This window comes from Lepidochelys kempii, chromosome 6, assembly GCF_965140285.1.
Source record: "Lepidochelys kempii isolate rLepKem1 chromosome 6, rLepKem1.hap1, whole genome shotgun sequence".
Lineage (NCBI taxonomy): Eukaryota > Metazoa > Chordata > Testudines > Cheloniidae > Lepidochelys > Lepidochelys kempii.
Genome location: NC_136385.1, coordinates 116,491,993 through 116,612,410, shown reverse-complemented (window position 1 = coordinate 116,612,410; position 120,418 = coordinate 116,491,993). Strand labels below are relative to the sequence as shown.

Here is a 120,418-nt window from a genome sequence, read left to right as displayed (position 1 = left end):
CACTGAAGTCTATGACTAAACTCCCATTGATTTCGATAGCGTCTGGGATTTCTCCCCAGGTGTAGCACCACCCACTACTGAGTGCTGTATGCAAGGCTTAATTCTGGCCCCCTCTAGCACTACATCATGCCCGTTTATTAGCATCCTCTCATTTATTAAACACGATACTGGAGCCTGTGGCAGCAGCGTCCTACCGTCTGCATGAGGCTAAAGATTCAGGACTCTGAAATTGCATAAGGCAACAATGAACAGTTTAGTTAAAAGCAAACATTCTTTCAAATCCAGATTGCCCGGGACACCATCCCGCAATTGGGTTGCCCCTTTCAGCAACGAAAAGGAGCGTGATCGGAAAAATTTCTAGTCCAGATTTTAGAGGCACCATTTGAGATGCCTGAAAGGGGCCTGGTTTTCAGAAAGCGCTGAGCACCCTCAGGCCCCTTTGGGGCATTCTCAAGCCGGGGCTTCCAAAAGCGCTAGTCACGTTTGGAAAATCCTCTCCATAATGATCTTACCTGCACATGCACCAACCCTCAGGGAATCCGGAATGTTGCCTCCAGAATCCAGGAAATTGAGACATTTCTCCTCCCCATGGTTGGCTCACTGTCCAGCTGAAATTCTGATGTAAATATGCCCTCCTGCTTTTCAGCCCTCTGTGGTCTAGTTGCCTCCTATTTGTCTGATCTTACATTCACTTCCTCCGCCAGCTCTACGTTTCTAATCTTAGGGTATGTCTACACTACGAAATCAGGTCGAATTTATAGAAGTCAGTTTTTTAGAAATCGGTTTTATATATTCGAGTGTGTGTGTCCCCACAGAAAATGCTCTAAGTGCATTAAGTGCATTAACTCGGCAGAGTGCTTCCACAGTACCGAGGCAAGCATCGACTTCCGGAGTGTTGCACTGTGGGTAGCTATCCCACAGTTCCCACAGTCTCCGCTGCCCATTGGAATTCTGGGTTGAGATCTCAATGCTTGATGGGGGCTAAAACATTGTTGCGGGTGGTTCTGGGTACATATCGTCAGGCCCCCGTTCCCTCCCTCCCTCCGTGAAAGCAAGGGCAGACAATTGTTTCGCGCCTTTTTTCCTGAGTTACCTGTGCAGACGCCATACCACGGCAAGCATGGAGCCCGCTCAGGTAACCGTCACTGTATGTCTCCTGGGTGCTGGCAGACATGGTACTGCATTGCTACACAGTAGCAGCAACCCATTGCCTTTTGGCAGCAGACGGTGCAATATGACTGGTAGCCGTCATCATCATGTCCGAGGTGCTCCTGGCCACGTCGGCTGGGAGCGCCTGGACAGACATGGGCACAGGGACTAAGTCTGAAGTGACTTGACCAGGTCATTCTCTTTAGTCCTGCAGTCAGTCCTATTGAACCGTCTTATGGTGAGCAGGCAGGCAATACGGATTGCTAGCAGTCCTACTGTACCATCTTCTGCCGAGCAGCCATGAGATGAGGATGGCTTGCAGTCCTTCTGCACCATCTGCTGCCAGCCAAAGATGTAAAAGATAGATGGAGTGGATCAAAACAAGAAATAGACCAGATTTGTTTTGTACTCATTTGCTTCCCCCCCTCCCCTGTCTAGAGGACTCATTCCTCTAGGTCACACTGCAGTCATTCACAGAGAAGGTGCAGCAAGGTAAATCTAGCCTTGTATCAATCAGAGGCCAGACTAACCTCCTTGTTCCAATAAGAACAATAACTTAGGTGCACCATTTCTTATTGGAACCCTCCGTGAAGTCCTGCCTGAAATACTCCTTGATGTAAAGCCACCTCCTTTGTTGATTTTAGCTCCCTGAAGCCAACCCTGTAAGCCATGTCGTCAGTCGTCCTCCCTCCGTCAGAGCAACGGCAGACAATCGTTCCGTGCCTTTTTTCTGTGCGGACGCCATACCAAGGCAAGCATGGAGGCCGCTCAGCTCACTTTGGCAATTAGGAGCACATTCAACACCACACGCATTATCCAGCAGTATATGCAGCACCAGAACCTGGCAAAGCGATACTGGGCGAGGAGGCGACATCAGTGCGGTCATGTGAGTGATCAGGACATGGACACAGATTTCTCTGAAAGCATGGGCCCTGCCAATGCATGCATCATGGTGCTAATGGGGCAGGTTCATGCTGTGGAATGCCGATTCTGGGCTCGGGAAACAAGCACAGACTGGTGGGACCGCATAGTGTTGCAGGTCTGGGACGATTCCCAGTGGCTGCGAAACTTTCACATGCATAGGGGCACGTTCATGGAACTTTGTGACTTGCTTTCCCCTGCCCTGAAGCACATGAATACCAAGATGAGAGCAGCCCTCACAGTTGAGAAGCGAGTGGTGATAGCCCTGTGGAAGCTTGCAATGCCAGACAGCTACCCGTCAGTTGGGAAACAATTTGGAGTGGGCAAATCTACTGTTGGGGCTGCTGTGATGCAAGTAGCCCACGCAATCAAAGATCTGCTGATATCAAGGGTAGTGACCCTGGGAAATGTGCAGGTCATAGTGGATGGCTTTGCTGCAATGGGATTCCCTAACTGTGGTGGGGCCATAGAGGGAACCCATATCCCGATCTTGGCACCGGAGCACCAAGCCGGCGAGTACATAAACCGCAAGGGGTACTTTTCAATAGTGCTGCAAGCACGGGTGGATCACAAGGGACATTTCACCAACATCAACGTGGGATGGCCGGGAAAGGTACATGACGCTTGCATCTTCAGGAACTCTGGTCTGTTTCAAAAGCTGCAGGAAGGGACTTTATTCCCAGACCAGAAAATAACTGTTGGGGATGTTGAATTGCCTATATGTATCCTTGGGGACCCAGCCTACCCCTTAATGCCATGGCTCATGAAGCCGTACACAGGCAGCCTGGACAGTAGTCAGGAGCTGTTCAGCTACAGGCTGAGCAAGTGCAGAATGTGGTAGAATGTGCATTTGGACGTTTAAAGGCGCGCTGGCGCAGTTTACTGACTCGCTTAGACCTCAGCGAAACCAATATTCCCACTGTTATTACTGCTTGCTGTGTGCTCCACAATATCTGTGAGAGTAAGGGGGAGACGTTTATGGCAGGGTGCGAGGTTAAGGCAAATCGCCTGGCTGCTGGTTACGTGCAGCCAGACACCAGGGCGGTTAGAAGAGCACAGGAGGGCGCGGTACGCCTCAGAGAAGCTTTGAAAACCAGTTTCATGACTGGCCAGGCTATGGTGTGAAAGTTCTGTTTGTTTCTACTTGATGAAACCCTCCGCCCCTTGGTTCACTCTACTTCTCTGCAAGTTAACCACCCTCCCCTCCTCCCTTTAATCATTGCTTGCAGAGGCAATAAAGTCATTGTTGCTTCACATTGAAGCATTCTTTATTCATTCATCACACAAATAGGGGGATGACTACCAAGGTAGCCCAGGAGGGGTGGTGGAGGAGGGAAGGAAAATGCCACACAGAACTTTAAAAGTTTACAACTTTAAAATTTATTGAATGCCAGCCTTCTTTTTTTTGGGCAATCCTCTGTGGCGGAGTGGCTGGTTGGCCGGTGGCCCCCCCACCGCGTTCTTGGGCATCTGGGTGTGGAGGCTATGGAACTTGGGGAGGAGGGCGGTTCGTTACACAGGGGCTGTAATGGCAGTCTGTGCTCCAGCTGCCTTTGCTGCAGCTCATCCATACAATGGAGCATACTGGTTTGGTCCTCCAGCAGCCTCAGCATTGAATCCTGCCTCCTCTCATCACGCTGCCGCCACATTTGAGCTTCAGCCCTGTCTTCAGCCCACCACTTACTCTCTTCAGCCCGCCACCTCTCTTCCCGGTCATTTTGTGCTTTCCTGCACTCTGACCTTATTTGCCTCCATGCATTCGTCTGTGCTCTATCAGTGTGGGAGGACAGCATGAGCTCAGAGAACATTTCATCGCGAGTGCGGTTTTTTTTTGCCCTCTGATCTTCACTAGCCTCTGGGAAGGAGAAGATCCTGTGATCATTGAAACACATGCAGCTGGTGGAGAATAAAAAAGGGATAGCGGTATTTAAAAAGACACATTTTATAAAACAGTGGCTACACTCTTTCAGGGTAAACCTTGCTGTTAACATTACATACATAGCACATGTGCTTTCATTACAAGGTCGCATTTTGCCTCCCCCCAGGGCATGGCTAGCCCCTCCACCCTCCCTGTGGCTAACAGTGGGGAACATTTCTGTTCAGCCACAGGCAAACAGCCCAGCAGGAATGGGCACCTCTGAATGCCCCCTTAAGAAAAGCACCCTATTTCAACCAGGTGACCATGAATGACATTACTCTCCTGAGGGTAAGACAGAGAGATAAAGAACGGATGTTGTTTGAACACCAGCAAACATACACTGCAATGCTTTGTTGTACAATGATTCCCAAGTACGTGTTACTGGGCTGGAGTGGTAAAGTGTCTTACCATGGAGGACGCAATAAGGCTGCCCTCCCCAGAAACCTTTTGCAAAGACTTTGGGAGTACATCCAGGAGAGCCGCGAATGCCAGGGCAAAGTAATCCTTTCACATGCTTGCTTTTAAACCATGTATAGTATTTTAAAAGGTACACTCACGGGAGGTCCCTTCTCTGCCTGCTGGGTCCAGGAAGAGCCTTGGGTGGGTTCGTGGGGTACTGGCTCCAGGTCCAGGGTGAGAAACAGTTCCTGGCTGTCGGGAAAACCGGTTTCTCCGCTTGCTTGCTGTGAGCTATCTTCTTCGTCCCCAAAACCTGCTTCCGTGTTGCCTCCATCTCCATTGAAGGAGACAAACAACACAGCTGGGGTAGTGGTGGCTGAACCCCCTAAAATGGCATGCAGCTCATCATAGAAACAGCATGTTTGGGGCTCTGACCCGGAGCGGCCGTTCGCCTCTCTGGTTTTCTGGTAGGCTTGCCTCAGCTCCTTCAGTTTCACGCGGCACTGCTTCGGGTCCCTGTTATGGCTGTCATAAATATAAAGGGAAGGGTAAACCCCTTTGAAATCCCTCCTGGCCAGGGGAAAGCTCCTCTCACCTGTAAAGGGTTAAGAAGCTAAAGGTAACCTCGCTGGCACCTGACCAAAATGACCAATGAGGAGACAAGATACTTTCAAAAGCTGGGAGGAGGGAGAGAAACAAAGGGTCTGTGTCTGTCTATATGCTGGTCTTTGCCAGGGATAGACCAGGAATGGAATCTTAGAACTTTTAGTAAGTAATCTAGCTAGGTATGTGTTAGATTATGATTTCTTTAAATGGCTGAGAAAAGAATTGTGCTGAATAGAATAACTATTTCTGTCTGTGTATCTTTTTTGTAACTTAAGGTTTTGCCTAGAGGGGTTCTCTATGTTTTTGAATCTAATTACCCTGTAAGATATCTACCATCCTGATTTTACAGGGGGGATTTCTTTATTTCTATTTACTTCTATTTTTTATTAAAAGTCTTCTTGTAAAAAACTGAATGCTTTTTCATTGTTCTCAGATCCAAGGGTTTGGGTCTGTGGTCACCTATGCAAATTGGTGAGGCTTTTTATCCAACATTTCCCAGGAAAGGGGGGGTGCAAGTGTTGGGAGGATTGTTCATTGTTCTTAAGATCCAAGGGTCTGGGTCTGTAGTCACCTAGGCAAATTGGTGAGGCTTTTTACCAAACCTTGTCCAGGAAGTAGGGTGCAAGGTTTTGGGAAGTATTTTGGGGGGGAAGGACACGTCCAAACAGCTCTTCCCCAGTAACCAGTATTAGTTTGGTGGTGGTAGCGGCCAGTCCAAGAACAACGGGTGGAATATTTTGTACCTTGGGGAAGTTTTGACCTAAGCTGGTAAAGATAAGCTTAGGAGGTTTTTCATGCAGGTCCCCACATCTGTACCCTAGAGTTCAGAGTGGGGGAGGAACCTTGACATGGCCTCTGGCCTTCATGCCCTGGGAGTTTTTGACAAAGGTTTTGGCATTTCGAAAACTGGAACGGAGTTCTGATAGCACGGATTCCTCTCCCCATACAGCGATCAGATCCCGTACCTCCCGTTCAGTCCATGCTGGAGCTCTTTTGTGGGACTCCATCATGGTCACCTCTGCTGATGAGCTCTGCATGGTCACCTGCAGCTTGCCACGCTGGCCAAACAGGAAATGAGATTCAAAAGTTCGCGGTTCTTTTCCTGTCTACCTGGCCAGTGCATCTGAGTTGAGAGTGCTGTCCAGAGCGGTCACAATGGAGCACTCTGGGATAGCTCCCGGAGGCCAATACTGTCGAATTGTGTCCACGGTACCCCAAATTTGACCCGGCAAGGCCGATTTAAGTGCTAATCCACTTGTCAGGGGTGGAGTAAGGAAATTGATTTTAAGAGCCCTTTAAGTCGAAATAAAGGGCTTCATCGTGTGGACGGGTGCAGGTTTACATCGATTTAACGCTGCTAAATTCGACCTAAAGTCCTAGTGTAGACCAGGGCTTAGCCTTCTCTCCATCCCCTCCTGCCTTCACAGCAAGGGCTCCCTCTAGCATTTGCTCTGCGGGCAGCCAGCTGGGACTCTCTCACCTGCCTCCTGCAGAAAGCAAACCCCTCTCACTTAAAAAAAACCTTCCTTTTCTCTTTGGCCCAGGACTGACACACTCTCTCCCTCTGACAAACGAGTTAGGACCCTATTTTTTGGGGGGAAGGACGATATATTACAAGACATTGCACTGGTAGACATGAGAGGTTTGTTAGAAGCTGCTGGGTTAAAATGCTTTCATTGCCAGAGTTAATAATAGATCAGGATGTTGAGGTTATTTTAGATTACCACAAAAAAAATTCAGTTTGGTTTATCGTGGTACCCGAATGACACCACAAGGATCATGGATGAGAGGGGAAGATCCTGGTTCCAGCCCTCTACTTTCCACTCCCATCAGCGATGGGGCAGGACTCCTCTTGTGCAGTGACCATAATTTATCAAGGGCCAGGGTATGCATGAAGCTCACTAGATGTTGTCGGAAGCCTCCTGCATCTTCTTTCCCATTCTAACAGTGGCTGTTTTAAGTGGGGCATGCTACAGTCTGCTCCTTGAGTTGCCCACGGCTTAACAGCAGAGATAAACAGCGAAAAGGCCTGACCCCTGCTCACTGTAGCCTTCTGAAAACAAAGAACAAAGTGTCATTCTTCTCACTTCCTTCAAAAATAACAAAGAAGCTCCCCCTCCAAGGTTTGCTCATCACAAAGCAACATGGTACAGCTCAGCAGAGCAGATTAGGAGAGGGTGTGTGTGAAAGAAAGACCTTTTCTCCATGGGGACCGTACCTCAATTCCCTCAGTCAATGGCCAGCCCCCTACGTGTAGCAGCCCCAGTGCGAGCATAAATAAACAACGCTGCAGTTTGTGTCGGTGGAGCTTTCCCCGGCTTGAAACCAGGGTGTGCTTCACGCGTGCAAACTGCAGCTTTCTTTGTCAACAACCAGGTTTGGAGAGGGACAACTACCCACTAGTGCATGCCAGAATTGGGACACATTGCCACTGGAAACAAACTTCCACTGGAGTCAAAGCATGAATACTTCTCCTTCCAACTGCAAGTGTGCAGGTATGGATGGGTATGTCTATACCAGAAATGCTAATGTGGCACAGCTACGCTGCTATAGGATAGACCCGTACTACAGTGACTGAATGGGTTCTTCTGTTGCTCTAGTCACTCCACCCCTCCACGAGGCGGTAGCTAGGTCAACAGAAGAATTCTTCCATCGGCCTAGCGGTGTCTACGCCAGAGCTGAGCTTCACATTATTACACAAGGCGTGAACTTTTCCCTTGCCCAGAGTTCTGTGGTTGAGTGAGAGAGCACATGCCGTTTGCGCTTTTGGTAACAAGGTTGGTGGTTGTTGGTTTTTTTACATACAAATAAAAAAAGGCATTTCTTGTAAGAAAGGAGGGAGCGATGGTGGCTACCCACTTGTTTTTGGCTTCCCTTGCTCTTCCTCTGCTATTCAGAAATTGAAGGGATCTCCTTGTTTTACATTAAAAATATCAGGTCTTGCTTTCCCTGTTAGTTCTGGAGGACGTGATCCTGAGACACCAACACTTTGGGTTTCTTAAACAGTCTGAGCTCTCTCACCGCCCCCTGCCTTTCATTTCTGAATCCTTCAGCTCCCGCCTAAATCAGGCAACTGGCCATCAGCAGGCAGCTGGGCTTGGTGCTGCTGCCTGTCGTTCTCTCTCTTCCTTCACTCCGAGCTCCAGGTGAGCTCTATCTGACCATGGAACTGAGGTCACAAGGATCCTGCTTTCAGCCATGAATACAATATTTCACTCAAGCTGGTTAAAAAAAAAGAAAAAAAGACAAGACTATGCATTGGCTCCCCTACATCCTCCCCACCTTTATTGGCAAGGTCCAGTGTAAGTGATCAGGCCCACGTATAAATTGCATTTCTGTAAGAGAGCGACAGTTCGGAATCGGAGATCAATGATGAGTTTAGGGAGTTACTTTTGCAAATATGGACAGATGCTGCAAACCCTTAAAGATGGGAGTAATCCTCATTCCCACTGGGCTACTCCTGTAAGATTATGGAGAATCAGGCCATGTATGTGTCTTACACCGGCCGGGAAAGGTTGAAAGAGCACAGCAGGATTTCAACTGACTGCTGTACTCCGTGGTAAGCAGTCGTGATAGCTGCTTCTGCCTTTCCTCGGGTAAGATTTAAAAGTGAACGATAATGGCCTTCATCACTAAGTGAGTAGTTCTGGCAGCAGTTTCACCGCATCTAATTTTTATTCAGCCAAGACTTATTAAAAATGAATGAAATGGCTGCCCCTTTGGTTTCAAAGGGCACTTTGCATGGCATTTAAAACACTCAGAAATATTGCTCAGTGTTGCTAAGTCAGGGTGTGGAGAGTGTCACAATAAGGATACAATCAGTGCTATATTTTAGGGGATGTAAGGGTGTCTCTCTCTCTCTCTGTGTCTCTGTAAAAGATTACACTAGCCAGTGGTGCTGGAACAGAAGTAAGAAAAGGGCCTCAGAACAGAAGGTGCTTTTCAGGTCCCCATTCTGCAGCTGAATCCACATGGGTGAATCCACGTGCATTAAATGAGCGCTCTACGTAGGCAACAATATGGTAGTTGTAAGAGACTCCAATTGTGTTTGTTACTAAGTAGCAATATGATCCTTCATGCCATTATAAGGGGCAGTGTAAGATCAATAGTTTAATTCTCCAAATATTTTCCCACATCATAAAATTTCCTCTCAAAAAAACCCCAGAATCATATTTGTCACATGATAAAAGAATGATTTATTAAAGAAATTTTACCATAAAATTATATAAAATAACAATTTATTTTTAAAGACAGCCACAATATCACCTTGGAACAAAATGTACAGATACTGTCTATCATCAAAACAAAATAAATTACCATTCAAAAAACAAGAGAAAGAAATACAGTGGGAGAAACAGGAATCAAAATTATACTCAATATTTCAAGAAAAGGGCGTGGAAAAAAAAGAGAGACAGTCATTGATCAATTCAAGTTATACAAACGTGTTTCAGCTTTAACTTTCATACAGCTTGCATTTGTGTTGCATGCAAATGGAATGATCCAGTGAAGAGTTTAGAACAGCAGAATCGGCAGCATAACAACATAACAGCAGATAGTCAGATAGGCACAATTCAGCACAGGGCACATCCAAAGTAAACAGGTAGTTAACTTTTTTTTTTGCAAAATCATTACACATATTTGCTGAATTTTAAAAATATCTAGTGTGATCTGCAAAAATGAAGAAAAAACTAGTAGAATCTTGCACGTATATATTTTAAACACTTTTTTTTCAGTAGGCTGTATGTAAACATTCTGTAAGGTTTTTCGTTATTAAAATATTCAAGGATGACTTAGGCTTTATTCGCACTCACAGCATGACCACAACACGACAGCACTGTAGACACACTTAGGCTCTTGCTCACAAAGCACTGATGCATTCTCCCAGGAATTTACATTCATTCCATCATCATGAAGTCTCAAGAGTTTAACATTTGAAAACAATCTAAATGAGAGCACAGGTTTCAAGTATAGTAAAAGAACAAGGGCTGGGATTTTCAAAGGTGCCGAAGGGTGTTAGCAACCATGTCCCGGAGAGGCTTAATCAGAGCTGGGTGCTTAACTCTTAGACTTGTTTGAAAATGCCAGCCTAATTTTTTAAATGTAAATAAAACAAATATGAAAAAAATATACAGTATGAATGACTATTGGGTCAGTGGAGCACACATCAAGCTCACTGAAAGTTAACCAACTAAAGGTTGACCCAATGCCCATTAAAGTCAATAGGAATCTTTCCACTGTCTCTAATAGCCATTGGATCAGACCCCAAATGCTTAAGATACTCGCATCAGAACTGTACACAGTCTTTTTATTGTTGTCACAGAATACTGCTTGTAAGACCAGACCTTAGCTAATGGTTTATAATTATGTGGCTTGCTCTTTGGTTTAATTATAACAGACAAATGCAGAATGAGGTATACTTCAGATTAAGTACCTCAAATATATTTGTTACATTTCAGCACCAAAACGATTATGTAACAGGACTGCAATTAAAATAGTCTTGAAATTTTCTCAACAAGAACTTTATGCTGGGAAACTGGTGTTTTTTTTATATCAGACTGAACAAAATGAAACAAAATCATGTTGTGCTTTTCCGCACCCCCAGACTAAAACTTTTAGAGATTCATGACTCCAGCTTTATTTCCAATTGTTTCTTAAAGGTACCATATTTCTGGGTTTATGCAGCTGGCAATGAAGATATTTGGGTACCAAGAGCAGAGGAACAGCAAAGGGAGAAAATTCATCTCTGATGGGTCACTTCATAAAAGTAGAAACTAGTCAGTTCCCAAGTGAAAGTAAATGGAAGTCACATCAAGGGTACATTGTCAAGAAACAAAACCACTAGAGCATAGCCACGAGGATGGGAAAATGTTGTAAAAACAAATAATAAAATCTCATCTTGATGAGTAACTCCAACACACACCTGTCTACTGCAAAACTGTAACTAGTGGACTGATCCCTTATGTTGCTGAAGCCCTTCAACTCCCAATGAGTCGGAGTCAGCACCTTGCTAGATCAGACCCTCACTGAGGAGACTTTTGAAAACGAATTACCATGTGTCAAGAGCCATACCACTATTTATGATATTAACTAAGGACACAGGTAAGTATTTCAAAAGGATACATTGGAACAATCAGACAGCATTAACATAACAGGCAGCCAGAGAAACATAAAGGCCAAGTTCCTAGTTATTCTGCAAAGTAAATTTTACTTCCATCATCATAGTGTTCATATGAAGTCCAGTATATTTCTCCACAGTAGCGGACGAGCCAAGTTCTCTGTTGGATACATTGGCAGCAAAACTGCACTATTTTCCCCCACGCAAAACCCTGCAGGCATGCAAGACACACTAGCATGGCAAACCGACAAACTCTTCCTTTGGGACTGCTCTTGTTGAAATCAATGGAAAACTCCCACTGGTTGCACTTGAAGCAGAATCCTGCCATTTGCTAGTACACGAAACACTATATGAGCAGCCCAGTTATTTAATTATACTTATTTAATTGATATTTCAGCAAAATCCTAGGAGAAAAGGTCAATTAACTGACCCAACTATAAAACCAACCCACCCCAAATACGAAGTCAGCACATAAAGAGCAATTGAGCTTGGGAAGCTATTTTCATTAGCAAAATTTTACATTGTATGAGTGCATAGCAGAATTCAGTTTGCTTACCTCCATTAGTAAGTGTATTTCCCACAACACTGCCGATACATTTTCTTTTCCTGATCACTGTTTTTCAGTCAAGAGGAATTAATGCAACAGGGACAGATTCCAGTTTGCATACTGCATGCATCAAACAGATTCTCCAAAAAGCCACTCAAATACTTTGTTTAGAATTTGGCAGCTCACTTGACAGATGGGATATAAAAAGCTAATTTTACAGTATCCAGTATACTGCTCAATGATGCTGCTGCAAAATAATCCTTAGCGTACCTAAAATTATAATGGACCAAAAAGAGTCATACCAATGCTGCATTGTACCACCAGCGGCTTTACACTGTTGGGTAGGTTCTCAAGAATACAACAGGATTGTGTGTATTCGTGCATACCTGGATACGAAAAATTTCATGACAAAAATTTCATATCAGTAAAGGCAGAGCCACACTTAAGCCATTATTCTGAGTGCTGTAGAATGAATATTTGTTCACAATCATTGTGTAATTAAGTTTATTACATGAGCCAACGGAACAGATGTTTTTCTTAGTAATTGGCTGATCACAGACAACTTGCTTTTTAGCCTATTCAGGAGAATTTGCAGCTCAATATGAAAGACTATGATATTATATTAATTATTATTATTATTATATTTTCAAAAAAATGTTTCAGACAGCGATTATACTGAAATAATGAGAATTTGGCAAGCTCAACTATAAAAACTGACCTTCTCATTTATAAGGCTAATCTACATCTGTATACTTGAAGCTCTGTGCCTGAAATGTGTTCAGAATCTACAACTACGTTAGAAAGTTTACACCTTCTCAATGGAACAAACACAGGTTTTGGATTGAAAGCATGATGCCCATAGATTCATAGTGGTTCCTTCTTTGATTTTATTTTTTTCCCCCCTGCAAACACTGAAAACATTTTTCATAAAACTAAAACAGAGTTTCTTATAGAAACCCACTGTATTGCACCATTATACGTATGCAAGTTGATTCCAACAGAATTGTAATGCTCTATTTTTCAAATCAGTCCCAAATGTCGCGCCAATCAAAAAAAGTACACTTCTTTTTTAAACAGAGCCTTGTTACAACTGAACTACCAGTAACTGAGAATTATAAACAGGCTAATCCAAGAACACTTTAGAGCTTCGATAGTAGCAAATGGAGGATATGCAAAGCCTGTTTCTTATGGCACATTGGAAGAATTTAAGTGAATCGTATTGTAAAAATCAGAGTTTGCCTCTATGCTGAATATGTGCTGCTCCACAGTGCTAGTTTTGTTCAAAAGGCATACACAGACTTGCCATTCACTCACACAGCAGTGTGTGTGTGTGTGTGTGTGTGTGTGTAATGTGTTAGCAATCTAAACAACTGCTCCATACAACCTGTCCACAACCACTCGGACACAAAACTAACGCCACAGTAAATGACAGTATGATAGCAATATAAAATATTGCATCAGATCACATATTTCTCTCCATCTGGAATGAAATTAGCATCTTGTAGGCTAGAAGATCCACAGTGCGGTTTCTGGATGTAATTTCTCATCTGTACTGGTGACAAAATCTCCAACGTGGAGCCAGAATGGTTAGCAGTCCTGACTTTAGTGGCTGTAGACTGTGTAGCAGCAGAGGACGCTTTGTTAGTGGCAACTACATCCAAGTTCCCACTGGGGTCAATGATCGCATTTATAACTGGGGAAGGAGAAAAGAGATAGACAGAGGCGTATTAGCTGCACTCAGCAGCATTTCTACACATAAACTCTCTCACCTTCAGAATTCTAGACTGCTCTTGTGCCCAGTTTAGTCACAATTTGTTCCCCCCCTCCCCATGACTGCACTCCACCTTCTTTATAATTATCCTTGGGTCCAAGCAATTTTAATAAGCAAAAAAATAAAAACCCCTCCAAAACTGACCTTTACCATTAGGACTTGACGTTTTCTGTTTAAACTGGAAAAAGAAAAACACCTACCAAACTCCAATCACTCACCAATAAGACATTTTTACATTTTCTTAACTATTAAAATGAAACAAGGGTTAGGCATTGAGCTCATATTGTTATCTCTGTAGCGTGGCACCTTCCATAATGGATTCAAGTCCACACAAACACTTGCTTAAAAGTAGTACGAAAATATGGCATGACATATTGGCTGAATAGGGCTGTCAGCCATGTGGCAGTCTGAGCAACAGAAGCCTTGGCTTGTCCATCTTGTGGTGAAGTCCTAATTATTGTAAATAAACCATTTCCACAGCAATAACTTCAGCATTTCAGAAGTCAGTAACTTTCTTATTTTTGCAACACGAGAAAAATCCATCACTTATATGTCTTCTGTTTGTATATATTGAGGAGCAATGCTCAAATAAATGAATGAGTGCTTTACATTTACAAAGTTTAAATTGACAAAACAAACCACAACAAGTTACAGTGGTACTCTATTTTGTAGTAGTCATCTACATTTAGGAGAGAAATTGAGAACATTTTAAAATTACCAACCTTCCAGCTGTTTCTGAACTCTTCTTAGCTCCTTTAGGATACAGCTGATTTCCTAGAAACAAATACACCAAAAAGATCGGCTAACTAACCAACCAACCAAACGTTCAGCTACTTTGGGAACCAAGCCTACATAGAATATCTTGTTATTCTACCTTTTTCTGATTAGGTAAATTCTGTTCTCGAACACCAAAATAGCATGTTTATCTGGACAAACACCAGCGGGATTTGGTCTGCCAAATCTGGAAAAATACTATCAAGCCACTCAGTAAAAATATGCATTCGACTAGACTTTTTATTTGAGATTCTAGCTGTTGGCCAGACATTTATGGCCCAATAATGCAAAGGGGTCTGCAAGTGCAGACACTTTGACCCTGATCCTGTAAATACTTGTGCACATCCTTAGCTTTAAACATGAGTGGTTTCACTGAGCCCAATAATTAAGCATGTTCTTAGATCTTTACATTGCTCCCATTAATGTCTGTGCAGGAGTACAGATAATGTTGGCTGGGGCACCAACATTTTTACCACTGTCTTGTCTAACCCTGGTAAATGAAGAGAACACGATGGTGACAACGCCTATGCCCCATCTATTCTCGTCCTATTATCAATGGAGCTGCACTGGTGGGAGACACTGAGAAGAATGGTAGTTAGACGAGGATCTGTGTTTGTGCCTCCCTTAGCAAGACTGAGTCCTTGAAGACTAACAAAGGGGAGACATAAGTGAAATTGACATTAAAATAGCAATATGAGAATATATAATAGACACACCGTAGAATAGAAGGAGGAGGAAGTTCAATAGATACATTTGGACTAAAAAATTTAGGAAATAGGTTTGGTTGGTTCTGAAGCTCACTACTTTGGTTTCTTAATTTTTTTTTTTTTTCTTACAATGGACAATTCTTTTACAGTGACAATGTAAACATAAAAGTCACACACACACAGCTGAGGCTGGGGCTTTCAGAAGAGTCTAAAGAAGTTAGGCAACCAAATCCCATTAAAATTCAATGCTAGCTGGGCATCTAACTGCTCTGAAAGTCTCAGCCTAAGTCCATAAATTGTTAGGCAAAACCTTGTCTTAAGCAAGCTTCTTGGCACCTTGTTCATTTCTTAAGCACAAACACGTTACCTTGTTTGAGGTCTTTAAAATTGGCACTTCGTTTTCAGAGTTAATTTTGGCCTCCATCTCCTCCCAGGCCCTTTCGCTGTTCTGAAACACAATTCTGAAGCACACAAGATTGGACCTTTTACAAAATATCCACCCAAAATATATCCTTTACTTTTGTTTACAGTGTACAATGGACATAAAACATAGCAACAAAAGGGGTTCTGTAGATTAGTGATGAGATAAAAGGCCTTTCATCTCCACTTTGAATCTAGCTCACAAGCAACCAAAAGTCATTCCCCACCTGCTGCCTGTTCTAAGGCCTAGGAGCTGACAATCTTGTTCCAAGAGGGCATCACAACAAATACCATCACAAACTGCATATGCGCTGGAATGGGGCGGGGTCCATGGACTGAACAGAATGGAGAATGAGTTCCCCTTCTTCTCATAGGTGAGACTCCTCCAGCAAAGGCTAAGATGCATCAGGAAGGCAGTATAGAATAGGCATGTACTCCGAGTTGCCATCATTTATTTGGGCACTGTCCTCCATAACAAAGTTAGTTGTGCTATGTACAGTGAACTTTACATTTTTATGCAAACATACTGACATTGCGCTACAAAGCTGGGTCAAGGCTTCAGTTATCTAGGGACAGACTATGCTACAGGACAAGCCTATGAAACGGAGGTGGGAAGTAAAAACCTTTTTCTAATTTTGCAGTCTGTGCTCTTCCCCTTCTGTGTACCGGCAACCACAGTTTCCAGGGATGACAATCCAGTACCTTTCATGAGTAATAAATTAATCACATCCTTCCTCGGAACAATTCAAAGGGCAAGAGAACATTCCAGGTCAGAGCTAAAAGCTTACTTCATTTTTTCAGCCAGGTTTTCTGTATTTTCACGGATCGCATGGGATAACTGAGACACTGGGTTCAACATCAGGTTGTCAAAGATGACCTAAAATGTAACAGATCAGATCGTATTGAAAATGTGCCCTCATAGCTACCATTTTTATATTATACGGGTTGTGTCAAAATAGTTTATTTCTTCAACTGGAGATGGTAGCATTTCAGTTGAGACTTCCTGAATCTGGATGATGTTTAAAACTCAACAGGATTTTCAGAAGTGACTAGCGGTTGTGGGTGCTGAATTTGACGAACCTTTCAAAAAAGGCCCAATTTTCAGAGAGTGCTGAAAACAAGGCCTCTCTAAGAAGTTTCAGATTGGGCACCCAAAAAGTGAGGCACTGGAGTTCTTTGAATTCCCTCAGCGAGCTAGCTAGTTAGGAAGTACAGACGTATGGGTTGCAACTAACATTATTATATACAAGTTTATAAAGTACAGGAGAAAAAAACCTGCCTCCTCTCGGTTTCTTGCCCTCGTTTTTCTCGAGAGATCCTCTTCTCTATTGTCGTTCATATTTTGATCAAAATCCTTGATTCCCGTTGACCCGGGAGGCACTTTCTGGTAGTTCAGACTTGCTTCTGGAATGTGCTGCACCAACTTAAAAATAATAAGCAATGAATCAGTCGCAATTAACTGTGTTGCAGATTAAAAAAAAAAAAAAAAAAAAGTGGGCAAATGGGCCCATTTCCAAAGGTATTACAGATTTCGAGGCAAGCCCAAGAAGAGTGCTCCACAGTTCAGGTTCTACTCAAGCAGGAATGGGTTCTGAAACAAATCATTTGGGCCCCAATACTGCAAATATTTATATATGGGGGCTGTCCCATGAAACTCAATGTAACTACTCATGTGCATGTTTGAAACGCTGGTACCACAGCGAGTACTTGCAAACTAAATCCCTGCCTAATATGAATTCAGGGTTCAATTCAAAAGAAAAGGGACTGTTTCCAGCTAAGACCTGCTCACACATATGCATTTTATGTTTTCATTTATCAAAGTCTGAAAAATTAATGCAATCTTAAAGTGACATTAAAATTAAGCAAAATCAATCTCTATTAATACATGGAAAAGATGAAAAAGCAATTAAAACGTAAATAATATTGGAAAGAATAAATACAATAAGCAAGACAACTAATCTGTTAGGTTAAAATTGATAACACTCATTTGACAAAACATTAGGAGGATGTAAGGAAAAACAACAACATTAAAGAGACAGAAATACAAAACAATGGGATGAAAAGTGCACCTGAGATGGATATGCTGGCCGTAAAGATGTACGAGCAATCTGTGTTAAAACAGAAACAAACGAGACAAAGAGATCAATGCTGACCACATGACTCAGACTGTAGTTATCAAAGGAAGCACACATACAAGATAAACCATAATGGGTGGCATTCCAAAAAAAGCGCATTCCAAGGAACAATAATTAAAAACACCAACATACTTCCATGGGAAATTCCCAAACATGGACATGCACAGTGGCATCTCGAGAATTTGTTCACACACTAATTCCTCAGAGATGATTTGTGGCAATTCCATGATGACATTGAAAATAAATGAACTGCAGTAATATGGACCATCAGACAAGATATGCAACAGAGACTGTGAAACTGTTAAGAGAGTACAGTGGGCTTTTGCTGGATAGCACACAACTCTCATAAGCAAAATGAAGAGAAACTGGGGATCCTGGGGTAAGGTTTGTATACTCAAGATCGCGCAACAGAGCATGAGTAAAAACAGTCAGAAAGCAAGAGACACTGGGTTACATACACACATCCAAAATGTTCAGTTACGGTGGATTATATCCACAATTCTGCCCTCTATTGTTCATTTTTTAAAATGTCCTTTCAGAACTTTGGAAATGTTTTTAGTGCATTATGCTGGCAGTGGTGGTGGAAGATTCACTAAAAATCAATGGTAACAAATGAGACATTCCTACCATGGTGTATATCCAATATTTAGGGACTTATAACCTGTGAAATACTGTCTCATGATAAACTGGCTTATACTCATTCACAGTTCTATCATGTGCACAAGTATTGGCCCATGTCATACCAACGGGCATACCTAATACCTTACACACACCATGACAATACTGAAGGAGACTTAAAAGTTTTTCACACGTCATTAGCCTTTTTTTTTCTTTTAAAAACAAAGACCTAAATTTTCAAAGGTGACTAGTGATTCACCAGGCCCCGCTGGAGACACCTTAAACTGGCCTGATTTTCAGAGAGTGGGTGAATACTTTAGAAGATGTCTCAGGTTGGGCATCCAGTAACCGAGGAACTCAAAATCACAAGTCACTTTTGAAAGTGCAAGCCATGTAGTTTGTACTCTTTGCTGTAAACTCACAGTAGTGCGCGAGTCAGCCTTTTGGGGAACTGCACAATCCATACACAACACGAGGGCCACTGAAATCCTCACTAAATGTGCACTTGGAAACTTGAAAAACATCCTGGTTTAGATCCAAGCCAATCCTGTACTGGTAAGGACAAAATATCAGGAGTAAAGCACAAAAACTCAGTTTTATGGCCCCATTTTTATCTTCTAAAAGATAGCTCATTTTAAATTTTTAATCGAGTGTGGTAATAAAAGACATTAAAAAAATCAATTTGTTTAGGGCACCAAACTGTTTTGCCAAGTATGAGTCCAGAGTGAATATTTATGGTCATTGTTATAAACCCCTGAAAAGAGCAACATCGGCTGAAAACACAGACGTTGAATTACAGTGAGGTACTTCTAGCTGGGGCCATCTGAATACTATTTTGTATTGTAAAATATTTTTTTCCTCTATCAGACTCCAGATTAGTCCCCACTGACCAAGCTTTAAAAACATCATAGAAGTTGTTACTACTCTTCCTACTGTGCCTGGGGGACCTAGAACAAATTGAGCCCCTGAATTCCCTTCTTAGAAAAGGAATGGATATGCAGCAATGGAAAACCCGGGCACTAGATTAATGGGGTACAATGTTTTATAGACACACCCTTAGTATAAGCCAGACAGGTCATGTGCAACAAACTGCTTTGCTTATTCACATGAGTGCTCTACCTGTGTCCAGTGACCACTTATCAAACAGCCTTCTATTGCACCTAGTATAATCACAGTAGTTTGCTTATCAAACAGTGTCAGCTCCCCGACTCGGTGCCCTCACATATACATATTTAATAGTGTCAGCATTAGCCTTCCTGCAGCATCAGGGGCACAAGGCAAAAGTCTACTGGAGCCAATCATCCCTATCCTGGGCTTGTTTTTCTAGATCGTCTATATTCAGATGCAATAATGACACTTTGGCCATTATTGTGCGATGGAGTGGGCCTCTAGGTAGACCTCCCCATCTCTTGCCCTTGGGTTGCCAAAGAAATGCTCATTTGGGTAGCCTATTATCAGACATCCTTAAAAGTAAGTCCCATCTCTTCTTCCATACTCCTTGTATTGTTGTTGGTAACTGTGCCCATTCTAGGATCTCTTCATTACTTCTTCTGTAAGTCCAGTTTACTTGGAATATTCTGCACAGATACCTGCACTGAAAGCAGTTCAATTTGTGTTGAATGGCCTTTTATTTTCCCAAAGCTCTGTTTCATATAGGAGGACACTTAGGACATTTAATATAAAGCTGTTTAATAAACGCTCACTGATTAACATTACTTGACATCCCTCTCATGATCTTTGAACGTCTCTTGTCTTCTCTGCATTAATCTACAATAATCATTTTAGCATGGATTTACATATAATGTCACTTTAATGCCTCTGTCTGCGTAGGCACATTGCTATTGATTTTAATCCAATGTCATACAGATTTTATGCACTTTTATCAAATCCCATATCAGTGCATATTTAGTGCCATTAATAACACGGTGTAAGAATGTGAAGCTCAGCATCTCAAGCCATTCATCATTAAGGGCTTGACCTAACTCTCAGTGAAGTCATTAGAAAATCTCATGGACTTAGCCTATTTCCCACTCTTGTTAACACCAGTATGTCTCCACCAGTGTTAGTTATGTTAGGCACCCTAATACAGATGGTCCACCAGCTGCTGAGCATTGTACCATCTAACTGTGTCTGGAGCAAATCTAATCAACACGATTCTTAAAACGGTGTCAGCCATTACTGGCCACACACACTGGAACTAACAGAGCTTGATGAAAGGTGGGAACATGAAAGATGAGGATCAGGGCTGTCGATTAATTGCAATTAACTCACGTGATTAACTCAAAAAAATTAATCGTGATTAATTGCACTGTTAAACAACTGAATACCAATTGAAATGTATTAAATATTTTTGCATGTTTTTCTACATTTTCAAATATATTCCTTTCTATTACAACACAGAATACAAAGTGTACAGTGCTCACTTTATATTATTTTTATTACAAATATTTGCACTGTAAAAACGATAAACAAAAGAAATAGTATTTTTCAATTCACCTCATACAAGTACTGGAGTGCAATCTCTTTATCGTGAAAGTGTAACTTACAAATGTAGATTTTTTTTGTTACATAACTGCACTCAAAAACAAAATACTGTAAAACTTTAGAGCCTACAAGTCCACCTAGTCCTGCTTCTTGTTCAGCCAATTTCTAAGATAAACAAACTTGTTTACATTTATGGGAGATAATGCTGCCTGCTTCTTATTTACAGTGTCACCTGAAAGTGAGAACAGGTGTTCGCATAGCACTTTTGTAGCCGATGGTGCAAGGTATTTATGTACCAGATATGCTAAACATTTGTATACCCCTTCATGCTTTGGCCACCATTCCAGAGGACATGCTTCCATGCTGCTGATGCTCCTTAAAAAAATAATGCGTTAATTAAATTTGTGACTGTACTCCTTGGGGGGAGAATTGTATGTCTCCTGTTACGTTTTTCCTGCATTCTGCTATATATTTCCTGTTATAGCAGTCTCGGATGATGACCCAGCACATGTTCATTTTAAGAACAGTTTCACAGCAGATTTGACAAAACGCAAAGAAGGTACCAATGTGAGATTTCTAAAAATAGCTACAGCATCGACCCAAGGTTTAAGAATCTGAAGTGCAGTCCAAAATCTGAGAGGGATAAGGTGTGGAGCATGCTTTCAGAAGTCTTAAAAGAGCAACACTCCGATGTGGAAACTACAGAACCCGGACCACCAAAAAAAGAAAATTAACCGTCTGCTGGTGGTATCTGACTCAGTTGATGAAAATGAACATGCGTCGGTCCGCTCTGATTTGAATAGCTATCGAGCAGAATCCATCATCAGCATGGACACATGTCCTCTGGAAGGGTGGTTGAAGAATAAAAGAACACATGAATCTTTAGCACATCTGGCACATAAATATCTTGCGACACCAGCTACAACAGTGCCATGCGAACACCTGTTCTCACTTTCAGGTGACATTGTAAACAAGAAGCGGGCAGCATTATCTCCTGCAAATTGTAACCAAACTCGTTTGTCTGAGTGATTGGTTGAACAAGGAGTAGGACTGAGTGGACTTGTAGGCTCTAAAGTTTCACTTTGTTTTATTTTTGAATGCAGTTATTTTTTGTACATAATTCTACATTTGTAAGTTCAACTTTCATGATAAAGAGATTGCACTACCGTACTTTTATTAGGTGAAGTGAAAAATACTATGTCTTTTGTTTTTTACAATGCAGGTATTTGTAATCGAGAATAAATATAAAGCGTGCACTGTACACTTTGTATTCTGTGTTGTAATTGAAATCAACATATTTGAAATTGTAGAAAACATCCAATATTCTATTATTGTTTAACAGCGCGATTAATCACGCAGTTAATTTTTTTAATCGCTTGACAGCCCTAATGGGGATGTATCCAAAACTCAAGACTTGGTATTAATGGGGGATTAAACTATCCAGATATCTACTGGAAAAGCAAAACATAAAATGTCTAGTAAGATCTTGGAATGTAATTGGGACAACTTCTGGTTTCAGAAGGAAGTAACCAGGGAGACAGACATTTTAGCCCTGATTCTGACCAACAGGGAGGAATTGGTTGCAAATGTGAAGAATGAAGGCAATCTCCGTGAAAGATTGATAGATTTAATGATTCTAAGGAAAGGAAGTAGTAAGAGCTTCAGAATAAGGACAACAGACTTCAAAAAAGCAGACTTCAACAAACTCAAAGAACTGGTAGGTAAGGTCCCATAGGAAAAAAATCTAAAGGAAACAGAGCTTAGAAGAGCTGGAAGTTTCTCAAAGAGACAATATTAAAAGCACAACAGCAAACTATCCTGATACGAAAGAAAGATAGGAAGAATAGGAAGAGGCCAAGATGGCTCTTCAATGACCTGAAAATCGAGCAGGAATCCTACAAAAAGGCAAAACAAGGACAAATTGCTAAGGAAGAGTACAAAAAACAGCACAGAGATGTAGGGACAAAATCAGAAAGGTTAAGGCACAAAATGAGTTTCATCTAGCAAGGAACATTAAGGGCACTAAGAAGAGGTTCTAGAAATACATGAATAGCAAGAGAAAGATGAAGGAAAGTGTAGGTCAAGGGTGGCGAACCTGTGGCTCTGGAGCCACGTGTGGCTCTTCAGAAGTTAATATGCGGCTCCTTGTACAGGTACCAACTCCGGGGCTGGAGCTGCAGGTGCCAACTTTCCAATGGACCAGGGGCGCTATTCACTGCTCAATCCCTGGCTCTGCCATAGGCCCTTCCCCTACTCAAGCCCTTCCCGCCCCCTCCACATAGCCTGCCATGCCCTCGCTCCTCCCCCTCCTTCCCAGAGTCTGCTGCATGCCATGAAACAGCTGATCGGGAGGTGCAGTGAGGGAGAGCGAGGCACTGATTGGTGGGGCTGCTGGTGGGCGGGAGGCGCTGGGAGCGGGGAGAGCTGATGGGGGGCTGCAGACACATTACTGTGGCTCTTTGGCAATGTACATTGGAAAACTCTGGCTCCTTCTCAGGCTCAGGTTGGCCACCCCTGGTGTAGGTCCTCTACTTAATGGGGAAGGTGAACTAAAATCAGAAGACATCAAGAAGACTGAGGTGTTTAATTCCCTTTGTACTTCAGTCTTCATTAAAAAGGATAGTTGGGATCCTTTGCTTAATATAATTAATATTAACAAGGGGGAAGAAACAGAACCCAGAACAAGGAAAGAACAGATTAAAGAATTTTTAGGTAAGTTAGGCTATGTCTACACTTATGACAGCTTGTAGAGTTTAGGCAACACACGTGTAGCTACATGCAATGAAAGGCTCCAGCACAGGCTCCAGCTGCTCATCAAAGAAAGAAAAGGAGGACTTGTGGCACCTTAGAGACTAACCAATTTATTTGAGCATAAGCTTTCGTGAGCTACAGCTCACTTCATCGGATGCATACCGTGGAAACTGCAGCAGACTTTATATACACACAGAGAATATGAAACAATACCTCCTCCCACCCCACTGTCCTGCTGGTAATAGCTTATCTAAAGTGATCATCAGGTTGGGCCATTTCCAGCACAAATCCAGGTTTTCTCACCCTCCACCCCCCCACACAAATTCACTCTCCTGCTGGTGATAGCCCTATAACATTCATAAACCAGCCGGAGAACACTTCAATCTCTCTGGTCACGCAATCACAGACATGAAGGTCGCTATCTTAAAACAAAAAAACTTCAAATCCAGACTCCAGAGAGAAACTGCTGAATTGGAATTCATTTGCAAATTGGATACTATTAATTTAGGCTTAAATAGAGACTGGGAGTGGCTAAGTCATTATGCAAGGTAGCCTATTTCCTCTTGTTTTTTCCTCCCCCCCCCCCCCAGATGTTCTGGTTTAACTTGGATTTAAACTTGGAGAGTGGTCAGTTTGGATGAGCTATTAGCAGCAGGAGAGTGAGTTTGTGTGTGTATGGGGGTGGGGGGGATGTGAGAAAACCTGGATTTGTGCAGGAAATGGCCCAACTTTATTATCATGCACATTGTGTAAAGAGTTGTCACTTTGGATGGGCTATCACCAGCAGGAGAGTGAAGGGTGAGAAAACCTGGATTTGTGCTGGAAATGGCCCACCTGATGATCACTTTAGATAAGCTATTACCAGCAGGACAGTGGGGTGGGAGGAGGTATTGTTTCATATTCTCTGTGTATAAATAAAGTCTGCTGCAGTTTCCACGGCATGCATCCGATGAAGTGAGCTGTAGCTCACGAAAGCTCATGCTCAAATAAATTGGTTAGTCTCTAAGGTGCCACAAGTACTCCTTTTCTTTTTGCGAATACAGACTAACACAGCTGTTACTCTGAAACCTGTCATCAAAGAAAGGCTCTAGTGTGGGGAGGCAGTGGGGAAAGGCTCTGGCAGCTGTAAGGGGAAGGTTCAGGCAGCAGGACACCACACTGCTAAAAATACAAGTACAGACATGGAGACATAGTTGGTCATGTAGAGAGCCATGTAGGGTATGTACCCTGGGGTTCAGGCATGCAGGACACTCTGCTTTACTCACCTAAGCCACATCCCACCATCCACACTGCTATTTATACCCATGCTGGCTCATGTTCAGTGTCTGGACTCTAAACCCTGCCATAAGTGTAGATGTAGCGTAAGATGTAGTCAAGTCATCAGGGCCTGACAAAATTCATCCCAAGGGACTTAAGGAAGTAGCTGAAGCAATCTCGGACCCATGAGCAATTATCTTTGAGAACTCATGTCAGACAGGTGAGGTTCCAGAGAACTAGAGAAGGGCAGACGTAGTACCAAACTTTAAAAAGGGGAACAACGATGACCAGGGAATTATAGCCTAACTTGGATACCCGGAAAGGAACAAATGATTAAACAATGAGTATGTAAGCACCAAGAGAATAATAATGTGATAAGTAATAGACAACGTGGATTCGTCAAGAACAAATCATGCCAAACCAACTTCATTTCCTTCTTTGACAGGGTTATTGTCCTAGTGAATAGGGAGGAAGTAAAATATGTGATATATCTTGATTTTAGTGAGGCTTTTGACATAGTACCACATGACTTTCTCATAAGTAAACTACAGAAATCTGGTCTAAATTAAATTAGCATGAGGTAAATTCATAATTGTTTGAAAGATGTACCCAAAGGGTAGTTAGCAATGGTCCACTATCAGACAGGGAGGACATATCCAGTAGAGTCCTGCGGGTGTCTGTCCTAGGTTCAGTGGCATTCGATATTTTCATTACTAACTTGGATAGTGGAGTGGAGAGTAGGATTATAAAATCTGTGGATACCATTAAACTGGGAGGGGTTGCTAGCACTTTGGAGGGCAGGATTAGAATTCAAAACAACATTGACAAATTGGAGAACTGGTCTGAAATCAACAAGATGAAATTCAATAAAGACAAGTGTAGAGTATTATACTTAGGAAGGAAAAATCCAGTGAACAACTATAAAATGGGGAATAGCTTGCTAGGTAGTCGTACTGCAGAAAAGAATCTGGGGGTTATAGCGGATCACAAATTAAGTATAACGGTAAATCAACAATGTGATGCAGTTGGGAAAATGGCTAATTTCATTCTGGGATGGATTAACGGGAGTGTCACTTTCTGCTCAGCACTGGTAAAGCCTCAGCTGAAGTACTGTGGCCAGTTTTGAGTGCCATGCTTTAGGACAGATGTGGACAAAGTGAAGAGAGCCCAGAGGAAAGCAACAAAAAAGACGAAAGTTTAAGAAACCTAACCTCTGAGGAAAGGTTAAAAAAACTCGGTTTGTTCAGTCCTGAGAAAAAGAAGATTTGGGGGGAATGGGGGGACACACACACTGAAGAAGAGTCTTCAAATAGGTAGGGCCTGTTTTAAATGAAGACAGCAATCAATTGTTCTCCATGTCCCCTGAAGGTAGGACAAGAGGTAATCAGGTTTATCTGCAGCAAGGGCGATTTAGGTTTGACAGTAAGAAAAACTTTCTAACTATAAAGATAATTAAGCCCTAGAAAAGGCTTTCAAGGGAGGTTGTGGAATCCCCATCATTAGGATTTGTAACAACAGGTTAGATAAACACCCGTCAGGGATGGTCTAGGTTTACACAGTCCTGCGTTAGCGCAGGGGGTGGGACTAGATGACCTCTTGAGGTCCCTTCCAGCCCTACCTTTTTATGATTCTGTTTTGCAAAATATTTTGTCCTCTTTTTCATTGGGAAATTTTTCAGCCTGCTCTGCTCACGCTGTTGTTGACAGTGATGCAGATTAAATGGCGTTAGCAACAGTGGGATGTTTCGGAAAAGATTTTTAGTGTAGTCAAGGCTCCAGAGTTTGACACTCCGTCTTCTTCCAATCACTTCTTATGGCCCTCCTGGGCCCCTAAAACCTTCTAATTGAACTCACAGTACAGTCCCAAAACCATGACTAAAAACCTTGGGTCTAAGAAGACATCTGCTAAGCACAGTCATTCAGACACTTTGCTTCTAGGTCAGTGGTCCTCAAACTTTTCCGGGTCATGCCCCCCCTTACCCCCTATCTGCAGGGCTGCGGCTCCTGGGGAGGTCGGGGAGATGCGGACAAGGGTAAGCGTGCTGAGGCTGGGGCCACAGCTGGGGGCAGGTCTGGGGCCGGGAAGGGAGCCAAGTCTGGGAGTGGGGCCGGGGCCAGGTGCGGAGCCATGGCTGGGCCACGGTCGTGCACCAAGGCTGGGGGTGCGGCCAGGGCCACAGGTAGGGACAGGGCCAGAACAGAGCTGGGAGCAGAGCAGGGGTGGATGGTGCTCCCTCCCCGCAGACTCTGCCATGCCCGCACTGAATGTCCCTCTGTGCCTCCCGAGGGGGGTGCACCCCACAGTTTGGGGATATAAGAACATAAGAATGGCCCTACTGTGTCAGACCAAAGGTCCATCTAGCCCAGTATCCTGACTTTCGACAGTGGCCAGTGCCAGGTGCCCCAGAGGGAATGAACAGAACAGGTAATCATCAAGCGGCAAAGAATCCTGTGGCACCTTATAGATTAACAGACGCATTGGAGCATAAGCTTCCGTGGGTGAATACCCACTTGGTCGGATGCATGCTTATGCTCCAATATGGCTGTTAGTCTATAAGGTGCCACAGGACTCTTTGCCACTTTTACAGATCCAGACTAACACGGCCACCCCTCTGATAGGTAATCATCAAATGATCCATCCCCTAACGCTCATTCCCAGCTTCTGGCAAACAGAGGCTAGGGACACCATTCCCTCTTATCCCATGGCAGCTTACTTTGCTTCAGAGCCTTTGGTAGAAATCTAAGTATACTATATCCACTGGATCCCCTTGGTCCATATGTTTGTTGACCCCCTCAAAGAATTCTAGTAGATTGGTGAGGCATGATTTCCCTTTACTAAAACCATGTTGACTCTTCCGCAACAAATGATGTTCATCTATATGTCTGACAATATTGTTCTTTATTACAGTTTCAACCAGTTTGCCCACTACTGAAATCAGTTTACACTCCTGTAATTGCCAGGATCACCTCTGGAGCTCTTTTTAAAAATTGGCGTCACATTAGCTATCCTCCAGTCATCTGGTACACAAGTTGATTTAAACGATAGGTTACAGACTACAGTTACCAGTTCTGCAATTTCACATTTGAGTTCCTTCAGAACTCTTGGGTGAATGCCATCTGGTCCTGGTGACTTATTGCTGTTTAATTTATCAATTTGTTCCAAAACCTCCTCTAATGATACCTCAATCTGGGACAGTTCCTCAGATCTGTCACCCAAAAAGAATGGCTCAGGTTTGGGAATCTGCCTCACATCCTCAGCCATGAAGACTGATGCAAAGAATTCATTTAGTTTCTCCACAATGGCCTTATCGTCCTTGAGTGCTCCTTTAGCACCTCGATCATCCAGTGGCCCAACTGGTTGTTTAGGAGGATTCCTGCTTCTGATGTACTTAAAAAAAAATCTGCTATTACTTTTTGAGTCTTTGGCTAACTATTCCCCAGATTCTTTTTCGGCCTTCCTACTTGTATTTTTACACTTTATTGCAAGTGTTTATGCTCCTTTCTATTTTCCTCACTAGGATTTAACTTCCGATTTTTAAAGGATGTCTTTTTGCCTCTCACTGCCTCTTTTACTTTGCTGTTTAGCCAAACAGCTGGTGGCTCTTTTTTGGTTCTCTTACTATGTTTTTTTAATTTGGGGTATACACTTAAGTTGAGCCTCTATTACGGTGTCTTTAAAAAGTATCCACCAGCTTGCAGATATTTCACTTTTGGCGCTCTACCCTTTAATTCCTGTTTAATTAACCTCCTCATTTTTGCGTAGTTCCCCTTTCTGAAATTAAATGCTACAGTGTTGGACCACTGAGGTGTTTTTCCTACAACAGAAATATTAAATTTAATTATATTATGGGCACTATTACCAAGCAGTCCAGCTATATTCACCTCTTGGACCAGATCCTGTGCTCCACTTAGGCCTAAATCAAGAATTGCCTCTCCTCTCGTGGGTTCCAGGACCAGCTGTGCCAAGAAACAGTCATTTAAGGTGTCAAGAAACTTTATCTCTGCATCCCGTCCTGAGGTGAAATGTTCCCAGTCAATATGGGGATAATTGAAATCCCCCATTATTATTATTATTACTGGGTTTTTTATTTTAATAGCTTCTCTAATCTCCCTGAGCATTTCACAGTCACTATCACCATCCTGGTCAGGTGGTCGGTAATATATCCCTACCATTATATTCTTATTAGTAGAGCATGGAAGAGTTTGATTCAGTTACGATTTTTACTTTATTTGATTCTATGCTTTCTTTCACATATAATGCCACTCCCCCAACAGCACGACCTGTTCTGTCCTTCCAATATATTTTGTATTACTGTATTCCATTGATTATCCTCATTCCACCAAGTTTCTGTGATGCCTATTATATCAACATCCTCTTTAATACAAGGCACTCTAGTTCATCCATTTTATTATTTAGACTTCCAGCATTAGTATATAAGCACTTTAAAAACTTGTCTCCTTTTAGCTGTCTGCCATTAGATGATGTAATTGAATGGGACTCTTATTTATTTGACTGTTTCTGATCAGACCCTGCCTGCATTTTATCATTTTCCATCCTCTCGTCCTCACTAGGACATAAAGATTCTCTATTAATAGATCCTTCCCTAAGGGATGTCCGAACCAGGTGCTCCTCCACACCTGCCAGCTTTCCCCCAGCCCTTAGTTTAAAAACTGCTCTATGACCTTTTTAATGTTAAAGTGCCAGCAATCTGGTTCCATTGTGGTTTAGGTGGAGCCCATCCTTCCTGTATAGGCTCCCCCTTTCCGAAAAGTTTTCCCAGTTCCTAATAAATCTAAATCCCTCTTCCCTACACCATCGTCTCATCCACACATTGAGACTCTGCAGTTCTGCCTGTCTAACTGGTCCTGCGCGTGGAACTGGGGGCATCTCAGAGAATGCTACCATAGAGGTCTTGGACGTTAATCTCTTACCTAGCAGCCTAAATTTGGCATCCAGGACCTCTCTCCTATCCTTCCCTATGTCATTGGTACCTACATGTACCGTGACCACTGGCTCCTCCCCAGCACTACGCATAAGTCTCTCTAGACGTCTCGAGAGATCCGCAACCTTCGCCCCAGTCAGGCAAGTCACCATGTGGTTCTCCTAGTCATCGCAAACCCAGCTATCTATGTTTCTAATTATCAAATTGCCCATTACTAATACCTGTCTCTTTCTAATAGCTAGAGTTCCCTCCCCCAGAGAGGTATCCTCAGTGCGAGAGGATACCACAACATCATCTGGACGGAGAGTCCCAACTATGGGATTGTTTCCATCTGCTCCAGTTAGATGCTCTCCTTCCCTGGGACTTTCATCCTCCTCAACGGCACAGAGGCTGTCAGACCGGGGGTGGGACCATTCTACTGTGTCCCAGAAAGTCTCATCTATGTACCTCTCTGGCTCCCTCAGCTCCTCCAGTTCAGCCACTGTGGTCTCCAAAGCCTGTACACAGTCTCTAAGGGCCAGGAGCTCCTTGCACCAAATGCACACATACACCACCTACCCATAGGGCAGGTAATCATACATGCTGCATTGGGTGCAATAAACTGGGTAGCCCCCACCCTGTTGCTGGACTTCTGCCTGCATTCTCTTTTTACTCCTGCAGCTGGTTCCTTTGTTGTTGTTTTGTTTATATCAAGGGGGGTGTTTTTGGCTTTTAAGTTTAAAGAATGTTGAGTTCTAGCCCTGGCTCACACTCCCCCTGCGAACTCCCTCACAAAACTCTTCTGGTCGCTTAGGAGCAGGCTTTTTAAAGCCCTAGTCTCCCTGAGTAGCCCCGCCCCCTGGTTAAGGGTTGATGGGTACTAAAAGGCTTAGGGATCGCAGCCTCATTAAGAAGCTCACAGCCTTGCCTAGCAGGCCGCTGGGCTCAGCACACACAGTCAGCACACGGTCCCCCAAACAAAGAAAACAGAGCACATGGTATATTTCAGTCAAGCAGCAAGCACACCACAAATACAGATACACACACTACAGACAACAAACTTACCCCAAGGGTCATGTAATCGCTCCTCCTTCACCTGGAGAACTCCCTCGCAAAACTCCCCTGTTAGCTGCTCCTGTTCGCTAGCTCCTCTGATCGCTTAGGAGCGGGCTTTTTAAAGCTCTGGTCTCCCTGAGTAGCCCCACCCCCTGGTTAAAGGTTGATGGGTGCCAAAAGGCTTAGGGATCACAGCCTCGTGAAGAAGCTCTCAGCCTTGCCTAGCAAGCTGCTAGGCTCAGCACACACACGGTCAGTAAACAGTTCCCCAAACAAACATTTCACCCATGTCCCTCGTATTTCACCTAGATAGAAAGCAGTCTTCTACAGCAGGGAACTTGTCTTTCTTGCATGTCTACAAAGTACCACACTCCCAGTGGCACTATATAAATAGAAATAAGTAAGTTTCTCTGTGATTTCTGTTAACAGGCATTAAAAAAAAGTCATTGGAAACTGGGAAGTAAAGGGTAAATTTGTTATCTAGCTGCTCAAAATAGCAGTTTTGAAGGTGTGGCGCTCGGATTCAAGGAAAGCAATAAAAGACACTTTACCATCTCACCGCCTGAAGCTATTGTAAATCAACTGTACTTTGCACAATAGAAACACAAGCCCAGTCTGCAGTAGGAAAATACCATTTTCTGACAGGGGTGCAGGTGAACCTGGTTTAACCACAAGTGGAAAGCAGGATAACTATGTTCAGTATTATTTCAGGAACTCTGTTAAAACTCCATTCTGAGGCTCCAGGAATAAAAATAATGGGTCCCCCTATTGGGGCCTTTAGGTCATAGAATATCAGGGTTGGAAGGGACCTCATGAGGTTATCTAGTCCAACCCCCTACTCAAAGCAGCACCAATCCCCAACTAAATCATCCATTTTTTTTTCCTTTTTGCCCCGATCCTTAAATGGCCCCCTCAAGGACTGAACTCACAACCCTGGGTTTAGCAGGTCAATGCTCAAACCACTGAGCTATCCCTCCCCTCTGCCTAACCTAACCTAACTCAAATAATACATAAGGATCATTAACTGTTCCCATGTCTTTGTATCTATTTTATAGTATGCACAAAATCATATAACTGTACAGCAAGTGGAGACTCACAGACATGTTATATCAAAGGCCCTGTGAGTTACTTCACTTGGGGAGGGCAGGAGAAGCCAATCTGAAGGGGAACATCTAAAACTAGTGTGATGGGTGCTACCAACAGCCAGGCAGGGAAGGAGATAAGTCCCTTCAAAGGGAACAAATTAGAGGGCCAGACTTGCCCTACAGAATCTGCTCTGCTCAGCTGCTGGCTGGAAAGAGCAGAGTCCTACGTGGGCTCATCTGTGTGAACGTAGCAAACATCTGTAAACCTTTTGAGAGCCTTGGAGGAGCGGTGCTGTAGAAGTGCAAAATATGGTGTGCGACATGTGGCCAGAGTGCCCACAGCCAATGTCCTTGCTTTAAAATATAAAGGGTGGAAGAATTCCTTCTCTCTCCTCAACACTCCAGGGCCCAGCGAAGTCACAGAGCCAGGAGACCCCTGAGTTAAGCCCACACCAAGCAGCATATAAACTATGGGAAACTGATTTCCCCAAGAAGACTATACTTCTCCTAATCCAGGGAGACCCCCTGAGCAGGAGGCATCAAGACCTTGGGGAGTTGACTATTTTACCCTCACCATAGAGCTCTACTGCTTGCTGAAGACTCTAAATAAAATGAAAAGGAGTACTTGTGGCACCTTAGAGACTAACGAATTTATTAGAGCATAAGCTTTTGTGAGCTACAGCTTTTTACGGATATAGACTAACATGGCTGCTACTCTGAAACCTAAATAAAATGACTTATTCCCCACTCCCTGGCTGAGCAAGCCTACTACCATCTGGCAAGGGAAGACTCCTCCCTTTGAACCAAGCTGAGGAAAGTCTTGGTTCCACCTCTGTGTAAGCTGGCCAGAGCTGGCCACAGACAAAAGCTGTGTGCACTAAAGAGACAGTGTTCCTTTGGCTGCATTCCCTGCCCCTCCTGGTAGTAACTGGTGCTGCAGCCCTCCCCTTGCCACGGCTGGGTAGATGAACACTTGCTTCAGTTTTGTGGCCCAGATTTTTGTCACAACAGCAATCTTACCTCTTCCCTTGCTGATATGGTAGAAGCAGGGGTGTTGGGTACGGAGCTGAGGGAGGTGCTTGGTCCGGTTCCTGATGAACTCTGGGAATCCCCATCACCTGCGACATCATGAATCTCTCGAGCAAGGATGGCTACATCTTTCACCAAGGTTTGGCTTAATCTAGAGCACACAGCACAGCACAAGGCAGATCCATTAGACCGCACTGCCTCTGACAATAAACCTCACACTAATCCTTAACAGGCTGTTAAAAGTCCCTTGAATACGACAGCAGGAAGAGCCCTGACTGGGACTATTCTTTAATCCCGCTCTGCTATTATGGCAGTGGGCATGATGGGACCCCAGTCCTGCTGCAGGGCTCTAATGTGTCATTGTCCCATGGCCACGAAGGAGTCTTTATTGGGCCAGATGCACTAAAGCTGTATGAATTACACCTCTCTGCAGAGGCTGTAGAAGCCCTGTAGAAGCCACTGCTGCTTCAGGTGTCCCAGGAAACTCTGCCATCAAGAGTTGCTAAGAGAAGGTGCTGATTTAATCAGCACCCCCGCAGATCACACTCCCTCTTCACACTGGATTCCCATGCCTCTAAACTCTGATAAAAGGAAGTTTGCAACTGCTTTGCATCAAGGACCACTGCTAGGGACCTGGGCCATGGTTTTCACTGGTAGAAGCTCACATAAACCTGGGTTGAATCTGGTCCATTTTCTTTAGAGTGGAGCCGGAATGGTTTCAAAAATTGTGACGTTTTAATCAGAGGCTAATTCTATGGCTCTACCATAACATCAGGAAATGTTATATTATATGAGCAACCCAGAAACAAAATTTGTTTGTTTTTAAAAGAAAAACTTCCTTTAGACTTCTAATTTTAAAATTTCTTTCCCTTAAAAACCACACATAAAAAAGGACATCGACAAAACCTAACAGGAAAAGAAATATTTTCATGGATGCTTTTCAGGGGTTAATGATTTTTTTTTTTAATCTGACATTCCCTAGCTGCATAGGAAACTCAGTCTCCTGGATACAGTGGTAATGAGAGTCCAAAGAACCTAGGTAGATAAACAACATTGTTCTTAGGTATGAAAACCACAAAAGTGAAACTGACCAGTTCATTTTCACCCTCCAACCCAAGTGAGATGCAAAAATGAAAAGGCTTGCAAAAGTAAGCACCCAGATTGAGATACTTTAAAGGGATCTAATACCTAAGTCCCTTTAAAGAATCAAGTTAAAACCAAAAATTTCAGGTACCCAAACCAACTAGTCACTTTTTAAAAATCTTGGTCTAGTTTTTTAAAAAGGCTGATGTGATTTCTGCAAAGCTGTCTCTCAGCCAGCTAGTGTTGTCTTAATGTATTTTTTTTTACTGGAGTAATCAAGTAATTTATTAAACCATGAGGTCACCAAAATATTTTGAAGTGATTTCCTCAGAAACAAGATGTATAGCTGAACTAATGAAATAATATTTAGATCTGCATGTCTCATGCACCATCTACACTTGTCTGTTTCAGCTACAGTTGTTACAGACTGCATCAATTATGTGATTATCCTCTTTGTAAACAAGTGGAATTTTCTCCTTTAACTCTCACTTAATATTCTAAACCACGCCCAGTTAATTCTGGAGCAGGAGCGGAAAAATCAGAGCAGCAATTATGAACCAGACTACTTGACCGAGTTCTGCACAGTGCTCAGTGTGCAACGCTACACAAATCTGATGTAACCATTTATTTATAGCTTTTGCAATCTAAAGTGCTCTCTCTTTTAGGAAATCCTAATATGAAGCAAAGTTGATAACTGTTCAAATGATTGGAGGTTTTAACCTTGAAATTGGAACATTTGTAAAAGAAAAAACCTTTAGGAAATCCATACTGTGGACAATGTGGAAAGATGGACTGACTGTAGGTAAGAGTTGGCTTCTTAAACTGAAAGTATGGAAAGAATGGCAGGCACTACAGAATTCCTATACTGAACAAAGCTAGTATTTCTTTCCTATCCAACTGTGCTGTGTTACACATGACACCACTTTAAAAACCGATGCACTTTCACAGGGCCAACTGCCAGACTCTTCCAAACATCCAGAATAACCCATTATATAACAGACACTCTGGCTAGAGAACCTACTCCACATGAGCTCATCAGTGGCTTCAAAGCCTGTTTATTGAGATTAAATTTTGAAAGGAAAGGACAATGCTTTAGTGGTTAGAGCAGAGGACTGTGAGAATTCCTAGGTTCTATTCCACATGTGCCACGGGCTGTGTGAATGTGGGGCAAATCACAGCCTCTCCGTACCTTGGCAGGCCTTCAAAGGAAAGGGACAATCCCACCTGCCTATCTTACATGTGCTGTGAGGCTTAATCAATCACTTCAAACCGGATTTTTTAATTTTCGGGTGTGAAGGGGGAAAATATTAGCAGGGCAAAAATCAGGTAAGTAGCTGCTGGCAGACAGGTCAGGTTGGTAGCTGGAGATGGGAGACTCTGGTGGGAGAGAAGGTAAAGTGCCAGAGAGACAGGGAGCTAGCTGGACAGTTTTGCGGTTGGAAAGTAGGTAGCAGGGTGAGTGCATGATACTGGAAACAGGCAATGTACAGCCCACCAAGGGAGGAGGAGTAGAGCTGCCAGGTAGTCACTGGAAAGTGTCCAGATGGCGGGAACTGCTAAGATACCATGGCAAGAACAGGTGCTGAGAGCCAGCCAGAGAGCAAGTGCTCTCATGATGCTGGTGAGAGAGCAAGGGGTTGCTGGGCTCCGGGAGAACTGTAAACCTTTGTGCAGGGCAGCAGTTCTCAAACTTTAGCAACCCGAGGACCCCCATTTTGATTTAAAAATTTTCAGGGACCCACCCACCCCCCGCTCAGCAGGGCCATCCCTAGGGGCATGCGGGGCCCGGGACAAATCAGCATAGGCGTGGGAACTAGGGCTGTGGGGGATGCTGCAGTGCACCCGGAGTACCGGCTGGTGGCCCTGTGCGCCCGGAGTCCCAGCTGCCAGTCCCACGCCTGGGGCTTTTCTCCCGGCCTCAGCTTGGGGAGCGGGGGTGACAGGGATGAGGGAGCTGGCTTTCAGCACCTCCACTATTAAAAATGTTCCAGTGCCACTGCAAATCAGCCCCCGACAGCTTGGAGCCCCCACTGTCCATCGGTGGCTGGGCCGGTGGGAAGGATCCAGCCTGGTGCTGGGCGGCCTGCTGCTGCAGGCAGTTGCTGGCGGCTACCGCGGGGCTATTGTTGGCCATGGCCGCTCAGGGCTCTGGCTGGGGGACTTGCTGCATCAGGTCTTCCGTGACCGACCGCACTGGCCAATCGCACCAGCCTGCGGGCCCCCCCAAAGCGCGGGGCCCAGAGCAGTCGCCCCGATTCACCCTACCCAAGGGACGGCTCTGCCGCTCAGCCTCAGGCCCCGCCTCCACTCCATCCCTTCCTCCAATGCCCCACCCTCACCCCACCTCTTCCTGCCCCCCCCGCGGGAAGGAGTGGAGGGTGAGGGCTCTGGGAGGGAGTTTGGGTACAGGAGGGGGTGAGGGCTGCAGGCTCTGGGAAGGAGTCTGGGTGTGGGCTGTGGGCTCTGGGCTGGGGGTTAGGGTGCAAGAGGGTGTGAGAGGTGCAGGCTCTGGATGGGCGGAACTTACCTCGGGCAGCTCCCAAAAGCAACCGGTACATTGCTCTGGCAGCGGCTCTTAGGGGACTCCGCGCGCTGCCCCTGCCCACAGGCACCACCCCCGCAGCTCCCATTGGCCTCAGTTCCTGGCCAATGGGAGCTGCGGAGTTGGCGCTCGGGGTAGGGGCAGCGAGCGGAGACCCCCTGCCCCCTCCAAGGGCCGCAGGGATGTGCCCCCTGCTTCTGGGAGCGGCACAGAGCCAGGGCAGGCAGGGAGCCAGCCTTAGCCCCTCTGCGCCGCTGGACTTTTAGAGCCTAAAATCTCCCAGTTCAGCGTTAGTAGCCTCCAGGTGATAGAGCCTGATTCCAGGAGACTCCCAGTGAAACCGGGAGGGTTGGCAACCCTACCTGCTCAGCGGGGCCGGCTGATCATTCCACCCCCTCTCCTGAGTGCGCCCGTCTCTGCTCCTCCCCATTCATACCAGCACCCCCTGCATGCTGGGGAACATCCCTGGGAGGGAGGGGGAGGAGTTGATCAGTGGGGCCCGCGGACCCCCTGGAGTTACTCGGGGATCCCCAGGGGTCCACGACCCCAGTTTGAGAAACGCTGGTGTAGGGGATTTCATACTGTCACAGTGCAGAACATATCTTAGTAAGAAAATTTCCCTGTGGCTTGCTTAACCTTACAGTCTCAATTGCACTGCCCCCCCCTTCCATTCACACCTCTCCCTCACCTCTGAAGTGCAAACATCCGACAACACAAAGGCAACTACAGCCAGGGGTGAAAGTAAGTCGAGTGACTTACCGGTACTCTGGGGCCAGCTCTGGCCCCCAGAAGGGGCGGAGCCTAGGGCAGAAAGGGCGGGGTTGAGGGGGTCAGAGCCAGCCCCAGCCCACCCTGTAAGGTAAGGGCCCCCCTCACTGGGGTAGCAGCAGCAGCCCGGGGCTCCAGGGGCTATTTAAAGAGCCCGTGGCTCCCCTGCTTCTACCGCCCCGGTCCTTTAAATAGCCGCCAGAGCCCTGGGGAAGCGGCAGGGCTCCGGCGGCTATTTAAAGGGCCCAGGCAGTAGAAGCAGGGGAGCCCCAGGCCCTTTAAATAGCTGCCGGAGCCCTGCAGCCGCTACCCCAGGGCTCCAGCAGCGGGGCTTGGGAGGCAATTTAAAGGGCCTGGGGCTTCAGTCACTGCTGGGAGCCCCAGGCCCTTTAAATTGCCCCCTAGGGAAGCCGGTCTGCCCCAGTACGGTGCACCAGCTCTTGCCGGTATGCTGTACCGGGGCGTACCGGCTTACTTTCACCTCTGACTACAGCAACTGGTAAGAGGGAAGAGGAAGATTATTTATTTATTTGTTGCTCTCTAACTGTAATAGGTAACTGTCTTTTAATAAAAGGGAATCACGCTGCCAGCTCCCACGCTTTCCTGAGGAACTTACAATCTAAACAGACAGGTAAGAGAACAGGTGGAAGAAATGAGGTGGTATTATCCCCATTTTACAAATGGGGAATTGAGGCACAGCAAGATTAAGTGACTTGGTCAAGGTCACACAAAAAGTCTGTGGCAGAGCCAGTAACTGAATTCAGATCTCTTGGGTTTCAGTCCAGTGCCTTTACTACAGGGGCACCCTTTCCTTCCCTCTGCTCCATCAGTCCTCAGATCACTCCTTCAAATGCCCATTGCCCTTTACACATGAAGTCTTGTTAAAGACAAATGTGCCTCTGCATAGATACAATTCATCACAGCACATCTGTCAGAGCAACTGTCGTCCTTATCATCACTCCTGTGTTTTCCTCCCTGACCCCATATGGCCCAATCATTTAAACCAACAGTACCATAAAATAAACTCACAGGCTGGGCCACAGAGAAGTTTTATGACCTATTATAAACCCCTATGAGCCGGGGAGTTACAGGAGTGTAAATGGGACTGCTAAAGTAAACAGGAGGGTACAGACAATCATGTATTTTAGATTTGCTACTAAAGCAGGAACAGAAGCAGTCAAAACACAATGGACCCTCACTGAAGGCAACAGAAAATGGGAGCTGGATCAGGCCCTAAAACCAGAACTGTGTCTAACTGGGGGAGGGGGAGAATGAACAGATAAAGCAAAAGAAGTGATAGAATTTCAGTTGAAGGAGTAAACATACAACCAGCTCATGTCATTATATTACTCAAGGATCCTCCAAGTAAGGAGGAAAGGACTATGTAATTAATACTTGGCAGCATGACAGGCTGTACTGTGTCACTCCACAGCTCACAGGTACCCCTAGAGAGTACCCTTTATTCTCTAACTACATTCTTCGTTACAATGCTGGATTCTCTCTCCCCATGTTCCCTCCTTCCAGCTTGGTTTGAACTCTGAGCTAACACAGGAGATCAGCTTTCCTACAACGGCTTGGCACTGTGATTCCCGCTCACCTGGCTATCTCGGCTATCTCGGCTGTTTGCGCAATGAAGTTGAAGGGGTCAGGTTCATCGTAGTCTTCGTCGTCGTCCGTTTCTCTCCCCCTGTGCTTCTGTCGGCTCAGCCCCGAACCATGCGGCCTAGGTGTCTGTGTGGCTGTTGAAGCATGGGAGCGTTTGTGTTTAGGGGAGCTGTGATTTGAGCCATACTCCTCCTCTGAAGTAGAAGTGTAATCTGAACCCTGCTGTCTCCGCCTTGAAGCTTATAAAAAATGAATTGGTTTCAGATGAAGAAGGAGAGAAGAGATTTAAGTCTAACTACAGTGGGCAAAACAAGGAGTAATACAAACTAGTCCACAAAACACAAAGCAAGGCCTGGAGAGTTTCTGTGCATCTTTTCAGTTAAAGAAAACTTTGGTACAGCTTATTTTAAAATGGCTCACAGTTTTAACGGATCTGCCACAAGCTATATGAATTTGAAGTTATAAATTCCAGTGGAAAAGCATATTGACTGTATTATCAACTAAATATACACAATTATTATTGGCAGACTTGATTTTCCATACACAGAAGCCCCATCTATAAGTAGTACACAAGTTAGATTCCTAGAAGTCCCCAAGGCCCAATTTTCAAGTGTGCTGAGCATCTTAAAGGTGAGCTGGAAGTAAAAAATAAAAAAATTTAAAAAGGTTGGTGGTTTGAATGAAGCATAGATTTTCATGCTCCATTTTATTTGTGAAAATCTGCATTCCCTTTTAACAGGATTTCAAACTCCTCAGGAAAGTATTCAAATGTACTTTGGGCTTGCTCCAAAGTCTCCTAAAGTCAATGAGAGTCTTTTCCTTCATTTCCCTGTGCTCTGAAGCCGGTCCTTAAGCACTTAGATACCCATTTTTAGGCATCTACATATCAACATTAGGCCAACTCAGTGCCTACATTTGAAACTTGGGCTCCCAATATTTGTTTAATATCCCATTATATTACTTTAATTATTAATGGTTTCACTGCTTACATTCTGCCATGATAATCTATAAAAGACAGAATTAGCCACTTTATTTAAAACTAAAGTATGACCTGAATACACTTAAAAGCTTCACTGTGTCACCAAGGTTATCATAATACTAAACCACAAATCAAGTAAAGCTAGTGACAGAAGTAATGGACATAGGTGGTATTAGACAAATGAAAATATTGCATTTGGCATATAAAATGTGGAGAGCAACTGTCTATAGACATGCAGTTACCCCTTAACTATGAACAGAACACTCCTAGCCACATTACTAGTTTGGTTACAACTTTCTAAGAGCCTTGGCTCATGACAAAGTTACCAGAAAAATGAATCTGTTCGTAATTCATCTGAGAGGAAGTTTGAAAAAAACAACAACTAAAAAGCCATTCAACTTTCAGAATCAAGAGGTTACTCTTGCATTCAGTAGACATTTCAAAATTAAGGGCTTGATCCACCAGTCACCTCGGCTAGTGTAAATCAGAATTAAGTCCACTGAAGTCAATGACATTACGCTGTATAAATCCAGCATAAGTGAGAGCTTTCAAAGCATTCTGATAATATCCTGACATCTCAGTACAATTGCTTAAGATAGTCTGACAACATCCTGGCATCTCATGTCCCATGGCCATGTATTCATTCCGTTTCTCTATTTGTAGGATTATGTTTTCACTGGCATGAAAAGAGGTAATGGCTCTTAGCTAACTATTTTAAGAAATCCTTGAATAAGGCAGCTGGATCTACCTCACTGCTCTCTCCTAGTCCTCAAATCACCCAGAATCTCTGGTTCCAGTGTCAAAGCACATCACTTTCAAATTGTTACTGTATCATGTTAAAAAAATGCCTTGATACCACAGTGAAACATTTAAGCTTATTCAAGTTTATTTTTTGCTCTTATAAGGGGGTACTAGCTGTTTGTTCATTAGTGCAGGAACACGTATCAAACACTATCTACAGTACAACAAAGCATATTGAAGTACCCCAGTCTATGTAGAACTTGTGCAAGGTCCAGAATTCTATCAAGGAATTAGAAGATTAGTATCCTAATAGAAAACGATTTAACAGAAAGAATTATAATTTTCTGCTGTAATTCTACACAAGAAACATTGTTAGTGTGTTGCAACAAAGTACTGGAAGCCAAAAACCAATTCATTTAGAAAAAGAACTGGGCATGAATTTGTTTTAACATTTGAAGTCTGTAGTCCAGTGCAAGGGAAGAACCTATTTAGAAAACTCTGAAATGTAAGGATGGAAGGAACCTCAAGAGGTCATCTAGTCCAATCCCCTGCGCTTTGAATTTGTCAATATTCTAACACAAGAGAATGTAAATAGGAGCACCGTCTCAGAAAACACGAGGGAAATATTGTACATATTCCCTTAGCTTGTTCATACTCTATGCTGATTTCTTTGCATATCAGTGTGTAAAAAAAAAACCCAACAAAATAAAAGGAGATTAGATCATTTAAAAAGTCAAAATTAAAACAACAGCAGTGAATAACAATTCCAGCATGCAATAGGAAGCTAAATACCACAACATTTATAAAAGTACAGAAAAGAGGCATTTATCTAGCACTCTAAGGGCTGATCCACGCTGCTGCAATTGATGCAGCAGGGGTCAATTTATTGGGTCTAATGAAGACCCGCTAAATCGATGGCAGAGCACTCTCTGGTTGACCCCGGTAGTCCACCTCCCCAAAAAGAGTAAGGGAAGTCAACCGGAGAGCATCTCCCATTGACACAGCACAGTGAAGACACCGGGGTAAGTCGACCTAAGCTACGTTGACTCCAGCTATGTTATTCATGTAGCTGGAGTAGCGTAATTTATGTCGACTTACCACGGTAGTGAGGACAAGCCCTAAAGGCCTTTGACACAAGTTACAAAAAAATGATGGGCTGAAACTAGCCACAGTCCCAACAGCCCCAGTGAAACTCAGCAAGACACAGAATTCCTCACCCTCTTCATTCCCCTCCTTCTCTAAAAAACCAAGTGAATTGATATGACTTGCTGCATGACCCGAAGACCAAGGAACCAGGATATCAGACCAAATGATGTTCAGAACCAACTCTGATTACTGTGCAGTATCTGTCATATCCATCTTCCCCATCTATTAATTTAAGTACAAGGCTCTGCACAGGTAAACAGCAGAATAATCTGCATCATATTCCTCAATGAGAGATTTAAATATGCAGCTACTGTAACTATGGCACATTTTGGAGGCTGCAGGCCAAACAATAAAAAAGGGCAGAGGCAATCTCCCCCCATGGGCTATCAGAGTTCAACACCAATTGTCCAATCATGCAATGTTTTGAAATTTCTGCAAGCAGCAAAGCTGCTTCCAGTTTATTTGCTCACTTGCTTATTCCTTGTTTTGCCTTCTCCGATGCCTTCAAAATTTACCACTCTGACCTCAAACCATCATTGACACAGTTGTAAATTCTCTGTTGGGCCAACGTGCATGTTCTGTGGCTCTTCAAAACCAAAGACAAGCAGCCAATTTCCATGTGATACTGGAAAGTCAAGAAGTTCTATCTTTGTAATAGGGCCAAGATCTTCATGTGAGTAGTGATTTTGGGTGCCCAACTCGAGACACTTCAGAAAGGCCTCTGATTTTTAGAAAGTGCTGAATACCCACCCTCTGAAAGTCATCCCCTATTAAAGCATCTCAGGTTGAGCATAGAATAACTGAGGCACTCAAAAATCACTAATAACTCATGAAATCCTTCTGGTTGATCAAACGATCTCAATTGGGTATGAAAAAATTGGGCGTACATGCTATTTCTATACCTTGACGTGTCCAGTTGTGTTGTTCCTGAATTGCTCCAACATGCTTATTTGTGCGCACCCCCCCCCGTCCCTCTTTCTTGTTCCCTTTCCTCTCTTCCTCCTCATTGCACACCCACCGCCGTACTTTTGTTATTCCTAGGAGAACTACACCTGGAGCCCACACAGAGAATCTGTATATTATAGAAGAGTGGAACTAAGGAGAAACATAAAACGTAAGCACTTACTGGAAGTGGATGAATACCTGGCACTGCCAGAACGAGTTCTACTGAAAGGTTGCTTTGTAGTAGCAGCAGCTGCAGTTCTTCTAGCTGCCGTTCTAGCCTCTGACACAGGTGGCTTCCGATTTGCATAATACGACTCCACACTGCGTCCCGAAAACCCAGTTCTTGGCTGCGTAGTTTCAGAGTCGCTTGGCACTGTAAACGAACCTGCCCGTTTCCTTGGCATGGCCAGGATGTCAAGCCTGGACAGCTTTTTAGACTCCGCGGATTGTTTAGAAGACCCAGTTGTGGCTTCGAGGTTGGAGGCTGTTTTCTCTGTGTCGGCACATTCATTATCTGATGCATCTCCCAACCGGGCGCGACGGAGTTTGGAGGCCCTGGTGGGCCTGGGGGTTGATAAACTGTTGGACCTGGTGAGAACCTGCTGGATCTTTTGCATGTTTGCAGTCACTTTGCTGCGCTCCTCTTTCACAGCCTGAGTAAAGGGTTTCCTTCTGGGGACGGATTTTGACACAGAATGCTCGTGATCAGAGGAGGCCGTTTCTGTTACCGGGAAGTAAGGAAGACTAGAGCTTCTTTCGTCATCCGTAAAATCCAGTGACCCACGAGCCCCAGCACTACGCTTGATTTGGAAACGTTTGGCGGTTTCTCCTCTATTTCCTGCCTCGAGCGGAAGCATCCTGCGTTTTTCAGACAGCCTTTCGCGAGCGCTGGGCTGGCTGCACTGGTCCTGGATAGAGGGAGTGGAGGAGGATTTCTCTTTCTGCAAGCTGCTCGTAACTTGGCGTTTTGGTGTGCTGCTTGGGACGTTTTTACCGCTAACCAAGCTGACAGTGCTTGCCGTGTCCACATCAGAGTCCCCAGATAAGGAGTCTTCTAGCTGCCCGGGAATAGTTTCTGAAGGGTCCAGCTGGTGGTTTTGACAGAATAATTTGGCTTCCAGTGCTGCCAAAGCAGTTTCAGTGTCTTTAAGGATAAGATGAGTGTCTTGATTATAGTCCATACGGCTTGACCTTGCAACATCTAAATCTTTAAGCAGAGGGTGACTTGAAATATGAGGAAGTTTATTCTGAGGAACAACGCCACTTGATTTATCTTTGGTAAAACTTTCCTGCCTAATGAAGGAGGATATTTCTTTTGTGGCTACGTTTTCTTGCTCTTGAGAAAGACTCTGATGAAGGGAAATAACCATTTTCCCCGATGCACTAACATAAGTGCTGTTAATGTCGTTGACCACTGGCTTTGCAGAAGCAGCTGCACTAGGTGACTTGACAGCCAACTCTTGATCCTTGCATTCTTTGTCTGCTCGAGAACGAGACGTGCTTAGAGAAAGCTTGGAGGGAACCCCGACCTCATTAGTTTCATCACCAATGTAGAAGGAAGTAGATACTGGCTCACTTACAGCTGCGATACTAGAAATCCCTGGAGCTGCCGGCTGTCGGACCTCAGATTTTAAGTCTTCCCCCCTTTGCCGTTCTTGCTCAGGCATTTTACTGTTTTCTTTGCATTTCTTGCCTTTTTCCAAACCAAAGCCATCATCGGACTTGCTGGCATCACTCAGGCTATCGGGATCCAAGTCCTCTTGGATGAACAATCGGGTGTTGGGATCAGCACAGATTTCTTTACCCTGTTCCTTTACAATGTTTCTCTTGGATACTTCAGGATAGGAGTCTTGACAAGTTAAACCTGCGGGTGTTGGGCTGTCAGATTTATCACTCGGTGGGAGCTGGGGAAGAAGCCTTCTTGTTCTTGAGGGCACAATGGTCTCTGGTTCCCCCGGTTTATGAGCTGTGCCACTTTCTAAGGAAGATTAAAAGACACCCATTAAATGCTGTTTACATGCTGGACTAGAACATTGCATTTATTCACCAGGGGCTTGAACCTGCAAGGCGCAGATCCAGAAAGGCAATTAAGTACGCGCTTAATCTTAAGCATGGACATCAATAGGTCCCATACATATGCTTAAAGCTAAGCATTTGCTTAAGTCCCAGGCTGGATCAGGGCCAGAGTGCTCATCACCTGGCAGAATCAAGTCCTAAATCTGATTTAATAACCTTGACATTCAAACATCCCAGCCGTGTAGCACTCTTGTCACAGTTATATAAATCTAAAAAACCATACAAATATACAAGAGACCCTGAAACTATATCTTCTTCCTGCCAAAGGGAACAGGGAAAAGCTGTCAACCACATAGCCATATGTTTGGACCAGAGATGCACCATTGTAAGAAATGTGCTAGATGATGTAGCTTACTTCACTAAAGAGATGTCACTGTCCACTAGTACAGACCTTACCAGATAGTATTCCACATCAAAGTCTCCGTATAGAAATCCTATTGGTTAAACCAGTTTAGGAATTAGCAGCCAAGGATATTCTACGTGTTATTAAGGACACGCTTTACTGGAAGAGTTTTATTATTTCACCCCATGTCACAGCTCAGGATTTCATATCTTCCACCATTTTTAGTTTAAATAATAAGTGGCTTGGAACTTGAATTCTCCTGGACAATTGGGTTTTTTATTTTACAATGCCAATCAAGTACAATGTGCCACATTATGGAAATAATCTCTGGAACAAAGTAATTGCTTTCTGCAGCCTTTTAGCTGTTGGAGAGAGGACATATGGCTCCTTATCTAGAGAGAGGGGGCATGGTTATCTTCTGGATTACAACATTTCCTCCTCTCTCCCACTCCCATTCTCAACATCAGGTCTTAGGGCCCTTTCAGTTTTTTAGCTCCTATCTCTGACATGATTCTAAGACTTCACTTTGTTTTTTCTTCTCTTGTACTTTGTTCTATGCATCAGGCCCCCTACAATCACTTCAAATACTGCTACCTAGCGCTACCAAACCCAAGGACAGTCTGATATGCTCAGCACAGCTTGAGAACATAGGAGAAGTGCAACAAAACCACAGCTAAAGATGGCTGGTCAGTGCTTGCTTTCATAAATGACTTGCAAAGGAAAAATTGGGGTTCTGCCTTTCCCTTTTGCTTCATAATGAAGTACAAACAATTCCTGATGGATGGTTATTTCCAATCCTGCCCCTGTAAGTGTTATTGTTCCCTATGCCACCTGAACAAACTTCAGGAATGTCAAGTACGGTCTTCACTTTTCTTGTTGGAGGACTTCTTGGATGACTCATATGTGCACTGGCTGCCTTCGTAACCCTTAACTGAAGGGACGAGGCAGCTAATCCTAAACAAAGAAAGATTTCTTTCCATATACTTTAGTTAAAACAGAAAATAAGCTGTAAGAAAATTTAAGAGCATTTCAAGCTTTCTCTAGGTCCATCAGAAAGCAACAAAAAAGAGCATAAGAACATCTCTCTCCCACCCCTCCCCACACACACTTTTCATTTCACTTTTAAATAAACTGTCCAGCATCCTGAAGATGGCATCAGCACAGTACTTACCGGTATGGCCCTCTGATACTAATCCCTGCTGTTGAACATCACAAACCCCTGAGTCTGTGTAGCTGTCAGCAAGACTTGCCCACCTAGACACCCACTTCTGACCACCTTGAGATGCTGGAGGCCCCTATAAAGAGACAAATGGAATGTTATAAATTTTTTAACCAAAGTCTTGTCACAAAACCCCTCTGTGATACCCTGTATCCACATGACACCTTGTACCCCATGTTCACCCCTTTATATGATTATGATATATTCTGTACCAAGTATGCTTTGTGAGGTATCATTTGAAAACTCAATCTGCAGAACATCACTGTCCTGTTAAGATGTGTATAACAACACTATGTGTAAAATTGAGATTTTGCTATATGATTGTTACTGAAACATGTTGTAGTTCTGGGTAACGCCAACAAACCCATTTTTCAGAGGCAAAGACACACTGACAACCCCAGACAGGTACCAAAAAAGTCAAGTGAGTTATCACTTACTTAAGCAGCCATTCTTCAGCAATGGGAAAGTGTAAAAAAGAAGTTTACATTTCCTTCCAGCCACGGTGCGTATCTCACATACAGAGGGGACTGTTTGTCTACACCCTGGTGGGGCGGTAATCCTCAGAGAGAGGAGGAGGGTATAAAAATAAAGGACAGTGACCTCCACAGGACACCTCTCTCCTTCTTCCATTTCTCTGCTTATGGCAGCAACAACTCTCAAAGAACTGAACAAGGGAAGGAGTGGTCCCAGGCTGGAAAGGGACGCAGCCTGTGAAATGTATTGCAGCTCATGGTGAGACAAACCTTTTGCTTTTAAGCCTATTAGTCTGATAAAGTTTAGGAATTAGCTTGCGTGTTTAATCTTTTATTTCTTTGGTAACCAATGCTGACTTTTATGCCTTACCATTTATAATCACTTAAAATCTATCTTTCTCTAGTTGTTAAACTTGTTTTATTGTCTTATCTAAACCAGTGTGTTTGATAGTAGAGATTTCTTAAACACTTTAATGTCAGCAGGACTGGTGCCTATTCATTACCCAGTGCTGGAATGATGGGACTATTTATGAGCTTGTACTGGCCAGTGGGTATTGAACAGTACAAGACACCCATTTCTAGGGGACAAGGCTGGGATTCAGGGATATGCGGGTATTGACCTGTATGTAATTTATGGATGTCTGGGCATAGCATTCATGTACTCAGCTGGGAGTGACTTTACTTGCTAGGGGCTGTGTGCGAGCAGAGGTTTGCTATTCACCAGCAAAGCAGTGTTAAAGGCATCCCAGTCTGAAGAGCTAAAGGGACACAGCAGTTCAGGTTTCACCCTAGGAATGTCACACCCTCCTGAGAGCCTGTTGCACACACAGACTGATCTCCCAAAGGTGAAATCAAATCAATACATTCCCACCTAGGCCGAAAAGCACATAAATCACCCCTGTTCCCTGTACCTGCATCTCAGCCTGGGACCCACTAGTGGGTTTTGAAGGGAATGCCTGGAGCAGAAGTGTCTTCTGACTGGTGCCATTTTCAGTGATTAGATGCTGGTGAGAGCTTGATTCTTCCTTTTCGCCTTTTATAATAGGTCTGTAGGCTGAAGATAATCTGGAAAACTCTGGAGATTCAAACACTCCAAAAACCTAAAAAAGTGTGCGGAGGGGGAGGGGAGGGGAGGGGAGAGATTAAAACAGTGTAACCATGAAAGCTAAATCCAAAAAATGCTAATCACACTGAAACTGTGGTCCCAAATGGTTAGCTATTAACCAATTCTTATATACCATGTAAGTTCTACTCGCCACTCTTCAAAAGTTATTTCTAAGGCTATGTCCACACTAGCACTTTTGTCGGTAAAACTTTTATCGGTCAGGGGTGTGAAAAAGCCACACATCCCCGCCCGACAAAAGGGCCAGTGTGGACAACGCTATGTCGACAGGAGACGCTTTCCCACTGACAGACTCGTTGGGGGTGGTTTAATTATGCCGCTGTAAGGTCTGTAGTGTAGACAAAGTCTAAAACACTTTATAGATACGTTTCCAAATTCGTACGGTATTCCAGTACATTCCCTATAAAATTAAACATTTGCACAGCTAAATCCTTTTTCATCCAAGTAAAATTTAGTATATCAGGAAAAAACTGGATGGTAATGTGAATTAAGCTGTGGAAGAGTCTCTCAAGGGAAGCGATGGAAGATCCATCAGTAGGGACTTTTAAAACCAGACTGGGCAGAGGACTTGATAACGTACTGATAAGAACAGCCCTCCACCATCAGAGAGATGGACCTGATGACCTAACAGGTCCTCTCCATCTCTCATTGCTATGATTTATCTCAAAGCACTTTACAATAAAGCCACAAAACACCCCTGTGAGGATGAAATCATCATTATCTCTGTTTTACAAAGCGGGAAAACTGCAGCACAGAGCAGTTTAGTGATGTGGCCAAGGCCTCTGGAAGTTGGTGGCAGAATCAAAATAAGAATCAAGTCACTTGACTCCCAAATTGCAGTGCTCTAACCATGAGAATATCCTTCTCCTTAGTGCAAAGATCTATTAATTGGGGTATTTTTATACTATTGCATTATGATTGTTTATATATCAGGGTCAAGGCCTCATTGAGCTGCATGCTGTTCAAACATTGACCCAATCTTTGCCCCCTAAGAGCTTGCAATCTAGTTTAAGGGCTTATTTTTTTACAGGGAAGTAGCCCAGAAGAGATATAGCAGAATAGCTATTCCGTACTCGCTCTTCATGTGGACACTCTTATTAGTCTTTGGAAGCGGACTAAGCTAATCCCCAAAGAGGCACTCAGTGTGGAATAAGCGTGTCCACGTGGGGCACTAGTGCAAAATAGCTCCTGCGCTTTAAATTCACATCCTCACTTATTTCACACTGGCTTCCCTATGTAGACAAGTCCTAAAACAACTTGCAGCGAGTGGGTGTAACAAACCATTGGAAGGGAGCGAGGAGGGGGATGAATGTGGAGTAGCAGAGACAAAATCACATGGGTACATGGGCCAGCTAGTGCAGAGCTTCAGAGCCTGACTCAATGACAGGATGTTTTTTTCAAACTAGTTACTTTACCCTTTGCCTACATTTCTGTTATTTTTCATGTGCCTGTTTTACTTGAACCTCTGCCTGCTGCCTCTGTTGTTAAACCTGAAAATAGGCCAAGCTTTACAAAATAACTGGTTGTTTGGGGTGGTTGGGTTTTTTTGAGTTATCATTCATTTTACATTTTTTAAATTAAAACAGATACAATCATTTCCATGACCAACCCCACCTGGACACTCCCTTCCCTACAGCAATTAGTTGCTGTCTGCCTGGACAAGTCCCCTTTAGCGAAATCAAACCACCCTCAACTAGGAGTTGGGGATGCCACTGGGACTCCTGAGTTAGAGAAAATCTGTCTTCCATTTCAGCTTCTTTTGGCCTGCCAGGGAGAGCCTGCCAGGCAGAGTATACATGTCCCATATATTATTAACAGCAGGGCTGGAGGAAGTGGTGTAAAGGGCACGATGCATAATTAGATCCTGAATTTGCAAAGACTTGTGCATTCGAGCAGTCCTGTTCCGTAAAGTTACTCATGCGAACAAATCTTTGCAGAATCGACCCCTTCATTATTTTGAGCATCATGTTGCCCTATGCTGGTACATTTGCAAGGCCATTCTTGTACCTTTGCATGTAAATCCTCTTTGCACACAAAGATATGAGTTGCTATAAAGTTCCCCTGCCCCTTTTCAGATGCGTTTTTAATGGATATTTTACCCCCATTTACGGTGCCTGTGTAACCCACTGGTGAGTGTGTGACAGGATCCTGCCTGTGCCGGCTCCACAGAGGACAGGAATCCCTTAGAGCTCACATCCAACTCACACCCTTTAGCTGAAGCCTTCGCAGCTCGTATTTTTGACTCGAGGGGTATGTCAACACTGCACGCGGCAGCGTCTCAGAGCCCAGTTCTACAGACAAGGCTACAGCACTAAAATGGATGTATAGACATTCAGGCTCAGGGTCTGAAGCCTAGGGAGGGGAGTGGGCTGTTTGACGCTCTAGCATAAGCCCATGGGCCCGAGTCTGTAGACCTGGGCTCTGAGATTAGCAGCTGCAGGCTGCCACTTTGCAGTGTACATGTACCCTAGAGGTCCCTGGGTCAATCCCTGGTTTGTCAGCCAACAGTGATCACATTTATAAGAGGTGTTCCCTGGAGTGATTTTACCTGATCGATCATTTTCCGAGCTTCTTCTACTTCTTTATCTTGTGACTCCGTCTCAATGGTGTATGTGCCCGTTTCACTTAAACTGTCCTCCTCATCATGCTTCCTAGCCTTGACCAATTTTGGGTCGGTAGGTGATGCGGTGACAGGGTCTGGTGCAGACGATATTACTACCCGTGGAGCCACTGGCATCTGCAGAGGTGCTGGCTTCTCAGCGCTTGGCTTTCCAGCTTGAGAGTTTTGCCTTAGAAACTCAGCAGCAAAATCCTGAGCAATTTTAGACTTCCTCCCAATGCTGCCGTAGTTCTTTGCAGACGGCCTTGAAGCAGAGGATGACGAGGAGCTGATCCGATCTTCTGTCTTCTCTCTCTTAAAGGAGCTGGATCTTTGTGTCCCCGAGGAGTTGCTAGCTGGCTTGCCTGCCTGGGCAGCCAGATGAGGAGGTGGCACTGGGCTACCAAGCTTCTCAGCGGGCATGGCAGCTTTGCGCTTTTCCACCTTGGTTTTCGGCACGGGATCCGTGTCGCTCTGAGAGGAGTGTGCGCTGTGCGTGAAGGACTGTGACCTCTTTTTACGAGGCGTGTCATCATCAAAGAACTCAATGACGAAGGCCTGCTGGTTATGCAGCATTTCCTGGGGGTCACGCTTGATCTGGCGCTGCAGCCTGGCTTGCTCAGCTGCATGGTCACTGCTGGTGGTCTCCTTTTCTGCTGTGGGTGCAACGGGGTCTTCGGAATCGCTTTGCGTCCCATCTTCATGTCTGTTACCTGCAAATGATTACACACAATTGAGTCCTACACTAACATTTCACTGTAACCCTAATAACCACCTCCCAGCACGGTCAATCCTCGATTTTTCTCTTTGTAAAGGAATAGTTCATAGTGGGCACGCTGCAAAAGACAGCTGTTTGATCTGGTGTTTAAAGAGAGCTGACGGTTTGTGTCCCAGAATGATGAAAGAGTGGGAAGTAGAGGAAGGGGTTGTAGGGAGCTGGCTGATGGAGTTCTTTTTTGAATACGGTTGGGGTTTTGCTTTTGTTGTTATTGTAAAATTAATTATGCGTCAGACAATCTAGAGCTTTTTATGTGCATCTTTTTTAATATTTAAATCAAAATAAATACATGTAATTATTTTACCATTCTGTGCAATTTCACTAGTCTCAAAGATTATCTTGTTTATGTATCTTTTGCTCCGGGACAAAAATTACCCTGCAGAGCAGGGGAAACAAAACAAGACAAAAGAAAAGCCCTGTGGATTGCATTCCACGGACTCAAACCAAGATGATCAAAGAGCAGCAGGCTGATGGAATTCATAGCTAAAGCGCCTCTGAACTTCTATTCTCTCTCCCCCTTAGGACTTGCAGGATTTTCATTTTTTCTGAAGGATTAAGGCCATAAAATTTCCAAACATTATGTATATGGCTTCCACATCATTTCTTCACCCTCCTGGCAAAGGTTAACTTGGTTATTTTATGGACGCTTCTTGCTCATTAAGCTCTGTTTTGCACCAACAGTGGTAACATTTTTAGTACAGAAGCTCTGTAACTTTTCATATCCCCCCCTCTGCATTTAACCAACAGGGAATCCAAGGCATCTCAGCCACTGGTGGACCTGAGAGCCCCCCTCCTTGACTTTATCAGGCAGGAGGATCACAGACTGTAGCTCCTCCAGCACTTGCAAGGCCTCCATGAGCAAACTGGTGGAAATTCACAAGGTGTTGCCTTTTCCCCATTTGACAGTGAATTGGGCTGATAGAGGTGGCCAAACTAGCTCACGTCAAATAGATCATGGGGGGAATTGTCAAAGACACAGATGGACATTAGATGCCCAACTGTCAGAGACTGCCAGTAGCAGTGGGACACTAAACTATTTCTGGCCTTTGAAAATCTTCCCCTCCTTTTCTGCAAGAGATGACAGAAAACACCTCACGGTGACAGACTCTTCCCAAAGGCAGGTGACCTGGATTCACCTGGAACTGTTAAACAGTGGGGGAGGGAGGTTCCAGATATGTTTCGGTTAAGGAAAAGAAACCTCTCTCACAGCCATGGCGCAGAATTTCAGTAACCTCTGTCCCCACACCTCAGACTCTGCCCCTAGAGCTCTGGCCCCCACCCCATGCCCTGCCACTGTCATGGGATTGTGACTGTCCACTCTATACCAAGGTCAAGGTCAACGTCATTCCTACCATGACAGGAGGCCAAGAGAAGAGATTAACTAACCGTTAAACCTGTTTCTAACCTGCCTTAACGGCATGATGAAAAACTTGAACATCTGAAATGGAAACTCTCTGTTTGAGATGAGTATGTCTGACGACTTGCCATGATAAAGCCGGGTGGACACCGGGTTAGAACATTCCACTGCCAGAATCACAAGTGGCATCTATGTCCAGCAGGTGGGCCGTCTGCCAGCTGAACTAGGCTTAGAAGTGTCGATAGTGATTATAAAAATACCTGTCACAGATAAGTGGTTCTTACCCTGTGAACTTTGAGCTGAGAAAAAGGGTAACATTTCCTCCCCCCGCTTACCTATGCTGTACTTGGAAGGCAAGAACATGGACTAGCCAGCATGAAAAACAACAGCTTACCTTTCAGTGTCCTCACATGAACCGGCAGATCACTCTTTGTACTGAACACATCATCTCCCGGAGACTGCCTTCTCATCAGACTTGGGTCATTCTGAACCAGCCAATCAGCCACCTTGCTCTCCGCTGACATCATCTCTGTGTGACCCGCATCCTTACTGAAGGGTCTTCTCTGTCTGAGTGAAAACTTAGTTACATGATCTTTTATCTTTATTTTACCAGGGGTACAGTCATCAAATTCAATGGTAAAAGAGGCATGGCTTTGCACAACGGGTGGCACCACAGCATCAATGTCCTTCGTCGGGATTTCGTGGACCTGCGTTTCAGGCAATTTTGCCAGCTGTTGGAACTCCTTCGTTGGGATTTCGAAATAACTAGGTTCTCTTCTGAATGCATACACAGACTGTTCCTGGGAATCTCTATAAGCAAGAACGTTACCATTGATCTCCCCTTCATGCTGGGATATCTCCTTCGTTCTTTCTACAGATACAAAAATATGGAAGAACACACCTTACTTACAGGCACCACAACACTGTTAGATTAAAAGCCTAAATTACCGGTACTGTAAAAGCCTAAATTACATGGTAACTGTATAGTCTGATTATTTGTATACCACCCTCATCGCTGTAGTACCTGAGAACCTCAGTAAGCAACGTGACTAACATCTGTTATGTGTAATTTTTTCTCTCTCTCACTCCCCAGAAGAAGAATTGTGTGTGCAGTGGAATATTTATTTGGGTAGGTTTTTTGTTTTATTTTGGGAGGTTGTTGGGTTGGCTCCCCTCTGAATTTGTAGTCTGCTCTGTGTTTATGTTAGAGAAGGCAGGATAATGAAGTGGACCTTGAACATGGAGCACAAGGTGGTGGGGTTTGGGATGGTCCTCAGGTTCCTTTGCGACTTTATTCCACAGTTAACAACTACAGCCAAGTTTATTCTCCAGTGTAATTTCTTAAGCCCATATCCTGCATGACCACATCAGCCTCTACTTAACTTTAGACACATAAGTGATTGACTACCTGCGGATGTGAAGCGGGGATCAGAGCTTGATTTCATAATGTATTAGTGTCCTCCATGATGTTAACAGAAATCAAGAGGGCCTGTTGGGGTAGTGTTCTTGGTATTTATTTATCTGGATTTAAAAGTGTATTACCCAGGCAACTTTCATTATTTGTCATTTCACACAATGTCAAGCAAACACACATTATTTTATATCCCCTTATTCCCATTTTGGGCAAATTTAAAGAGCACACAGAATTTTAGCCACTACAATTCTGAAGGAGGGTGTTGTGCAGCAGGAAATAAAAAGCAACAGTTTTCCCCCAAAAGACCATCTCCATTACCTGAATAATGTTCTTCTTGCCTTCTGTCCTCCTGCCTTTCTAGTTTGTTATTTGCATCATCTTCTCCCCACCATGAAGGCTGACCATAAAGGGGTGTGCGATAAGTAGCTGTCTCTGGCAAGGGAAAGCAAGAAGTTACCATGACAGCAAATATCAGTAGGCATTGGCTATCAGATTCATAAAGACAACAGAGTACAGAGTCTGCTAACAGGAAGGTGCAAGTGGACTGATGGAGTCTCAATGGCCTTTCTTATACTCATGCAGTTTTCCAGCATTTCACTACAAAATATCGTTGGCTCAAACTGCCAGTGTCTCCTCCCAATTTAGTTCAGACCCCAAGTTTGTTGGGTGAGGGGAGCAGGGAGAAAGAAAGAAGGGGCAAAAAAAAGGAGAGAAGTTGCAATGAACACTGTTTTCTCTTTTGGATTTTAAGTATTCCCTGCTGAGCTGCAAACCCAAACGGAAGCATTATATTATTGCCTAGAAATCAAAGAGTGACTCTACCATAATTCATTGTCCCAGCTGAGCAAAACGCAAAAAGCAAAATAAATGTGAAAAAAGTGAAATTTAAATTCTTCCAGATTTTCAACAGACATGGACATCTGAATGGGGGATTTAACCGTATCCCTTTAAACTTACAGTTCTCAATCCTGCAGTTCTACTGCATGCAAACCTGCAGGTGAAAATCGCTGGAGCTTTGTCTTTGACAGATTGCAGGACTGGGCTTAGTATGGAAATACAGAGTAGTAAAGGTGAAGGACGGTATAAATAAGAGGAGGTCTGCAGTAAAGGCCAAATCCTGCCTACAACCCCAATCCTGAACAACAGGATTGGGCTAGCAATCTCTTATGGTGACCTTTCACTGCAAAGTTAAGTGAGCTGTATTCAAGTTACTTCTCTTGCATGAGCTCAGCATGAGAGAGAGCAGCCACCCTGTGAAACGACACTCAAGCTGCTGCAAGATCCTGCATCTTCACCAGTGCTACCAGGGCACATCTCACGGTTCCTAGTGCTGGGAATACGCTGAGCCTCCTTACAAATCCTTTCTCAGTGTCCCGAGGGAGACCTTCTCTCCTCGCTAGGCACATGGGTGGAAGTGGCGTTAGTTCGGCAACTCTTTATATTTAAACCAGTTTCAGCTGGGCACACTCCAGATTTCTGTTAGCGACCTTCATTCCAACCCCTGAGCAATGACCTGTGCTGAATGTTGGTGCTGATCCAAGGGAAAGAGAAGACTGATACAGCGCACAGGTGGGAAGAAATCCTTTCCACCATTACTTTCCCAAGACTAGAGGGATAGAGGCAGAGGATCTTCTGTGCGGCCGCCACGCTACCTTCAGCCAACAAAGCCACAGAAAGTAACGTTGCTTGCCAAAGGCAACTCAAACTCATTATGGTCTGAGCACACTATACATCAAACTTCACTCCCTCATTCCCTCTCCAATGAAAAGCTGGATTGGCATTTATGAATTACAGAAGATGACTCTCAGGTTGATACATAAAATATTGTCATGAGCAAATCTGCACAACCTTGTTACGAGCCTGCAGAACGACTGTTTCTATAATCAGGGCCCCACTGCACTGGCCATCTGCCCTCCTGCCACACACATGCACACACAAAACAGAGAGATGGTCCCTGCCCCAAAGAGTGAACAAAACCTAGAGTTCTAGAGTTGCTGGGTAACACCATGTAACCCATATGATGCAAAGTACAACTCACACAACTCATAGTTACTTGGTAGCCACTTATGTCTACACTACGAAATTCGGTCGAATTTATAGAAGTAGGTTTTGTAGAAAGCCTTTTTATACAGTCGATTGTGTGTGTGTCCACACAAAATGCTCTAAGTGCATGTAGTCGGAGGAGTGTGTCCACAGTACAGAGGCAACCGTCAACTTCCGAAGCGTTGCACTGTGGGTAGCTATCCCACAGTTCCCGCAGTCTCCGCCGCCCATTTGAATTCTGGGTAGAAATCCCAGTGCCTGATGGGGTTAAACATTGTCACAGATGGTTCTAGGTACATATCGTCAGCCCCCGCTTCCCTCCCTCCTTCAGTGAAAGCAAGGGCAGACAATCATTTTGCACCTTTTTTCTTGAGTTACCCGTGCAGACACCATACCACGGCAAGCATGGAGCCCGCTCAGCTAATCATCACTGTATGTCTCCTGGGTGCTGGCAGATGCGGTACTGCATTGCTGCACGGCAACAGTTTATTGCCTTTTGGCAGCAGACAGTGCAGTATGACTGGTAGCCGTTGTCGACATAGTCCAGGGTGCTCTTTTAACCGACCTCAATGAGGTCAGGGGCGCCTGGGGAAACATGGGAGTGACTCAGCCAGGTCATTTCCCTTTTAAGTTTTGTCTCGTGTTGATTGAGTCCTACCGGCAGTGCACTGTCTTTTAATCAGCAGCCAGCAGAAGACGATGGCCAGCAGTCATACTGCATCATCTTCTGCCGAGCACCCAGGAGATGACGATGGTTAGCGGGCGTACTGCACAGTCTGCTGCCAGCAAGATGTATAAAGATAGATGAAGTGGCTCAAAACAAGATATAGACCAGATTTGTTTTGTATTCATTTTCTCCTCCCTCCCTCCTTCTGTGAAATCAACGGCCTGATAAACCCAGTTTTGAGTTCCATCCTTGAGGTTTGGAGTTCTATCCTTGAAGGGGCCATTCAGTTTCTCGCAAAGCCACCCCCTTTGTTGATTTTAATTCCCTGTAAGCCAACGCTGTAAGCCATGTCGTCAGTCGCCCCTCCTTCCGTCAGGGCAACGGCAGACAATCGTTCCGCGCCTTTTTTCTGTGCAGACGCCATACCACAGCAAGCATGGAGCCCACTCAGATCACTTTGGGAATTAGAAGCACATTAAACACCACGCGCATTATCCAGCAGTATATGCAGCACCAGAACCTGGCAAAGTGAAACTGGGTGAGTAGGCGATGTCAGCGCGGTGACGAGAGTGATGAGGACACGGAGACAGACTTCTCTCAAAGCACAGGCCCTGGCAATATGGCCATCATGGTGCTAATGGGCGAGGTTCATGCAGTGGAACACCGATTCTGGGCTCGGGAAACAAGCACAGTCTGGTTAGACCACATAGTGTTGCAGGTCTGGGATGATTCCCAGTGGCTGTGAAACTTTCGCATGCGTAAGGGCACTTTCATGGAACTTTGTGACTTGCTTTCCCCTGCCCTGAGGCGCAAGAATACCAAGATGAGAGCAGCCCTCACAGTTGAGAAACGAGTGGCAATAGCCCTGTGGAAGCTTGCAATGCCAGACAGCTACCCGTCAATTTGGAGTGGGCAAATCTACTGTGGGGGCTGCTGTGATGCAAGTAGCCAACACAATCAAAGATCTGCTGATATCAAGGGTAGTGACCCTGGGAAATGTGCAGGTCATAGTGGATGGCTTTGCTGCAATGGGATTCCCTAACTGTGGTGGGGCCATAGACGGAACCCATATCCCTATCTTGGCACCGGAGCACCAAGCCGCCGAGTACATAAACCACAAGGGGTACTTTTCAATAGTGCTGCAAGCTCTGGTGGATCACAAGGGACGTTTCACCGACATCAACGTGGGATGGCCGGGAAAGGTGCATGACGCTCACATCTTCTGGAACTCTGGTCTGTTTCAAAAGCTGCAGGAAGGGACTTTATTCCCAGACCAGAAAATAACCGTTGGGGATGTTGAAATGCCTATAGTTATCCTTGGGGACCCAGCCTATCCCTTAATGCCATGGCTCCTGAAGCCATACACAGGCAGCCTGGACAGTAGTCAGGAGCTGTTCAACTACAGGCTGAGCAAGTGCAGAATGGTGGTAGAATGTGCATTTGGACGTTTAAAGGCACGCTGGCGCAGTTTACTGCATCCGATGAAGTGAGCTGTAGCTCACGAAAGCTTATGCTCAAATAAATCGGTTAGTCTCTAAGGTGCCACAAGTCCTCCTTTTCTTTTTACTGACTCAGTTAGACCTCAGCAAAACCAATATTCCCACTGTTATTAGTGCTTGCTGTGCATTACACAATATCTGTGAGAGTAAGGGGGAGACGTTTATGGCGGGGTGGGAGGTTCAGGCAAATCGCCTGGCTGCTGGTTACGCACAGCCAGACACCAGGGCGGTTAGAAGAGCACAGGAGGGTGCGGTGCGCATCAGACAAGCTTTGAAGACCAGTTTCATGACTGGCCAGGCTGTGTGAAAGTTCTCTTTGTTTCTCCTTGATGAAACCCCCCGCCCCTTGGTTCACTCTACTTCCCTGTAAACTAACCACCCTCCCCTCCTCCCTTCGATCACTGCTGTCAGAGGCAATAAAGTCATTGTTGCTTCACATTCATGCATTCTTTATTCATTCATCACACAAATAGAGGGATAACTACCAAGGTAGCCCAGGAGGGATGGTGGAGGAGGGAAGGACAAGGCCACACAGCATTTTAAAAGTTTAAAACTTTAAAACTTATTGAATGCCAGCCTTCTGTTGCTTGGGCAATCCTCTGGGGTGGAGTGGCTGGGTGGCCGGAGGCCCCCCCCCCACGTTCTTGGGCGTCTGGGTGAGGAGGCTATGGAACTTGGGGAGGAGGGCGGTTGGTTACACAGGGGCTGTAGCAGCTGTCTGTGCTCCTGCTGACTTTCCTGCAGCTCCACCATACGCTGGAGCATATTAGTTTGATCCTCCAGCAGCCTCAGCATTGAGTCCTGCCTCCTCACATCATGCTGCCGCCACCTTTCAGCTTCAGCCCTCTCTTCAGCCCTCCACTTACTCTCTTCAGCCTGCCACCTCTCTTCCCGCTCATTTTGTGCTTTCCTGCACTCTGACATTGTCTGCCTCCACGCATTCGTCTGTGCTCTGTCAGTGTGGGAGCACAGCACGAGCTCAGAGAACATTTCATCGCGAGTGCGTTTTTTTCGCCTTCTGATCTTCGCTAGCCTCTGGGAAGGAGAAGATCCTGTGATCCTTGAAACACATGCAGCTGGTGGAGGAAAAAAAAAAAAGGGACAGTGGTATTTAAAAAGACACATTTTATAGAACAATGGCTACACTCTTTCACGGTAAACCTTGTTGTTAACATTACATACATAGCACATGTGCTTTCGTTCCAAGGTCGCATTTTGCCTCCCCCCAGGGCGTGGCTAGCCCCTCCACCCTCCCCGTGGCTAACAGTGGGGAACATTTCTGTTCAGCCACAGGCAAACAGCCCAGCAGGAATGGGCATCTCTGAATGTCCCCTTAAGAAAAGCACCCTATTTCAACCAGGTGACCATGAATGACATTACTCTCCTGAGGGTAAGACAGAGAGATAAAGAACGGATGTTGTTTGAACACCAGCAAACATACGCTGCAATGCTTTGTTCTACAATGATTCCTGAGTACGTGCTACTGGCCTGGAGTGGGAAAGTGTCCCACCATGGTGGGTGGAATAAGGCTGCCCTCCCCAGAAACCTTTTGCAAAGGCTTTGGGAGTACATCCAGGAGAGCCACGAATGCCAGGGCAAATTAATCATTAAACATGCTTGCTTTTAAACCGTGTATAGTATTTTAAAAGGTACACTCACCAGAGGTCCCTTCTCTGCCTGGCGGGTCCGGGAGGCAGCCTTGAGAGGGTTTGGGGGGTACTGGCTCCAGGTCCAGGGTGAGAAACAGTTCTTGGCTATGGGGAAAACCGATTTCTCCGCTTGCTTGTTGTGAGCTATCTACAACCTCATCATCATCATCATCTTCCTCGTCCCCAAAACCTGCTTCCGTGTTGCCTCCATCTCCATTGAAGGAGTCAAACAACACAGCTGGGGTAGTGGTGGCTGAACACCCTAAAATGGCATGCAGCTCATCATAGAAGCGGTATGTTTGGGGCTCGGACCCAGAGCGGCCATTCGCCGCTCTGGCTTTCTGGTAGGCTTGCCTCAGCTCCTTAAGTTTCACATGGCACTGCTTCGGGTCTCTGTTATGGCCTCTGGCCTTTATGCCCTGGGAGATTTTGACAAAGGTTTTGGCATTTCGAAAACTGGAACGGAGTTCTGATAGCACGGATTCCTCTCCCCATATAGCGATCAGATCCCGTACTTCCCGTTCGGTCCATGCTGGAGCTCTTTTGTGATTCTGGGACTCCATCATGGTCACCTCTGCTGATGAGCTCTGCATGGTCACCTGCAGCTTGCCACGCTGGTCAAACAGGAAACTGAAATTCAAAAGTTCGCGGGCCTTTTTCTGGTCAGTGCATCTGAGTTGAGAGTGCTGTCCAGAGAGGTCACAGTGGAGCACTCTGGGATAGCTCACGGAGGCCAATACCGTCTAATTGTGTCCACAGTACCCCAAATTCAACCCAGCAAGGCCGATTTCAGCGCTAATCCCCTTGTCAGGGGTGGAGTAAGAAAATCGATTTTAAGAGCCCTTTAAGTCGAAAACAAGGGCTTCGTCATGTGGATGGGTGCAGGGTTAAATCAATTTAACGCTGCTAAATTCGACCTCAACTCCTAGCATAGACCAGGGCTTAGCCTTTATAGGGCAGTAACCTCTACTCAGGCAGACATCTCCTGTGCTGGGATTCAATGAAGCACTATGCGATTTCAGGGATTCACTCAAATCGATCTCAGTGCAATATCAGGTCTTTGTTATGAGAAAATGATGGCTAATGGAACTGATCAAAAAGTTTAATTCAAAAACGCTGCCCCCATGAAATCTGGTACGCGGGGAAAAAACCCAAACATTTTCATGAACATAACCAGACTTTTCTAGAAATGTTCTCTATTCCCTTGCCCCGGGAAACGGTTACTGTTTATTATCATTCATTTTCCAGACGGTGTCTTGGCAATGCCAGTTTTGATTGGTCAGCTGAGTCACATGGTGCAAATTCCCCACTAAAGTTAATTGAGATCAGGGTCCTACAATGGGTCCCAGGTATTCAGGGCATTTTTTCATATATGTTTGCAAAACATTTAACTGATCCTGATTAGGGCCTCTGGATGCTACTGCAGTGTAAAGAGTAAAGATTATACCCCCCAGCTTGCCTGAGACAAGGTTTTCATTGCTTATTTAAAGAGGCATGTAAAATAACTTTCATTTGTCATTCTCAGCATGGTGAGGGACCAAGAGCGGGGATATCCCACACTTGGGATAGCAGATGTTCATAGTAATTTTGCAAGGATGCATATCTGTACTCTTTAGCCCCTCATACCTATGCATTAGATATTTCCAGCAATGACAGCTATCAGCATGTCCATTTTTGGACATATTTTAAATCGTGTCTTCTTCTGTCGCATCATATTCAAGTTACAGCTACCTAGACAGCCGTTACTTGACTTGTGCTTTAAAACCACACACTGAGCTGCCTGAAAGGAATCGTCGGATTGCCCCTGCACTGATCTATCCTGCCAGCTTCGTGTGGAAAGGGTGCGAATTAGTTTTTATTGCTATGGCAGCAACAGGATATACAGTTAAAAAGTATGCCTGAAGTAAGAGTTAACCCTCCGCTCCCCACAAACCTAACAACCACCACTTGGAATATTTTAGAAGAAATCTGACTGAGAAACTAATAAATCCAGAATGCTGGCTTTGAAAATGACAGTCCAAATATAGTAATTTTGTTTTAAAAATACAGCATTTACTGACCACAGGCCCTGCCCAAGGGCTTTTCTTCATGTATGGAAATTATAAACATATGGTCTCTCGTAGGACTACAGATCAAGTGAGGTTGAAAACTTATTTTATGTACTTTCTCCCCACAGCATTTAAAAGAAAGCTACATTCACAGTGCTCTTGTGGCCTTTTAAAATTCAAAAGAGAAAGATTTCTCACCATGAATAAATTGAAAGGTTTCAGAGTAGCAGCCATGTTAGTCTGTATTCGCAAAAAGAAAAGGAGGACTTGTGGCACCTTAGAGACTAGCCAATTTATTTGAGCATAAGCTTTTGTGAGCTACAGCTCACTTCATCGGATGCACCCAACGAAGTGAGCTGTAGCTCACGAAAGCTTATGCTGAAATAAATGTGTTAGTCTCTAAGGTGCCACAAGTACTCCTTTCCTTTTCATGAATAAATTGTAATTGCTAAGCAACAGGTATCACAAATAGGGACTGGCAAACCATTTAAAAAAGGAGTAAGAACTGACCAAAACCTTTGAGAACATAAGAACGGCTTACTGGGTTAGAGCAGTGGTCTATCTAGCTCAGTAGCCTGTCTTCCGACAGTAGCTGATGCCAGGTGCTTCAGAGGAAATGAACAAAACAGGTAATCACCAAGTGATCCATCCTGTGTTGCCCATTCTGGCAAACACAGGCTAGGGACACTTCAAAGCATGGTTTTCAATCTCTGCCCATCCTGGCTAATAGCCATTGATGGACCTATCCTCCAGGAACTTATCTAGTTTTTTTTTGAACTCTGTTATAAGTCTTGGCCTTCACAACATCCTCCGGCAAAGAGTTCCACAAGTTGATTGTGCATTTTGTGAAGAAATATTTCCTTTTGTTTGTTTTAAACCTGCTGCCTATTAATTTCATTTGGTGACCCCTAGTTCTTGTGTTATGAGAAGGAGTAAATAACATTTCCTTATTTACTTGCTCCACACAGGCATGATTTTATGGACTTCTGTCATATCCCCCTTAGTCGTCTCTTAGTTCTGACAGAATTTCAGGGTCTCAAAGTGTGGATGAGATGATGGTGTAGGGAGCAGGGGTTCAAATTTATTAGGAACTGGAGAACCTTTTGGGAAAGAGGGAGCCTATACAGGAAGGATGGGTTCCACCCAAACCAAAATGGAACCGGATTGCTGGCATGTAAAAATTAAAAAGGTCATACAGCAGTTTTTAAACTAAGGGCTGAGGGAAGGCCAACAGCTGCAGAGGAGCACATGATTCAGACAGGGACATCCCTTAGGGGAGGATTTGGTTGAAACTATAGTAAAGAAAATATGATGAGGTTCAACAAGGATAAGTGCAGGGTCCTGCACTTAGGACGGAAGAACCCAATGCACAGCTACAGACTAGGGACCGAATGGCTAGGCAGCAGTTCTGCGGAAAAGGACCTAGGGGTGACAGTGGATGAGAAGCTGGATATGAGTCAACAGTGTGCCCTTGTTGCCAAGAAGGCCAATGGCATTTTGGGATGTATAAGTAGGGGCATAGCGAGCAGATCGAGGGACGTGATCGTTCCGCTCTATTCGACATTGGTGAGGCCTCATCTGGAGTACTGTGTCCAGTTTTGGGCCCCGCACTACAAGAAGGATGTGGATAAACTGGAGAGAGTCCAGCGAAGGGCAACAAAAATTATTAGGGGACTGGAACACATGACTTATGAGGAGAGGCTGAGGGAACTGGGATTGTTTAGTCTGCAGAAGAGAAGAATGAGGGGGGATTTGATAGTTGCTTTCAACTACCTGAGAGGTGGTTCCAAAGAGGATGGTTCTAGACTATTCTCAGTGGTAGAAGAGGACAGGACAAGGAGTAATGGTCTCAAGTTGCAGTGGGGGAGGTTTAGGTTGGATATTAGGAAAAACTTTTTCACTAGGAGGGTGGTGAAACACTGGAATGTGTTGCCTAGGGAGGTGGTAGAATCTCCTTCCTTAGAAGTTTTTAAGGTCAGGCTTGACAAAGCCCTGGCAGGGATGATTTAATTGGGGATTGGTCCTGCTTTGAGCAGGGGATTGGACTAGATAACCTCCTGAGGTCCCTTCCAACCCTGATATTCTATGATTTGTTGGGGAAGGGTCAATGTGGCTTTTGTAAAGGGAAATCATGCTTCACCAATCTACTAGAATTCTTTAAGGGGTGAACAAGTATATTGTGACAAAGTTCCTCCCCTGCCTTGGTGGGAGCTGTGCTGTGCTTATTGGCGGATTTTCTTGCTTCAGAGGTTCACGGCAGCCCTCAGTTTGGCCACTTTCATGGCTCAAATCTGCCGTTCACTCAGTTAAGACTCATCACTGGCCAGCATGGGGAAAGGAAGAAGAACAGTCCCCGCAGTCTCTGCTGATCCATCTAGTGGATCGGGGAACAGGCCAGAGACCTTCCCCTCTGGTGGAACCCACAGTCCAGTTCAATGCCTCCAGTAGCAAGTAGGGAGTTGGAGGGATGGGGGGAACCCGGACCCGCCTTCTATTCTGGGTTCCAGCCCAGGGCCCTGCGGATTTCAGCTGTCTATAGTGGCTCCTGGAACAGCTGTGCAACAGCTACAACTCCCTGGGCTATTTCCCCATGGCCTCCTCCCAACACCTTCTTTATCCTCACCATAGGACCTTCCTCCTGGTGTCTGATAATGCTTGTACTCCTCAGTTCTCCAGCAGTATGCCTTCTTACTCTCAGCTCCTAGTGCCTCTTGCTCCCAGCTCCTCACACGCACACCATAAACTGAAGTGAGCTCCTTTTTAAACCCAGGTGCCCTGATTAGCCTGCCTTAATTGGTTCTAGCAGCTTCTTGATTGGCTGCAGGTGTTCTAATCAGCCTGTCTGCCTTAATTGTTTCCAGAAAGTTCCTGATTGTTCTGGAACCTTCCCTGTTACCTTACCCAGAGAAAAGGGACCTACTTAACCTGGGGCTAATATATCTGCCTTCTATCACGCTCCTGTTGCCATCTGGCCCGACCCTGTCACAAAATGGACAAGGGGGATCCAGTGGATATAGATCACTTGCACTTTCAGAAAGCCTTTGACAGCGTCCCTCACGAAAGGCTCTTAAGTAAAGTAAGCAGTCATGGGATAAGAGGATCAGTAACTGGTTAAAAGACAGGAAACAAAGGGTAGGACTAAAGGGTCAGTTTTTAGACTGGAGAGAGGTAAATAGTGGTGTCTCCCAGGGGTCTGTACAGGGACAAGTACTGTTCAACATATTCATATATGATCCTGAAAAAGGTGTAAACAGTGAGATGGCAAAATTTGCAGATGATACAAAACTACACAAGATAGTTAAGTCCAAAGTAGACTGCAAAGAGTTACAAAGGGATCTCACAAAACTGGGGGACCAGACAACAAAATGGCAGATGAAATTCAATGTTGATAAATTCAAAGTAATGCACATTAGAAAACATAATCCCAACTATATATACAAAATGATGGGGTCTAATTTAGCAGTTACACTCAAGAAAGGGATCTAGGAGTCACTGTGGATAGTTCTCTGAAAACATCCACTCAATGTGCAGCAGCAGTCAAAAAAGCTGAAAGAATGTTAGGAACCATGAGGAAAGGGATAGATAATAAGACAGAAAATATCGTCACGAGACTATATATATTTATGGTATGCTCACATCTTGAATACTGCGTGCAGTTCTGGTTGCCCCATCTCAAAAAAGTTATATTAGAATTGGAAAAGGCACAGAGCAGGGCAACAAAAATTATTAAGGGTAGGGAATAACTTGCATGCGAGGAGAGATTAACAAGCCTGGGACTTTTCAGCTTGGAAAAGAGATGACTAATGGGGGTTATGATAGATATCTGAATGGTGTGGAGAAAGTGACTAGGGAAGGGTTATTTACTCTTTCACATAACACAAGAATCAGGGGTCACCCAATGAAATTAATAGGCAGCAGGTTTAAAGCAAACAAAAGGAAGTACTTCCCCACATAACACACAGTCAACCTGTGGAACTCATTGCCAGGGGATGTTGTGAAGGCCAAAACTATAAGAGGGTTCAAAAAAGAATTAGATAAGTTCCTGGAGAATAGGTCCATCAATGGCTATTAGCCAAAGTGTTCAAGAATGCAACCCCATGGTCTGGGCATCACTAAACCTCTGACTGCCAGAAGCTGGGAGTGGACAAAAGGGGATGGATCACTTGATATTTGCCTGTTTGATTCATTCCCTTTGAAGCAGCTGGCATTGGCCAGAGTCAGATGACAGGATATTGGGTTAGATGGACTGTTGGTCTGACCCAGTATGGCCATTCTTATGTAACTGTGAAGACAGAATGAAAACTGGCGTGGGGGGAAGCCAAAAAAAGAAAACAAAACAAAAATTAACTAGCTGGAACCTCAGCCCCTCTTTCCAGCTGCTTTAAGCTGCTCCAGCAGCCTTAGAGGGGCAGCTGGGTATTCCCCTTGTGTAGGGGATCCATGGGTGACAAAGATGGCCCAGTGCCCAATGTAAGGAGCATATCAAAGTTGGAAGAGGCATGGTCAGAGTGCACTGCTCTCGGTGACCATTCCAGCCAGCATGCATCAGAGCAGCCTAAAGCCTGCTCTAACTTACACTGCCAGGATTGAAAGCCAATTAATGCCCTCCTCCTCCTCGGGGGCACCGAACAGCACACAGAGTCTGCCCACGTGGCTTTGACAGCAAGATCAGATTGTACATGGTATGTTAAAAAGTATCAGTATTGTAAGATTAAATATTTGCGGGGGGTAAGGGGAGAGAAGAGAACTCCATTCGTTTTGGGGTCATTTTGCTGTCCCTGATCATCCTATAAGGATAAGGGAATAAATTACAACTTCATTCCACTCAACTTCCAAGAAGAATGCAAAGGGCACAGCTAGAAGTAGAGGGGGAGGGGACTGCATTTCTCTCTTTTTATGTCTGGCTAAAATATATTAGGAACCGTTAATTTTCCACCACATTTTAGCTTCTAAATTAAACCTGATTTTAAATAAGCAATTATATTAAGTGAGCGGAGCTTGCTAACTTTCAACGCTAACCCAAAGGGCCAGATCCTCAGCTGATGTAAATCTGCATAGGTCCACTGACTTCAGCAGAGCTATACTGGTTTACACCAACTGAGGATCTGGCCCCAAAAGGAGAATTTCTTACATTCTGTGGGGAATTATGGATGATAAGATTTTGCCCGCCCTATTATATACACCAACCAACTTAGACACAAGTTGCCTTAAATCCACAGCTTTTCTTCCACAGGGCTGTTGGGAACGCACAGAAACATGGAAACTGCCCAAACTGCTGGTGCCACGAGGAGCATAAATGAAAAATAACTACTCAGTCATTTAAATCATATTACGGTCAGTCTGATTGATAGCAGCTCATTACCATCCCTCCCAATGTCATGCCAATCTGTCCAGATGATACCAAATCATTCAAACATATTTCTTGGCTCATCAATTCAGGCAGAAAGTCTGAAAACTATTCTTGTAGATGACAGAACTGAGATCAGCATGAGCATTCAGCTAGACAAATATTGAACGATTGGTGACAGTGTCATACAGAGAAGGCTACTGACATGCATGTGTTCTGTTCAGCAATTTACTCCTGTAATGGGGGATGGGTAGTCCTCCTTTTTTTAAAACAAAAGTGATGAGGCAACAAGGGTCAGGACCAAAAATGCAGTCCAGCTGCACAAGGAAAAGAGGAAACTATACATTAAAACAGCCACTCTAACAGCTTCCTTAGAGAAAGCTCTCACACTGCACATGCAGCTTTGATCACGACGGGGTTCCATTTCTTTGATAATATAACTGATGGGGTTCCTGGCAGCCTCCTGGTTTAGTGCCAAAGGCTGGTACTTACCCAGTAGCCCAAATGAGGTTAAAATTACAAAGGAAAAGAGACAATAATGGTAAATTCCTTTGCTGACGAGAGCATAATCAGGTTTTGAAACTTGCTATTCACAACAAAAGCATCAGAAATCTACACTGTCTCAATCAAGCATTTTTCGATTAATCATTAATCGTACAACTTCCATCTTCAGAAGATGTAGTATAGCAGGCTCATTAAGGAATAGGCCTAGGGTGGGGGGAGAGGGAAAAGATCCAATTTTAATAGTTTTAAGTCAAGTAATTCCTAAAACCTCTATCATTTTTTTCTAATAGTAGATTATAATTTAGCTGGGGCGGGGGGGAGAGACTAAAGAAATCCTTGGCTGTTTTTATCTGTAAGTTGTTGTTTTTTTAAAGTGGGGTAAACCTATACCACGGTCTCTTGTGATTGATGGGAGTATACATTAATATTGGAGGTTTTTGCATTGGAATGGCCAAAACTTATTTGTATCAATTATTTAGTCAGTATTTGATGTGCTGTAGGTTCCTTCCAACTGGATTGGATGAGATATAGATAGCTGCATATCTAAGATGGTGGTTTCTCCTATCCTCTAATGCAGATGTTACCATGACCGCAGGGGGAAAGTAGCCAAAGGGCTACATCCGCCACTACAAAAGCAGCAACAGCTCCAACTGACTCCACGTGAGCTACACCAGCTCACTCCAGTGACGGATTTGGCCCCAAGACTTGAAAGCTGCCCATTTCATCTACAGTATGCCATAATTTAACTACACAGAACTGTTAGAAACAAGGACTCCAGCGAATCCAGTTATAGTTCCTCATCCTCAACAGTAGGTTTGAGCTTTTATCAATATTATTATTTGTATTATGGTAGCGCCTAGAGACCCAGTAGAGATCAGAGCTCCATTGTTCTAGGTGCTGTTCAAACACAGGGTACGAGACAGCCCCTCTCCCGAAGAGCTTCCAATCTAGACAGAGAAGACAGACACAAAGGAAGTATTATCCCCATTTTACAGATGGGAAATGGAGACCCAAATGACTAGTCCAAGGAACTCTTTGGCAGAGGCAGAAACTGAAACCAGACCTCCAGAGTCCCAATCAAGTGCCTCAAGCACAAGACCCTCTGTCCTCTACAGCACCCAGGAATATAGTTAACCAATGGTCACTTTGTATAAAGACTGTTTCACAGAATTCGAAGGAAATTAAATTAAAGGGTGGAAAATCATGGCCCTGTTTACAAAGGTGCCAATTTCAAATGGGAGCTCTGAGCATGCCACGCTTCTGAAAATCAAGCCATCAGTGTTTCTTTTGCTCTGCCAGCACTGTAAGGTTCCGGATACTAAAGGATTTAAAAAAACAACAACAACGCACTACACTGTTTTTAAGCTACAACAATAGTATGTTCAAATAGCTACACACTAGACTGCACAAGTATTGCAGGATGCTTATATACACACACACACACACATCACCCCTTGCATGACCAATCTAGAATTATGCACAGAGACCGCAGGAGTTGTCATGTCAAAACCTACCTATGGTCCATTTAGCCCAATATGCCATGGCCAATGGCAAGTGCTCCAGAGTCTTCAAATCTGCATAATGCATAGTAATTGTGCAACACCATCTACGTGGGGAGTTATGTCTCCCTAATCCAGCCAGTGATCAGCTTATCCCATAAAGCATGAGAACTAATACTGCTTATTTTTAACACTAGCTAGTCAAACTGTGGCTGCTTTTCTTATTCATAAGAATTTCTAATCCTCACTTAGTTTAAGCTACTTGCCTCAATAACATCCTGTAGAAGCAAGCTCCAATGGTTGATTATATGTTGCACTTTAAAGGCAATACACTTAAAAAAGTCACAAGGATTCTTTTTTTAATAGTATAAAGATTTATTGGGTATTATGGGAAAGAATAAACAGAAAAGCACAGTTGAGACCCCTCTTTCCAATTCATTGTTTTCGATATCATCCCCCATTCCTAACCTGCTCTAGCATTTTTTTTAACCTGCCCTCCTATAAAAGCCCTGCCTCCTTGCTCCCTTTCCTCCCATTGGAACTATAATAAAGATTTTTAAAGGCCATTGTCACCACAGATTGTGCTTTAAATTGCTACAAGCAAATTACTAAATACCTACAGGCTTAGCAGAACGGTTCTCTCTCCAAAGCCTCTTTCTCACTGCCACTAAGTAAACCTACTTGCTGTAAAGATATTAATGGAAGTAAGAACATAATGATTTTAAACCACTGCCAATCCTCAAAAAACACAGAGTAAAAATGCATGTATAACTGTAGACAAAGTGAATGAGTCAAAACTCTGATGCAGGCTAAGCATGATCTCTGCTAGTTCATCTTCCAAAGGGTGGGGGGCCTGATCCAAAGCCCATCAAGCTCTTTCCATTGACTTAGGTGGGCTGCGGGTGAGGTCCACAGGGTCCCATCCTGCTGAGTGCCTCCTTCATACTCAGCACTCTCAACACTCACTTCCTTAATGGGATTAACAGGAGCTCAGCATTTTGCAGATGACACTCAACCTCTTGCCTGACTGGACACTGAGCAGTGGGAGCAAGAAACAGAATCCTTAAAATTCACCCCTCCTAGGCAATCTGAATCTTTATGAATTCAACTAAGTTTTGTTCCGGCAAGTGAACATTAAATATGGGTTAGCAGGAGTTACACACCAGGAAAGTGTGCTTGAGGAATCACATTAGATGCTGCATTTGCAGATATTTCCAAGTATCAACTGCCTATGTTACATGGATTCAATTGGAAAACAACAACAACAAAAACCCTACATATTTTGCAAGGTGACAAGTGATGAAAAGAACCAAAGTAGGAAAGCACCTGCATAATCTCTGCACGCTGCCAAGATGTCAGCCAGTGGGTGACAAATGTAAATTAATTACATTTGGAGCCTACAAACTCGATATTTGCAACTCGTTTCAAGAATCTGGTTCATGTCACTCTAGGGCTAGACAGTTTTCCCCAAGGCCAAGATAAAGTTCACCTCCTTTCACTCTCCTCTGTGTCACAGCTAATCACAGCCAAGTCCATCCCTCTAACCGAGCGCTTGTGAATGATTCTCGAGGAGGCAAGACGGAATGTGCCACATCTACTGTATTCATTACAAGTAAGAGTGACACACGGACACATGGAAAGCGCCAGGGAAAGGGTTTCTGCGGGGCAGGGAATGATAGTCAGGAGCAGGAACACGTGTGCTTTCACACACAGCAGGAGTGAAGAACAGGGGAAAATACAGAAGAGAAATGCTATGCTGCTTTAATACGCTCTCCCAGCTTAGTAGGATTTTTGCAAGGGCAATACACAATTTGGGAGATTAAGGTCACCACATTCAGTCTGGCGAGGACTAGCGACAGATCCACCCAAGTATCTAAATAGACAGATGCTTCCACAAAGATTTTGTACCAAATCCACACACCTCTCTCATCCCTCTCCTGCAGCCCAGACCCTGGCTTCCCTCCCTTAACCACACAATGCTCTTCCCTCTTGCCACCTACCTCTCCTTCCTTTGCTGGTCTACGGGGCCCATTCAGTATGTCTGACAGCCTCTCTGCTAGGCCACAGGTTATTGCTTACTTCAACTTTCCTGGCACTTTGGGGCTTCTAGAATGCATGGCAGGCAACAAGCCACCAGAGTGCATTACAATGATCATTGCTCATTTCACATCTCTGAAGCTCCAAATGTAAGCGATGCCCTTTGGGCACAACTGAAGGGGATGCATCACGATTCTGATGAGCATAAAGTAAATGAAGAGAGGCTGCTATATCCGTTAACACCATAGAGGTAGGGAAGAAGCAGGAGGCATCTTGGTTGGGATTAGACACGGGGAAGAAGAGCACAGAGGTGCAGGAGGGCAGGAACAACAGACAAAGGGAGTGGGGGAGAAGGTATTGGAAGGGGCTCAGCTGAACTGAAAAGGTTCACCATGGTTCTTATGTTTCCTGCAGCAATCCACCCATCCCGAAATACAACAGAGGTCAATCTCCCCATCACGTTAGGAAGTGCAGTTACTTAAGACCAGAGAAGGGCTTTTGCAGTGAATTCAATGCTACCGCCATCCCCTGCAGGTTGGCGCCCATCCACGGAAGCCTTGCATTTTCCAAGCTGAGTCACTGGCACCATTCGTACGCCAGTTCCCGGGTAAGAAATTAAAAATAAACTAGACCGGTGCCAAGAACTAGCCAGACCTGCTCTGCCCACATGCCACTGCAAATACCATTGCAATAGCACAGCGCTCTTGTAATGTCAGACTGGCAAATTTCTTCTGAAGACTGCATCAGAGAAAGCCAGGCTCGTTGTCTGAAACAAGAATCCTTAAATGAGAAGTTTAGAAAGAGGACCTCTGTAACTGCTTCTAAAAGTAGCCTGCCTTACTAGAATTCTATTCTGAATCAGCAAAGAACTCAAGAGGCATTGTAAGTGACTGTTTTGAACCTTGACTAACTGGTTTCTGAGCAAGTACCTGTAATTGCTTTCTTCTCTCCTCTCTCCAGTTTTGCTTGCGGGGATTCGGTATAACCACCATGTTCCACCGGCTGTTCCACCCTTTTCATCACGGTGCCCTTGAAACTCATCTGAAGTTGGCTAGTATACTTTTCATGCTGCAGACACATAAGCAAAAACGTGGACAAGGCTATGTGGTGCCATACAACAGGCAATGAAAAGGACAAACTATCTCCCCATGTGATCACATAAGAACAAATATTGCGGCTGTGCTCGAGAACAAGAATAAAATACATACCTGAACAAAGGCTATGGAGTCATATAAATGCCAGCTGAGTAGCTTTCAAATACCTCATTTAGAAGGATATTAAGTGACATTGCCCCAAGAAATCTCTCATTAGGAGACGCTTTAAAAAATAAACTAAGGACAACTAGAATGAACGCCCCTTCCATTCAGGATTCAAATACTGAACCCCCTCACTGCTCTTTATTCTCTCAACAGCATGATGAAGTCTTCCAAAACCATCCTTTTATCTACCTTCTCTTAAGGCTTCAGTGACACCTCAACATATTTTATCATGAACTGTCTCACCTCTGGACAGAAGGGCCAGAAAGCTATATTGCATAAAATAGGTTTCCCTTAAAGCTGGGCAGTGTTGAATGATCTAACTGGATCTACAGAAAAGGGCATTTCCACAAAAATCAGGTCTGAGTAAGTTCAATGAAAGAGTCACCCTGTCCTACCCTCCTACACAAGTAGACTGAAATATGGAACCAGGGGCGTGAGACTATAACTGTCAATTGAAGGTAGACATTTGGTATTGGTACTTCTTGTTCTAAATGCTGGGCAGTGTTGCTGTGAGTTGTGAAACACTTATGGCACTCCACCCCAGAGGGGACTGACTTTCTGTCATGGGTGAAGTGAGTCTGGTATGTTTTGTGCCTGATCCTGCAGCTCATGCTTAGGGGAGCCATTTCACTGAAGTGAAACTGCTCTGTAAGGAAAATCATAAGGAATATCTACGATCTTTGGAGAGAAAAAAAGGCTATTGAAATTGAGACTGTTACTGAGAGTAAATTGAGCCAACGTTGGGTCGTTGGAGGAAGTATTAAGGAGCTGACATAAGCCACAGCACACAGAGAAAGGTACTCACCCTTCATTGCTCACTTTCTAGGAGGACATTGATTTCCTGCTGAAGAAAAGTTTAATGTGCTGAGAGTTCATCTTTATACACTAAAACTTTAGTGCCCTTTGTTTAGCTGGCAGTCATGAAATCATAAATAATTTCAGTTAGATGCTAGTGTTGGGAAGGGAGAGAATAGATCTAGGCTAGCTGGGAAATACATTTATCCTCAAGGTGAGGTCCTCCCAAGCACATATTGAAGGGGAACCTTAAGATGTGGTTGTTTCCACAATTCATTATCAAAGCTGTAACCGGTGTGCCGAAAAATGCAGGACGTTGTTTAAGAACACACTGTAGGGTTTTGCTGTTTAATGCTGTCATCGCTTCACAAGTACCAATCTCTCCATACAAAAATAACGTATGTGCTTACCTTTAATGCTTCCTCTGGTACTTTGTGTTGAATTTGTTCCAAGACATACATGTTAGAATGTACGGCACGTGTTAAGGAAGCAGGGAAGGAATGAAAGACACAGTGATACTGTAACTGAAACAGATGGGATTATACAACTGGAAATGCCTAAAAGGAAAAAATTGATGAAGAAACTGAAAGTAGTCATTGCTCTACCAGAGCTAAATGGTCCAATATAATTATTGCCTTAAAACAACACTGTGCATATTTTGCAACATTATCTATCAGTTTCTATAAGCTATATTTAGCCTTTAGGCACAGCACTGTGTGATACGCAGCTGGACTGGACCAGGAGGAGCCGTGGGAAGGATTTCAGAGCCATGACTGTTCACTCCCAGCTCCTCCTGCCCTTCCCCCTCAATGCCCAAGCCATAACTGGAATAGTCCCATGTGATTGTACAAGAGAAGGAAGAGTAGCTTTAGCTCCCTGCATAGCCACATAGGACCAGGGCACAACCCTGCTCTGCACTAACAAGTTTTTGGTCAGTATTAGCTTCTTGTGTGGAGAGTAACTCGGGGGGGCAGGGGGGAGGAGGTGAATTGCTATAACCTCTCAAAAAGGGCAATACTCATGTGTTCGGGCTCAGATAATTTCTGCTGCACAGAAAATGTATAAAGGAAGCATTCAGCAATGTTGTCAAAAGCAGCCCTATAAAAGATTACACAGAGCAGAGGGGAAAAAGAAACAGGGTGGGAAATGTTAAACTAAAAATAGACACAAGTGGCATGAGCATAGCAGGGAAACCTCACTATGCCTGTGAGTGCCACTCTCAATGGAAAAAGAGCTGCACGCCCTTATGCAACAGAGCTCAGCTGACTCATAGCATATAAAAGATGCTGCCTTTGGTAAAGGGCTGAACAAGAGAGGCAAAGAAAGCATTCTTTAAAACGTCATGGCGAAGAATGGGCAGAAATCATATTTGGTGCAGTTTGTGCTTAATGGGAACTGACCCGGCAGCCCTCACTCTCGGAAGTCTTCCCACTGAGGGGCAACATAAAGATGCCTACTCATTTGCAGTATTTCATTTCAACAGGAATATCCACAAGTAACGGCTGCATGATTAGGCCCTTTGACTAAGACGTGCAATGCCCAGAGCTACTGGAAAAGTTTAGATCTGTATCACAGTCATTAAAATCTACCTGCACTCTAGCCATTGGCTTAACACCTTGTATGCATTCAAGTTTACAACAATGATCTTCAGGTTTCTGTATATTTCAAATCAGAGATCCCAAGAAGAGATATTGGAGTATTATTAATAATATGCCAACATATTAGCCATATAAATCACAATTCAGCAAGACTCTTGAACATATGCCTCACCTTAAGTACGCAAGTAGTCCTGTTGTTCCTTGCACGCTCAAGATGGGGCACATATGTAAGCACCTTGCTGGATCAGTGCCTTATACTGCAGTGCGGAGAGACCTCCACTAGGTTGGGGCCCCATCATGCCACACACACTGTACAGACATCTAGTAATTGACAGGTCCCTGCAGCAAAGATCTTACGGCCTAAAAGACAAGATGTGACAGATGGATGGAACAAACCAGTAGGCGGGTTGGAAGGGGGAGTATGCAGATATCAAAGATCAAAGGATTTTCAGCACAGGCTGGTTGTCTACACATTTCATAACCAAACAGTAGCCACATGTCCAGTGCCTGGCCTCCTTCACAAAGGTAGTTTGCAGCTGCAAAATGAATAGATGTGTCCACAGGTTTAGTGCCAGCAGCGATTTGCAGGAGCAAATCAAAAGCTAGACATTTAACTACTAAGGTTTGCATGCACAAGCCACCTGCAGGCAAAGCAACAAAGGCACATGTTTTGCAGACAAGTTTTCCCTTCAAATAATGGGGTTGGCTTCAGTATAGCAGACAAACTGCACTGTGAAGGGGTAAAAAAATAAAATCAGAGGAAGATGTTGTGCGAGCTCTCTCTCTCTCTCATTCTCTCCCTCTTCCTCTCTTTCTCACACACACACACACACACACACACACACTACACATAATTTCACATCTGCTCCCAGACTGGTGCCTAGTGAAGTGTAACATCCAGGGTTCCAGGTTAAAAAAACAAACAAACCTAGACTCACAGACTTTAAGGTCAGAAGGGATCATCTAGTCTGACCTCCTGCATATTGCAGGCCAGAGAACCTCACCCATCCTCTACTGTAATAGACCCCCTAACCTCTGGCTGAGTTACAGAAGTCCTCAAATCATGATTTAAAGACTTCAAGTTACAGAGAATCCACCATTTACTCTAGTTTAAACCTGCAAGTGACCTATGTCCCATGCTGCCAACCTGACCCATGGGAAAATTTCTTCCTGACCACAAATATAGTGATCAGTTAGACCCTGAACATGTGGGCAAGACCCACCAGCCAGACACCTTGGGAAAGAATTCTCTGTAGTAACTCAGAGCTTTCCCCAACTAGTGGCCCATCACCGGCCACTGGAGATATTTGCTGCTAGCGGTCGCAGATTGCCTACAATGGCATGTAGCCAGTCTCATCATCCCACACCCTCCATAAACTTATCAAACTTAGTCTTTAAGCCAGTTAGGTTTTTTGCCCCACTGCTCCCCTTGGAAGGCAGTTCCAGAACTTCACTCCTCTGATGGTTAGAAACCTTCAAGTAATTCCAAGCATAAACTTGTTGATGGCCAGTTTATATCCATTTGTTCTTGTGGCCACATCGGTGCTAAACTTAAATAACTCCTCTCCCTCCCGGGTATCTCCTTTGATATTTTAATAGAGGGCAACCATACCTTCCCTCAGCCTTCATTTGATTCAGCTAAACAAGTCAAGCTCTTTGAGTCTCCTTTCATAAGGTAGGTTTTCCATTCCTCAGATCATCCTAGCAGCCTTTCTCTGCCCCATTGCCAGTTTGAATTCATCTTTCTTAAACATGGGAGATCAGAATTGCACATGGTATTCCAGACGAGGTCTCACCAGTGCCTTGTGTAATGGGATTAACACTTCCCGGTCTCTACTGGAAATACCTCATCTGACGCATCCTAGGACTATTTCATGGCCACATCACGTTGGCAACTCATAGTCATCCTGTGATCAATCAATACACCCAGGTCTTTCTCCTCCTCCGTCTCTTCCAACTGATAAGTCCCCAGCTTATACAAAAATTCTTGTTGCTATCTTGCACTTTCCACTATTAAATTTCATCCCATTTCTATTACTCCAGTTTTCAAGGTCGACCAGATCTTCTTGTATGATATTCCGGTCTTCATCTGTATGGGAGGAACTTTGTGTCATCTGCAAATTTTATTAGCACACTTCCACTTTTTGTGTCAAAGTCAATAATAAAAATGTTAAATAAGACTGATCCCAAGACCAGTCCCTGAGGAACTCCACTAGTAACCTCTCTCCAGCCTGACAGTTCTTCTTTCAGTATGACCGTTTGTAGTCGCTTGCCCCTTTTACCAGTTCCTTCTATCCACCTTTTAGTTCTCATATTAATCCCCATCTTCTCCAATTTAACTAATAATCTCCCCCACAGAACTGTATCAAATGCCTTACTGAAAGCCAGGTAGAGTAGATCTACTGAATTTCCGTTGTATAAAATATCAGTTATCTTCTCAAAAAAGGAGATCAGGTTGGCCTGGCACGATCTATCTTTTGTAAAATCATGTTGTATTTTATCCCAATTACCATTTACCTCTATGTCCTTAACTACTTTCTCTTCCCAAATTTGTTCCAAGACCTTGCATACAATTGAGGTCAAATTTACAGGCCTGTAGTTTCCAAGATCACTTCCCCCACCCCCACTTCTTAAATATAGGAACTATATTAGCAATTCTCCAGTCATAAGGTATGCCCCTCCCTCCCAAGTTTACAGATTCATTAAAAATCCTTGCTATTGGACTTGCAATTTCATGTGTCAGTTTCTTTAATATTCTTGGATGGAGATTATCCGGGACCACTTATTTAGTCCCATTAAGTTGAGAGAGCTAGAGATGGCACCTATGATGAATGCAGCTACTGCCAACATAAGGCCTGATCCAAAGCCCAGTAAAATCAAAGGGAGTTGACATTTGCATGCTTTGGATCAAACCCACAGTGCAGAAATTCTAAGCTGATGAGCCATCCAGAGGCTCTGAAAGGAAATATCAACACACTTAGTCATTAGCCATAATTAAGGATATTTAACCCTCAACATAACAAACAGAGAACTTAAAAACAAAAACAGTGTGTAATACTGTGCTCAGGCAATAAGGATATCGTAGCCAAAACGAATCACGTCGTTCAGTTTTAGTGTGATGTATTTCTGGTCAGGAATCCGGACGTCATTCACAAAAGTCTGCAAGACAGAAGCATAGACCCTGTTTTGATGAAAGGCATAATGTTTACATATTTAGCCAGGCAACCCAATGGAACTCATGTTTACAACTCTGAAAACACCTAGCTCCACCTAAAAACCAGTGAAAACAAAATATAGTTCAACAGTCGCTAGAACTATTCATATTCGGTGTACTGGATTTAATTTTCTTTAGCTATTACAGTGACACCCACATGACCCTGTGGAGATCAGTACTACACCATGCTAGGCTCTGCACATGTACAAACTATGAGACAGGTCTGTGCCCCAAAAAGCTTACAATTTAAATAAACTGAAGAGACCGGGGGGGGGGAGGGAGGGAGGAAGGGGAGGCAGGGCATGCATGAAAGGAAGCATCATTATTATTTGTACTGAAGTGATACCTAAGGTCACATCATGGTTGGTGCTGTACAAAACACAGAACTAAAAGATGCCCCCCTAGCCCAAAGAGCTTACAAACTAATTATTCCCATTTTACAGAGGGGGACTAAGAGATTTGCCCAAGGTCACATAAGAAGTGTGCAGCAGAGCTGGAAATTGACTCCAGGCCTCCTAATAGAAAAGAAATCAATCCACTTGTGAGAATCAGGCAGTTGTGTGTACGTGCTTTTTGTATGTCCAGTTCAAAAATAAAAAGAGATCACAAACTTATGCGAACAAATGCTGGCATGCTGCTGGGGGCTAGGCACACAGCTGCACTTAGATCAGGAGATGGACACTGTCAAACACTGGGAATTATCACACGCTCGGAGGTGGAATTCTACACAGATAGGAAATGAGCGGCAGCTGCCAGTTGTCGGGTTTTCAGAGCTGCAGTGCAATTCCTTTCCTGGGTGGATAAGAGCAGAGTCACGGCTTGCGAAACACAACAAAAAAATCACTCTCTCAAAAGTGACTTTGAAGAAACAGGTTTACAAAGGAAAATGAGCAAATATGCCTTCAGTGCTGGGGCATCACTTTCCTCTCCTAATCCTTTCACAATGGCCCAGGTTAAGCATGCATGACAAGACCAAGTATTAAATCCAGTGAAATATATTTAGAACAGGGATTGGCAACCTTTGGCAGGCAGCCCGTCAGGGAAATCTGCTGGTGAGCCGGGACGGCTTGTTTACCTGCAGTGTCCGCAGGTTCAGCCGACCGCAGCTCCCACTGGCCGTGGTTCACCGTGCCAGGCCAGTGGGGGCTGCGGGAAGAGGCGGCCAGCACATCCCTCAGCCTGCGCCGCTTCCTGCGGTCCCCATTGGCCTGGCACGGCAAACTGCGGCCAGTGGGAGCTGTGATTGGCCGAACCTGTGGATGCTGCAGGTAAACAAACCGACCCGGCCTGTCAGCGGATTTCCCTGGCGGGCCCAGTGCCAAAGGTTGCTGATCCCTGGTTTAGAACATAGGGCAAGATCCTCAGCTGGAGTAAAACCAGCAAAACTCCATGGACTTCAGAGCTGCAGTGATTTATACCTGCTAAGGACCTGGCCTGTAGTTTCAGAACAAAAATAGGTACAGGGGTCGGGGCGGGGGGGGGATACAAACTTCCCTACGCAGAGCTTACCTCTTCTAATTAATGCTGGTTTGTTATATTTACGACTACTAAATATTAATATTTATTTAAAGCAAGAGCACAGCAGCCTGCATCATCTCTGCCGTCACCTATCAGTCCCTTTCAGCTGCTGCTGCTTTGCCACAGTGACTTACCTGCCTCATAAGTTCTGAGCTAGTGAGCCACCTACAGTATTTATGTAACAAAATAATAATACTTAGCACTTCTGCAGAGCTCTCCATTTTCAAATCACCTCACCAACAATTAGTTACCCTTCACACAACACCTCCGTGAGGTACATAATGACGGATTTCATAGAGGACAACGCTGGCAGAGAGCCCAAGGCCTGGTCTACATACAGTTTTTGTACCAGTATACTATTTAGGGGGGATGATTTTTTATAAACCAAAATAGTTATAGTAGTACAACCCCTAATGTGGACACAGTTATAAAGGTACATTATGCGGATATAGCGTATTCTCCTTTCCCTACAGAAATAGCTATGCCAGTATAAAGCACCTTTATACCAATATAACTGCATCCACAGTAGGGGTCAGTACTGCTTTAACTACACAGCTTTAGCTAAAGCAGTACAACTTGTGTGTGTAGATAAACCCTAAGAGACTTGCCTGACGCCACACAGTGAGTCAGTGCCAGAGCAGAGATTAAAACTCAAGAGTGCCTGTCTCCCAGCTTCATGCTGAATTCATTAAGCTATTCTGCCCCTCAATCTTAATAACAGAAACAGAGCGGGATATTCTCATTATTTAAAAGGCAATTTTTAAATGGTTTGTCTCAGAGAAACTAAATGGCATTCCATACTGTACATCGTTAATTAGCAAGACAGTTGGCTTGTCCCAAGGTCACCCTGCTTAGCAGGAACAGCTGACTGAAGAATCTTTACTAGTTTTGCAGTTTTATAGAGCCAGTCAGAAAATTTCAATGCAAAACAGAGACAAAATTTCAACCCATTTTGGGGGTATTGAATTCCCTCTTTTCTAACCATCTCTATAATTTTATTAGCAACTGAAGAGTTCAGCTGGGCTGAGGTTGAGGGGGGCAACGGGGTGGGGAGAGAAGGAGCACCAAAATAAAGGAAAATAACTTTAATGGATGTGTGTCTAGTTAAACAACTCATTACTCAAACCAGCCATGCAAACACTTATGCAGGTGTTAGGCTTCACTCACATGAGTAAGTCCCATTGACTCAAAATGGGTCTCCTTTCACAAGTAAAGTTAAGCATGCTCACAAATGTTGTACGATTAGCACCTAGACCTACACAGAATATACGTTTTAGCTAGCTGAAGAATTTACAACTTACCCCATTTAAGCTCCCAAGATCCTTCACCCTGTGCTCATCTTTGTCCTTGTCATAGTTGATTACAGCATGCTGCTTATCCACACTGCGGGACTGGGAACAAAGGCATAATGAATTTGAGACTGGCCAGACACAAGAGGCTATGTTAATCAAAACAAAATGGTGAAATTACGCTCACCTGGTATAGGGATGGGTGGAAGATTACACATTATTAATTCTATAAATAGCCAGAGGATAAACAGGAAAAGCTGACAAGGTTGTTCTAAATATCCCATTGCAGTCATTATGACTATTCGTGTGCTGAAAGTTTAGCACAAGGGTAAAAGTTTGCAAGGTTGATGCCTACCATACCACCTCAGTTAAACACACAAACCTACCTATCAATTTTCTTCTAACATTTATTACCAAGTTATTTTTAAAAGGAAAAACTCATTTAAAGCTGCAGAGATTTTAAGTCCAGGATTTCAATATATTATAGCAGTACACATTCAAACCAAACTAATCAAACTTAAAGCCTGGGGCAGATTCCAGGTTTTTTCTTTAAACACAGTAAAGAAGACATCATCTTTTGAGGTGGATATGCACATTTTCCACTCAATCCATGTAATACATTTCCATCTAAGTTTCTTCTTGATTAGGAGAAAGGTGCTTGCTTCCTTTTCAATAACAAATGTTACTTTATTGTGTAAGAATTCTGTTCTGGAAATACCTACATATGGATAACTTTATTCAAATTAGTAGTCCCAGTGACTTCACATGATGTTACAAGCACTCAGTAAATTTAATCTTCAAAATGCCTGAATTAACTACAGATAAAATAAATTGTTTCTGTGTTCAATTTTTTATACGATCTTTATGGTTTTGAAAAATTTAATGAGGTCACTGATACCCTCTGCTCTATATTTAGGATTATTTTCAATTTCCCAATATGACCTGAATTCTAACTGGAAAAACTAGACCAGTCAATGAAAAGCACATCAATATAAACCTCTGTAGTATCTCTGGGTATCTCTAAAAATTAACAAACCACCAAAGTAAGGAGGCAAAGCTACACTTTTTCTGAATATCTATCAATCAGCTGTTGGAAGAGAGGAGTAGCTCCCCTTCTCCTGGTATATACACACTGACTTCCACAACACTATTCTAAAAATGGCTCTAGCAGCTTGCTTGTAGGCAAAGAGAGGCTAGCACTTGTTTCATGAGAATTCCAGGATCAAAACGAAAGAATGGCTTTTTTGTGACAAATATTGTAACAGTTTGCTAGAATTTTTTCTCCCTTGCTGATGTCAAACATGTTGATAATGTTCCTGGCAGCAGATAAATCCTCAGCTTTTTCTTCTTTTTCCAGACTAAGTTTCAATCACTGAAATGTGTCCTCCAGAATGACCCCAATGGGTTGATTGGAAACAAACATATATTCAATTTGGAGGTTATGTTTATATATCATGGGACATCCTACATCATTTGCATCCTGCTTCAGAAAGCAGAAGTTACTGCTTAGCTATATTGTGGTATCTCATGAAAAAAAAACCCTATAAGTAAAGTGGGTCACCATTATATGTAAATACAGCCAGTTCCAAATGAAATATCATCCTTACTGCTGAGGCAATTCTAACTGCCATGCCATCCAAAAGGTGTCATTACTCTATCAGTCGAGCCAGGAAGTGACCATGATAGTTAAAGCTGTACAACAGTTTCCATGATATGAAAATGTCTTCTGGACAACGGATACTGCACGCAGAGAAGTAACATTCAAGAGTACCCCCCAGACTCCAACACATTTATGGCAACCCCCTACTAACCCCACCACCACCTTCTATCTCTCACACAGTGCTTTTTCCATAACTCTATCTCAAAGTACTTCACAATCAGGGTGGATAAAAATCAATAATTTTTTTAAAAAAATAAATAAAAAATCAGATTTTTTTATTTAAATTGGATTTTTTTGATAAAATGCTTTTTTTTGATAAAATGCTATCCAAAGATACTTTTAATTAAGATACATTATAGCTCAAAGATATTTCATCATGGAATAGGGATTATACATTCTAATTCTATAGTATGAGACAATACAGTCATGTAATGTTTAAGAAAAGTTTTGTAAATGAGTTCCAATAGTTTGTGGATTAGGGACCCAATCGTATGGGGTTCCGGGGCTTCTGTATAGATTATTTAGGTTAATCTTTATATCTACCCAATGGGACTCAGTGCTCAGTCTAGAAAATACCATCAGAAATGCTTCGTTTTGCAGTTTGCAAACTGTGGATTTGTCTCTCCAGAGGTAACATGCTTGTTAACAGCAAAAATGTTTTAAAATAAATAAATAATATACAGAGGTGAGAAATAACAGACCTCAACTCTATTGTCCCTCTGCAAATCCGTGTACACAGAGTCAATCCCCTACCTCTCTCTACAAGTGCAAAGTTTCAAAAAGTTCAATAGAAGATTTTTGGGGGTGGAATAGATCTGGACAAGGAGAAGAAGTCTGGAGGTAAATGTGAGGAGCGAGGGACATATGCTTGTTTTGTTAAAATATTATATGTTTCCTGTTGAAGAAAAAAATCCAGAATACTTAACGTTGTTGTTTTAGTTAAATAAAACAATTTAAACGTCTGTCTGGTGATGGTCTCCTCCTCATACAGCATGGTATGAAAATCCTCCAAATATTAATGATTAACCTGTTGAATTGGAGATAGTTCACCTCCCAATGACTTCATAAATATCTGCTTCAATTACTTTTGGTAAATGAAATAACCAAACAATCATTCATTTTCTGATATAGCTGTAAAACTAATTAGAAAAGTTTTCAAAATAAATCACTGTTTAAAAATGTATAGTGTGTACCTTCTAAAAATGAAACCTACATCTATCCCTGAGTTGTGAAGAATATGTATTAAGTTTATAACAACCAACAAGAATGCATTTTTATGTAGAAAAACATGATTAAATCGAGCCTTCCTGACTAATGATTTAAATGAATTTGATTTAAATCAAATCTACCCTGTTCACAATCATTAACATATTAATCCTCACAACACCTCTGAGGGAGGGCAGTGCTATTATCCCCATTGTACAGATGAGGCGCAGAGAGGCTAAGTGACTTGCTCAGGGTCATACAGGAAGTCTGTGGCAAAGCAGGGAATTGAACCCCACTCTCAAGTCCTAGGCTTTTGACCTAGCAATTGGACCACGCAGTGTGTGACCCAGACCCAAGATGAGAAATGGACAGACACAGACATGGACACACAGGGCTACTCACACAGAAAGTGAAATATGTTCATTTTTATTTTTTATTTGTCTTGCAGTAGCACCTAGTAGCCCCAGTCGTTGGCCAGGATCCCATCTTGCTGGGTGTTGTACAAAGAGAACAACAACAAAAAATGGTCCCGGCCTCAAAGAGGTTGCGGGCTTCATCCCTTTATTGTAAGTAATTCTTTCTGTAACCTCGGTTTCATGACTCTACCTCTGATGTAAATAACTTGAAACGACAGAAGAAAGTCCTGCCAAATGTGTACGGAATGTGGCCAACTTTGGGCCTAAAACAAGGGACCATCTGAGAGGGTTGCATGTGCCTCAGGACCATGACTGTTTTTGATACAGACTTCATCTCCCTCCACAAGCTGTCACTCAAGCCGTCCTGCCCTGCCCTACAGGATAATACAATCTCTTATGTGGTTTCACAACGCCAAAAGATGGCCCAACGATGCAACAGGATATACCGCTCTCGTAATGGGAGACGACCACGGAACCTGCCCTTCAAGGTGTTAAGTGCTCACTAGCCATTAGGTTACCTCCACTAGGATTTAAAGGTTTGTTGCTGTTGGAAGGCATTGACTAACAGGTCCTCCTATTCTCATGTGGCAAAGGAGGGAAGCAGTTGCTAAGCTAGTCCAGTTGAAGCCTAGCGGCAACTCAATCTTCTTAGCACTTGTTAAAAGTCTACACTGCCTTGGCTAGATTGGAGTTTTAGGACATTAACTCATCTTCTAACAGCAACACAGCCTTGAATCCTAATCAAGACAAACCCGCTGCCATCGATGGAAGCCGTGGGTGCTCAGCACCGTGCAGAACTGGACCGGGAAGGAGAATGATGAGCCAAAATCAAGACGCAGGTAAAAGCTTTACTACTGCTCTGAGTTATTGCCCCTTTGATACAGGTTCTTGGCTGGACCATTCATACTGAAAGGTCTCGTACCACCCATGGGACACAGAGAAGCAGGTAAGCAATGTTCTGACTGGATGACCCAGCAGCTAACACTACCAGGGACTCCCTGGTTCCTGGGCTAGCTGACGCTTGGGGCATCACAGTAATCAGTGGTGTCTGCAGAAATGGAGAACTCTGGGCACAATGCCTGTTAACATACATTTGCGGTAGAGCCAGCTGGCACTTATGGTGTGCCACACAGAAATTAACACAGCAAACGTGTGATGATTCCCCCGCCCCCACAAAAAAAAAAAAAAAGATTTATACAAGACAGACTCTCTGTTGCACCAAGTTACAGAGGTCCTGATTCTCTCTTGCACCAAGATACAGTCTGTGTAGAAGGGGGACATAGGGAATGTGGACATCAGTGGTTTGGTTATGCTTCCCTGATTCTCAGGCTTCCCTGTTCATGGCCTTGATGTACATTAGTGTAGCCTTAGGGCTATCGGAACTTATGACAGCTGGGTACAGTCCCCTAGGGCCCATGTGCTAGCTGAAAATTGCCATAGGGGAGCAGAGATCAGCTCCACTCCCATTGCAGCTCCTACACCAAGAGTGGGTAGGTTGGTTTAGGAGCTGACTCTGCTGACCTAGAACCGAAAAGTCTTCTCCATGGAGGAATTTTCAGCTGTAACCAAATTTCATCCTTCTTGCACCACACTGGTGATGCAGAAGGACCAGAAATAGGGTGAAGAATCTGGCCCACAGTCTTGAAACTACTTGGCAGCATCTCTTTAAAGAAAGCATTAACAAAAGTTCGTATTTTAACCGTTATACAACTAACATGGATGCGAAATGCTGTGCTCCCCAGCAGAAAAGGGGAATTTTATTGCTTTCACTTGTATCAACAAACGCACGCCATAAGAATCAGCAACAGGAGCTCCTGAGGGCTTCTCTACGTGGAAACTAGAAGCAAAATAACTAAAATGAGTTGTAATTCACACCTTTACTTATTTCCATGCAAATCTGCCCATGCTCACTCTTATTTGGGAACAGGAGTGGCCTATTATGACATCACTTAAGTTTAAGGGAAATAGCTCTCACTTTCAGTGTAACAGTAACCTCAAGGGCTGGAGGCTGATCAACCTTTGTTCTTCTGGTTTTGAGCAGAATGCTTCATATCCTACTCATGAATAAGACAGACTGTGATCACCTTCAAGATTGTTAGACTAGAGCCTGATCCAACTCCTACTGAAGTCGGAGTCTTCTCACTGACCTCACTGGGAGTTAGTCAGGCCCCTAGTGGATAAAGTCACACAGAGTAAGAACAGCCACATTTACATTAGAATTTTAGGAATCATCAGCTTATTAAGCATTTTGACTCAATCAGGCTAATGAAGGTGCTAGAGTAAGAAACATGTTCAATTGCATCCTCCATCGCAAAAATACAACAGTGCTCTATATAACGGGATGGGGCGGGAGACACAGTTAAAATGGAAACGCTGCTATCTGAATTTCTCATGTGCTTCTTTTTAAAAAATCCACAACAGGATGTCTAAAACAATAATAATTATAAAGCAAAAAACAAGTGAAACAAGCTGATAGCTGTACGTATTTTACAGGACGAGAAAAATCAGAGATAAACAGAGCACTAAGCATTCCAACACTAATACAAGTATCATTTCTATTTCACTTGGAAACACCAAAAACAGGGTTTCATCTTCTCAAATGAGGGGGGTAGGGGAACAACTGTTTGTATGGAAGTCTAGAGCTAGAAAGAGCCAGACAGAAGGTTAAACCCCGGGGGGGTGGGGAGGAGCAGGGAGACAGAAGGAGAAATTGGAAGTTTCTCCAGTTCTAGTACAGAGCCTACTATCAGTTCAAATTAACACATCTTGTAGACAAGAAGTGTGCTTTTCCTGAACACTCAATAACAGCATTTACTATATTTTCTGAAGGGCAACATGGAACGTGGAACAATACAATATTGCCTTACACAGTATTAATTTTCCGGAAATATAATCACTTCTTAATAATGTTACGTTGCTCTGTTTCTCCATCACAGTCTATAATACGCCATGTTTTAAATACCTAGAACTTACCATTTGCCTCAAATTAACAAAGTTATCCAAAGGGAGGGGTACTGTGCACTTTGATAACCCTCCTAAAGCCTACATTAGATGGGGGCATATTTCCAAACACACCTACCCTAAATCTCTGTGTGCCAATTCAAAAACCTCCACCAGCACCCTGTATCAGCCCTTTCATACACTGCGCCTACCCATGCAGCCAAGTGGCATGTCTGTGGTCCCTGAAAATACTGTCACCACATTGGTCACATAGCCTCAAATCCTGAGCCTGCTGAGTTAGAACCATAAGCAGCTTAAAAATGTGGCTCTGTAGCGCAGGAATCCAAAGTAGTGGAGTCCCCATGGAGGGAGATCCCATACCACAGAGAACAGATATTGTGTGGCAGGTCTCCATGGCTCTATGTATAGAGAGCAGGGAGAGCTCCAGGAATGATGCAGGGAAGAGAGAGGAAAGAAAACAGTGGGCCACAGACAGATTCAAAGTGAGATCCACAGGGTCAGAAAGCTGCCTAGAGGAAGAGAATCAAGCAGCCTCTTACATATCCCCATATGGTTTAGTGGCAGTCAGAGCCCAGGTCTCTAGGCAGATCCAGATTCCGTTTCTCCCCAGGCTCAGCACAGAATCCACGGGCAAAGCCCTTCTGCTCCAGCTTTATGCACAGGATCAAGACTGCAGTTGGGGGAGGTTGCAGTGGGGGAGGTTTAGATTGGATATTAGGAAAAACTTTTTCACTAAGAGGGTGGTGAAACACTGGAATGCGTTACCTAGGGAGGTGGTAGAATCTCCTTCCTTAGAGGTTTTTAAGGTCAGGCTTGACAAAGCCCTGGCTGGGATGATTTAACTGGGAATTGGTCCTGCTTTGAGCAGGGGGTTGGACTAGATGACCTTCAGGGGTCCCTTCCAACCCTGATATTCTATGATTCTATAAGATGTGGAACTCAGCCTTGCCAATGCCAGGAGGGATCATGTTACTGGAGATAAATACGGCTGTCAGAAAGTTGTGATTTTACGCTCAAAGGTTGCAGCCACAGTGCTTTAAAGCTACGGTTTTATCAAAGGAAGTTGCGGCTAGGCCAAATTTAAGTGGCATTGAAGTAAGGGCACGATTTCAGTGATGGAGGCAGCTTACCGTGGGCGGTCCAGAGGCCACTTAGGCCCAGTGCGGGCACACAGTGCAGGGACCAAGCCCGCCAGTGTGGGCACCATGTGCTGGGGGAAAGTAATGTAGGGTCTTCCCTCTCTGCCCCACATCCATCCCTGCCCTCGCCCCCTCCCCAGCCCCTGGAGTTCCTAGGAGGGAGTTGCGATCATAGCCCAGAGTGTGCAGGAATGCAGGGACCAGGCCCCCCCATCCCAGTGGCAGCAGAGGCTCCCCACCTCCTCCATGCCGCACCTCCTCCAGCACATACCCCACCTCCTCCATGCCGCAGTTCCCTGCCAGGCCTGGCTTCCAGAGGCTCATTTCAGCACCTCCAGCCCTTGGATGCCACCGCCAGCTGCAGGGGCCGGCCTCTCCACAGCTGGCTCCGTGCACCTCACTCCCTGCCCCAGGATGGGACCACAAACAGCCTCCCCCTGACAAGAAGAACAGCCCAGCTTGAGTTATGTGAAAGCTAAGCACAGGACGGTCAGTTCCCTGGCCCACCCTACCTAAATGGTGCCGCTGCATGACTCCCTGAAATTCAGCCCAGCTCCCCCTCCATCATGACAGAGGGCGGCCAGGCCACATTTGCGAGTGGCATTGTGAAAAAGCCGCCGTGAATGCAGAAAGTTGCTGTTTCCACAACAAAGTTTCAGTCTGCAACTTCCGAACAGCCTCTGAGATAAAATAAATACAGGATGGCAGTTGCTGTATTCTGTACGTTAACGATAGTCTGATGTGTGTCACTGGCACTCAGATAACTGCAGTGTTCTGGCAGCAACCTGCAGCAAACATTCATTCTAAGTCAAAGGCTTTCCATGCCGAGTAGGTTACGCTTCTGTCAGTAACAATTGTTACTAGCACTCTGGGAAATGCTCAGAGCTAGCCACAGTGCAAAACAGTGACTGTCCCCGTAAGGAAATGTAAACCTCCTGGTGCCAGCCTTTTAAAAGGGACCACGGGATCAATTTAAAAACCGCATACTCTGATTTGAAATTTGTTCACTTATTATTGCTACAAGTAACACCCAAAATTCACAACACCAAGAGAGATTACCCAGATGGATTTCTTTTCCCTCGTTTGTCTACTTTGTGCATTTGACAGCACTTTGTGTACAGTCCATCTCACTATTTCTCCAGCACAATTAGTTAAGCCCTGCAACAGATCTGTTACAATGGATATATGTCAAAGTAGGGCGTGCCTTGTCTTCAATGGGACTCTGCATGAGTGTAGGGGTATGTGCTAGAGTAGCCCACTGGTGGGTGTGTGTTATGCATCTCCACTTTGTGCCCAATCCACAGGGGATATGAGTTTATTACAGTTCCAGGAATAGAGCCAGGCCTCAAAATGGCAGAGGTTGATGCTTTTAGTCCCATCACAACCAAGATGGTGGACACGAATAGATTCCAGTGCAGGACTGGGGCCCTGGTATAGCAACCGGGAGCAGAAAAATGTTTAAAAACACACACACAACCCAGGAAAATATAAATGCAAACTCTCAGCAGTTGGCCAGGGGATTCAGAGGTGGGTGCAGTGCTGGAGACTGCTTAATCCATTACTTTGAAATAGACTAGATTTGCAGCTGACCAGCATTTTTATGGGTTTATATCTGTGGCGCTCTCGCCACTTGTCAAGAGCTCTAAGGGAAGACTCTAGACAGGGGAAGGAAACAAACCCACAATTCAGCAGGTCAGGATCTAGAATCTTTCAGGAGTATAAGTCTTAACCAGAACATACACTGAATTTTCTCACCCAGTTTGAAATAACATGTCTATAACTCATCGTTAATCCTCTCTCGACCCAGCTACTGCAGCTTCCTCCTCTCTGGCTTCCCCGACTCGTTGTGCCATTCTGCAATCTGTCCAGAAGGCTGCCACAAAAAAGTCTGGCTTGTACGTTTACAAGGAGCAATGAAAGGCTAATGTCCCTTCCCCCAAACACACATACAAACCAAATAGTCCAGTCACATCCAGCCCTCTTCTGGTCCCCTTTGCTCACTGCCTTGTGTCCTTCAGTTCCAGCCCATGCTACATTCTTCAAGGCTCTGCCCAGCTTAGCACCTACGTAACACTCTACTCTTCCTTTTGCTTAAGCCCTCACGACCTTTCGTCTGCTCAAGCTGCCTGAGTATCTGCCCACTTCACGTCACACTATTCATCCCTGTTCCTCCCTCCCCATTGCTTGCTGCACGAGAACCATCTCCGGCCTTTCCCCGCAGGGTCTATCATGCCTCCAGCCCCCTCAAGACCTGCTTCTTGGGTGAGTTGGGTAAGTCTTAACCCACCCCTCCATTAAGTATTAGCAAAATAGACACGTGAAAACACAGAACCAAAATAGCAGGGCTATACTCAGATGTCATGAAACTAGGAGGACTTGTGCTAACCCCACAGCTCATTCACTTGCTTGCTGTTACAGCACAGTCCCCATTTATATGTGGTCTGTAAGGCTGTAGGCGCCTCAGAGCAGGGACCTTTGTCTTCAGACTAGGGCTGCCAAGTGATTAAAAAAATTAATCACAATTAAATCGCACGATTAAAAAATTAATCTCGATAAATCGCGCTGTTAATAGCATACCATTTAGTTAAATATTTGTGGATATTTTCTACATTTTTAAATATATTGATTTCAATTACAACATGAAATACAAAGTGTACATTGCTCACTTTATATTTATTTTTGATTACAAATATTTCCACTGTAAAAAACAAAAGAAATAGTATTTTTCAATTCACCAAATACAAGTACTGTAGTGCAATCACTTTACCGTGAAAGTTGAACTTACAAATGTAGAATTATGTACAAAAAATAACTGCATTCAAAAATAAAACAAGGTAAAACTTTAGAGCTTACAAGTCTACCCATTCCTACTTCAGGCAATCGCGCAAAAAAAAAAAGTTTGGTTAAAATCTGCAGACGATAAAGCTTCCCACTTCTTGTTTACGTCATCTGAAAGTGAGAACAGGCACTCACATGGCACTGGTATAGCCGGCGTCACAAGATATTTACATGCCAGATGCACTAAATATTCATGCTTCAACCCCCATTCCAGAGGACGTGTCTATGCTGATGACAGGTTCTGTTCAATAATGATCCAAAGCAGAGCAGACCAACACATGTTCATTTTCATCATCTGAGTCAGATGCCACCAGCAGAAGGTTGATTTTCTTCTTTGACGGTTCAGGTTCTGTAGCTTCCACATCTGAGTGTTGCTCTTTTAGGACTTCTAAAAGCATGCTCCGCACCTCGTCCCTCTCAGATTTTGGCCAGCACTTCAGATTCTTAAACCTTGGGTCAAGTGCAGTAGCTATTTTTAGAAATCTCACATGGGTACCTTCTTTGCATTTTGTCAAATCTGCAGTGAAAGTGTTCTTAAAACGGACATATGCAGGGTCTTCATCTGAGACTGCCATAACATGAAATATCAGACAGAATGGGGGTAAAACAGAGCAGAAGACATACAATTCTCCCCCAAGGAGTACAGTCACAAATGTAATTAACCGTTATTTTTTTAACGAGCATCATCAGCATGGAAGCATGTCCTCTGGAATGGTGACTGAAGCATGAAGGGGCATACGAATGTTTAGCATATATGGCATGTAGTTACCTTGTGTAAGGGGACTGTTGCCCCCTTACTAAGTCAGTGGGGGTGTTTTGGTTGGCTAGCTCCCAGTACTAAAGGGGGAAAGGTCTATGGGAAATCAGGACCCTGAGACTGACAGTCCCCAGGAACAATGGGGAGAGGCCAATGCTCCAGGTCAGCCTGAATGACAGGGCGGGCAGGCAGGCTAATCAGGGAGTCAGGAGACCAGGGAGGTCCCATCCTCCGTGTGAGCTGGATTTGCCTGGGTCAAAGCAGAGGCCCAAGCTAAGCTGGGGAGCAGAGCTGTGCCAGATCCAGAGGGACCAGACCCTGTCCTGGGAGCAAAGCTGCAAACCCAAAGCCAGAGGCACAGCCCAGAGAGAGCAGACTTGCCCTGGGAGGAGAGCTGCAGCAACCAGAGCCAGAGAGGCCAGAAAAACAGGAAGCAGGTCAGTGCTAGGAGCAGAGTCTGCAGAGCAGACCTGTCCTGGGAGCAGAGCTGTAGCAACCAGAGCCAGAGGGGCCAAAGAAGCAGCCCAGGGAGCTGGAGGCAGAGCAGCAGCAGCAGTGCAGAGACAGAGCGGTGGAGCTGGGGCTGGACCAGTCCGCAGCTGGGTGCGGTGAGCAGCTGGGGAGAGTGAGGGGGACCCTGGGCAGCGGGCCCACCACAGGGAGACGCCTAAGCCAAGAGGCTCTGCAGGCCAGGCTTGGATCGTAACCCCGACAGGGCGGGGGCGACACTGGGAAGAAGGATCCTACCACTTAGAGTCTGAGAGCGTGTGGCCCCACCAGAGCAAGTGTCCAACCCACAGCATCCCTACAGCACAGCCAGGGCCTGAGAAGAAGGCCTGGGACTTACAAGGAACAGACTGTGAACGGCCCGGACATTCCAGAGACACCGTTTGTGATGTTCCCTGCCACAGAGCGGGTTGATGTGTTTCCTTTAACCTTTCCCATTTTTCCTTATTCTTTTTAAATGTAATTGTTGATTAAATAACTTGTATTTGCTTTAACTGGTATGTAATGGTCAGTGGGTCAGAGAAGTGCCCGGTGCAGAGAGAGTACCCAAGAGTGGAGATACCCTAGACCCTGTCCTAGGTGACCGCAGCAGGGTTGGGGGTCGAGCCCCCCAGGAATCCTGGGCCCAGCCTTGTTGGGGTTACGAGGACTCTGCCAGACAGGAGAGTGGAAGGGGAGTCCTCAAGGGCAGGGAGGCCACTGCGTAAAGGAAGTGGGAGTGAAGACTCAGATCCTTTCGCTAGCCCGGGGTAATGCAGAAGCCAGGAAAGTTCCCCACAAGAGCAGGACTATTCCCCTGCTTACACTTGCAACACTGGCTACAAAAGTGCCATGCGAACACCTGTTCTCACTTTCAGGTGACATTGTAAATAAGCAGCACGCAGCAGTATCTCCTGTAAATGTAAACAAATTTGTTTGTCTTAGCGACTGGTTGAACAAGAAGCAGGACTAGGTGGACTTGTAGGCTCTAAAATTTTACATTGTTTTGTTGTTGAGTGAAGTTATGTAACAAAAAAAATCTACGTTTGTAAGAGATTGCACTACAGTACTTGTATGAGGTGAATTGAAAAATACTATTTCTTTGATCATATTCACATATTTAAGTGCAAATATTTGTAATAAAAATAATAATATAAAGTGAGCACTGTATACTTTGTATTCTGTGTTGTAATTGAAATCAATATATTTGAAAATGTAGAAAAATATTTAATAAATTTCAGTTGGTATTCGGTTGTTTAACAGTGCAATTAATCACGATAAATTTTTTTGAGTTAACTGTGATTCATCGATAGGCCTACTTCAGACATGTCTGTGAGGCGCCTAGCCCACTTAATGAACAAATAAATAGTTTAGGGTAATCTGAGACCTGAGGTGAGATCTGTCCTTCCAGCACTGATGCTAAAGTCAGCCCTAGGACAGAGGGGAGGCAGCTTCTGCCTCCTGTAATGAAGGGCTGTGGGCCCCTGTGGGCCCCTGCAATGGTACAGTAAGGCTGGAGCACAGGATTGCCCTGACCTCTCCTGCTTCCGCCCCAGAAAACGCCGGCACCAATGCCTCCACAAGAGGGGCGGAGGGGCACTAGAACCACTGGCGCTGGCTCTGCAGAACTCAGAGAGTCTCCAGAGCCCGGGTATTCCGGAAGGGTGCTGCAGCGCAAGATGAATTCACCCAAAGAGCAGTGGCGAGAGTGAAAATGTAGCCAAGTAGATTAAGAAGTTCATGTCAATTTCCTCGAAGCCATAGCTCTGTATGTTTAGTATACGCTATACATGAGACCAAAAAAACAAGAACACTATTAAAGTTGCAAATTCAAACACTCAGAAGTTAGGAAACATCAGAAGTAATGTTGCCTATGCAATCTTAATTCAGACACATTGGACCTATGCGTTATGAGACCGTATTTAATTACATAACCACGTCGGGATCTGGTGGGAAAAATGCTCTCTCATTCAGTGTATTGGGTAGACAGTGCTCACTTAATGAGCAGCTGTTCAATATTTTGTTTTCTTTTCATCATTCTATATGCAGTTCCTTATTTACTGCACATTGTTCAACCCCTGCTCTGAAGACAAAGTTATTAATTTCTTCATAGGCTTTTCTGTGGTGCTCATCCCTACAGAATCATAGAAATATAGGACAAGAAGGGACCTCAAGAGGTTATCAAGCCCAGTCCCCTGCACTCAGGCAGGACCAAGTAAATTTGGACCATCCCTGACAGGCGTCTGACTAACCTGTTCTTAAAAACCTCTAATGACGGGGATTCCATAACCTCCCTTGGTAACCTATTTCAGAGCCAATGGCCTAGCAAGGCCCCAGAAGGCCCCTGTGCAAGAATAAATTAGAGGCCCCCTTCCCAATTCTGAAATCCACCCCAATACAGCCCCCCACCCATCCACTTGCTCCTGCCTAGCTCCCCATAGCCCCAGTCCAGCTCTCCCGTCCCACAGCTCCTGCCTAGGTTCCCTCCATCTCCCTCACAGCCTCCCTACAGACCCCCAGCTCTCCCAACCCCAATCCAATCACCCCTCCAGGCCCTTTTAGTTCCCCTTTCTACCCCTCCAACTTTCCTGATCCCCCTCCCAGCCCCATTTCAGGCCCCCACAAGCCCTCCCTCAGCTTCCCCACTCAGTCCCCTCCAGCTCGGCTCCAACCCCAGTCTGCCACACCCTGCAGCTCCCCAGCTGTAATCCAGACCCACCAAGTTGCACTCAAACCCTCTTCCCCCATCCTAAATAGCTGTAATCTAGCACCCCAGCTCCACCCAGTTCTGCTCCATCTCCCTATCTCCTGTCTCCCCAGCTCTGATCTAGCCCCCCAGTTCCCATCTTCCAATCCTACAGTCCCCCTCCCCCAACCCTTCCTAGTCCCCACCCATACAAAGTGTCTTTTACCTTGCGTGCTCTCTCTAGGAGGGGGCCACATCTCCCCTCTTCAGGCAACCCTTGTCCCTGCACATCACCAAGCACTTTGACCCCGGCCCCCAGGCCTTCTGCTCGTGTCCTTGTCAGTTGCTCATGCCCAGGGTTACCCCAGCCAGAGGGACCTCCCATTCCAGCCTCGCCCAGTGCCCTGTGGGGCCAGTGAGCCTCACTCTTCCATGGTGGTCCAGTTCAGCTTCAGTGACGATTGAACCCATAACCTCATGGGCCCTGGTACAACTGTACCACTAGCACCACTGTAGCTATGCCACTGTCCAGTGCTTAATTATCCCTATAGTTAGAAAGACTTTCCTAATATCTTAGGCCTGGTCTAACTCGGTCAGTGTCTACACTACAAGGTTGCTCCCATCGATGTAAGCTGCCCACTACACCGACCTAATAACTCCACCTCTGCGAGAGGCATGGCACATAGGTCGATGTAGTGGCTGTGGAGACACTGCATTATTTACATCGCCTGTTGGCTGTCAGCCCCACATGCAGCTGACAGCCAGAGCGCCCCCCGACCCAGGGCCAACAGCCATAGCCCTGTGGGGGTGGGCTCCAGCTGTCAGTGTCCAACAATGCCCCATACAGTTAAGTCGATGGAAGCGCTCCTAGTGAGGACATGCACCAGCAACAGAGGGGACATAATGTGGACATGTACGTTGACATAACTTTGGTCAACTTAATTTTGTAGCGTAGACAGGGGCTAAACCTAAACCTCCCTTGCTACAGATAAAACCATTTACTTCTTGTGCTACCTTCAGTGGATATGGAGAACAATTGATCGTAGTCCTCTTCATAACAGCCCTTAACATATCTGAAGACTTATCTGGTTCCCACCCACCCCCCCTGCAGTTTTCTTTTCTCACGACTAAACATGCCCAGTTATTTTTAACTCTTTCTCATAGGTCAGGTTTTCTAAACATTTTATAATATTGTGTTGCTCTCCTCTGGTCGCTCTCCAATTCCTCACCTTTTTCCTAAAATGTGGCACCCAAAACTGGACACAGTACTCCAGCTGAGTAGAGTGGGACAATTACCTCCCGTATCTTTCATACGACACTTTTGTTAATACATCCCATAATATTAGCCTTTTTTTGCAACTGCAGCACATTGTTGGCTCATATTCAATTTGTGGTCCACTATAACCCCAGATCCTTTTCTGCAGTACTCTGCCTACCAGTTATTCCCCATTTTGTAGCCGTGCATTTGATTTTTAATTCCTAAGTGAAGTACTTTGTATTTGTCTTTATTGAATTTCATCTTGTTGATTTCAGCCTAATTTTCCAATTTGTCAAGGTCACTTTAAATTCTAACCCATCCCCCAAAGTGCTTGCAACCTCTCCCAGCTTGGTGACATCAGCAAATTTTAGAAGCATACTCTCCACTCCATTATCAAAGTCATTAATGAAAATACTGAATAGCACATGGTCTGGAACGGATCCCTACAGGACCTCATTAGATACTTCCCCCCCAACTTGACAGCGAACCATTGACAACTACTCGTTGATAGTCTTTCAAACAGTTGTAAACCCATCTCATAGTAATTTAATCTAGAACACATTTCCCTAGTTTGCTTATGAGAATGTCATGTGGGACTGTGTCAAAAGCCTTCCTAAAATCAACATCCACTGCTTCCCCCATCCACTAGGCCAGTAACCCTTTCAAAGAAGGAAATTAAGTTGGTTTGGCATGATTTGTTCTTGACAAATCCATACTGGCTATTACTCTTTACCCTACTATTTTCTAGGTGCTTATGAATTGAATGCCTAATAATTTGTTTCAGTATCTTTCAAGGTATTGACGTTAGGCTGACTGCCTCGTCTATAATTCCCCAGGTCCTCTTTGTTTCCTCCCTAAAGGCAGGTACTATGTTTGCCCTTCTCCATTCCTCTGGGACCTCACCCACCCTCCATGAGTTCTCAAAGATAACTGCTAAGGGTTCTGAGATTGCTTCAGCTAGTTCCTTAAGTAGAGCCTTGCATGGATACAACATTTGTATCCGCATCTGATCCATGAACCGCACAAATGGTCCATGGATATAAAGCAGATCTCCACAGATTTGCAGGGCTCTCAATATAAAATCTGTATCAGCATCTGATCTGCAATCTGCAAAAATGGTCTGCGAATATCCACGGATTTGCAGGGGTCTATCCTCAAGTACCCTAGGATAATTTCATCAGGCCCTGCTGACTTGAATCCTTCTAACTTACCTAAATAATCTTTAACCTGTTCTTCCCTATTCTGGCTTGTGTTCCTTCCCCCTGGTTAATATTAATTGTGTTAAGCATCTGGTCACAATTAATCTTTTTAGTGAAGACTAAAGCAAAATAGGTATTAAACAACTCAGCCTTATTGATGTCATCCGTTATTAGCTCTCCTTCCCCATTATGTAGAGGGCCTAAACTTTCCTTCATCTTGCTCCTAATATATTTATAGGACCCCTTCTTACTGCATTTTATGCCCCTTGCTAGGTGTAATGCATGGTGTTAGAAGTTCTGAATTTGTGTCTACATGCAAAACATGAGTACAAAAGAACAACACAAGCAAGTTGTCCATATTTCCACTTTTTGATTTTCAGGTCATTGAAGAGCTCATGTTGGAGCCATAATGGCCTCTTACTATTCTTCCTATCTTTTCTTCATATGGGGATAGTTTGCTGTTGTGCCTTTAAAAACTGCCAGCTCTCCTGAACTCCTTTATCCCTTAGATTTTCTTCCCATGAAGAGTTCTGTGAGTTAGTAGCTAAGTGTTTCATAAACATTAATGAATTTATCTTCCCAACACCCCTGCAAGGGTAGTATCCCCATTTTACAGATGGGGAGCTGAGGCACAAAATGATTTAGGTCAAAAGTTTCCACTAATTTTGGGTGCCCAGTTTTAGACACCTCGGACCTGATTTATCAGAGTATTTACCATCCCACACCCAGTCCCCGTTTCCTTCCCCAACCAGCCTCAGTTCCCATTCACAGCCCCTCATGCGATTTGACTCTTCCCTAACCCTCCCCACACACCCCGGTGCCCACTCCTAATGTACCCCTCTTTGGGCTCCTCATCCAATCTCAATCTACCACCCACACCCTCCCAGGTTCTGGCCCAGTCTCCCCCCTTCCTGGCTCCTTCTCCCAGTCTCTTTCCCTGGCCAGTTCCAGTTCTCCCCTGCATCCCAGGGCCTTATCAGAGCCTTTCTTCCCCCTCCCCGCATCACATTGGTTCTTAATCCCCGACCCCTTGGTACCCAACCAATTCCAGCTTCCTCTTCCCTGCTCACTGCTCAGAGTGCCAGTCTTGTTTTTTTAGTGGTTAGTTTTCAGTAAGAATTTTCAGTTTATGAAAACATAATTCTCTTCATTTTTGTTCAAACCCCAAATACAAAAAAGATTAAAAGAAGGTCAGAGTTGATTAAAAATGCCAATTATATTTTTCAGGAAAGTTTGAAAAAAGTTGTTATTGTTTTCCCCCTAAGTTCCCCAGGGGAAAAAAATGGTTTTGACCAAAATATCTTAATGGGAAATATTTTTTTAAAATTGATTTTTTTCCCCCCAAAGGTCATGCAAAATTGGCATTCTTTACTATGTTATTAAGAGGTGGATCTTGAAACCTTTACTCCTGTTGAATAATACCTTACTCCTTGGATAATTTCATTGGAATCAAGAGGACTGCTTGAAGAGCAAAGTACAACTCAACCTGAGAATAACAGAACTGAGTCCCTAACTATTTATACTAATCCAGGCTGCACTTCAAAATACAAGTTATACCCAGTTTTTCCCTTTTACCAATGTTCAGAACCAAAACATGCCTAAAAAGTGGAAATACTTGCACTAAAAAGCCTGACAACACGGCAGAAGTATTCTAAATATTTCTAATCCTCTAAGTAGGTGTAGAAGAGTTCCAGAAAGATTAAGTTCCTGCCTAGCAAACCAATTTAGTTTCAAGCTTTAAGGCTACAATCTTCTTCAACAGTAGATCCAGTCCTTTGGATGAAATAAGCAAACCCGGGTCAAAATAAAGCATACAGCATCCCTTTATAATTTTGTAATGACACAGTAAAGCATTTTAATTGTTTAGGAATCTATTGTTACCTGGAAGCAGCTCAACTCAAGAAATTTAAAAATAAGAATCTATTCCCTCCTCACCCCACAAAATAATTCCTAGAGCAGCAGAACAACAGATAGTGTGCTCTCTGGGGCAGGGACTGTCTTTTGCATCACATGAGGCCCTGATCAGGCACTTTGTTATTACCACAGTACAACTACTAAATAATCATAAAGGTAGAGACCTATTAGGTTTTACATTCCATTCCCCTGACAACAACAGTCTGTTGTATGTGTACTAGGAATAATTTATTGCTAATGGCTCAATCCCCAAAAACACACTTACAAACAAAATGACTTTTCAATAAGCACGCTGACCCAGAAGTTACAAACAAATGTACTGGTTCCAGTAAACTAGTAGTATGGTCCCCACACAAGAGCTTTGCCAATACACCTCTATGCAATGCAGCGTGCAACGTTCCCACTTCTTATGCCCCTCCGAAGACAAACTGTCATGCCAGTCTGCACAGTGGTTTTGTGATAAAGTTGTTGTAGCAAGAGGTCTATTTTTAGACCCCAACCTCCATCTACTCACATGCAACTTTGCAAACACATATGTGACGCGAAAATTCTATAATCTGCCTCAGATTACTGTAAACTCATTTCATCTGGAACCTAAAATAGCTCTGAAGAACATCTCTAGAAGTGAATAGCTAGTACAATAATCCACTATGCTGCTCAAAATGAGAAGTTAAGTATCATCTGAAGCAGTGGCGCCCAACCTTATTATACAGGAGGGCCACACAAACCTAAGCACAGCCTTGTGTGGACCAAACACATTCTCTGCCTGGGGCTGACAGCCCGAGCCCTGCCGCCTCATGAAATGCTCTGGTGGGCTATGTATGTATCCTGCGGGCCATAGGTTGGGCACCCCTGAGCAAGAGTAAGACTTATTACTGAGGACAGCAAAGAAATGCACTCAGAAAGGGTCACGTTTGATGTGTCACATGAACATCAACCAACTGGCCTTAAGAAGCAATCCACAGCTTTCAGTCTGGGTGAGCAGTTAAACCCGCCTCCCTTCACTCTCTCACCCAGACTCCCAACCACAATCACATCCTCCTCACAACTTCTACTGGCGCATACTTCATTTCCCCCGACCTGTGACCCACCAAAAAGAACCAGATTGGAATCTAAAAGGATCCCTGCTGCTAGGCTTTGCTGCTGATGGCATGAGTCTGTTAGTCCAGGAGCAGCATGGCGCTGAATCAGTGCTCAGCCTCACAGAGCAGTTCCTCAGATGGAAATACTGCACCAGAGGAATGGGGAGGGTCCAGTCTGCTAGCTTTGCAATGGGCTAACACTGAAAGAAACAGCGACCAAGATTTTTAAGAGTGACTATTGATTTGGGGTCTCCATTTTTGAGTGCCCAACTAGAGCCATCTGATTTTCAGAAAGTGCCAAGCACCCACCCTATGAAATCAGGTTCCTTTAAAAGGCCTCAAGTTGGTCACTTAAAGACTCAAGCCCTTTGGAACAATCAGGTTGTTTGAACAGTCAGATACAGCCCTACAGAAAATATTAGGACATTTTTTACCTCTGCACGTCTTACTTCCCACTTCCAAACATAGAAATATAAGAAAACAATCCAAGAAAGCATGATCAAGGGAATCCCCAATAAATGAAACAATACAATGCTGGAGTGGCAAACTCTGGAAAATCCAGTCTGGCCGTTTCATTCATTGCAAATCAATGCCCCCAAAACATCAAGTATTCCTTTTGAGTAGAGGTTTCTCAAATGTTGTTATAGCTAGACCACATTTTAATAGATGGATTGCTTGTTAACCCCTCCCCTCTGATTGGAAACCCAATCTCTCCCCTCCTATCCGTAATCACACAAAGACCCTGCAGCAGCTACAAAAATTGTGTGCACTGGAAAACAATATTAGAAAAGCATTTATGACATGTCTCTATACTATTTAGCAGGTGGAAACCAGGAAGAGAGCCCCACTGCACAACAGCCAGCTTTCTGCCAATCACCACTAAATGCTGCAACCAGTGATCTGTGGCTGAGTGTACAGGAAACTCTGCTTTAGACAGCACAAGACAAAGCTCTTTCCCCTCTTTGCAGCCCAGTTCATTTGTAACTAAAAAAACAACCACCCCACAATGAAGATCTCTCTGCATCTAAATATTAATGTTTCTGCAAGGCCAAATCCAAGAATTTTGGTCCTGAATTTCCACGAAATCCTAAGGCGAAGGGCTCCTGGTTAATGTTCTTCTCCAGTTTGTACATCTGTATGTTCAACAATATGTAGCATTGTTTAGCTGAAACATCTGACCATCAAGGCCAAGACTGAAAACAAACTGGATTATTCCACAGGGGGGTGGGAGAAAATCATCTTTATGTACAAGTAACACAGTAACTTTTTGGGACAGAAGGATGCCATCTAGTTCACAACACCACATCAGCTAAAGTTTCTGCACTGAACATTAGAGTTTCTTTTAAGTCCTTGGCTTCGATGTTTACTCTGAAAGCACTAACAATGTAATTAAATGTTAAGTTAGCAAAAACCAAAATCACAAGCATCAATGGATGGTATATGCAGTAAAACCTAGAGGACAAAATAGCCTAACCACTCAGCATGACAGGACAGAATCGGGTTTCTTTTGTGTAGTGTCTGTATGAGCATCAGTATTGTTACTCCTAAGGGAATTCTGCAGCACTGCACAAGTGCAGAATTAATGTCCCCTGCAGATTTTACTCTTTCCCTGCAGAATAATTGATTCACATGCCCCATGCGGGTCCATTTGGTTTGGCCACTGGGACCAGCCGGGGAAACGTAAATCACCGCACAGGTGGGCGCGGCGGAGCGTGTGTACGGGATTCTGTCCCTCTCGCTTACTATCGTGTTGTGCCTGGAGCCAGAGAGGGGCAGGACTGGGGAGGTCCCAGCCAGTGGCTCCTACCGTGTGCTGAGCTCCAGCTGTTAGTCAGGTGCTGAACTATCTGTACATGTTTCAGTGCTGGGCCAGATCAAGGCCTAAATTCACTCCTAAGGATGTCCTGCCCTTTAGGATATGTCTACACAGCAAAGAAAAACCTCTGGCTAGCTTGTGCCAGCCAACTCGGGCTCACGGTGTGGGGGTTGCGGTGCTGATTCATTGCTGTGTAGACTGCTGGACTGGGGCTGGAGCCCAGGCTCTAGGACTCTTCAGGGTGGGAGGGTCCTAGACCTTTGGTTCTAGTCTGACGCCGCAATTCTGCGCAGCAAGGAAACAGCCCCACAGACCAGCCACAGGGTTTCCTTTGCTGTGTAGACATGCCCTTGAAGTCTTCTGTGCTTGACATACATGGAAATATTAGTATTGCCCTCTGCTCTATGGAGCCATATAAATGTGCTAATATGTGGAGTAAGGAATCTATTTGTCAAAACAAATTTTCTGACTCTTTTTTGTTGTCTGTATTGTTACAGACATACTTGTTGATGGGTATTTTGAAATAAATGATCAAACTAATTGAAAATGGCATAATTATATTGTGTTGACAAATAAAATATGCAGAATTTTAAAATATTGTGCACAGAACTTTTAAAATTTTGGCACAGAATTTTTAATTTTTTGGCTCAGAATTCCCTCAGGAGTAGCACCGTTAATCTGCTCTAGGCTGTTACCTTACAGCTAATGAAGCCCTGACTCTCAGACTAATCACTGGACCATCTGAGAAAGCTCACTGTCACTTTCACAAGTCCATTAAACCTCTGTGGATATGGTAAATTTAGCCTCAAATCAAGTTCTTATGAACTAGGGGATTTATTTAAAAGCAACGTTTAGGTCTGCAACAGCATCTAGACCCCTAACTTCACAGTCAAGGCATCTACTACATCTTCAAGGGATATTTACCAGATCAGAAATTTTTTTATGAAAATATATTTACCTGGAGCATTAGTTCACAGTCATCTCTGCCAACAAATATCATCTCCCGAGGGAGCCGGTGGCGAATGCCAGTGCTGCTCACCAGGAACCACGAAGTCACACTCATTTTGGTGTTTGGCACTTAACCTTTAAACATCCTGAACAAATAAAACAACACATATCTAGTTTGTTATTACTTATTGGCCAGTAACAGAAGCAAGTTAATTGACAGCATTGAAATTAATCTAAATGAATTAAGCAAGTTTTGTGGGAGTTTATAAACAGATTAAAATACATGGTTACCGGAATCCAATAGCTACAAAGCCGACAGGTGGTATAGAAGCAGAAGTATTTATTCACACAACGCACAGTCAACCTGTGGAACTCTTTGCTAGAGGATGTTGTGAAGGCCAAGACTATAACAAGGTTCAAAAAAGAACTAGATAAATTAATGGAGGATAGGTCAGTCACTGGCTATTAGCCAGGATTGGTGTCCCTAGCCTCTGTTTGCCAGAAGCTGGGAATGGGCAACAGAGGATAGATCACTTGATGATTACTTGTTCTGTTCATTGCCTCTGGGCACCTGGCACTGGCCACTGTAAGAAGACAGGATACTGGTCTAGATCAGTGGTTCCCAAACTTGTTCTGCCACTTGTGCAGGGAAAGCCCCTGGTGGGTCGGGCCGGTTTGTTTACCTGCCGTGTCCGCAGGTTCTGCCAATCGTGGCTCCCAGTGGCTGCAGTTCATTGCTCCAGGCCAATGGGAGGTGTGGGAAGTGGCGTGGGCTGAGGGACATACTGGCCGCCGCTTCCAGCAGCTCCCATTGGCCTGGAGCAGCGAACCGTGGCCACTGGGAGCCACGATTGGCCAAACCTGCGGACGTGGCAGGTAAACAAACCGGCCCGGCCCGCCAGGGGCTTTCCCTGCACAAGCGGCAGAACAAGTTTGGGAACCACTGCTCTAGATGGACCATTGGTCTGAACCAGTATGGCCGTTTTTGTTCTTAAGCAGGGAGGCTCTCTGGACCAGGCATTCTCTGGGCACTGGCAACCTGCTGCATCCTCCAGATTGGCAAGGAGCACAGTGCATGCTTCCTCCACCTTCATATTCAAACAGTCAGGCTGGTTCATAACAACTGGCCATACCAACTCGGGGAGTAAGGAGACATAATGTGCCCTCTTATTCTCCTTTGTGGGGTACCCGCATCGCAGGAGGAACACAAGACATGGAGAGGGAAAGAGCAAGTGGGTGGGGAATGGCCATGTAGGGCAGGGAGTGGACAGAGCCTTGCATCCCCCCATCTCATTGAGCCAGCCACAGGAGCTCAGCTGGTACATGGTGGGGGATGCAACCTGCTACTGTTCATATTAGTAGCTCTTTACTTCCCCACCCCACCCCGCAGCAAGTGGGAAGAAACAGGGAACAGACTGTGGCTATCAGAGGTGTGTCACAGTTTGCTCTCCAGTCTGCTCCAGGACCGTGCAGCTACATACTTCCCATTATACCAGGCTCACTGCTAAATCACAGTCTAACTCTAAGGTAGGAATGGTCAGAGATCAGCAATGCTAATGCATAAAGGAAGAGCATGACTTCTGCAGGCAACTGTTCCAGCAAACCTGTTCGCTGCTTTTACGCTCTCATTAGGTTTCTGATGTTCCTGGGCAAGAGTGGATAGGGAAGAAAACCATTTGTTTGGGGGGAAGAGGAGCGTTTCTCTCTCTCTCTTCACCTTCCCACTCCCCCCCATCCCCGAAGAAAATAAGAATGCATCACTAATTAGACTCCCTTCTTTTTTCTGTCCATTTGATTTCCCCCACATCTTCCTCTTCTCAAAGTTTTGTTTCTAGCTATAGGTGAGAGTGTGTGTGATGTCCATCTAACAAAACAGGATGGATCAACAATACTAATCAGCAAGAAAGGGAAAGAGACCATTTATCATAACACATGCCCATGATCTCTGCATTACAGAATCTTCCTTTTGAGGATCTCAAAGCAGATTTCAAACATGAAGTAAACTTCATGAGCCCTGAGGCAAGTATTACTATCCCCTTTTTACTGTGTGTAAACAAAGTCACATGACACTAAGTTCACATGAAAAGATACCCCTAGTTTTTGAGCAATTTGGGCTATGCACCTTTGGCTTTACATCCTCTTCTCAGGCAAGTGCCTAACTTGGCTTTTGGGCTGATATGGAACTATTAACTTTTGGGACATGCGCCCGCAACTGCGATAAGACTAACAAACACTATCCTGCATCAGAAAAAATGCCATCATCCACCCAAGAGACATTGAAATGAGTTCCAATCCAATGAAGTGAGCTGTAGCTCACGAAAGCTCATGCTCAAATAAATTGGTTAGTCTCTAAGGTGCCACAAGTACTCCTTTTCTTTTTGCGAATACAGACTAACACGGCTGTTACTCTGAAACCTGCTTGCCTTGGGAGGCTCAGAGAGAGGTTCTGGATGTGGTCTGTCTAGGATTATTAACTCCTTGGGGCACGGATTCTGACTTCATCTGTATCCCATACAACACCAAGCAGTCAGTGGTTAGAACACGACTGAGTATCCCTAACACATACTACTGGGCTTCCTTTATTTTCCTTTTTTAGCATCTGTGAGTGCCCCCGAGTTCCTCTGGTTCCTTCCATCCCTTCTTAGGTATTCCTATAAAAGTACCTAGATGTGAACAATCACAGAAAGCCACCTGGCACCAGTGCCCCAGGAGCCGACATAAGGGAAGGACTTCTCCTGCAGAAAGGATACCACTGTAAATCCACTCCCCTGTCACCTCTAGCCTATTCAAAACAGCCTCATCAACTTGTGAGTGGGCACAATGCCATTCAAGCTGTAAGTGCAAGAAGCCGGGAGGCCTTGTATTCATACCAAAAACTATTTGTGAAGGGCAGGGACCCAAACAGAAAGGTCTGCACTATTATGCTGCGAATCCTACAGAAACGCTTGGGGATAAAGCAACTCAGCCCACCTCTTGACACTACATTTTGCTTCTAATGCCATGCAGTGTGTCCATGTCGGCATTTGTTGCTAGGAGGAAGGGAATAAACACTCCATAAAGCTGCTATTGGCCCACAATGCAGAAAGTCAGTGGAGGAATTGAAGCCGCAACCCTTAGCTAGATTCAGTGGAGAGAGGCTGTATCTTTAATCAGCTCTCACCCCTAGCAGCAGACACCACTGAAACTAATGCTTATTATGGACATCTCTAGGAGGAGAGGAAGGTTATTTATACAAGCCAAAAAAAAAAAAAAAAGGCAGAACAAAGCCACTTAATCCCATTGAATATACAAGTGTTTTTGTTTTTAAAGGAAGAGGGGTGGAGAGGTGGGATTTACCAAGCCGCACACTGGATGTTAACGTGATCAAATCCACCACAATGGAGGGGCAGAGATTGAGAACAAAACCAGCTAGGGGATGTTTAAGATGCTGATTGCATGTGTGGTGGGCCACTGATGCCAATAAACCGGCTAGCTTGCATATTCCTCCATGATCCGCCACCATTAGAAAGCTGCTGCCAGCCATCCACACCCAGGGAAAACACCAACCAAACAAGGTGCGACAACAAACCCTCCAGCCTGCGGGTCCAAGGATCGGGGGGATGGACCCCATTAGTCATGGGGGAGGCAGACCGGGGCTCTTTGTCTCGAGAGGACCGGGCTGAAGAAAGAGGAGGCGGAGGATCAGGGATAAGATGGTTTAAAGCACACTGTCTGTTTCCCTGCCCAAAATCATCATGGGGGGGTGGAAGACGGAACAGAGCCGAGCCGGGGGGGGGGGGGGGAGCTCTGCCCCCCATCCCCTCCCAGCCCTAGACTGGAGAGCGTACGAACAGTTCCCCGGGCCCCCCTTCCCTGCCCCGGCCCCCCCAGCGATCAATCGCCGCCACCAGGACTTGGAAAGGGGCCCAGCCGCCTTCCCCCGGGGCCCCCAGCCCGGCAGATCTCTCTCGGTCCAGGCGCCCTGCGCCTCCGCCCCTGCCCCGCTCTCGACACTGTACCCCAGATCCCCCCCCCCCCGCATTTCTCTACCCCGAGCCCCTGCGCCCCCTCCCCGGGGGCGGCCGGCTCCCCACCGCATCTCACAGCCCCGAGCCCCAGCTGCCCCCTTGGCAAGGCACCGAGCGGGCAGCGGCCCCGCTTCTCCGCCCGAGGAGCCCGCACGCAGGCCCGGGCCGGCTGGTGCCTTGCAATCCAGCCAGGTGCTGCTGTGGCGGAGGCCGCAGGCCAGAGCCACCGAGGATCAGCTGTTTCCTGTCGGCTGCCGATCCATCCCCCTCGCTCCCCGGCCCGGCCTCCCGGTACCTGCTCCAGCCCGCCGCGGCCGCCTGCCCCTGCCGCTCCGCCAGGTGCGGGTGGCGGCAGGTACCGGCTCAGCGCCTGCCTCTAGCCGGCTCGGCCTGCCCGACTGGCCGCTCCTCCGGCTTTGCACATTGTCAGCGGCGGCCGGGCTCCTTCCCTCTCCTGCCAGGGGAAGGCAGCGCCGCCCGCACTCGCAGGGCAGGTTCTCGACGTCAGGAGGCGGCTCCTACCCCTTCCACCACCCCCGATCCCGTCTCGCCTGCAGCCGCCCTCTCCGGAGCAGACAAGCCAGGTTAGGTCAGGTGACAGCCTGGTTTAAACATTAAAGCTGCCTGCAGCCTCAGCTCTGCTGTGACCCCAGTCACGGCGAAGTTGGCTGCAACGCGCTTGGGTGTGTTCTGCAAGGAGCAGACATGTTCCAACCACGAGTTAGGACGTGATAATGGGCAGGGCTTTTTCCTCCAACCCCCAGCGGATTTAGGAGCTACACTCCGATTATTATTTATAGGGCATCGTAGCTGTGCATCAGGCTTTACAGTAAATGCACCTGTTAAATGCAGTTTGTCAACACATTGTCAAAAGCGCGGGTGCAAACATGGGTGGGCATTTTTGCTTGCAGGCACATTACCCAATGTGCATAAGAAGTTGGCCAGATGCTTATGTGCAACCCCAGCTTCTGTGAGCACGCCCATTCCTTGCATATGCACAGGTCGGAGCATGCCAGGGTGTGCATCTACTTTCACCCATTTATTAATGAAAGTGTCGGCCAAGGCCTTGCCCTTAACAGCTGGCAGGCTAGTAGCTGGTTGTTGTGCCAAATGTAGTTGATGTTCCAGAAAAGATCTATCTAGCAATCACTGGTATTTCAAAGGTGTCTCTCATCCTGGTATCTAAACACCCAATGTAGCGCCATGGTAGGCAGATCCTAATCTGATTGCTGGGTACTTGACTTTCCCATTCATAATGAACACTAATAATAATAGTTAATGTATTTCTCTTTTATAGTGTCTTTCATTCAAGGTTCTCAAAGGGCTTTGTAAACATTAATTAAGCTTTGCAACACTTCTGTGGTGTAGACTGTATTATCTCCAGTTCGCAAGGCTATAAAATTAATGCAGCAAATTCAGTGTCAGAATTAAGAATGGAGTTCTGCTCCTGATCCTCCAGGTTTTCCCAAATCAAGCCAGGGCCACATGCACATCGGAAAGCAATAGCGCTCGGACCCTGGGTCCCAGCTTAACACGTGCTTGGATCTTCCAGCCCTGGAGGGGCCTGGCACCTTAGGTCCGAGCCCTAGGTTAACACAATTGGTGTGTGGGTGCAAGGAGGGTTAGGCGTGAGCCCAGGCTCAAGCCTGGGCTACATTGCTGTGTAGACATACCCCCTTTGGCTTAGTGGAGTAGGCTGAAATTCCATTCAACATGCATTTTTAAAGCATGCTTATCCTACTTAATATCCTTAGTTGCTACTCCTTGAAGGAACGTATCTCAGAGCGACAAGGGATTGGAGTAATCTGGAGAGTTTGTGAATGGAATAAGAGATTGTTAAGGGAACAAGTTCAGGAAAACACGTCAGGGATGGTGATATACGAAGGTAATTAGAAAATCGCTGATGCTCACTAGTATGGATAGCAGTCAGCCAGCTTTTCCCTGTTGGAGCCACTGAGTATTATTAGAACGCATCCAGTGTTTAATTTGTAATGTAACTGCCGGGGCTCGAGCAACATTTTTTACTTTCATAACTGACACGGCAAGCCCAGAGGTGGCAGAGCTATGGACTGCCAAGCCTAGAAGTGCCAGGACTCAGCCCTGGCACAAATGAAGTACTGAATGTGCCCAGCCATGTGCGAGTCTGGTAGAGAGAAGGGTCTGATTTTTAGAAGTGCTGAGTGCCCACAACTCCAGATGAAGTCAGTGAGAGCTGTGGCTGCTTAGGACCTACCTCAGAAAACCAGGACCAATGTGGTCTCCAGGAACCGACATGGGCATCTTTGTTATGTTTAAGAATTTGGATTAGGGACATAACCAACTATTTACAGTAGCAGATGGTGGCACAGGCTACAGCGGACACTCGCTTCTACCAGTGTTGTGTCAATATAACTCCATTGACTTCGGTGGAGCTACCCTGATTTACACTGGTCACAAATGAATTCAGAATCCATTCTCATATCTTTATGTCTAGATAATGCAGTGATTAGCACTCTATGAATACTAGTAGGTATCATGGTTACCAGGAGGAAAGGCCATTGATTGTAAGTTCCAGCGTTCAGGAGGGAGAGATAAGCTACAGCACAACTGGGAGAAGAGATTGCATTTCTTCTCTTCCTCCCCTACTCTAAAAGTCGTAGTTATTAATAGTTTGCATTATGATTCCCACTTTAATCAACGTTTGAGTTCTTCTCTGGGAAATGCCTTGTGTCCAAACGTAACTCAGGGTATTGATTCTCTTCCGAGACCTAAGTGACCTAAAATCCAGCTGTGCCTGAGACCACCTCTCCTGCAGGAGTGGTGCTTAGCTAGGATTCTCTTCTTCTTGTCTGCTCCAGCGTTGCGCTCCATGGGACTGACAGTAGGACTTTCTCAGTGGCAAGCCCTTGCCTTTGGCGTCCTTTCGGATCTTGTGCAAGGCACATCTATTTAGTCTAGCACTTTAGCCAGTAGTAGATTCTCTGTACGTGGACAAGGTGGAGAACTGTCTCCTTTCTGGGGCCATTTTCATGGGCCCTTTAGATCTGCTTGTGCATTTTTGGGGATGTTGGTATAATTTATTATAGGGCCTATATAAATAAATGTGAACTTTACTACATTATTTAGTTTAGTCTTTGGTTGCGTTGTGCAGTTATGGTTGATTTCACTATTGCATAGTTTATCTCATAAGTATTTTCACTTCCTGTTGAGCTACACTTGAGAAGTTTCTCTATTAGCCTAATCACCCAATAGGACCATAGTGGTACAATTTATTTCTCTCCATGAGCCTACCATCTTCTAGACACGTCTTTGTTCATAGGTACCTGTAAAAAGGTTTTAGTCACTCTCTCTATACGGTTAGTATCTTTGAGAGTGATACTATTTTGTGCGGGTGTACACATCCACGAATGTACTGTACAAAATATAGATGGCACCTCACTCCCTGCTCCTTGGACACTTTCCTTCTAACTTAATACAGTTCAGACAGACACACAGGGCCTAACTATACATTGTGTTACAGCCCCTTTATGCCGCTCCAATGATGTAGTGGGAGCAAAAAGTTAGGAGATACAGACCCTGGAGAATAATTCTAGCAGATTTTTGAATGGTTTAAAAGCTCTGGCACTGCTGAGGTCTGGCTATTTTTGGCTTCCAGAACAGCTCCTCAGGGTTATTGCAAGCATCCACATTTAAGTTAGACTGCCCTAAGGCTGCTCTAATTGACACTGGTACAGCTGACGTCCTGAACACAATGTATAAAGCCATAATGGATTGCACTATAACTACCTCAGATTCCCACCTTCAGGAAAATTGTTCTCTGCAGCAATGCTAAGGCCATAGCAACCCAGGCTTTGTCCATCAGGTAGCTAGCTACCTTTTATAAATAAACTAGATAGAAAATGTTACTGTGCACTCTTTAAAGTTTGCCACGATCTACCCCACAGCACGTGGGCTGAGGTGAGCTCCGTGTACACATGCAGTTTGTGAATTTGCTGAGCACTCTGGGACCTTTGGATATAAATATTAGCCATTCACCAATCCCCCAGGTTCTTTCATTCACTTTTGAATAACTTCCTTTCAGATGCATTAGTAAAGGCTCCCAAGAGGTCATGGAGTCTGACAAGAATTTTAACCCACTCCACACAGCTGCATTCTGCTACCCAGTGGGCACAGTTCTGTTAGGGCAGTCACGTGTCTCTCAGAAAACAAGGATTTCTTAATTGCAGGAGGGCCATTTCTTCAGAGTCTTGCTACCTGCAGCGGCTGCTGCATACAGTCTTGATTAGTGTGTGCCTGGAGCTCTCTCATGTCACCTCAGGCCAGGATTCCCAGACTTCCTGTCAGAGGCAGGAGAAAGAATCTGTGCGTACTTAGAAGATGGCATAAAAGGCCTGATCCGGCATTCCTCATATATCCAAAACATTCATTGTCTTCCAGCAGGGAGTGCACAGTTGAGCCCTACACCAAGGTTTTCATAAGGCTTCCCCCAAAATTACAAGTCAATTGATTGTTTTAAAACTTTTTATTAAGGCAAGCTTACAATGAAAAGTTAAAAATACTTATTTAGGATCAGGTTAATACTCAAAGAACCTGGCTAAAGATTCTCTCCTCCTCCAAGTACTGTAAAAAAGGGTGACTAAATTACCTCTTTGGGGCACTACTCTTGTGTCCATTCTTGATGTAAAGCTTTTCCATCACAAGGACAGTCCATATTTTGCCACAATTCTACAGAAGTCACATTTTTCAAGGGATAAGCAATACAAGGCCTTGCTGTTAACAATAAAAGAAGTTCATTTGTTCTGTTTAAAATGTAGACCTTTTACTCACTGGAGCATTAAGTAAGCAGGTCAGGGAATCTCTGGGAAGCTAGCATTTTTTGTCATAAGATTAATCTCTTTAATAATTTCTTTCCCAGATGGTCTAATTCCTGCAACACAACCACCACGTGTACCAGTATGTTCCCCACAATCCTGTCAACAGAGTGCCTCCCGAGTAGCAAAAACTTGATGGAGCTTAACTGGAGTCAAATGCCATCGAGACAGTAGTTTATGAAAGTTTTCTTTGTGAGCTATGCAAACTGAAGGTGTCTATCCCCTTTCCCATGGAGGCACCCACTCATCTAGATCAATTTCTTTGTCCACGTTTCCCTCCCACTTTTTCATGGGGGGTAGTTTTCCTATCAACATCTTTTTCAAACAGAACTGTAGGAGGGCCTTGTTTTTTTGAGGTGTCCAACCGGAGATGCCTTAGAAAGGCCTGATGTTCAAAAAATGCAGAGCACCTGCCCTCTGCAAACCGCAGCCCTTTAAAGGGCTCTCAGTTTGCCCCCCACCCCCAAATCACTAGCTACTTTTGAAAGCCTGACCTCTGTCCCTTTAAATGGTTAATAGGGCTTCTTGGTAGTTGTATTTCAATTATAAATCGTTCTACAGCTTATGGGTCTGGTTCTCCTTTCGCTTACTCTGGTTCTATATTGCTGTAACCACATTGCTGGCTCCTGATTTACAGCAGGGGCAATGAGGAGAATCAGGTCCTCCTTTCACACTAAGTATTATCTCCAGCCCTGCAGAATATTCCGGCAGTGTTGTGTGCCAACATTTACATTACATCCCAGTCTATTTTACATCTAGCAAGAGGCCCCAATCCTGCAAACACTTAAGGCACGAGGCATCCCATTGAACTAAAGAGGACAGCTCAGGGCCATAGTTAGTCACTAGCATAAGCGTTTGCAGCATTGGGGCCTGAGGGTGGGATCCACAAAGGTATTTAGGCACTTAAGTCCCAGTTTTGGCTCCCGCTGAGCCCTGTAGCTACCTAAACTCATACAACACCTAAGCTTTTTGGAGTAAAACTTCCCTGAGCACCTCTGTTTCTGTCTCTGAGCACCCCCACTGCTGTCTCCCTCAAAGCATCTAGGTGTCTATCTCCTGCCTAAGCCCCAGAGCAATCCACAAACTGAGGGAAGACAAGCATTCAGCTGCTTGTCTCGAGTTGTTAGGTGTGCTCAGAGCCCAACCTCCAAAAGAGGAGCCCATCACATAGCATTTAGCCCAGAGGTTAGAGCACCGAGCTGGGAGTGGGAGACTTCGGGTCAGTTCCCTACTCTTTGCCAGAGAAACATGATATTCTGATGTGGGACACCCTCTTTGTCTCTGCCCAATGACTATTCTAAGTATGGGGGCGAGGGAGAGAGACTGGGAATGGCTCTGCAGCCCAGTGAGGACCACCTACCAGAGAGAGGGAGACCCTGGCTCCAGTTCCCCTGGCTCTAACCCCTCATTATTTATCAAGAGGGCAACAGCTTCAAAAGGAGAGATTGAAGGAGCCTGGCATCAAAACCTCCCATAGCTCAGTGGTGGGGGCATGATTGCCACGGGTGGGAAGACCGCTGTTGAAATCCTCCCTCCTCCTCTGGCAGAGCTGCAGAGAAGGGGTGAATTCAACCTGGGTATCTCCCACATCCCAGCTGAGTGCTCTAACCACTGAGCTAAGAGTTATAAGGTGGCCTATTCCTGTGTTGTGTAGAGTAAGGCGGGTGCCCCACTCACACCCCTCTTGTCAGCATCTAGTTTAGGCAGGGAGCCACCTAACATGCTGGCTTGCGTGGACACTTCCTTAGGGGCCTCTCTCTCCCCCTTCTCCCAAGGGTACCTGTAAATGAGTCTACACAGCTAGGCACCCCCGCCCCCACATGGATGTGGCCTAGGAACACCTCATGTGGCCAGTGCCCCGTATTGACAGCCCCCAAGTTCCTCCATTGCTGTGGTGGTGTCTCTGCCGAATAAGTTGAGGGCCGAGTCACTGGTTAAGTCACAGTTTTTAGTCCACCCTTTCCAGGGTCACAGTCATTTAACCTAAGCGTCAAAACTTGCCTTTAACAGAAACAAAAATCCTTCCCCCCTTTCTGGGGCTCTTCCTCAGTTCAGCCTGCTGCAGAGGATTTGTATACCCCCTCCTTGGGGTCAGTAGGGGAACCCTACTGAGGGTTCTGGCCCAAACACCCTGTACTGCACAGCTAGGACAGCTCCTTTACCCCATTCAGATGTTGTGCAACAATCCATATAGAGGGGGTGCTGAGTGCCATTAAGCCAAACTGTAAACCTTGCATATGATGGAAGCCATTTCAAGCCAGGGGGTGCAGCAGCACCCCCAGGTCCAGTCTCTATGCCAGTTTCCCTTGGCCACTTCCTGCCTCACCTCTTTACTTCCCCTCTGGGTCTCCCAGTCTCTACTTTGCTTTATCAGGCTCGCTCTCTCTCTCTGGCCTTCCTATCTGAAGAGCTTTTCTTATTTACTTTCTTCCCAGCAATTGTCTTTCCCGCTCTGAGCTTTTCTCTACAGCTGCTATAGATTGTACTGTACTGTCCTCTTCTCTTCTCACCCTCTAGTTCTTTCCTACAGCAAGCTTTCTTCAGCCTCACCCCTAGCTCCTTTTATACAGAAATCCTAATTCCTCTCAGGTGGGACTCATCCTGTAATCAGGGTTGGCTTAGCCCACGCTTTCCTGGCCCTAGGGCAAGCCGTCCTGTGCAGCGCCTAAGTCAGCTTTGTGGATTGCATGGTTGTTCCTGTGATTTTCTTGGCATCTGAAAGGTAGGCGTTGTGATGGTCAAGCACTGCAATGCCTAAATCCCTTTGTGAATACCATCCTGTCTAATAGACTGATTGATAAGGCCTGGTAAAAGCATTTGTATAATTTTGGAGGGTTTAATGAGTGATTTCCACAAGGTTAATATTTTAAGCTCATGATTTAAAAACTGTAGGGCCAGATCTTCAGCTGGATATTGGCCTATGAAGCAGCATCAGTTTATAGCAACTGAGGCTCTGGCCCTATATCTTCTCGCTTTACAATTCATTGTATTTTTATATTGACTTCATATCCCTATTATACCAGCCTGACATTTAATGTTAGCACTATGAAATTCATAAAATAAAATCTAATTTGCATTAGCAGTTTTTGTGAGGATACACATGCCATTCTTTGTTGAATTCGTTCTCCCAAATATGCCATGAAAGAGTTAGCATAATGATTTTCTTTTTATTATATAGTCTAAATCATAAAGCTGTTTTTAATGTAAGCCTTTTATACCCTCAGTAAAATCAAGAAATATCAGTATGAGAGTGGTGACCATTCATTGTTATAATGTTTCACCTAGGATGTGTGCAGTATAAATCTTTGCTGGAAAAGAATTTAAAAGGTGTGTTTTAATTATTGGTGTTGGGTAGCTGTAATTAGTAAGCGCAATAATGAAGATACCAAGCTGCCTGATGAGATTAGGTCAAGGATATATGGTAATATCATGTGGTTTGTTAAATAGGAGTCACCTATTGTAAGCCAGAGCTATTTCAATTCTATGTTTAAAGAAATCATTCTTCATAGAAAGTTGATTGGTTTCATAAGGGAAGCAGCAGGGTTTTGCAGTTTCCTACATGGGAGGATGGAAAGGACAGGCGGTCAGCAGCCCAAGTTGTTGCTCTCTCTACTGTGATGAGTTTACTTTCTGTTTGATTTGTAAGTTTCTCAAACTTGAGCCTGTAAGTGCACATAATTGATAAAATTCTCTCACCCATCCTGGATAAGCAGCTGCTGTGTGATGCAAGGGAGTGAAGGGTCACAAGTTAATCTCCAGCCTATGGTTCTGCTGTTCCCCCTCAGATGCAGGACTTCCTGGGTACTGGATTTGAATTAATGCTGCCCAAATAATCTCTCCACTAGTCCAGCACCAATTCTTCCCTTAATTCAGAGCCAACCAGCACAGATCTTGCTTCGGCAGGTTGTAAGTTGTAGAGGTCCCAACATTTAGCCACTCCACCCATATGCCGGGGTAGCAGCGTGGCTAGTATGGATCCATTATCACTTGGTAAATTTCACCAAGCCTTTAGAATATTGGGGGCAAATTGTTTTGCTGTTTAACATTTGTGAGAAAAAACTTGACAATCAACCCATCTAAATGTACTAATGATTATGATTCAGATATAAATCTCAATTTAAGATGAAGGTAAATTCACATTGTTCTTGTTATTAATACTGTCCCAGCAGGGATTGGGGTCTTGTGTATTAGGTACTGTACAAATAAATAACACAAAGAGTCCTTGTCTAAGAGCTCACACTCCAAGACTTAGACAATGTTTGATAGGTGAACAATACAGGGGGGAGGGCTGTAATTTTTATAAAAACCTTCACCAAAATTTCATCCTGGTTTTTTAATCAAAATCAAAGTTTTGTTAAAATTGTGAAAGTTTTTGCCCAGCTCTTGTTAATAAACAGGCAAATAGGGAGGGTGAGGTGAGGTTAAGGTTATAGCGGAGACAGGTGTTTCCATAAATGAATCATAACTGTGGTCTCACAAGTCGCAAGTTGCTGCCAGTCTGACCGGTGCCAGATGGTAATATTTCTGTTAATGGAAATCTCCAAGTCTCCACTTTTGCTTGGAACTGTCTATTTGATTTTTGTTTATTGCATTCTGTTGCACTATAGTGTTGCCTGTAAACTGAAAAACTTCAATGAAATATTTAATAGTTATATAGAAGGAATCACAGGTCCATATAAATTGAAGGATCTCTCGACTGTATCATCCACAGCAATTAAGACCTGGCAGCAAGAATAAGATAATATTTGATAGTTTATAAGGAAGGATCTAAGTTTTCACTTTCACTGACACCCATTTTCTGCGCTGTGGAAGTTAAAGTCAGATTCAACTGTATCATCCTTTGGCATTGCTCTTCCTCTGCTATATAATGGGTTGATGGTGTTCTTCTGTTATAATTACCCAGAGGGAAGGAAGATGGCCATAAATATACATAAAAAGGTAATCCGTGTCAGGACAAGCCAGCCAGCTTATACTGGGTGGAGGGGACTGGATAACTTTAATGATCACGTACGTGCCATCAGTCATAGGTTTATGCGCTCGCCGTACCTTTGAAAATAAATCATTAGAGAAATGTTTGTGTTCCTTGAGAGGGACTGGAGAGACTAGAAGCATCAAACGGAAAGGAGGGCAACCAGGAGGAGTCTGATAGAAGAGTGCTCTGAGCAGAGTACATGTGGGAGCTGCATTTAGTTTACATGCATTATTTTGAAAGCTTCGGGATATTTGGGGTTATTCTTGTTGCATCAGCAGCGGTTGGGTTCCTATGTGCTACGCAGCAATTCGATCATCTTGTCATACCCTCACTGGAGAGCCCTTGCCTCTCAGCTCATGTGCATCCTGTAAAATACCTCTCTGAATTATGCACGCATACTCAGCACAACCTCCCTTCGCTGCACATTTCACTGATCCAGCTCCCTTTAAAGTCCATGGAAAGATTCCCAGGGGTGAGAATGCCAGGGAGAGCAGCTGTAGGCGTTTTTATCGCTGTGTCCTCCTAGCTCAGCCTTAAGCAGATGCGGATGAGACATGAAATGCATCCGATGAAGTGAGCTGTAGCTCACAAAAGCTCATGCTCAAATAAATTGGTTAGTCTCTAAGGTGCCACAAGTCCTCCTTTTCTTTTTGCGAATACAGACTAACCCGGCTGCTACTCTGAAATAAGTTTTTTTTATAGTTTTTTTCCCCCCTAAATAAAACTGTGGCTTCTTTCACACTCCACTGCTGCTGACTGGGAGAGGAGGGAACGGTGGAGGCTGCCGTTGTTAATGTCAGGCTCAGTTTTAGTCTGAACTGCCTTACTCGCCTTCTAGCAGGGAATTGCTCTTGCCAGGGCTGCAGAGAGGAAGCACCCAACTGGTACATCCCACTGTAGCCAGAGATTGTGTGATAAGTTCAGTGGCTGGCCCTGCTGCTGGAGAGTCTAAGAGCTGCCACAGGGTCTGATGTATTAGCCAGCCAGTCACAGGGGTGAATGGTTTCGCTCTCTGTGCTGGCAGTCGGAAACAATCCCATAGGCAGAGGAGTGCTAGGTGGTTTTTCTCACAACTTCTCATTTCCCTGCAGTGTCCACTGTCTTTGAGTTTCACTGACATACTTGTTAGTGTATATTCTGTGGCAGCCAACCCCTGGCTTAAGAGGGTTCCAGAAATGGTAGGGGAAGGGGGGGAGGGGAGAGAGTACCAGCCAGCCAGTAATGTATGCGTGGAAGAATAAGAGCTTGAACACTGATTAGAGATGGGCTTGTCCGCCCAATGAGCAAATGCTGAGATATGAGAATGGGCTAAGTTTGGATGCAGCAACTTGAACCATTCACATTATCTGTCCCGTTAAGCCTCTTGGGGTCTAGCTATTTTAGGTCCTACTTTTCATATGGGCGTCCAGAAGAGATTTCCTGTGTCCTTTTGGCCCAGACACTAGTAGGTGGCAGGAGCTCTGTATTTATGTACAGATGTGTTCAATCACATTGCATTCTGCCTTTCCATCTCTGCCTTTCAGTGTCTCCTCATTCAGGGCATATTCTCAGTAATCTACATTTTCCCCTTTTTTGCTGTTATTAAAGTCTCAGGATCTGAGTTTACAAAACAATCAGTACAAGGCGATTATGAAGTACAAAGGGAAGTACATAGCACTACTTTACAGCATGACATTGACGTAAAACAGTGTTATTTAAATAACTGGAATGATGGAAAAATAAGTATGAAGGAGAAGGGAGAATGAAAGAAATATACCATGAAAGCCATAACCACATAAGAGAGACAACATTGTCTAGTGGTTAGGTCGCTTGATTAGGACTCAGAAGAGACAGTGTTTTATTCCTGTAAAAGCAGCAAAGATTCCACAGGACTCTGCCGCTTTTACAGATCCAGTCTAACACAGCTACCCCTCTGATACTTGTTTTATTCCTAGCACCCAGTGAGAGCAAGTCACTTCATCTCTGTTTCCTCTCCCACCCTTTGTCTGTCTTGTGTGTTTAGATAGTAAGTTTGGGGCAGGGACTATCTCTTGCTCTGTGTGTACAGTGCTCTAGGTCCAATCTGAATTGGGTCCTCTAGGCATTATTGTCGTAGTAATTCAGTGAAAGCCAGCAGATCTATCGAGACCAATACTAAGTCACTAGGTAACTATTATAGGACACACTGAGTTGTAAATTCACATTAGGATCTCCTGAATATAAAGATCTAGAAAAGGTTGTTAGATCAGGTCATATGGTCTATAATTTCTTACCTTGATGGCTAGGCTTGGAAAGATTAAATTTTTATTGGTAAATGTCAGTAAACTTCAATTTCACCATATCCATGCAAACAGACAAAAACAAATTTTTATCTATGATAATAGAAATTTATAGATAGGCAAGATAAGAAAAATGCTGCTTGAGAACTTATTAGAGTTTGATTTAAGGAAATTGACTTTGTATATTTTGACATGGGATGTTGACAGTTCGTGGTTTAACAATTTTAGCTTTAACTTTTTGAATTTTAGTGTCTGCTGTCATTAAATTGTCTGACCTCCCAGTCATCTGACTCCCCCCATAATTTTCCCTAACTGTGAAAGTTTAAAAAAAATACAAAAAGGGTTAAAAATTAATAGACATTATCTATCAAAATTTTTTAAAAAAATCTGCTAAGCCTATTGAGAGATCACATTTAGAATCAGAAAAGATACTCTGTTGACATATGCAGAACAGGAAATAGAAATAGCATGGGGGACAACATAGTTTTATGACTCTTGTGTTCCAAGCAGTCAGTCTATAGTCCTGCTCCTGAGCAAGGGGCGAATGAAACCTCAGCTAAATTTAACCCCATGTATGCCAGAAATTAAGTAGTGTCCCTGCCCCCTTTCAGTGAGTTTGTCAGACTTTTCGTGTAAATATCCTTCTGAATTACTTGAAGAAAAAGTTATTGTACATGTGACATGGAAGACAATTTTAAAACTCAGTCCTCTTCAAACGGATATTTCATAATGCTCGGTGATTTGGCTAGCATATTGGCTAATCATTTGCCAGATTTGTTTGTTTTATCTTGAAGGAAAAGTGAAATGACAATTCAGTTTACAAATTGCTTTTTGCCACCAGATCAGTCTTTGCAAATGGAAAAGAACAACATGGCTTTAGAAGATATGGATTTTCCTGCTTTTAAGAAATAACAGGATAAACATTTTCAGAACTATTTTTTAAAATGTCCTTTAATTTCCTCTTTTAAAAAAGCAGCGGGAAAGAATTGGACTTCATTGCTACTATTATTTAACATTTGTATTATGGTAGTGCCTAGAGGATTCAACCAAGTCAGAGACCCAGCCTGCTAAGACACTCTACAAACATACACTAAATGACAGTCAAAGAGCTTACAGCCTATAAAAAGAGCTTAAGAAGGTCCCAA

At 44.5% G+C, this 120,418-nt stretch overlaps 2 protein-coding genes across 4 annotated transcripts; both read right to left on the bottom strand.

The window, feature by feature from the left end:
• Positions 1–9,214: 9,214 nt before the first annotated feature.
• CEP170B (centrosomal protein 170B) lies at positions 9,215–107,761 on the bottom strand. 3 transcript variants are annotated; one of them, XM_073349816.1, is made up of 20 exons: positions 107,489–107,761; positions 103,197–103,332; positions 80,833–80,922; positions 77,880–77,958; positions 73,612–73,670; positions 72,077–72,215; positions 54,173–54,286; positions 52,835–53,311; positions 50,255–51,018; positions 47,495–47,683; positions 46,063–46,186; positions 42,654–44,450; positions 38,654–38,900; positions 32,655–32,814; positions 17,397–17,435; positions 16,607–16,750; positions 16,116–16,204; positions 15,275–15,368; positions 14,149–14,200; positions 9,215–13,348 (listed from the first exon to the last, which is right to left on the bottom strand). In XM_073349816.1, exons 2-20 carry the CDS (start codon positions 103,299–103,301, stop codon positions 13,113–13,115), a joined length of 4,998 nt encoding a protein of 1,665 aa, XP_073205917.1. In that variant the 5' UTR covers positions 103,302–103,332; positions 107,489–107,761; the 3' UTR covers positions 9,215–13,112. The 3 variants fall into 3 exon arrangements, with proteins under 3 accessions (XP_073205917.1, XP_073205918.1, XP_073205919.1); XM_073349817.2 differs by lacking the exon at positions 17,397–17,435 and having other exon boundaries at positions 107,489–107,760; XM_073349818.2 differs by lacking the exons at positions 77,880–77,958; positions 80,833–80,922; positions 103,197–103,332; positions 107,489–107,761 and adding an exon at positions 74,972–75,590 and having other exon boundaries at positions 73,612–73,631.
• Positions 58,544–60,330, bottom strand: LOC140913433 (uncharacterized). The gene is made up of 2 exons (XM_073349819.1): positions 59,723–60,330; positions 58,544–59,139 (listed from the first exon to the last, which is right to left on the bottom strand). The coding sequence occupies exons 1-2, from the start codon at positions 60,303–60,305 to the stop codon at positions 58,619–58,621; spliced, it is 1,104 nt and encodes a 367-aa protein (XP_073205920.1). The 5' UTR covers positions 60,306–60,330; the 3' UTR covers positions 58,544–58,618.
• Positions 107,762–120,418: the final 12,657 nt, after the last annotated feature.

Bases quoted from the DNA above. Each gene is read 5' to 3' on its own strand.
- LOC140913433 (XM_073349819.1), bottom strand. From the start codon at position 60,305: ATGCAGAGCTCATCAGCAGAGGTGACCATGATGGAGTCCCAGAATCAC. The intron at 59,140-59,722 runs GTGAGTGTACCT...TTCCTCCACCAG, and splicing joins AGGCAGAGAAGGGACCTCTG to CTGCATGTGTTTCAAGGATC.
- CEP170B (XM_073349816.1), bottom strand. From the start codon at position 103,301: ATGAGTGTGACTTCGTGGTTCCTGGTGAGCAGCACTGGCATTCGCCAC. The intron at 54,287-72,076 runs GTACTTGCTCAG...TTCCCTTGCCAG, and splicing joins AGAGAAGAAAGCAATTACAG to AGACAGCTACTTATCGCACA. The intron at 46,187-47,494 runs GTACAGGGAACA...GTCTCTTTATAG, and splicing joins GGTCCCAGGCTGAGATGCAG to GGGCCTCCAGCATCTCAAGG.